General features: G+C 55.8%; 7 protein-coding genes across 16 annotated transcripts; 3 read left to right on the top strand and 4 right to left on the bottom strand.

Moving 5' to 3' along the window:
* Positions 1-3,315: 3,315 nt before the first annotated feature.
* On the bottom strand, positions 3,316-8,430 carry PCGF1 (polycomb group ring finger 1). 3 transcript variants are annotated; one of them, XM_054990722.1, is made up of 9 exons: positions 8,182-8,426; positions 6,629-6,734; positions 5,395-5,547; positions 5,071-5,142; positions 4,822-4,930; positions 4,105-4,138; positions 3,755-3,841; positions 3,550-3,630; positions 3,316-3,461 (listed from the first exon to the last, which is right to left on the bottom strand). In XM_054990722.1, exons 1-9 carry the CDS (start codon positions 8,344-8,346, stop codon positions 3,414-3,416), a joined length of 855 nt encoding a protein of 284 aa, XP_054846697.1. In that variant the 5' UTR covers positions 8,347-8,426; the 3' UTR covers positions 3,316-3,413. The 3 variants fall into 3 exon arrangements, with proteins under 3 accessions (XP_054846697.1, XP_054846700.1, XP_054846698.1); XM_054990725.1 differs by lacking the exon at positions 8,182-8,426 and adding an exon at positions 6,966-8,140; XM_054990723.1 differs by lacking the exon at positions 5,071-5,142 and having other exon boundaries at positions 8,182-8,430.
* A 29,835-nt stretch (positions 8,431-38,265) lies between these two features.
* Positions 38,266-40,493, top strand: TLX2 (T cell leukemia homeobox 2). The gene is made up of 3 exons (XM_054990335.1): positions 38,266-38,641; positions 39,549-39,786; positions 40,277-40,493. Exons 1-3 carry the CDS (start codon positions 38,266-38,268, stop codon positions 40,491-40,493), a joined length of 831 nt encoding a protein of 276 aa, XP_054846310.1.
* A 1,150-nt stretch (positions 40,494-41,643) lies between these two features.
* LOC129336918 (glial fibrillary acidic protein-like) lies at positions 41,644-56,205 on the top strand. The gene is made up of 3 exons (XM_054990334.1): positions 41,644-42,855; positions 51,300-51,424; positions 56,066-56,205. Exons 1-3 carry the CDS (start codon positions 41,644-41,646, stop codon positions 56,124-56,126), a joined length of 1,398 nt encoding a protein of 465 aa, XP_054846309.1. The 3' UTR covers positions 56,127-56,205.
* Positions 56,206-59,572: 3,367 nt separating this feature from the next.
* Positions 59,573-73,506, bottom strand: DQX1 (DEAQ-box RNA dependent ATPase 1). The gene is made up of 11 exons (XM_054989824.1): positions 73,271-73,506; positions 71,820-72,013; positions 70,505-70,880; positions 69,901-70,146; positions 69,209-69,308; positions 68,965-69,120; positions 68,664-68,855; positions 68,337-68,462; positions 68,063-68,253; positions 67,470-67,660; positions 59,573-63,104 (listed from the first exon to the last, which is right to left on the bottom strand). Exons 1-11 carry the CDS (start codon positions 73,475-73,477, stop codon positions 62,921-62,923), a joined length of 2,163 nt encoding a protein of 720 aa, XP_054845799.1. The 5' UTR covers positions 73,478-73,506; the 3' UTR covers positions 59,573-62,920.
* Positions 73,507-76,775: 3,269 nt separating this feature from the next.
* On the bottom strand, positions 76,776-81,685 carry AUP1 (AUP1 lipid droplet regulating VLDL assembly factor). 2 transcript variants are annotated; one of them, XM_054989869.1, is made up of 12 exons: positions 81,314-81,685; positions 81,092-81,229; positions 80,843-80,993; positions 80,295-80,482; positions 80,121-80,193; positions 79,831-79,904; positions 79,579-79,645; positions 79,266-79,371; positions 78,806-78,946; positions 77,377-77,522; positions 77,182-77,270; positions 76,776-77,059 (listed from the first exon to the last, which is right to left on the bottom strand). In XM_054989869.1, the coding sequence occupies exons 1-12, from the start codon at positions 81,376-81,378 to the stop codon at positions 77,011-77,013; spliced, it is 1,287 nt and encodes a 428-aa protein (XP_054845844.1). In that variant the 5' UTR covers positions 81,379-81,685; the 3' UTR covers positions 76,776-77,010. The 2 variants fall into 2 exon arrangements, with proteins under 2 accessions (XP_054845844.1, XP_054845845.1); XM_054989870.1 differs by having other exon boundaries at positions 77,182-77,267.
* On the top strand, positions 81,559-87,596 carry HTRA2 (HtrA serine peptidase 2). Its single transcript, XM_054990332.1, has 8 exons — positions 81,559-81,857; positions 82,908-83,112; positions 83,528-83,722; positions 83,911-83,943; positions 84,334-84,442; positions 84,836-84,905; positions 86,370-86,465; positions 86,584-87,596. Exons 1-8 carry the CDS (start codon positions 81,559-81,561, stop codon positions 86,747-86,749), a joined length of 1,173 nt encoding a protein of 390 aa, XP_054846307.1. The 3' UTR covers positions 86,750-87,596.
* A 1,696-nt stretch (positions 87,597-89,292) lies between these two features.
* On the bottom strand, positions 89,293-124,604 carry LOXL3 (lysyl oxidase like 3). 7 transcript variants are annotated; one of them, XM_054989791.1, is made up of 16 exons: positions 123,772-123,912; positions 119,197-119,524; positions 118,666-118,829; positions 100,171-100,382; positions 96,605-96,664; positions 95,627-95,846; positions 95,340-95,520; positions 94,845-94,999; positions 92,719-92,892; positions 92,355-92,510; positions 91,971-92,130; positions 91,361-91,604; positions 91,075-91,190; positions 90,716-90,852; positions 89,894-90,005; positions 89,293-89,732 (listed from the first exon to the last, which is right to left on the bottom strand). In XM_054989791.1, the coding sequence occupies exons 2-16, from the start codon at positions 119,504-119,506 to the stop codon at positions 89,659-89,661; spliced, it is 2,475 nt and encodes an 824-aa protein (XP_054845766.1). In that variant the 5' UTR covers positions 119,507-119,524; positions 123,772-123,912; the 3' UTR covers positions 89,293-89,658. The 7 variants fall into 7 exon arrangements, with proteins under 7 accessions (XP_054845766.1, XP_054845761.1, XP_054845760.1 ...); XM_054989786.1 differs by lacking the exons at positions 92,355-92,510; positions 123,772-123,912 and adding an exon at positions 124,531-124,604; XM_054989785.1 differs by lacking the exon at positions 92,355-92,510 and having other exon boundaries at positions 123,772-123,913.
* Positions 124,605-137,087: the final 12,483 nt, after the last annotated feature.

The raw sequence follows: 137,087 nt of genomic DNA, 5'->3' as shown, positions 1-137,087 counted from the left end.
CCCGGGGTCTCCAGGCCTGCTGCTGCCAACTCTGCTGGCAGGGTGAGAAATAGCCAACAGCTGGAACTGGTGGGAAGGCCTGGCCTGTGTAACCAGATCTCCCCACAGCGGCACTTGGGTGGGGGCTCAGGGTCAGTGGCAGCCGGCTTGCTCAGGGGTTAAGCACAGGCCATCGCTACGCTTAACTAGCAGCCAGTGCCCTGTAAATCTTGAGCTGGGGTGGCAGGGAGGAAACGCTGCGGCCCTGACACACACAGGCAAGCAGTACAGTGAGAACAGCCAAGCCCTTGGGGAAAAGCTGAGAGCTACAAAGGCGGCTGCAGCAGCCGCCAAGACCCTTGGAAAGCCAAGAGCCAGGAGCAAGGAATTTGGTTGGGGGGGGGGGGAGGAGAAGCACCCTTTGCGAACATCCAAAGAGGCCCAGTTGCAAGACACAGCCCCCGCCCCCCTGGAAAATAAGGGGAGGGACAGAGGCAGGGCAGCTGGCGCCCTCAGAACTAAAGGCCAAGAGAAGTTCCAGAGCATGGAAGGACTCGGGATACAGGCTCAGACCTATGCAACTGTGCGTCTGGAACAAAACCAGAAAACGGAACAAATGCCTGCCCCTTGTGGGAGCAAGAAGGCGCAGGGAAGACCAGGCCAGCTCTAGGGAGGCGAGTGTTAGAAGCCAGAGGAAAGGAACTAGGGCTGCCAACCCCCCGTCCTGGAGATCCCCCAGAATTACACCTGATCTTCAGACTACAGAGACCCGTTGCCCAGGAGAATATGGCTGTTGGGGAGGGTAGACTACATGGCACTATAATCTGCTGAGGCCCCTCCCCTCCCGCAAACCCTGCCTTCTCCAGGCTCCACCCCCCCCCCCAAATCTCCAGGAATTTCTCAACCTGGAGCTGGCAACCCTAAAAGAACATCATCCTTCGCCACCAAGCAGAGAGGGGTCCACGTTGCTATGCCAACAGTTGCAGGAAATCCAGAGAATGAAAGACGAGAGAGACGCCTCGCCCAGTTGGAATGGCTCTCCCCAAGGCAAAGGGCAGGGCTGTTCCTGCGGAAAGCAGAGCGGAGGGGGATCCAAAAGCTCAAAGGGAGGGGCTGGGCATTCAGGAGGAGGGGCAGGCCGCTCCTGGGAAAGGCGGGCGTGTTCACTTGACCTTGCTTGGAAAAACAGGGCTGCAAACAGAAAGAGAAGCCCCCAAGGGGTGTCCTGGGGACGGGCGGGCCCTAGAGGAAGAGCAGGAGGGAAGATGCTCCACTCCACCTCGGGCAGTATCTCCAGTTCAAGGATCTCTGGAAGAGCGGGCTGGGACCTTGCCTGAGGGACCGGAGGCCTCCCCTCTCCCCCCCTGCTCCCTCCACCCCGCTGTGGGAACCTACAGGCTCAACCCTCCTCCTGCCCCAAGTCCCAGTGGAGTGAGGGGGAGAGAGGGGCCGGCAGGCGGCACCTTCTGCAGGCACTCCACTGGCTACCGGCCACTCACTGGGCTGTTATTCCCCACAAAGCCCTTTGGCTTTGAGCCCGCAAACCCGCAGGACCGCCTCTTCTGCGATGCTCCGCTCACCTAGGCCAAGGCTTCTGAAGGTGCCACCCTGCGAATGGGTCCACATACACTGCCCTGTCCGCCTTGAGACTTGGTGAGAAAGGGGGACTAGTAGCAAGTCAGGCACTTTCTTTGTGACTCCCAGCTTGTGGAATGGCCCCTGTCTGAGGTCACGGCGGCCCCACACTTGTCATTTTGCAGAATGGGCAACATAGGAACGTTCAGGGGGGCCTTCTTAGGAAGGGATGAGAGCCGTAGCTTATCAGTACCTTGCAGGAGGGAGGGAGGGAGGAGAATCGCAGTCTATTGCAGAGGACCTCCCCCTTCTGCATGGTACGTCCCAATCACTTTCTCAAAGGACACGGAACAAAAAACCCACTTTCCCCAAAGACAACATTTTTGTGTTTACAGGTCTTTGGTTATTTTATTAAGTATTTACTATTAAGTTTCAGAAACACAGAAAATTGCAGAAACACAACAGACAATCCCTGGCAGGCAGGGTTGGCAGGAAGAGATGCATCAAGTACACTTGGCAGTGAGCAGGGGGCTAGGCATTTGCAGAAACACGGAGTGCCCAAGGTTAATACCAGCATGCCCAATGGTCACAACTGGACAATGCACAGCCGGTAAGGTCAGTGGGAGACAGCATGCGACCCTTGGAAGTGGCCACGGGGATGGAGTGCGAATCCGTTGGCGATTGTTATGAAAACCCAGCACCCCACCTAGGCTGCTTCTGCATCCCAGCGGGGCTACACACACCACCGGCTGAGAATTGTTGCCGTCTTGCAATTTTTACTGTGTGTGTGTCCCTTTGCTTTACTATATCTTCCACTTTTGCAATGGGTTTTTTTGTCTGCGTTGTTTTCTAATTCTGTAATCCTACATAGCCTATTGTACTGCTTATTTAATATCTCACGCTATCTGATTGAACTGCTTTTTATATTTTGAAATCTGCTTGAGTCTCAGCAAGAAAGCAGGCTGCTGCTTTAAGGGAACAAGACAAACGGTGGAAGCCAAGGAAAACCGGGACCAACTACCTCAAGGCTAGAGCCCCCCTCCCCCCCCCATTTATCAAGGAGGAGCTGCAGCAGGAGGGGCACAAAGCCACCGCCAACGTCTCCAGGAATCAGCAAGGCCAGAAGGTGAAGGCGGTCCGATTCTTCCCAGCTAGGCTGCTACACAAGCAGCCCAGGGCGGGGGCTACAAGGCCCCCTCCAGAGCCGTGAGGACTGCAGGCATCTCTCACCCCCGTCATGTTCTGACAGCTGCCCAGATGGCCACCCCACCGGCCACAACAAAAGCTCCTAATTGGCTCTGTGCCAGGGGACACCCCCCCCCGCCCAATCAAGGGGCTCATGGCTGCATCATCACCCATTACCTCTGGTGAGGGGAGGCGGGGGGGGGGGATGACGAGGACGGGATCATTATTTGCTCATCGGAATCCTGACATCCAAAGGGAGGGGGGGGGGCTGACGGAGATTAATCTGCCACGGCAGCCCAGCAACTGCCACTCGGTGAACGTGCCTGAGCCGGCGGTGCATTAAATCACTGCACAGGAATGGGGGGGGGGATGTCGGCCAGCTTCCTCCCCGCAGAGAACCCCCTCCCCAAACCAGACTGGGAAAATGGGAGCATGCCTGCCATCTGCCGAGCAGCCTGGAGAACTGCAGCCGCTCCTTCCTCTCTTGTGCAGCTGGGGCGGGGGCAGGGGATGGGGGGGGGGGCTCAGTTCCCTGAGGAAGTGCCACAGCACTGACAGAAGGGCTGCAAGAAACTTTAGTTTTCAATTCTTTTATTCCAAAAATAAATTCCTATTGAAGCAAAGGGAGGTTTAAATTAAAGTCTGGTCCGGAGGCCACTCCACCTGGGCCCTCCCTACCTCCTCTTCTCCTTCACGCTGTAGTGCAGGAGCAACGGGGCAGGCTGTAAAACAAAAGGGGGGAGTCAAGGAGGGCTGTGCTCCACCAAGGGGGCCAGCCCCCCTCCCTGCCAGGAAGCCCCCCCTGCTGACCTTGCCAAACCAGCGGGAGAGCCAAATCTGCTTCAGCGTCATGTGGTCGGGGAGCACCTCGTTGTCAAAGAGCACGTGCACCTGCAGTGGTGGGGGGGGGAGCGATCGTCACCCTCAGCAGCAGGGCAGGGGGCTGCAACACACCTCCTTCCCTTGCCGCCCAGTTCTCTTTGCAAGCCCACCCGCAGGGCCCCACCTCACTCACGTGTGGCAGGGCTAGCTCCAAACGGCAACACAGAACCCGGCGGAGGTGGCGGATCTGGGCCCGGACTGAACAGCGAACATACTTGTGCTGAGAAAAGAAGCAAGGGGGAGGGATGGAGGCCGAGGGCACTGCCAGAACGTTCTCACACGGAAAAGCAGCGTGGCATTGGGCCACAGGCACTTACGCCCCCCCACCCCCCGCCTGCCTGAGAAGCGTGTGAATGGGGTGTGGGTGGAAATTCCGCCCCCCTTGTCCTAACGGGAATGGATAGGCCGGGGTGCTGCCCCCCCCCAGCGCCCACCAGGCCTGACCCCTCCCGCTGCCTCCCTCCCCGCTCCAGTCCAGCTCACCTGAAGGACGTGTCGGTTCTTCTCTTTTCCTGAGCTGCATAAAGACAGGTAAAGGGTCAAGGAAGCAGGGGACCGACCGAGGGCGGCCTGGCCTGCCAGTGGAGGCACCTGACCCACCCACTGGACGGAAGACGGGACCCCAGCTCCCCCACCAGCGGGAAGTTTGGACCAAGATGCATCCGCCGCCAGAAAGTTTATTTCCTGGGGGTCTCTGGCTGCCATGGACCGCGCCCCCCCAGGCTGTTCCTCTAGCTTCCACAGCTACCTGCTGGGGGGAGCATAGCTCTCCTCGGGACTGAGCAGCAACGAGGGGAGGGAGAGCCCCCGGCTGGACTGAGGGCCAATGCGGGGCTTGGAGGGGTCCTCTGCTCACTCACAGCACGCTAGGAGGCCCTCTGCCACCTCCTGGGGGACGCAAGGAAATGCCACTCCCATCCCTCTCCCTGGGGCAGACACTCCGGAGGCCAGTTGAGCTACACACTGCTACAGGAAGCCCAACATCCTCCGCAACCCCCCCTTGCTGCAGGGACCCCCCCAAAGGTCCCAGTCTGTGTGGCGCTTCCTCCCTTCTCGCATGGCACAACTCCAGAAGCCACACCCCTGCCTCCCCCCTCCCGCAGCTATCAGGGTTCACAGAAGCTGCCTTAGGAGAAGGGGCTGGGGGTGGTCCTGGAGCCTTCCCCACCCCGCTCCACTCCCTGCCACCCTCATACTGACCCCTGTTTCTCAAGGCACAGCGAGACCTGCTCATCAAAGCGGTAGTAGTGGGCCCGGGAGTGGTCGAAGTCAGTGCACGGCAGCCCCAGGCGGTCGAAGAAGACAGGGTCTGAGGGACAAGGGGGAACGTCAGCAGCAGCCTGCCCCTCCAGGGCAGAAGGGCCAGGAGCAGGGCTGTGAGAGGGCCCCCCCCCTACTGCAGAGCCCTAATTCAGGCTCCATCCTCCTCCAGAGTAGCCAAAATCGCACCCTCATTGCTGGGCTGGGTGACACGCTCCAGGCCTCGGGACTGGCAGAACTCCCGGATTCGCCTCTCCTCACCTGCAGGGTGCCAGAGAAGAGAGACACCCATCTTTTGCTTCTTGCCCCACAAGCCAGAAACCAGGAGCCTGGGGCCCTCCCGGCTGGGGAGGCGGCCGAGCTAGAGGTCCACTCATTCTGGCCCTCAGGCTCCCGGCAGCCCATCCACAGGGATCAAGGCAGCTTTTGCCCCTGGCTGCCCAGAGCTCAAGAACGGGGCGGGGGGGGGGCTTCTGCGGGGTTCCCGTCATCTCCCCAGCCCCTCACACTTACTCTCCTGCAGCCCAGGTACTAGCTTGTAGACGATGTCTTGCATCACCCGGTCGAGCTTGAGGTTGAGCAGCGGCTGGGTCTCGTGGATCTTGGTGCTGCACAAGGGGCAGTACTTGCTGGTCTGCAGGTACTTCACGATGCAGCTCTTGCAAACTGCAAGGGGGAGAAGGCTGCAGTAAACCCCCCGCCTCCCCAGTCCGCCCCTCACCTCTCACCCAGAGGCCAAGCCAGGCCAGAGAAAGCGCTTGTCCACAGAAGGCACAGGACGGGAGCTTGGCTGCCAGCTGGCACAACTTTTAAAGAGGCATGCGGGCCAGGCCTTTCGGCACCTGTGCCCCAGGAGGGCAGGGGCTGGGGGAGGCTTTGGTTCCTGTGTCTGTACTGTGGGGCTTCCAAGCATCTGGCCAGCAATGGTGGGATGTGGGATGGGGCTGCAGCTCAGCGAGGGAGCGCCAGGCTGGGCACACAGAAGGCCCCAACCTCATTCCCTGGCGGCATCCCCAGTTAACAGGGTCAGGGCTGACGGTGATGGGAAAGACCTCTCTTTACCACGAATCCAGGCAACGATACTGACTATGAGGGGCCCTGGATCCGATTCAGCAGAGGGCAGCACCATGTGCGCATGGCTGGAGCCAGCAGGGCTCTGCTGGGAGGGGGCCCAGAGGGCCACCCCCCACCGCTGCACTCCGGCCGATCCCGTTCCGCAGAGGGCCAATAGTGCGTTTTACACAGCAGGCAAAGACATGACATTTCCGATACCATCATGGTTTGGGTCTCAGTGGAATCTGGTGCCAGAACTTCTGCTCTTTTTAGTCCCTTTTAGAGAGTTTGATTTTATGATCTTTGGTTTTCAGACGGGTTTTATGATGCTGTCCTTGCAAATTACCCTAACACTGCAAGAGGCCTGTCACGGGCACTGGCAGGGAGGTACGTCCTGAGAAACAACTGAATCTTAAACGCTGACTGAGATACCTGGTGCGTGACTGGAAACGCTTCTCTGGGACGGGCCTTTGCGACTGCCGCTTCACATACGCCTGGCCTGTGCCCATTTCTGCTTCCAGAGGCGTTGTGTTTTACGGCATTGTGTGTCTGTGTTTTCTGTAGAATGCAACCATTTTATGGCCTCTTGCTCGTAAGACCGCATGTCGCAGGAGAGAACCGCAGCGTGGGCTCTGCATCGAACACCACAGGTGGCCACAGCCCCCCCCCACTCTGGGTGCCCCCCCCCACTCACAGGTGTGCAGACATTCCGTGATGGTGGTGGCATCGATGAAGTAGCCAGCGCAAAGGAAACACACAATGTGTTCGTTCAGCTCCTTCATCTTCACTTTCACCTCCTCCTGCAGGGAGGCAGACACAGACAGACAGACTCACAGGGGACGTGCCCGACACCCACACGAGACGCAGCCTCTGCCCCGCCCAGCCCAGAGGCCAGGAGGGCAGCCTTGGAGGGAAGCTGCCTCCAGCCCTGCAGATGAGCCTTGGTCTTCCACCCAGCCCAGAGAACTGTGCTTGAATCCCACTATCTCCATGGAGCCTGTCTGCACACAGCTTCCCAGAAGTAGGAATACCTGAATAGAGCACAACCTTCAGCGCCTCTGTTCACCTTGCTGGGTCATCTCCTACCCCCACAGAAGTTTCATTTCTAGGCCTGCCCCTTTGCTGTGCTCGTGCCTCAGGTGCCCTCATTTTTCACCTGCCTGAAAGACGGGGCTGAGCTGCACCTCCCACCCTGTGGTAGGAGGACTGTCGTTTGGCTCCCCACTTCGTGGAGGTGATACCAAGGTCTGTGCTGCTGAAACCAGCAGGCCACACTCAACCGCACTGGCTAATGCCTTCGGGGAGTGCAGGCAACTCGGCCTCCAGGCAGTGGTGTGTCTGGACACCCCACTGCCAATGTCTTTTCTTGGAGCCTGACCAGGTGGGCACTTGCCACATGGCTTCAGGCCACTCCTTCTCCTGCCTGTACAATGGGAAGAGCAACAACTCTGGAGCAACCCCGCTGGACAAATACAGGAGTGGCTGTGGTCCATCTTGCCCGCAAAAGGGATGGAGGAGGGAGTGCCCGAGGCGGGGCAGGAGGAAGGCCGAGAAGCCACCCAAGTGTGAGCGGATGGGCCGGCCTGACCCAGCACCGCAGCCAACACCCCCCCAGCCTTAAACTCACTACGTGGAAATGTGACCCGCTGACACCAGCAGGGCCTGCTCCGAGGGGGCGCCCTCGCTAGCAGCTGCCCGCGGGGGCCTGGCTGGGCTGGGCCGCGGCAGCCTGCTGGTTCGACTCCCACTCCCGGCCTGGGCTCAGCGGGTGGCCTTGGGCGGGGGAGGGGTCACGGCAACTTCGCTCCGAGGGGGGCGCGGCGGGTCTCTTGCGAAGGGCCGCACACGAGCGCCGTCGCCGGCAGCCGCCTCCGAACTGCGCCCCGTGCGCGGGGACGGGCTGGCGCTGGCCGAGGGGCTCCTGCCTGCCCTGCCCTGCCGGCGCAGCTGGACGGGGCGGCGAGAGCAGCAGCTGCGGCCAGAGGCGGGGCCGATCCGGGGGCCCTCGGAGGCCCGCGGGCGGGGGGGGGCGCCGGAGACCCCCCCCCGGCGGCGGCTCGCGCCCCCTTAACTTGGCCCTTGGGGGGGCGGGGCCGCGCACGCGCACTGGAGCCGGTCAGGCGCGCGGCGCAGCGCACATGCGTGGGTTGGGGAACGTCTCCCCTCTCTCTCTTTCCCTCTCTCTGCCTGCTGCCGCCGCGCCCCTCCCCCCCGCCTGATCCCGCCGCCCTTCCGCCTCTGCCTCACCTCGTTGCGGAGCGGGTCCATCTTGTAGACGGCCTGGAGCTGGTTGCGGAGCCTCATCGCGATCGCCATCGGGCCCCCCTGAGGAGGAGACGCCATCTTGGAGCCGCCCCGCACACTTCCGGGTTGGGCGGAGCCTGGCTCAGCGACTACTACAGTTCCCGTCATGCCTCGCGGTCCGGGCGTTCTGGTGTCCCCGGGCGCGAGCCTTGCGGGAGCGCGGGGCAGGGTGGTAGTTGTAGTCTCTTTGCCTGCGGCCTTGCTGGCCAGCTGAGCCACACTGGAACAACCAAAATAAAAACGTGGTTTTTAAAACGACGTCACAATATAGTAGGGGGCTTTTAACGGTATGCAAAACCAACGATTAATCGGCAGTCCTTAAAAATAAATAAAAAGGCCAGCAGTCAGACTACCCCCCCCCCGCCCCCAACGCAGCTCTGCACGGAGCTTGCCTTTTCCACCACGCTGCGCTCCGAGTCCTCGTCTCCCTTGAGCGGCTCATTGCAACGCCAAGATCTTGGGCTGGGCTAGTTCAGACCCCAGCGGGGTATATTTAAAAGCGGGGGCTCGTCGGCGGGATGGAGAGTCGCAGCTCTTCGAGGGCAGCGTCCCTTTTGCGTGGGGTGTCCGGCCTGAACTCAAGGCGGGAGCTCTGACTCTGGAAAGCGTGCACGTCTTCTTGGGCTCTAAGGCGCCAGGGGGCTCGAATCCTGCCCTTTTACACGGGAACACGTTTCAGGAGCCACGCCAGAAGAACTCGCTTCAGTCCTCGCTGCCCGCCCCGGCCAGGCACTGCCTTCCCCTTTGCCGAAGCTGGGAACAAGGAAAGGGCACGCTCCGGGAGCCGGGCAGCGCCAGCGACCAGCCAGTGGCACCTCTTCCCTGCTGCGGTGCCAGGCATGCTTCAGCGGCAGGGAAGCAAGAGGGCCCCATCAGCTGGAGACAAGAGAGTGCGCAAGCTTCGAGCCTTGGTCCCCCTCCTTACCTGTCTGTGTCCTGCCTCCTCCCCAGTCCCTGAGCTTGCAACGAGGCAAGGGAGTTCAGGGGCAGCAGCAATTCGGGTTGCCAACCTCCACGTGGTGGCTGCAGGGGATCTCCTGGAATTGCAGTTGATCTCCAGGACACAGAAATAAGTTCACCTGGAGAACATGGCAGCTTTGGAGGACGGCCTCAACGGCATTATTCTCTGCTGAAGTTCCACCCCTCCTTAAACCCCATCCTCTCCAGGTTCCACCCCCTAAAATCTCCAGGAATTTCCCAAGATGGACCGGGCAACCCTATGCCTGCTGCGTAGCTGAACGTGCTTGTTGCTGGCAGGCAGGAGGGTTTCTGCCCCTAAATCATCTGGGCTGTGGGAGGGAGGCCCAAAAGACCCCTGGGGCAGGGGACGGAAGACGATGGCTCTGGCACCAGCCCCCCCCCCCCGGGGAGTGCCTGGAAAGGACTGGATGCTTGGGGGAGCTCAGACCTCCAGCACCTGGCAAGAGCCAGAAGGACCCCCCTGGCCGGTATTCCTGTGCCTCCTCCCCAGACGAAGACAGGCTGTGAGGAGGTACAACTGTTCACAGCAGACCCAGCCAGAGGACACGGGGCACCTCAAGATAAGGAGCACCCCCGTCTCAGTCCACGCAGGAGCTGCCCCTTACCTCTCCCCCCCACACTGTCAGGCACTAGAAGGGGCTTAGCCTGGCCTGTGTGTGGCTGTCCCCAGTTCCAAAGGATCTGTTGTTGTGGTTGCATGCAGAGAACATGCAACTCTGTGCCCCACGTGGAGGATGATGTGCGCAGCCCGCCTCCTGGATTTCAGGACAATGACCCCTATGCAGAGGGGAATTGCTCTGGTGGCCGCTCCACCCACTGACGCACAAGGTGGCTTGCACATGAGTAAATGTTGAAAGCAATAGACTGTCCCATTATAAACCAGCCCCCAAGGTCTACCCCAAGCACGGCACTCATTCTCACATGCTCAGCAAACCTTGTCACCACAGATTCTTTGCTGCCTCCGCTAACTGGAGGCTGAGCTAGTGACCAGCATTCCCAGGGATAAAGGATAAAGTTTTCCTGTGCTAGCGATTAGGTGAAGCTTCCCTACAACTTCTCTTGGTTCAAGCAGCTGCATCCCCAGAGGCAGGAGTCTCCCTTTATCATTGCTGCCTAGGGCAGAGCCACGGGCTTGGACCACCGAGCAGTCTCATGGGGGGTTTCTAGGCACTTAGAGATTTCCAGCTTCCTCTGCTTCCCCAGCCTTCATTTAGTTTTTTAATTTTAAAATTTAATTTTTTAATTTACTTTAAATAGGTAATAGAGCTGTGTTGTAAGGAAATGGCTCAGAGAGATGCGTGGGGGTGGGGGGAAGCTTGTTGCCCTTTTTGGTGGCCTTGACCTGGATAGCCCAGGTGAGCCTGATCTTGTCGGGTCTCAGAAGCTGAGCAGGGTCAGCCTTGGTTAGTAATTGGATGGGAGACCTCCAAGGAAGACCAGGGCTGCAGACGCAGGCAGTGGCAAACCGCCTCTGTTAGTCTCTTGCCATGTAAACCCTGCCAGGGATCGCCATAAGTCAGCTATGACTTGAGGGCACTGCTCCCCCCCCCTTTATTTTTGGGTGAGGAGCTGCAATGGGAAACCTTGCCTTCCCTTTCTGTGCAGTGGGCCAGTAAATAGGCAGCGGGCCCAGGGAGAGTTTCTTGGGGCAGCAGCAGGCTTTTGTCCTGCGTGCTGCTGAAGGCCCCCTCCTATCAGTCAGTTCCTTGGAGGGCTGATAATTCCAGAAGGCTATTCCCTGTTATTCTAGTGGCACTTTAAAGACTGGCAAATTGTCTGGCCGGCTGAACTCATGGAAGTGCTGCCCTCGTGTGCCCACTGTGAGATACGACAGAAACCAAGAGCAAAGAGAAGGAGCTGCAATTTAGAATTGCTCAGCATCCCAAAGAAGGCTGTGTTATTACAGCTGCTTTGAAGAGCTATTGTGCTTATCTTGTGTATTTCTTAGCGTTGCATAGAAAAGCCTGGGTTTTCCCTCTTGCATTGGATGAGATTGTGGTCCACTGTTCACAACCCCCCCTCCCCCGGCCCCTCCATTGATTTGACTGTGTGAACTCGAGGCTACAACAGCTCAAGCTGAGAACAATTAACCTTCACCCGCTGGAAATCCTCTCTTTGTCGGGGCTGCCGCGTGCTGCCCTGGAGTACTTTGCCCGTTTCAGATGCGGCTGCTGGCATTTTGTTGTTTGCCCCTTGTGAAACAAAGAGCCTCCCTAGACACCGGCTGCTCCTTCAGCGCAGGGCAGAGCAGGGAAGCTCACAATCTCCAAGGAATCCTTCACAAGTACACAACTTGTCAGAGTCACAACATGATCTAGGCATTTGTGGTCAACTTGCTGACAAGAATGAATTGACAATATGGTTGTTAGTGTTTTATAGTCCTTGGTGTAGTTTTATTCTGTACTGCCTGGACTATCCCCTGCCCCCCTCCCTCACACACCTTTGCCACTGTTGTGAGAGCATGCCAGTGTCAGAGCATTTGGGTGGCAGAGGTTGGCATAACGGCCTCTCATGATGCAATGACATCACTTCCGGCGGGGAACCTGGAAGTATGCTCGGTCCATTCTTGGTCGGGCCCTGATAGCAGAGGTTGCAGTCAGGCAGTTTCCAGTGCCTTTGCTGGAAGATGCTGACATGCCACCTGGATTTCCTCCCTCTGCTTCTTATTGGCTCATATCCATGGGGAGAGATCAAGATGGGGAGACGTGTTTGTCTGTCTGTAGTAGTAGAAAAGAGCAAGAGTCCAGTAGTTCCTAGAAGACTCACAAATATGTGGCAGGGTATGAGCTTTCGTGAGCCACAGCTCACTTCTTCATTCTGAAGCTTTTCTCAGCCTATTTGGCCACATGCTGGGATGTTTTTCATCTGGATCAGATGAAAATATGACATAATTCATCTCTTCGTAATACACGTAATTTTCCATACATGTGGGGCTGTTTTTATATCAGCAGTAGAGTTGTTCTTTCTTTGTGGCCCTCTGTTCTGTTTTGCTTTCTACTGCTGGCTTGGTGGACCTTCTCCTCTGTTGTTTTCACAAACTGCTGATTGTATGTGAAGAGCATTTGAGGTGACACCAGCAGCCAGGACTGCCCAGAAGGGAATCCACAAATGCTGCTGTGTCTTGCCTAGGTTTATATACCCATCTTTCTCCTGAGCATTTCAGGACACCAGGCAGGTAACGACAGTGTAAAATAAACATTTAAAACAACATCAAGGCCAGCTGCAAGTCACGTCGTGCCCCCCCCACACATATGGCCCCAAGGCTCCCCGGAAGAGTTCTGCTCCGCAGCCTTTCCAGAAGCCCAGAATGTAGGCAGACCTGGGTCTCTTCTGGGTGGCCTTAGGGCAGCCACACACTCGCAGCCTACCCTATCTCCCCGTTGGGGAGATTTTAAAAGAAGTGACACTGGAATATTGTTATATCAATATATTTTGTAATGATAGGTTTAACAGAATCTCTGAATTCTAAGCTTTAATTTTTTAAGGAAGTGACTCCATCCCCTTCCCTTGTGAAGACAGAAGGAAACAAGGCCTTTATCTATATTTATATGGAGGTCCTCTACTAGCGTCTCCTTCCCGTAGCCTGGCCTGAGTTGCTCTTCCGCCACTTTTTCTATCAAATTAGGGCAGATTAGAGACCAGGCGATAATTGTCTCCATCAGTCTAGGATTTTTTTTAAAATACAGTGGATGTATGACCACCTATTTTAGGGCACAAGGAAAGCTGCTCTGGGGCAGTGGTTGATTTAAGTAGACACTGGATACACACCTTAACGCGGTGAGGGGGTTTGAGTGTGTCAGTGAAGCTGAGAGCAGCACCACCAGTCTAAACTCCTGGAAGAGTCACCCAAGGCGGAAGGGTCGAAGCTGAGACAGCAGACTGAGATGCCTCCACCCCCTTCAGGAATCAACGGTCACATCGGCAGAAGAGAATTGAATGTTGCAATGGTGATGGGAGCAGAGAAATCCTTGAAGGTCAGCTACTGGGCAGCAGCAGTAGTGGAAGGTGACCCTGGTGGAGGATCTCTCACAGACAACGGCAGTGTCACTTCCGCTAACCCTGGTTAGTACTGGGAAGCGGAAGAAGGCGATGGTAAACCACTTCTGCTAATCTCTTACCTTGAAAACCCTATGATGTGACAATGCATGAAAATGAATGAATGAAAAAAGAGATAGTGCTGGAAGACAGGACCCCCAGGTCGGATGGCACTCAATCTGTCAGCAAATATGGAAAACAAAACGATGGCTCGTGGACTGGAAACACTCAGTCTACATTTCAATTCCAAAAAGGGGGATGCCAAAGAGTGCAGCAACTATCAGACTGCTGCTGCTGCTGCTGCTCTCTGCTCCTTGGAGTTGGGTCTCTTGAGCAGAGGCATATCTTGCCTCTCTTGATAAAGCAGAGGATACCAACGTGAGGCCCTGGTCTTACCCCCAGAGGAGGCTGCTGTGCACAGTCAACTCTCATGTAATGATCTGGGAGGGCAGGAGGGCTAGCTAAGGGGATGGAAAAGGAAGAACACAAAATATACTGTCTGATGAGAAGGGGGAGCGCTCATTGGGTCTGAGGTTCCTTGGTGTTCATGGGGGAGTGGGTTAGGGTTTGCAACCTCCAGGCGATCGTGGCTACCTCCCAGAATTACAGCTGATCTTCATGCTGCAGAGATCAGTTGCCCTGGAGAAAATGGAAGCTTTGGAGGATGAACTCTACGGCATTACACCCAGCTGAGGTACCTCCTTTGTCCAAAACCAACCCTCCCCAGGCTCCACCCCCAAATCTCCAGGAATTTCCCAACCGGGAATTGACACCCCTAGCGGTTTCTGTCCCAGACCCAGACTGGAAATGGTAATAGGCATGTGTGTTGTTCAGGAGTACCTGGAGATGCTCCACACACACCCCACACCCCAGCCATCTTGGCCAGAAGTGGAAGGTTTAAGGCCGGCTTGTCAAGACCTGTTCAGTCTTAGCCAGCCTTTGAGGACTGAGGGGGAAGTCCTGCGGTCAGAGGTGCGTTGAGGGGCCTGGGGCTGCTTTCTGATCTGCTCTCAGCAGGCTTGAAGTAGGGAAGGAGAACGAGGACCTGTCACCAGGAAGAGCAGTCTGAATCTTTCTGCAGCACAGACTGCCCAGAGGTTACACCCACTCCCCTGGCAGAAGCGCTCTACGTCTCAGTTCAAGTTGGACTGGAACAAAGAGATTCTGTGAGGAATCACAGACATCAGTCAGCCAAATCGCTGCCATCTGCAGTGTCAGAGTCCACAGTTAAACCCCACCAGTCAATTGCCTTGAAAAGCTGGACTGGGTGGCAATTCAGCTGAGGCAACGGTGCAGTGAAGGGGGCTTCCCACCCTCACAGCCGCCTGCCAGGCCTACAGATGGGCTCCATGGCGTGCTGCCTGTGATCTGGCCTGAGTGAGAAAGCTCAGGTTGTCCCCCAACCAATTTCCTCCCTCCCCCAACTGCTTTGTGAAGCAAAAGGGCAAGGAATCGACTGGAGCAGGGCAGGGAGGGTACTGGGCACTCCGTCTCTTCCAGACCGTCTCTTCTTCTTCTTCTTCTTCCATGCATTGAGCCCCATGCAATCTGAGGCAGTCCCATAATTGCCACGGCAGCCATGAAGTCCTGAACATGGCCAGACACAGAGGACATGGCAGGGATGTTGAAGTCCCCTAGGAGAAGGAGCCATCGGCAGTGCCAAGTGCCAAACCACCCCTGGGTGAGCAGGAAATTAGGAAGAGCTTTAACCAGCCTCTGGTACCTGACTTCAGGGATACCCCACTTGTGCTGGCTGTTCTTTGAACCAATGAAAAATTTGTTCCTGCTGTGGGTGGCTCTGGCATGGCACAGCTTGCCCAAGCACCGCCTCTGTTGCCATCAAGAGGAAAGGGGTGAATTGGGTCAGTCAGAGATTTCCCCTCCCCTCAGCCTCCATCTCTCTTGCTTCTCTCCACCAGCCGAGCGTCTCCTGCCAAGATCTTCCCCCACTCTGGGACTGCTACCCACCTGCCTCCACATGACAGGTAATCATGCCGCAGCCCCCGGTGCCCACCTTAATGAGCCAGGCTGCAGAATCTGCCATCACTTGCCTGTCCCAAAGAGACTCATTAAACGACTACAGATGGAAGCTGAGCGCAGGCAGGGAGATTGGGGGTCTTGGGGGAGAAGCTTCCCATTGGGCCCACTCCACTCCCGTGCCCACCGCCCAGCATCGGGACTGGGGAGTCAGCAAACCAGGCACTTCTAGGACAGTGGCGGAAGGGGGGTGTCGATGGATTTATGTGACTTATTACTCCAGTTATTTTGATTTGCAAAGTTTCCTTTCTATCTTGATTGTGTTCCCTTACAGCAGTCCTGTAAGGCGGATCTCTTTCCAGTTACCGCTTGAAGAACTGAAGCCAAATAAAGACCAGTTTTAGCATTTGCTCTGGATCTCTCCCTTGGCCTTAGGAGGATCCTTCCTGATCAGGGCAAAGGATCACAGAGAGAAATGCAATTTCTGAGCCAGCAGCGGACAGGTGTGACACAATGGTTGTTGTGGATTTTCCGGGCTGTATAGCCATGGTCTTGGCATTGTAGTTCCTAAGATTTTGCCAGCAGCTGTGACTGGCATCTTCAGAGGTGTCACTGTGACACTGAGAGATCTCTGTCTTTTGGTGCTACACCTCTGGAGATGCCAGCCACAGCTGCTGGCGAAACATCAGGAACTACAATGCCAAGACCACGGCAATACAGCCCGGAAAATCCACAACAACCATCGTTCTCTGGCCGTGAAAGCCTTTGACAATACAGGTGTGACACAAATCCCTTGTGGTGCAGCTTCCACCCTAATCGCAGCTTCATGAAGAGCACAGCAGTGCGCATCTCCATGGCCTTCGGGTCTCCCGGACCCTGGGTGGCGGGAGGGGAGGATCTGTGGCTGGCAGCTTTGCCTACCGCTCTCCAAGGAGCCTCATTTTGCCCAAAGGCAGAACGCTGTCCATGGAAGGGAAGGGATGTGAGCCTGAGGGGGGCAGCGCCACATGCAGCTCTCCGGCCGGCCCCCTCCATGCCCCAAAGTCCAGGTCCCAGGTGTGTGGAAGCTGGCGATGCTCACGCCTTAGGGAGAAGACCGTGGTAAGTGGCAAGGGATGTTTCCTGCCCGGAGGACCACAATCCAGCTTCTGCTGAGAGCACAGCCCTTGCGGCTGCCTTGCTGCTTCCTCAGAGGCCGTCGACAGGGCTTGCAGCCTCCCAAGGGTCAGAGGCCGTGGAGGGTTCCACTGGTGCACACCCTTATCTGAGAGGGAGGCAATTCACGCTTTGTTTTATATTTGCAGTATCTTGCTGTTCCATTCTTGAAGGGTTTTTTAAAAAAAAAATCTTGAATGGATATTCAGAATCCAATGTGAAGAATGGAAAGTACAGCACTTGGATGCATTTGTATGCATGAGAAGCAGTCTTAAGTTCAGAGAGTAATTCATGTCAGACAATTGGCTGGGACAAATCAGAGGATTTTGGTAAGGTGATGTAGGTTCCATGTAATAACAACAACTACTACTACTACTACATTCGATTTATATACCGCCGTTCAGGACAACTTAATGCCCACTCAGAGTGGTTTACAAAGTATGTTATTATTATCCCCACAACAACGATCATCCTGTGAGGTGGGCGGGGCTGAGAGAGCTGTGACTGACCCAAGGTCACCCAGCTGGCTTCAGGTGGAGGAGTGGGGAATCAAACCCAGTTCTCCAGATTGGAGTCCTACGGCTCTTAACCAGTACACCAAACTGGCTTCCCAGTTTCTGTAACCCAATGAAATGGGAAAGAAGAATAGGTCTGTTCTGAGAAAAGCTGGTGTCCTGTAGCAATGGGCTGAAGGGCCAACATCCAGTGCCTCTTACATAAAATGGCTGCCTCATGAGCATCATGAGGACCGACTCCTGGCACCTGGCAGAGTGGCCTCCAATCCATGAAGGTCTCAGCTGGAACAAGAAGTTCTTTGGCACCACCAGATACAAAACAGCCGAGAGATGGGAGGGAGGGGGATTTGTAGCATGCTAACAAAGAAGTGAGCTGGGGCTCACAAAAGCTCACACCCTACCTCCACTTTTGTTAGTCTTATAGGTGCGACTGGACTTTTGCTCTTTTCTACTGCTACAGACAAACACGGCTACCCATCCTGTGCTAAGTGTGTAAGCGTATATTTGGATGCTAAGGAGCTACCTTGACCAAATGCAGCCTCTGAGGCCTCAGCAGGGGGGTCCCCCCCACCCACTGGGATCCCTCTTTACCTCCACATGCCCCAAAACAGATGGGTTGCCAACACAGATCCCTGGAACTTACCCCTGACAGCAGCAGCCTAATCCACGCATTTAGGACCAATGGAAGTTTCCAAACCATAGTCAAAGGCAGCCCCACAGTCAGCACATCTCAGGAATCTAAACTGGAAGTCAGCTGTCAGGCCTGTTGCCCACAGTCCCTCCATCTTCCCCTCATTTGCAATCATCCTCTCTCTCTCTCTCTCTCTCTCTCTCTCTCTCTCTCTCTCTCTCTCTCTCTCTCTCTCTCTCTCTCTCTCTCTCTCTCTCTCTCTCTCGGCTGGCTCACCAGAGGCCTTGAGACGGTTCCTTCCTATTCTCCCACTGACTAGGCCCAGCTGGGGGTGGGGTGGGGGGTTCACAGGGAGGGACTGGAACTTTGTAGCAGACATTCCATACGTCACTCTCAGCAAGAGTTCTGTGTACAGCCAGATGCTTTTAATTGCTTCTGTGTAACCTATGGACATATAGACGCTTTAGTTATGATTTCTCAATAAAAAAAAAGACCTTGACTCAAGAGAGCTTGGATTTCTTGCTGCAAGGGGGGAGTCAGCTTCAACATATCCTGTTTTCCGTAGGCTGACATCAACAGAGCGTGGATGAGCTTGGCCAGATCACATCTTTTGCGGAATGGCTATAGCTGGCAAAGCAGCCATAGCTGACGAAAGGATCTATGTGCCACAGAGGAGATCTCTGAGCCCCCAGCCTGACAGCATCCAGCAGCCCCCCAAGCTCCAGGGGGGTACAGCCCCCCCCCCCAGGGCAGGCTGGCTCTGCTGGGCCCAAGCAGTTTCTCCACTGACCAACAGCATCTCAGTCTAGTCTGGACCGAGATTTGGTTTCTTGGCCCCCATTCTACCCGTCCCCCATTCTACCCGTCCCCCCTGTTCAGGACTTCCACAGGCCCTCCTGACTCACCTGTTAAGGAGAAACAGAGAGAGCTGGGGGTGATTCGCATATTGGTCATCTCTCCCACTGGCTTCCTGTAGATATTGATTTTGCCCATTTGAAGGGTGGATTTAGGACTGATCTCCAGCGTACAGAGATCCATTCCCCTTGAGAAAATGCCTGCTTTGGAGGGTGGATTTTTGTCTGTCCGTCCGTCCGTCTGTCCACCCATCAGCCCGTCCTTTTATAGTCTAACTTTCTCACTTAGGAAATCATATCCCACTAAAAGTCCCTCCCTTCTCCAAATCCTGTAAGTAATTAGCAGAGATTATGCAGAATTTGCGCACTGGAAGTAATGAGAATTGACACAGACTCCAGTGTAGCTCTATAAAATTACTTTACTAAGAGGATAAAAAATAGGGTTACTTTGGAAGAAAATAATAAATGCTATACAGACTACATTTTGCTAGAAAGGTAACTGAAAGAGAGAGAAAAGCAGCAACTGAACAAAGAGCAATAAAACGTCAGTACATATAGCATCACTTAATTGCACCCCCCCATAAACAAGTTATCCTAATTCCACTTCATTATGCTTAGAGACTCCCCCTTCTATGGCGAGAATCCTTTCTCAAAGCTCTAATGGTTACATGCAAAGTAAGTTTACTAATTAAGTAAGTAACACAAATAGTTTAACTCTTTCTTGACTGAAGTGGAAACACTTGCTAATCCCCAACAAATCCTGCCCTCCCCAACCTCCAGCACCAAATCTCCGGGAATTTTCCAATCCGGAGCCGCCAACCTGAGGTGCAGTCCTTAACAGTATGGCAGAAACTGCAGTTAATTCAAAATGGGGCAGAGTACCATCTTCTGTTGGGTACATGTCTAACGAAATGGTTTCCAGGGGTGAAATGAGTGCCAGTTGCTGTTAATTTGTCTTTAAAGAAAGGGGAGGAAATGTTCCCCCTGAGGGTTGATGGGCTGTGGGGCCAGGGAGAGGCCTGCAGGAGTCTTGGTGTGGGATGCCCTTCTTCCTGGACTACAACTCCCAGCTGCCCCGGGGCCAAGAAAGTGCGCGGGGGGGCGGAAATAAGGGGTGGAGCGGAATGGAGAGACTCAGCCGATCCTGAGGGGAAAAAGTCAGTTAGGCTCCTTCTTGGTTGAAGAAGGAGAGGCTCCTGCTGCTGGGTGAAATCCAGGTGCCTGGGCCCTAAGTGTGGAGGGCCTGGGAGGCAGCAGAAAGGGAACAAAAGGTGAACCTTCCCTCAGACCCCCACCAGCCCCTTAAGGCACAGCAGGGAACAGTGTGGAAGGGAAAGCAGACGGCGGTTCTCGGTTTGATTTTCTGCCCTATGAGTTCTGAACGGGGGGGGGGGTCCTACCCCTATGTGTGGTGCCTTTACCTGCTTTGCATATAGTGCTCTGTATATAGTTATTAAATTACACTTTTTTGGGATATAAAGGACCTTGTGGTGCTCTGACTACATAAGCTCCCCCACTTGGCACGCTACAGGAAGGGAGGGAGCCCGGGAGAACCTGATCATGCCTTGGTGGCTTGCCAGTTATCCAGGGCCCACCCAAAGATTGGGGAATTCACTTCCCAGTAAGGAACCTCAGCCAGAGGGGTCTCACTGCCCCTCAGTCAGGCGGTGTACAAATCAGTGAGTGGTGGCAGCGACAGAGAGAGTGAGCCACACCCACCAGGGACGGTGGGAGGCAGATAGCAGGGCTAGCAGGCCATTGACGGCGGCTCAGTTGCCCGGACTGCGCCAGCGCCTGTTCCGCCACAACATGTCACACTGCTTCCTGCCCGCCCCCATCTCCTCCTCCTCCTCCTCCTCTCCCAGGCGAATTAAACATGCAAGTGAAAATACAATGTAATCAGGGCTTTTTTCCAGCTGGGAGGGAGTTCCGGAACATCTTGAAAATGGTCACATGGCTGGTGGCCCCGCCCCCTGACCTCCAGACAGAGGGGAGTTTAGATTGCAATCTCAACTCCCCTCTGCCTGGAGGTCAGGGGGCGGGGCCACCAGCCATGTGACCATTTTCTCCCAGGGCAACCCACTGAGTTCCACCACCTCTTTCCCCAGAAAAAAAGCCCTGCATATAATCAATACTAAGCCATTCACTGGGCGAGGTTCACCAATGAACACCAGTCCGGACATTCAGGGACAGAGACCCAACAGGGTCTGGGGGCCGGAAATGTGAACACAAGCCCACAGCCAAGCGCGGGGCGAACCCCTGCAGAACTCACTTCCCGGGCACGTTTAGCCGCAAGGAATGCCCCCCTGCCCCGTGCCGCCGGTCTGCATCAGTGCCCAGCAGCGCGGCGCACAGCTCCCGTCCCTGCCAAAGCACCTCTCCGTACAGACATGCCTGCTTGCTGAGCTGCTTCCCAGCTGGGCGACACGGAAGTCCTTGCGGTCTCTCCGGCTACACAGGACCTGCCAGCAAGGGGGGGGGGGGCGGCGGATCCGGCGCAGTCCGCAAGCAGGTGGCGGCCCCGCGCTCAGCCCCGGCGCGCAGCTGCAGTGGTGGGATCTCAGGGACTCGGAAGGCCCCCAGGCCACAGACAGCCACTGCCGGCCGGAGCGGCCAACGGGCCAGGCGCCTCGTGGTCTGACTCGAGGCAGGGCAGAGCCGCTTCGCCTGGGCCTCCTGCGGGGCTCGGGCGCGGAAGGCAGGAGGCGCCCGGGAGGGGCGCTGGTTGCAAGGCAGGGCCTGGGCGGGAGGTGGCGCTGCGCTGCCATGAGGCGCCGCGCGTGGGTCGAGGCTCGCCCAGCCCAGCCCCCGCCTCCAGACTTCGCAAGGCCGGGACGGGGGTCTGCGGAGCCGCCGCCGCCGCCGGCTCGTCCAGCCAGTTTCGCGGGGCGGCGGCTCCCTCCGTCTGTGGTAAGGGAGGAGCCCTGCCGGAGCCCTTGCATAGACCTTAGGGCGGCGGACGTCGACCGCGTCCATCAGACCACGCCCTCCCCAAATCCTGCCCCAAGAAATCCCTTACACTGTCAGGCGAGGCCCGTCGCTTCGGTGGCGGTCCCCAGCGCACCCACTCCCAGCCGGCAGGGAGCTCCGCAGTTCACCGTCCTCTCCGTCTCTGTCTCGCTCTGTCTTCCCTTCCCTAACCAGGAAATCTCTCTCCCCGCCCCCCCCTTCTTCAGCCTTCCCTGGCAGAGGGGGTGCTCCAGCCCTGTGTCCTCTCCCCCAGCGGTGCCGTTGTCTTTCTGAGCAGGGGAGACCAGCACAGCCCACGCCCATCCACCACCAGCCCCACGGCAGGGACACCCGGAGTCAGGCCTTGTCGCCTCGGACATCTCTGGCCACTCTCGGCCAGTTACCTGCCAGTGTCAGCAGCCCGTGCCTGGCCGATACAAACTCGGGGATTAGGCCTGGCTGCTGCCCTGAAAGCTCACACTGCGAACTGCGCGGGCTCTGCCAGGGGAGCCCAGTTTGCTGCTGGGGCTTGCGAGGGGGGGCATCCTCAGGCCCACATGCTTTGCACATGCTCAGATGTGTCCTGTTGTTAGTCTGCTCATTTTAGCTACCCGGACACAATAATTTAAAATGGGCCTCTTGGCGAGGCTATGGTGAGGCGTGCCTCCCCGGCACTGCCTGAAGGGGCAGCCCTTGAGCAGGGCCCCAGCCATTGAGTGGAAACAGAGGAACACGGAAATATAGAGCGGGGAGGGACTCCAAGGGCCATCTAGTCCAGCCCCCTGCACAATGGAGGGGATCCACAGCTATCTGCCCCCACCTCCCCCAGAGGAAAGCCAAAACAAAAAAGACCTCCAGGATACCCAACCCATCTGGCCTGGAAGAAAATTCCTTCCTGACCCGGGAGTGGGGTTCTGCATTGCCCTGGGCACACAAGAAAGAGCCGCTGGGGCCCAGCAGGGGCTGCTCCCTCTTACAATCTGCCCAAGTTCATACTGAGTCGCAGAATCAGCACTGCTGTCAGATGGCCAGGTAGCCTCTGCCTAAAAACCTCCAAAGAAGGCGAGCCCACCACCGCCCGAGGAAGCCTGTCCCACTGAGGGACCTGTTCCACTCTTTTGACTTAATATCAAGCCGTTCCTTCTAGTCCTAGCTTCTGGAGCCGTGGAAAACAACTCTGCCCCACCCTCTATATGGCAGCCCTTCCAGTACTTGGAGATGGTTGTCAGTCACCTCCTTTCCAGGTTAAATGTACCGAGCTCCTTCTGCTTTCCCTCCCAGGACCGTCTCCGGGCTCCTCTCCGTCTTCGCTGCCTGTCATATATGTCTGTCTACATATCCGCCATGAGTATTATGTGCTGATCCTCTGAGAGTATGGGAAGTGGCGTTTTGGGGAGTCTCGCTAGCTGAGGGTTGCTTATCTCACAGGTGCCTGCCGGCAACGTCTACTTTCCTTTTCACAGCTGCTTGAGAATGTGTCCTTGAGTGCCGGCTGCTCCCTGGGAACTGAAAATAACTTCACCTCTCCTACCGCTCTTTCCCCCTCCTGTCTCAAACCACCTCCCCCCTACCCCTTTCTGGCTCCTTTGCTGCCAGAATCCTGTCCAGATCCTAAAGGCGGGAACTTTCCCTATAACTAACCCCTCCAACCTTATACACCACACTTCTGCCAACACCCTTGTCTGTGTTTGCTGATACTGATGGATCTCTAACAAAGCAACTTGAACTCACACACTGGAGTTTGTGCAGTGGAGGATCTTGATGGATGAGTGCAAATAATGCAGCGGAATTACGCTGTGCTGATTAAAGAGGCAAAAAGTTTTATTTGAGGAAGTCACATACTTGAGAGTAAAGAGAAGAGAGAGATTCCTTGCTATCTGACTACATCTTGCAGAGAGAGGAGAAGAAGTGTGGCAGGAGAGAGAAGAAGCAGGATATTGCCCTGTTTAGCCCAATAGGAGACAAGACAAGGAAATGACCCCCCAGGAAACAAGAGAGGTGCTGCTCTCACTGTCCTAACTGAGTGATCCTGGCTGCCCCCCTGCACGGTAGGCTCTTCTTCCCTTCTGGCTGCTGCAGTACACCAGACATTGCTATTTCCAACAGATCTAACTTCCAGAACCTGACACTGCCCTCCTTCCGACCCCTTCCAGCTTGCCAGCCTCCAGCACTTGAAGAAGCCGGGGGAGGCTTTTGGGGCAATGGGATGAGCCAGGGAAGACACTGGGGAAAATATTCCCGAACGAGTAGCTCGGCTGGGGCTTTGGGACAGCGCAGCATTTGCAAAGACCATCGCGCGAACAGTCCCGGGATCGTTTGCACTCGGAGGCCCTGCTCAGCGGAGGCCCTCGGCTTCAGTCCAGTTCTGCCGGTGGGTTCCAGGGAGGGCCTCTTCTTTGGAGTCTGGCCCCCCAGAGGCTCGATCCGAGAGCTGAAAGCAGACCTGCTGTCCCCCCCCCCCCCCGCCCCAGCAGTGTTTTTGCTGGCGCCAGCCGCGTCCTCTCAGCCCAGCCTAGCCCAGCCCAGCCCAGCCCAGCCCAGCCTCCCCTCCCTCCGCCTTCCTCTGGAGGCCCAACAGCAGTGCCCCCCCCCACTCCCGACAGAGGCTGGTGCTGGGAAAGGCCTCCGTAGCCTGGCGCGGGCGGGGGGGAGGCTGCCCGAAAGCGGCTTCTTTCTTCTGGGAGGCTGAAGGCGGAGACCGCTTGCCTTTCTGCTGGAGGTCGGAGGCCCCCGCGGACAGCTTTGCGTTTCCACCGAGGGCTCCGTTCCCACCCCAGAAGGGAAGCTCCGGAACCTTCAGGTCGCATGGCCAGCCCTTAAGGCCCCACTGGACTCCTTTGGGTCTTCGCTGCAGCAGCCCTCGCCCAGCTCTTCCGCAGCGATGACTCTTCCCCAGGGAGCAGCTGCTGCCCAGAGAGGCTCCCCCTGCCCCTCATTCCTACTAATGCCCCCCCCCCGATTCCTAGCCGGTGCCACCAAAGTCCATCTAGTGTGGCACGCCCTGTGGTACCTTTGAACGGCTAATGCTCCAAGCCAGAAAAGAAGTTACTCATTTTTAAAAATTTATCATTTATTTCACTTATACTCACCTTCCCCTCAATGGGAACTCAAGATGGTTTACATCATCCTCGCCTCTCCCATTTTATCCCCACAACAACCCTGTGAGGTAGGTTAGGCTGGGAGTGTTTGGCTCAAACACTCCCAGGGAGCTTCCGTGGCCGAGCAGGGATTCTAACCGGGGCCTCCCAGATCCTAAGGGAACATGCTGTTCATGTCCGGGGAACAGGGCTGCTTTAACTGCCTTCCGGGTGGTTTTCAGAAGGCCGGCCTGTTCGATTATTACACAGGGGGCAGGCAGGGTCTCAACTGGGGGCCCCCGGCAGAAAAGGCGGCCCTTTTTGCGACACAGGAGGCAGGGGAAGCAGCGAGGGGGGGGGGCTGAGGAGGACGGTGGGGGTCCCATTCCTCCTGACCTGGCCTGAGCCCCTCCAGCCCCCCGGCGGCCTCCTGCGCTCCTGCTTCTTGTCTCCGCCCAGGCTTCCTCTCGCAGGTCTTTTGCCGGCTCCGGGCGGCGCGGCTGACCTCCTCTGCCTTTTTTGAAAAACCGCGTTTGGACGGGGATCGTTTGATAAGACGCCGGTCCCTTCATGTCTCCCGCAATTCTCATTTTCTGGTTCTGCTTGAGCGTTCCTCTGCTCGCGTATTTGCGCATCTGTTCCTTAATGAAAAGAGTTAATGCTTTTTAAAAAGTGAATGAACACAGAGGCGTTTCTGCTCGTGTTAGGCTTAGAGGTTCCGGATCCGAAGCCCCGGGAAATAGGCGGCGCCGTTTCAGGGCCCATTCCCTCTCCGGCAGGACCGATCTTGACTCCGACCCGTGCGTTAAAGCGCCGCAGGTTTCTTCTCCCCGGACCCCTCCGGCCGACTCCGAGCCTGACCTTGGCGCAGCAGGCCGTATTTTCTCAGCCTGAAGCTGCCCGCCAAGCTGCACGAGGAAGGAGCGCCCCTTCTGACTCCGGCGGGAGCTCTGGCCTGGCGGCTCCAGGGGCACAGGCCGGGCTGGCACCACGCGCAGCGGGGGAGAGGGCGTCCAGAGGGCGCCTCTGGAGCCCCCGCGCCCTCGCAGGTTCCAGCCCCGGGAAGGCGCCTGGCCCGGAGGCCACCTGCGGCTGGCGTGCCAGAGGCCAAAGGGCACCCGCTGCCGCTGCCGGCCTGGCCCGCGTGGGCGGCGGGGCCCGGGGCGCTTCATGCGGTTACGACGTGTCTGATTGAGGCAGGAGGCGCCAGCCGCTCCCCGGGGAGCGCAAGGACCCAGCGCAGGGCCGGCCTAATGCAATCTGCGGCCTCCGCAATCCAATTAGCCCGGAATTAACCCGGCCGAGAGAGAGAGCGAGAGCGAGAGCCAGCCAGAGCCAAGCTGCCTGTCCAGCGCTGGGCCTGCGGCGGGGGGCCAGGGGAGCGGGCGGCCTGCTGGAGCTTGGCACGGCCTCGAGGGGGCGGGGGCAGCCCGGCCTCTGCGGCTTGGCCTTCGGGGCGCGGGGGCAGAGCCGCGCCGCTTGGCCAGGGGACCGTCCGGGGCTGGCCACGCTGGGCTTCTCTGCCGGCTGCGTCTCAGGGGCCTCCGTTGGGCACCCCCTGCCCTCCGCGCCAAGGAAGAGAAGGCGGCTGGGCTGGGGCTGAGCTGAGAACCGGCGGCCTGGACTGGCAGGGGCCCGCGGGCAGCTGGATTCCGGCCGGCGCGGGATGCCTCCACCTCTCCTGAGCGGGGATGGGGCTCTCCCCGCAGTCGGGCGCCTGGTGCTTGCAGCGGGATCGGGGCCAGGGCGCGCCGCTGCTGCCCTTGCTCGCCCCAGTGCCGGCCGGCCTTGGCGCCCTCCCGCCCTCCCTTGTTTCCCGCCCTGGTGGTCAGCGAGTTTCACCCGGTCCGAGGGGCAGAAGCGAGGGTCGCTTCCTTCAGGGCGCCGCCCCGGCCAGACCCGCCGGGCAGTTCGGCTGCCAGGTCGTTGTGAGGCGCGGTAAGGGAGCGGCTGGCCTGCTGCGAGTCTCAAGCCACCCGCCCCTGCCGGGACCGAGAGCAGCCCCTGGAGGGACCCCCAGCCGCGTCGCCCTCCCCGGCGGGCAGGTTCTGGCCGCGCAGCCCTCGGCGCTGTCCAGGGTACTGAAGGACGCGCGGGGGGGGGGCGGTAATTCAGGCGGGAGAACAGCCGCGTGGGAGGAGGGGAAAGGAGCTTTCCAGCCCGCTCTTCCCCGAGGGCTTGTTCTTCGGCTGGCCGGGGGAAAGCCCTGGAGCGGCAAAGGGGAACCCTCAGCGCTCCCTTTGGAATCCTCCTCCCGGCCCCCAGGCCCGACATCTCTGCTGTCCAGGAAGGGTTGCCCAGCTCCTGGGCAGTCGCTAACTGGCAAGATGAGGGGGCAGCCAAGTCTGCTGCCGCCCTCTCGTGGCTCTCGTGGGAGCCTACCTCACGCTCCGGTCCTCTTGCCGGGCCCTACTTCGGTTGATCAGGGGTGGGGGGCGGGGGGCTTCTCGGTCCTGGCACTGGAACGCTGCAGCTTCCCCCCCCCCATTCACCTGTCCCTTCTGCTGCCGTCTCGGTCCGGCGGACAAAGACCTCTTTTGTTTGGCTTGGCACCCCCTCAACGATCCTCCCTCCCTCCCCAACGTTTTTACGGTGGTTTTCTTTTCTATTTATTTGAAAAAAAAACCCAACATTTTAATGTTGTTTCAGTGACGTATGTAGTTCTGTGCTGGTTTTAATGGTCTTCAAAATGAGATCTGGGCTTGAGCGTTTTAACTGCTTAGCTGCCTCGGTGGCCCTGCGGGTCGAGCGGCGTGCAGCCCCTGGCTCCCAGCCCAAGGCTCTAGCCCGGCAGTCCCCAACTCCCTGGGGTGCCAGGGAGCCCACCCTCCCCACGATGACCGCCAGCTTTCCGCCAGGCCGGCGGGCCCTGGGAAGGCAGGCCTCGTGACGGGCAGCCCTCCCCACCCCCACCCCCCGCCCGCGAAAGGGTTTTCCGGGGCTGCAGCAGCAGCAGAGCAGCAGCCCCCGCAGGCCCGGCAGGCCCTCCCAAGGCAGCCTGGGTTCCTCGTCCTTCAGGCAGGCCTGGCCGGGAGCTTCTTTGGCACAGCCGCTTCGCGACTCGACCTCCGGGCGCCGCCGTTCCCGGAGCGGAGGGGCCTGATCAGAAGGCTAAAGCGCAGGGGGTGGAAGCCTCCGGGGCCGAGGGCTGGCCTCTCCTCTCCGCCGAGCCCTCCCATTTTGAAAAAACAGCTCTAGAATCAGCACCCCACAAACCCAGTGTATGGTTCCGGTTTGTGGATGATACATTCATCATTTGGAGCCATGGGGAGGAAGAATTGATGGAGTTTTTGAATCATCTCAACAACATCCACCTGAACATACAATTCACAATGGAGAAAGAAAGTGAGGGAAAACTCTCATTCCTGGATACCTTGGTCATCCGCAAAGCAAACTTTCAGTTAGGTCAGAAGGTCTACAGGAAACCAACTCATACTGATCGGTACTTACACAAAAACTCCAATCACCACCCCGGACAGAAAAGAGGCATAATGAAAACATTAGTGGATCGTGCAAGACGGATATGTGAGCCGCGCTTTCTCAATGAGGAAATTAATCATCTAAACCACGCACTTCAGGCAAATGGCTACTCCAGAAATGAAATCCGAAGAGCAATCAAACCCAGGATGAATCAAACAACCAAGGAAAAACAGTCACCTACAGGAAAAGTGTTTTTGCCATATATCAAAGGAATTACTGATCAGAAAAGCTTATGGGAAAGCTTATGAAAAAGCACAACCTTCAAGCAGTATTCAGACCCACCCGAAAAATACAACAGATGCTACGATCAGCAAAAGACAGCAGAGACCCCCTCACCTCTGCAGGAGTATACCGTATACCCTGCAGCTGTGGACAAGTTTACATCGGGACCACAAAGCGTAGCATCCAGACAAGAATAAAAGAACATGAAAGACACTGCAGACTTGGACAGCCTGAAAAATCAGCAGTGGCTGAACATAGCCTAACTCAAACAGGGCACAGTATCTTATTCCAGGACACCAAAATACTGGACAACACTTCCAACTACTTTGTCAGACTGCACAGGGAAGCCATTGAAATTCACAAGCATAAGCAAAACTTCAACAGGAAAGAAGAAACCTTAAGAATGAACAGAGCATGGGCTCCAGTTCTGAAAAACACCAGGCCAACAAAACACTCCACACCCGACAATAGCCCTGCAGAGAAGATTAGCACATCAAGCACCAGTCCATATGCAAAAGAACCTCCTCAGGATACAGTGAAGCCTCCCGCCATTAGCATTCCACACCCTGGGAAGCTCTTACAGAATGACTCAGCTCAACCCCACCCCTCCTGAGTAGATACAAATGACCTACATCTTTTCCACACTGTGACACTGAGAGATCTCTGTCTTTTGGTGCTACACCTCTGAAGATGCCAGCCACAGCTGCTGGCGAAACGTCAGGAACTACAATGCCAAGACCACGGCAATACAGCCCGGAAAACCCCCAACAACCTAATTTTATCCTTTAGTAAAGTAAACTTACAGAGCTACACTGGAGTGTGTGTGAATCTATTCTTATTTCCAATGAGCAATCTTTGCACAATATCTGCTATATTTTCGTACAAAATCCAGCGGCATTCCCATTGCACAACCCCTCCGCATCTAAAACCCGTGGGGGGCGGCGGGGTCTGCTCGCCTGGGCCACCAGAGGCCTGGCCGAAGATCTCTGTCTTCCAGGCCGGGAAAAGAAAGCAGATCTTGCCCGCCTGTGTTTCCACTGGCAGCGTCCCGCCAGGCTGGTGCCAGGGGCGAAAAGGTCGAGGGGAGGAGAACCTTCCTGGGGCGGGATCAGGTTGGTCTGACAAAGGAAGGGCCTCCGGGTACATATGCGGAGAGGCTGTCCGGCAGGTCTGCCTTCCCAGTCACACTCTGTAATCCTCCTTGGATCTCAGTGAGAAAGGCGGACTATGTATAAATACAAAATAGGAGTATTTCTAGCTGACAAACCGTTTCCCAACCGGTTGCACACACACCAGCTCTCCATCCTATTGATTGATTGATAGATCGATCGACCTGAGGTTTTTAAAATTGACTTTCCATCTAAAAAGATCTCAAGTCATCTAACAACAAGGAAACGGTTTTTCTAAATTAAACACTCGCAAAACCAGAAAACGAGCCCCTGGAATCTGCCCCTGGATCACGCTGGGATCCACGCTCGGCTGCGGCGCTCCCGATCCTGCGCAGGAGAGCGGCCACTAGGGGTGGGTGAGGGGGATGGCAGGCTCTGCGCTGCCTTCCTCCGGGCCAAGCCCCAGGAGCCCTCGGCCTTGCAAAGGACGTCTTCCTCCCGCCGCTGCCTCCTTGGCCCTGAGGGGGGGGGGGGGTTGGCGGAGTTATCCAAACCGCCTGCTGAGCCTCCTTCCAAAGGTCTGGGGTTGGTGGAGAGGGCGCCGGAACCCTTTGGCTCAGTTCATCCATAAGGCCGCCTTCCCTGGCAAAGCTGGGCTGCCACTCTTCAGTCCCTTCACACGGAGAGGCAGAAGAGTAGAGGGCCTCGTTGGCACGCCCCCCCCCTTCAGTTTGCGTTCAGTGTCTGCACTGCGGCTCCCTTGGCGCACCTGGACGCAAAGAGGACAAGTTGCTTTAGATCGGCCCTGGGTGAACTGACCCCCCCCCCCCATCACTCTGGTCCAGCAGGAACCCCGACGGACTGAGTCCGGCGGACGTGGCAAGAGATGGGGCAGTCAAATGGCTGCGTCTGGGACCCCACGCGCCGGGCTCTTAAAGCGCAAGTGAAAATTGCCCTACGCAACCGTCGTTACAGATGAGAAGGGGACAGAGGAACAAGGACTGCAGCGGAAGCATCATCGGCGTGGCTTCCTGTGCAGGGAAGTGCCCACCTGTCCTAGGACTAGAGGCCCGGGTTCAAATCTGCAAGCTGCCTTGAAGCCTTAGGCCCCTCTGTCTGTCTCTGTCTCTGATAATAGTACTAGTAACTGCGCTTACATACTGCTCTTCTAGACAGATTAGTGCTTCATCCAGAGCGCTGAACAAGTTAGTGTTGTTATTATCCTCACAATACAGCTGGGGAGCTGGGCTGAGAGGAGTGGCTGACCCAAGGCCACCTATTGAGCTCAAGGCGGTAGTGGGATTCGAACCAGTAGAGTGCTGATTTGCTCTGAAGCTCTACAGCAGTTCTCTCTCACCCCAACCCACCTGGCAGGGTTGTCTTGTGAGAATAATTTGAAAAGAGGGAGAACAACAGACAGGGCCCTAAGCTCTTTGGGAGAAGGGCAGGGCACCAAATAAATGTACCCGCAGAAGGGAAATCCTGCCCTACTGACCTTTCCCCATTCTCGGAGCAGGCTACGGATCACGTGGACCTGGGCTTCGGAGAGGTTTTTGCCCCTGCCCCTCGCCAAAGGCTCCGTCCCGAGTGAAGGCAGCAATCCCAAGAGGGCCCCTCGCCCCCAAGGCCAGCAAACGGCTCCCCCCCCCAGGATCCCAGGGAGCGCCACATCCTCACTCGCTGGGGGTGCTCCTGTCTCTTTCCAGACGTTGGTGAATTAGGTGGTACCTTTGTATGAATCCAATCTGCTTAGCGTGCCCCAGGCCGTATTTTCCAAAATGGGATTTTATGTTGCCCGAGCTCTTCCTATCTATTGGCAGCTGGGAGTTGTTTTTCCTTTGGTTCTTGTTTTATTTTTTATTTATTTATTTTTATTTTATTTACGTCATTTATAGTCCACTTTTCTCACTGAGTCTCAAGGCGGGTTACACAGTATGAGGCTAATACAATCAGTATCTAGTAAGTACATATCAATACAATACCATAAGGTAAACATATACAAGTTTAAAGACATAGCATTAGCAAGGATCCAAGACATAGTAGAGACACTGAAGCAAAACATAATTCTAGGACTAACATTAGACAGCATGGAGCGATGGTTGTACATAGGAGTACCTATGTACAGTTTGGTGTAGCGGTTAAGAGCACGGGACTCTAATCTGGAGAGCTGGGTTTGATTCCCCACTCCTCCACAAAGCCAGCTGGGTGACCTTGGGCGAGTCACAGTTCTCTGGAGTTCTCTCAGCCCCACCCACCTCACAGGGTGATTGTTGTGGGGTAATAATAACACTTTGTAAACGGCTCTGAGTGGGCATTAAGTTGTCCTGAAGGGCGGTATATAAATCGAATGTTATGTTATTATTATTTAAAGCAGCAGATAATATATGAGGCAAAAAAGGTGATGAAGTCTATGATCCCCAACTGGTCAGTGAAGCACCTGAGACCCCATCCCTACAGTGCAGCCCTCCAATTTGTGGGAATTTAGGAAGTGTTTTCATTTCAGTCATGAAAGAGTTAAACTGTTTGTGTTACCTACTTAATTAGTAAACATACTTTGAATGTGTAACCATTAGAGCTTCGAATAAGATTCCCACTGTAGAAAGGGGAGTCACTAAGCATAATGAAGTAGGATTAGGATTTTCTATTGGGCAGTTAGTTTATTGGGGGCAATTAATTGATGCTATATACTGAAGTTTTATTGCTCTTTGTTCACTTCCACTACTTCACTTCACTTCCACTTCTTCTTGCCTCTACTCTAAGTCACTTATCTAGCAAGATGTAGTCAGCTTAGCAATTTATTATTTTCTCCAAATGTAACCCTAATTTTTATCCTTTAGTAAAGTATTTTTACAGAGCTACACTGGAGTGTGTGTTTGTGAATCTATTCTCATTACTTCCAATGCGCAATCTTTGCACAAACTCTGCTATATTTTCCTACAGTTCTGCCTTCAGTCATAAAAGTGTTCAACTGTTACTTTGTTACTTAGTTAGTAAACTGATTTGCATGTAACCATTTAGCTTTGGAGTTAAGTTTCCCGCCATAGAAAGGGGAGTCTTTATGCTTAATGAAGCAGACGTGGGATTCACTTTTGGGCAACTAGTTTACTGGGGGGCTGTTAGCTAGATACTGACGTTGTATTGCTCTCTGTTCAGTTCTCAGTCTAAGATGTAACCGTGGGCCTGAGTCAGCGCCGAAGTCTAACCTCCAAGATGTCGCTAGCAGCCATTCTTTATTTTCTACCAATGTAACTCTTGAACCTTTTATGTAGTAAAGTATTTTATACAGCTAAACACAGGAGAGTGTACTTCTTATGTCCAATGCACGTATTCTGTACTCTGCTGACTAATATGCAACGCTCAGGCAGGCCCTCCCCAGGACAGTCCAAGGGAGACCCCCTGCAATAGACGGGAGGGGGCGGCGGGGGTCCCCGGAGAATCGACCTGGGACTTGTGCATAAATGACGGGGGCGAGCCAAGATCGCGCGCCGGCAGGGCAGTGCAAAGGGAAGCGGACTGCAAAGCACTGCGGGGGCCTCTGGCCAGACTGGGCGACCGGACGCCAAGCAGATGCCAAGCAAATGCCGGTCGCTGGACAAAACCCCCCTCACCTGCCAATAGAGGCTGGAGTGGCGGAGACCGAGAGAAATCCCGAGGTGCCCGTGGAAGACTCGGAGAACCGGTTCCTTCAGCGCGGAGCGGTGGAAAAGCCAAACGCGGTCCTGGGGGAAGGGAGCAAAGGGAATCCCTTCCCCCGTGGAGCTCTTTGGAGTATTTCCTTACACTGAAGCCGTCTTACCAATGTTTATTTTGAAAAACCCTTCCTGAACAATCCGGTTCTGCCTAGATTGAGGGAAGTCAGGAGTGCGGGAGCCCGCCTAGCCTCACCTAGCAGGCCCTTCCGGGGGGGGCACAGAAGAGGCCGTGCTTGGACAGGCAGTGGCTGATTTGGGCGAGTTGCAGGGGGTGTCTGCAGAAGGTCGCCTTCAGATGGGCGAAGCTGCTGTGGTGGAAGTAGGGGGTGGGGGTGGGGGTGGCACAGATATGAGGGGCCAGGGCCGCGAAGGGCTTTGAACGGGATAGCCGAGCCCTGTAACTGATGGGACGGCTGGCGGAGTGACTGCAGACTGGGAGTAATAGGCAGGCTCCTAACGCTTGCTATTAACCAAGCTGTTGTTCTGCCCCTTTTGGCGTCTTGGAGTCGACTTAAAGGGGAGGCCTATGAGGAGCGCACTGCGGTAGTCTAGTCTCCATGTTATCATGCCGTGGATCCAGGAGGCCAGATCGGCTGTGTCAGGGTAGGAGTTGTTGGGGATTTGCAAGTGTTTCCTTTTCGGTCACGAAAGAGTTAATCTGTTTGAGTTACCTACTTAATTAGTAAACTTACTTTGCATGTAAGGATTGGGACTTTGAGAAAGGATTCCCCCGTAGAAGGGGGAGTCTCTAAGCATAATGTAGAATTAGGATTTTCTATTGGGCAACTTGTTTATTGGGGGGGGCAATTAAGTGATGCTATGTAATGAAGTTTCATTATTCTTTGTTCAGTTGCTGTTTCTTTCAGGTACCTTTCTAGCAAAATGTAGTCTATTAACAATTTATTATTTTCTTCCAAAGTAACCCATTTTTTTTGTCCTCTTAGTAAAATATTCTTACAGAGTTACACTGGAGTGTGTGTCTATTCTCATTACGTCCAGTGCGCATAATCATTGCACAATCTCTTATGATTTCTCACAGGAGCTCCCTGGCTAAACTAAGCTGTTGCCTTAGTTTGCTTTTTTAGCAGGTGTGCTGGATCCCCTACAACCCCCCGGGCTCTTAACCTAATCTTCCAAACGAGTCAGAACAATAGCTTTATCCTGCGGCATCACAGTATTTTATTCCTACTCCCTTTCCTGCTGTTCCAGCATCGGCCCAGCTCCTTTATTGGATTCTGCTTGTTCTCAAATCTCGGCTAATCTGCACTTGCCCACCCTGTGGCATTGCTTTCGGAACGGTCTGCCTGTTAATATAAATAACAGGAACGGTCTGCCTGTTAATATAAATATTAATTATTTATATTAACAATAAGTAATGTAAATAAGTGAATAAAAACAAACTATACTGGATTCCCATCACCGAATCTCAAAAAGGATATCAGGGAGCTGGAAAAAGTGCAGAAGAGGCCAGCCCAGACGACGAAAGGGGTGCGGGTCCAGTGAGGCAAGGACCTTTCCGGTGCAGAAACAGAGAAGGCTAAACCGGGTGCTGGGGTTTTTACACGTGTCGTTCTCTTCAGTCATGAAAGAGTCAATTTGTTTAAGTTTCGGTAGAGACGACTAGTTTGCACAGACCAGTTCGATGTGGCGTTGGGGCAAAAGCGGAGCTGCCTAGGAGGGGTTATTGGCCGGCCGGTTTTGTTGGGGGCAATCGGCATTCTGTCCTGTTCTCAGTGAGTTCGGCCAGTTACCTTGAGAGCCTCAGGATGGGGGAGCCCAGTTCGGCGTTCTTTATTTTCTCTCCAGTGTACCTGATTTCCCCCCTACCTGTAGTAAACACTTATCCTAGGAGCGGGACACACACACGTGTCCCTGACTCTTCAGCAGCTGGGCACATCCTGCTCCGCAATATGCGTATCCAACCGGGGGAAATGGCGGAGGCGCCTGCAATTAAGCGTGGGGTGCAGAGAGCGGCTGTTTATCCTCCTCACATAATACTGTAATGGTTGTTGTGGGTTTTCCTGGCTGCATTGCCCTGGTCTTGGCATTGTAGTTCCTGACGTTTCGCCAGCAGCTGTGGCTGGCATCTTCAGAGGTGTAGCACCAAAAGACAGAGATCTCTCAGTGTGGAAAATAGATATAAATGACTTGCCAACATCTTTTCCACACTGTGACACTGAGAGATCTCTGTCTTTTGGTGCTACACCTCTGAAGATGCCAGCCACAGCTGCTGGCGAAACGTCAGGAACTACAATGCCAAGAACCCACAACAACCATTGCTCTCCGGCCGTGAGAGCCTTCGACAATACATAATACTGTAACTTGGCGGGAGAGGGAGGGAAGGCACCCCGGCCGGGGAGCAGCGAGGGCCGGGAGCTGAAACGGCTTTCAGTTGGAGGCGGAAAGAGCCCTCTACGGCTCTCTGGAGAAGGAAGCTCTGGCACTGGGCAGCTCAGGGCCCGACCGTCTGGCGGGTAGCTCGGAGGGGCCTCTGCTCTACTGCAGGCCTAGGCGGCCGGGCTGGGACTTCCACCTGCCAAGGAAAGGCGCCCTCGGTCTGGGTCTGGAGCTCCCCGCCAGCGCCCTGAACCTTCTCGGGGCTCAGAGCAACGCGGGCGCAAGTGGAGAAGCCGGCCCCCGATGGCGCAAGGCAGCCTGCGCCGGAGAATGGAGGCAGGCGCGGCCAAGAGGGCTGGCGGGCACGGAGCCCCGGGGGCGAGGCCAGCTACAGCCGGCGGGGCGCTCTGCCTGGCCCGCACAGGGCCGCTGTGCCCGGAGTCCCGGCCCGGGCGCCTCCGCACCGCCCGCGCGGCGAGAAGACCCTCCGGTCCGGGATCTGGCCTGGGCGTTCGCCTCGTCGGGCAAGGCCAGGAGGGAGGCGAACGCCCCCGAGGGCGGCTACTAAGGGCCCCCGAGGGCTGAGGCTGCGGTGCCCCCGCCGACCCGTCCCCACCGGGCAAGTGAAACCGGCTCGGGCCCTTGAGCTTGGCCGCCGCCCGCCCGCATCTCGGTCCCTGTGACTGGACCAGGTGCCGGGCGACCAGGCGGGGTCTGCTTCGCGCGGCTCCGGCCGCCTGGGGGGGCGCTTTTCCGGTTCCTCCAGCCGCCGCCCCCCATTGCAACTCCGGCTTCGAGGCTGCGGGAGGCTCGCGGGGGGGGGAGGCTCTGGCGCCCTCCCCGGCCGACAGGGTCTCCCTGGAGCCCTTTGCCTGGCAACGCGGGCGGGTGGCAGCCTCAGCGCCCTCCGCGTCCACGCAGGGGCGCTTTGGAGGAGCCCGCGAGGACCGTGCTGCTGTTTCCTGCGGCCCCGTAAGGGCCCTCCCGGCAAATCCTTCGCGCTCGGAGCTCGCTTGGGGCCCGGCCGGGACCTCCATTTTAAGCGTGTCGGATCCATATCGCCACGATTGGACGCAAACCAGAAAAATGCCCGGAGCTGCTGATGGGGGCGGGGTTGCTATATTGTTCAGATGTCGATACAAACAATAGTAGAACAATATAAAACAAATAATAACCAAATTACTTTAAAAATAATAACGTTAAACATAGTCGCATTAAACTGGAACAAGCAGCACCAGCCTTCTGCTAAACCATGGTTACTAAAGGCCTGGGGTTTCCTTATTACTGAAAAGATTACCAATAACCTGCATAACACGGAGAACCCTAACAAAAGCTCAGGATTTTATGAAAAATGGATGTTATTCTATGAATATATCGCAGAGCATGAGTTGCAGGCACCTAACCACCTACACCAATCCTTACTTGACAACTGACATAGAGTAGTCAATCCACTGTTTATTTTTATCTAGACCTCAAACTAATCATCAGGTTTTACACCTTAAGGGTATATATTTTATAAACATAAAAATGGAGAAAGAGGGAGAAAGAAACAATTGAAGCTGAGATTCATTCAATAACTGTTTATTGATCTTATCATTAGAGTTCTTGTGAATACTGTAAGTTGTTGCCGATTCCTTGTTATATGTATTTTGAACTGTTCTGTATTGTATTACTTATCCTGTTTTGTATTGTTATGACTGTTACTAAAATCAAAAATTAAATAATAATAATAAGGTTCCGCGTGTGAAGGAAAAACCAATTTTATTGTGACTTGTCTTGAATAATCTACCATAAAGGCTATCAATGAGAGAAGGTTTCGGAGGCCATTAATGCTTAGTGTCGCCCCAAGTCGGAAGCCACAGCGCAGCACACGCACGCGCACACCCGGTGCACGAGCAGCGCCGCTGCTTCCAAACGACTTTCATCGCCGCCCCGCCCCGCCCCGCCCCGCCCCGCCCCAGTCTGGGATTCCTGGCGATGCGAAAAGCGAAGCCCACCTGGTTTGGCCTCCTAAGGAAAGGGCGGTGGGGTGGGGGGCCGAAGGCTGGGCCCCACAGGACCGGAGGGCCCGTCCTCCTCCGCCGGCGCCTGAACACAGCCGTCAGTCAGGGGCTCGCCGAAGGCCTTCTCCAAAAGTCCGGCGGAACGCCTTAGCCGCTGGGCGCCAGCTGGTCGCGGCCATCCTGGTTTAGCCTGGCTGCGCCTCGGGCCAACGGAGCCCTCCGCCGCCGCCCCGGAGCCCCCGGGCAGCGTTTGCATCTCTGCCCGCGGACCGGAGAAGGAAGGCTGGCAGCGGCACACTCCTTCCCTGGCCCTGCCTCACCCTGCGGGGTCTAAGCCCGGAGCTCGCTGGCTTTGGCTGTCCCCGAGGCCTCTCCAGAGAGATCTGCGTTTGCCACCTGCGAGAAGGGGAAGCTCTGCGCCAGCGGGCCTGCCGTCGAGGGAAAGGGTGGGGTGGACCCCACTGCGGAGGCCTCTGGGGCTCCGAGGCCGGCCTCGCCACCGCAGGGGGCAGGGAAGGGACCGAAGGACGCCGGACGCCGAGCCCCGCCCCAGCCGTCGAGCAGGGCCTGCCCTCCCGGGAGTGCAGTCGGCGGGCCCTCCCCCTCTGTGGAGCCGCCCTGCCGGGGGCCGGAGCGCCCCTCCTCCGCCTGCCGCCGCCCACTCCTGTCAATCTCCGGCATACGCCGCCAATGGGAGGGCCGGAGCCGGGGTTTGGGCCGGCCGGCGGGGGGGGGGGAGGAGTGGGCAAGGCGCAGTCGCCGCCGCCGCCGCCGCCCGGGGCCAGCGATGTCCAGCGGCAAAGCAGCTGCAGCAGAGCGGCGCGCCCGGCGCCAGAGAGCCCCCTCTCTGCCTCCCGCCCTCCGACGGCGGCCCTGCCCCCCCTGGCGCCTCCCCGGGGCTCTGCGGCCGCGCAGCGACTGCTGGAAGGGCCGGCGGGGGGCCGGCGGCGGGCGTTCGAGCCGATGGCAGCCTGCCTCTGCAGCCGCTGAGCCGCCCAGTGCGGGGCAGGATGGAGCCCGCAGGGCCGGGGCTGGAGGGGGCCCTGCAGGCGCAGCCATCCGCCCAGCCCATCCGCTTCGGCATCGAGCAGATCCTGGGAGGGCCGCGGCCGCACCAGCAGGCGGGCAGCTGCGCGGCTGCCGTCGGGGAGCAGGGGGACCCGGACCCGGCGGTGTACAGCGGCGCCTACGGGGCAGACTGCAGCCCGGCCTGCTCGCTGGGCGCCTACGGCCTCCCCGGGCCCCCGGCGGGCAGCGGTGGGGTGATCCGGGTCCCCGCGCACAGGCCTCTGGCCCCCGCAGCCGTCCCGCTTCAGCCGGGGGCAACCAGCCTGCCCTTCCCCTGGATGGAGAGCGGCCGCAGGCTGGCCAAGGAGCGCGTGGCAGGTGAGCCCCCCCTCCGAGCGCGGCTTCGCGGGCCGGCACCGGCCAGGGCTGTGCAGAAGGGGAAGTGGGCCGGGGCTGGCGCGGAGCCCGTTCCCTCCTCAAGGAGGGCCTCCGAAGCCGGCCTGGGAGACTGGAAGGGAGCCGGGCGGGCGCGCCACCGCACCCGGGGCTGCGCGGCCCGCTTGGAGCTCTGCCCCCACCCCGTTCCCTTCCTATCCGGCGCGCCCTCGCTCCAGCCTGGGAAGTGGCCGGCCCTCGCTGCCAAAGTTTGGGAGAGGGGGCGAGATGCCGGGTCCTTGGGCGGAAAGCTGGTGGGGCCTGCCCGGGGGTGGGCTTGTGCCGAACGGGAGGGGCTCCGGGCTGTGCGCGAGGGCCCCTGGACCGGGGAGGTGGGGCGGATGCTCCCTTCGCTGGCGCTGTGCAGGGAAGGGCTCCTGCGGGCGCGGTAGGGGCTCTCCGGACCGGCGCACTGCTGCCCTCCACTCCCTCCCCACCGACTTTGCCAGGCTGGGTCAAGGGGACGGCCGGGGCCCCCTCCTTCCCGCGGGGCCACCGGCCAGATAGAGGAGGGGCGCCCAACTCAGAGTCGGGGCCTTGGGGCAGCTGCTGCTCTCAAGCCAGACCCGTGTCAGAAGATTCGCACGAGAGTGACACGCAGAACCGCGGCCAGGGAAGACGCGCGCCAGGCAGCCCAGGGCCGCAGCTCTTCCCGGGCAGCAGCTGCCTGGGCCAGGGAGGGGCGTGGGGAAGGCAGGCAAGTCTGGCGCTGGAAGGAGGCTCGGGGAGGCGGCGGGACTGCCCTGCCCGAGAAAGCGCGCCTGGCGTGGCCTGCGCCCCTCCCCGGTCCACCGCGGCGCTCCCCGACCCCGCTCCCCGCCTCTCTCTCTCCCTCTCTCCCTGCCTGCAGCCGCGCTGCCGTCCTTCGCCGGGGCCCGGCGGGTCGGGCACCCTTACCAGAACCGCACGCCGCCCAAGCGCAAGAAGCCGCGCACCTCCTTCTCGCGGGCGCAGATCTGCGAGCTGGAGAAGCGCTTCCACAGGCAGAAGTACCTGGCCTCGGCCGAGAGAGCCGCGCTGGCCAAGGCCCTCAAGATGAGCGACGCCCAAGTCAAGACCTGGTTCCAGAACCGCCGCACCAAGTGGAGGTAGCGGGCCGGCGCTGGAGGACTCCCGACTCGCTCGGCCTCCCTTGCAAGAGTGTTGTGCGGCTTCCCTTGGAAGGCCGGCCGCGCTCCCTCCGCAGATCGCTCCCGGAGGGATCGGGGCACCCACCAGCGGGAAGCCACGCCGAGCTCATCTCAGCCCGCCTGGGGGGAGGTGGTGGAGACTGGCCCCAGAGGCGGAGCGCGCCCAGACGAGGCCGGCGGGATCTGCGCGGGGAGGCTTCCGGGCCGGCCACTGCCAGCCTGGGAGAGGCTGGGGCCAGCAGCCCGAGGGAGGGGCCTGGCCTTCCGGGGAGCTTTCTTTGCAGGGCTGCCCTTTCCTCCCTCGCTGCCTTCCTCGGCGTAGGCACCGGAGAGCTGCCGCCCGGAAGGCCCCCTCGGCCGGGGGGGGGCTGGCAGCGAGCGGGAGGGTTCCCTGCGGCCGGCAGCCCTCTGCACGCGCTCAGGAGCCCCCTCTCTGCCTCTCCCGCAGGCGCCAGACGGCGGAGGAGCGCGAAGCCGAGCGCCAGCAGGCCAACCGCCTGATGCTGCACCTGCACCAGGAGGCCTTCCAGAAGAGCCTGGGACAGCCGCTGCCGCAGGACCCGCTTTGCCTGCACAACTCCTCGCTCTACGCCCTACAGAACCTGCAGCCCTGGGCGGAGGACCACAAGGTTGCCTCGGTCTCGGGGGCCGCCGCCCTGGTGTGAGCCCCGGCCCAGGGACACTCGGCCGGCCGGGGCGGACCGGCAGCGCAGTCGGACGGCGCCGAGGACCGGCGGCTCGTGGGCAGGGGGCAGGCTTTCGGTGATGGCGGCGGCGGCGGCGGAGCTGCCTCCAGAGCCGCCCTGGGCAAGCCAGCCGGGCCGCCAGCAGGGAGGCCACCCGCGGCCACGCAGCCCCCCTGCGCGGGGCTCTCCAGGTCAGGGCGGGGCGGGCGGGGACCGAAGACAGCCCTGCCCGGCTCCGATCTTCTCCTGCCGGGACTTCGCCGCACCGTCGCCGGCGCCTTGCGCGCAGCAGGGAGGGTTCCGAGGCCCACACCCCCAGGATCGGGCTCCTCCTGGGGCGGAGGCTGGGCAGCTCGGACCCCCCTGCCCCTGGCGATTTCCCAGGGACAGCCTGGAGGGCAGAACGGACGTGGCCGCCACAGCTCGAGGCAAATCCCCGCTGGGCTAGCGGCACACCGGGAGGAACTGCCCGCCCGAGGACCCCCGAGACTTTTGGCTGCCCCCTTCCCAGCGCCACTTCTGGCAGCGGCGAGCAGCTGTCCAAGGGCAGCAGGCAAAAGGGCCGCCCCGGTCTGGCCCGCCGAGGAGCCCGGTTGGGTCCGCGCTCTGCGCAGTCTTGGGCTCCCCAGAGGCCTCCCGTTCCTTCCTTGGGAAGGATTAGGACCACGTCGCCGCGCCGGTGATGCCCGGGCATTCCTGCGGGATGGAAGCCACCGAGAGCCTGGCAGGGCGTCGCGGAGTCTCCCCCGCCCCCACGTACTTGACTGCCACAGGGGAGGGGCCCAGAAGGGGCCTGCGGGGAGGTGGCGAGCGGCTAAGCTGAGCCGGCACTGCGGGCGCCCAGAGCCGGGAGCACCGGGCAGCGGCCCTTCCGCCCGCCCCGCAGAGCCCCCAACCCCTGCCGGCCCGCCTGCCCCGCGGTCCCCGGGTAGATGCGGGGGTGGGGGGAGCGCCGTTCCCTCCTGCAGCTGAGCGGCTCGTGCGCGCCTCTCCCAGCCAGCCGAGCCGAGCCGAGCCAACCCCCCCCCCCCAGGCTCTCTGTGGCCCGGGGCGGGGCCGCGCGCGAGGAGCCCTTCAGGCGTCCCCTACGCGAGGTCTCCCGCCCGCCGCCCCTCCCTCTTCCCCGGGGATGCGAGAGCCAATGGCTTCTCCGGGCGCCTCTGCGGCGCGCTCCGATTGGCTGGCCGCGCCTCCGCCGCCTTATATAGCTGTGCGCTCGGCGCCGCAGCCGGCGCTTGGTGCAGAGGCAGGCGGCGGGGCTGCGGGGCCGCACAGCGCCACACGCCCGCCCGCTCGGAGCGCCGTCCCGCGCCTGCCCTCCGGTGCCAGGATGGACTCCGAAGCGTTCGGCTGGCGGCGGCCCTGGGAGGAGCCCCGCGGCGGGGGGCGCCCCCTCCGGGCCGCCGCCGCCTCCTCCTCGCCGGCCGGGCCGCGGCGCTCCGTCCTGGCGCCCGCCTTGTGGCCGGGGCCGGCGGGCGACCCCCTGGAGCGCCTGGACCTGGCCCAGGCCAGCAGCCTGAACGCCGAGCTGCTGGGCCTGCGCGCCCAGGAGAAGGAGCAGCTGGCGGCGCTCAACGACCGCTTCGCCACCTACGTGGAGCGGGTGCGGGACCTGGAGCGCCGCCACGGGGCGCTGCTGCTGGAGCTGGAGGCGCTGCGGAGGCAGGAGCGCGGCCCGGCGCGCCTGCCCCAGCTCTACCGGCAGGAGGCGCGCGGCCTGCGGGCCCTGCTGGAGGCCGAGCGGGGCGACAAGGCGCGCCTGGAGGCCGAGCGCGAGCGCCTGCGCCAGGCCTGCGGGCAGCTGCGGGAGCGCTGCGCGCAGGAGGCGCGCCGCCGCCTGGAGGCCGAGGAGAGCCTGCGCCGCGTGCGCGGGGAGGCCGCCCGCGCCGCCCTGGCCGCCTGCCGCGCCGACGGGGCGGCCGGCTCGCTGGGCGCCGAGCTGGCCTTCCTGCAGCGGCTGCTGGCCGAGGAGCGGGCCCAGCTGGCGGCCCAAGCCGAGCTGGCGGCGGCGGCGCGGGCGGCGGCGACGGAGGGCGGCCCGGCGGCCAAGCCGGACCTGGCGGCGGCCCTGCGCGACATCCGCGCCCAGTACGAGCGCCTGGCCGCCAAGAATATGCAGGCCGCCGAGGAGTGGTACCGCTCCAAGTTCGCCTCGGTGGCCGAGCTGGCCAGCCGCAACCAGGAGGCCGCGCGCAGCGTCCGCCAGGAGACGGGGGAGTACCGGCGCCTGCTGCAGTCGCGCTCGGCCGAGATCGAGGCCCTCCGCGGCGCCGTCGACTCTCTGCACAAGCAGCTGGAGAGCCTGGAGGGCGAGCAGAGCGCCGAGGTGGCCCGCTGCCAGGTAAGGGGCGGCCGGGGAGGCGAGGGGGGGGGTCTGGCGGGACGCCTCCTTGGGGGGTGAGCCGCCGCCTCGATGTTCGTGGGCCTTGCCGAGGTTCCTCGGCTGCATCCTGGGGGCTGCTGGCCCCGGCACTCGCCCCTTGGCCTCAGGCCCCGTGCCGGTCGTCTTTCCCGGCCGCCGCTATCCTGAGCGAGGGGCTTTGCCCAATGGCAGCACCCTGGAGCAGGGCTGCTTCTCCCCCCACCCCCCGCCAGCCAGCCTGAGGACTGGGGGGGGGCACCTGTTGCCCGACCCAGCCGAGAGCCTTCCTGGGAGCTTGACAGGCAGGCGGCAGGCAGGTCCCAGGAAGAAAGGCGCGTGCCCGGCATGCCCTTGCCAGTCAGCAGAGCCCCGATGCATGGATGGCTTGGATGGCTTCCGGAGGGCAGCAGGCGGTTCATGCTAAGGGACAAACAGGCCCACGGGGGCTGCCCAAGAGGGAGGGCAGCTGGGCGAGGTTCACCGAGCAGTCCGAAGGTCAGGGTCTGTCTGAGCAGCTGCCCACAACTCGGCCCCCCCAGGGGAGAACTGAAAGGGCATTTTGGCTGAAGCCCCCCCCCCCCTTCCCGGGCCAGGAGAGGGTGGGAAAGATGACACAGAGGGGATGGTGGAGGGGAGGCGGACCCAAGAGGAAAGGGGTGATTCATTTTGTCCACGATATTTCCATGTTAAGGAACAGGCTGGAGGAAGCCCATGAACCAATTACACATATTAACAGAGTAAAGAAGTCAACATTCATTTGATACAGTAACAAGTATTTAACAGAGTTTATGCTGGGAATTTACAAGTGTCACTCTCTTCTGTCATGAAAGGGTTAATCTGTTTGTGTTTAGCTAGGCACAATTACTTCGCTTGAGGCCAGTTAGATGTCCAGTTGTTCTTCCCGCCAGGGTAAAAGGGGAGTTGCATGCTTAATGAACAAATCTAGGATTGATTATTGGCTGACCAGGTTTATTGGGGGGCGATTGACATTCTTTCCTTTGTCCAGGACGCCATCGCTCTCCAGTGAGTTAGACCGTTATCTCCAGGATGTAAAGATGTAGGAACTGAGTTAGCTCTTCTTTATTTTATCTCCAATGTAACCTTTATTATTTTACCCTTTATGTAGTAAACATTATTTTAGAAGCTGAACACACACGTGTCTTGTGATTCTTTATCTGCTGTGCAATACTCTACTCTGCTAATCATAATCATAACCCAACAGTTTAAAACTGGGCAAAGCTTCAAAGGCCTTCCAAAATAAAGAAAAAGTGTGTATCTGAGAGTGCAGGGAGGGGCCAAACATGATGCCAGTGGGATGGCATTGCAGAGATCAAGGGGCCAAGAACCCCCACCCCCACCCACCCCACCCAATCTGCAAAAGTCATTCATCAAGAAGCTGTGGGAAACCGTCACCGTCTTTGTACCTGTGTGGTGGACAATGTGGCTGTAGCATCTCTTTCTACATCCCAGCACAGCACAATCCAAAAGTTCATCATTTGGCAACAGCCTGTCAAAGGCGATGCTTGGCTCATCTGCTTGGCATACAGAAGGCCCCAAGTTCAATTCCTGGCTCTCCAGTTAAAAACATCTGGTTGTAGGTGAGCTGAGACCTCATCCAGGAGGCATACTGTTGGGTAAATTTAGTTTGCAGAGTAGAGAATTTGCACAGCAGATAAAGAATCACAGACACATGTGTGTTCGGCTTCTAAAATAAGTGTTTACTATATATAGGGAAAAATAATAAATGGTACACTGGAGAGAAAATAAAGAAGAGCTAACTCAGTTCCTACATCCTGGAGATAATGGTCTAACTCACTGGAGAGCAATGGCGTCCCAAGTACAGGAAAGAATGTCAATTGCCCCCCCCCCCAATAAACCTGGTCAGCCAATAATCAATCCTAGATCTCTTCATTAAGCATGCAACTCCCCTTTTACCCTGGCAGGAAGAACAACTGGACATCTAACTGGCCTCATGCTAACTAGCTGCCTCTAACGAAACACAAACAGATTAACTCTTTCATGACTGAAGAGAATGACACTAGTAAAATCCCAACACATACTTTGCATTTTTGTTGCCCATATGCAGAACTCAGCAGTTACCCATGTTAAATTGCATCCTATTCAAATCTGCCCATTTTTCAAGTCTGTTCAGCTCTCTTTGAATTCTATCCCTGCCTTCAAGGGTGTTTGCTGCTCCTCCCAGTTTGGTGTCATCTGCAAATGTAAGGAGGAATCCCTTCACACCCTCCTCCAGATCATTTATTGAAATACTGAAAAGCCCTGGGGCGCTCCCCTGGTCCCCTCCCTCCAGTCAGAGGTGATGCCATTGACAACTACTCTTTGGGTGCAGTTACCCAGTTCCCGATTCGTCTAAACAGCCTTGAGTCCAGTTCACGGTTCTCCAGTTTATCCGTTAGAACAACACGAGGGACCTTGTCAAACGCTTTACTGAAATCCAGATAAACTACATCAACAGCATTCCCACAATCCCATAAGCCTGTCACTCAATCACAGAAGGAGACGAGGTTGGTCTGGCAGGACCTGTTGGGGACAAATCCATGCTGACTTCCCCGTGTCACCATGTTGTCCATCAGATGCTTGCAGACCGACACCTTTAATATCTGTTCCAGTGTCTTCCCTAGAACGGAGGTCAGGCTGCGGCAGATCCCAAGGTCATCCTTATTCCCTTGATTGAAAATTGGGACATTTGCCCTCCTCTCAGCTTCTGGCACATCCCCTGTTCTCCAGGAGGCCTGGAAGATGACCGAGAAAGGGTCTGCAAGCTCTTTGGAACGTTCTTTCAGCCCTCTTGGGTGCCCCCCCTCCGGCCCAGCGGACTTGTACACATCCGGTGCTGCCAGATGTTCCTCCACAACCTCTGCCCATGTTAACCCGCAGCCCCGAAGCCGTGCCTTGCTTACTACCATCTCTAGGTGGGCCTGTTCTTCAGGGAGAAAACTGAGGCAAAGCAGGCATTGAGCCTTTCTGCCTTCTCTCTGTCATCTGTCAGAGCTTCTCCATTTCCACCAAGCAATGGGGGTATCGCCCCATTGACCTCCTGTTTGCTCCGCATGTATCTGAAGAACATCTTTTTGTTGTGGCCAGCCCCCCTCCACCCCCCACCCCCCGGCCAACCTCAGCTCATTCTGAGCTTTGGCCTCTCTGATGTCTGCCTGACAGTGCCTAGATACCCACAGATAGTTGTCCTTGGATGCGTTTCCGTCCCTCCATTTCTTGAACACCTCCTTCCCCCTCCTCAGCTCATCACGGAGCTCTCTGTCCGCCCACACTGGCATCTTAGACCCTCCGCCCCGCATTTCTGTCCTGCTGGGATGGTGACAGCTTGAGCCTGCAGGAGCTCTTCCTCTCGGAGAGCCCGCCCTTCCCTTGCTCCTTCCAGCATTCTGGTCCGTGGAATAACTCTCACCATGTCGCTAAGTGTATTGAAGTTGGCCCTACTAAAATCTAACCTGCACATTTGGTACCCCACAGCAAAGGGAATTCTCAGAGGACGTGATCACTTCTCCCTAATGTTCTGACCACCTTTACCCCGTCAACCAACTCGTTCTTGTTGGTTAATATCAAGTCCAGTGTGGCCAAACCCCTCGTTGCTTCCTCCACCGTTTGAGAAAGGAAGTCATCGGCCAGGCAGGTCAGGAAGTTGCGTGGCCCTGGACAAGTAGCAGAGTTGGTCTCCCAGCACTCATCAGGGGAGTTGAAGTTGCCCGTAACTACAAGGTTGCGTTTCTTGGCTACCCTATTAAGCTGCTCAGGGAGGACAGAGTCTGTCTCATTTCCTTGGTCAGGCGGTCTATAACAGACCCCCAACCACAATACTGCTCATCCTTCCCTCCTTTGTCATCACCCAGACACTTTCCACTGTGTTCTCGCACGCCTTTGCCAGTATTTCCTGACGACCGAGCCCTTTCCTCACATTCAGCGCCACTCCACCTCCTCTATGACACTGCCTGTTCTTTTCGGATAACTCGTGCCCATCCACTTCTGTATTCGAGTCATGGGAACCATCCTACCAAGTCTCTGTAATGCCTACTAAGTCATACCTTTCCACCTGCGAGTTGTTCCTCCTCCTCATTGTTCAAGCTCCTGGCATTGGTATAGAGGCACCGGGAGCCTTGCAATGTTCCCCCCCCCCTCTTTGACCTGGCCCTCCCAGGCAGGCCTCTGCTGTTTGCTCTCCTTCCCCCCTGAAATTCCGACGCCACTTGCCTCCGTTCCCCTGCAATGCCAGTTTAACGCCCTCACAAGGCATCGGCCAGGGTCCCTTCCAACCTCATTCTTCCCTGTCCTTGACAGGTGGAGTCAAGGACAATTTGCGCAATCCCTTCAAAGGGATTGTGCAAATGAATAATAATTGGACTAGAATACATCTTGATAATTTTCATTAAATTCTCAAAGCAAGTTTTTCAGGCCCAAACCAGTCTTTAGTCATGATTAAAAGAACAACTGTTCCTTCAACTACCCTAATGAGCTATCAGTTGAGAGGCAGTGCTGAACTTTCGGTACTTTTCCTGACCAGCAGTCCAACCTTAGAGAGGTTATAAAACTGCAAGAGAAGAATGTAGTTTTACATGCAGACCTATGATGAAAATCTTGGATCTGCAGCAAGGGCAGCTTTTAAACAAATCAGTGGTGGGGGGAAGCCTAAAGCACCGGGGAGCCCGAGGGATGGTGTTTTTGCGTCTGGAGGAAATATTGGTGAGAGCAGGCCAAAACTTGAGAATGCGTGTAGGGCAGTAGAGGTGGGCCACGACAGAAAACCTAAGGGCTGAGGGAGCAGGGATTCTCGAGAGAGAAATGAGGTGCCAGTGTCTAGATGCCACCACGGGAGCTGACGGGCTACATGATTATTAGGCATTGTTAGGGCCTCTGACTCTTAAGGGTATTGATTAAATAACAGCAGGCCTGTGAATTTCTGCAACCGTAGGTTTGTTTCTTGCTGTTTCAGCTTTGCTCTCCCTGTCCTGTTCTTGAGAAACAGCTAGAATATGAATAGATGGCTGCATACCCAGAAATAAATCTTACAGCGACCAGAATACAGTTTAAAACAGTATATTCTGGATGACTCTGGTCAGGCCTGATTCACATATTGACATGCCCTTAAGAAGCCCTGAGCATCTAGTTAGCTTTTCTAGATCAAATCATTTAGCTCCTGGCTAGAGGTACACCACATGTCATGTCTTAGGTTCATTACCAGGTATTGTACACAAATAATATAATGGTGGAATCTCTGCTTCCACTTTAAGCCTTTATTATTACAAAGTAATGGTTAAGTATTCTTAATATCAACTCAATCAACAGAAAAGCATACCATCCATTAAAAGAGCAATCTTATGAGTCCCAAACAGTATCTTACCCAAAGGTCTGAAGGTCACGGGCAAGGAGCCCTTTCTAAGAAGCAGCTCTCTATCAGTTTAGCTCATCATCGTATTTACAGGGTTTCACAACCTTCTCTTAACAACGGCTGCTCCAAAGACTCAAATTCTTGGCTCTTATGACTTCATACAGCAAACAAGTTTATCCACATCTGAAACATCTTCTAGAAACATAATATTAGTTCATTCTTGTTACTTTTTGTGTTAACAAAATCTATGTAGAATTAGCGATTTCAAGTTTCTCATACATTTTAATATCTTTTGGTGCTCCACCAGTACATCTATCTGTGAGCGGTATCACCAGCTTCTATGAAGTTAGACTTCCTGGCATTCTCAGACACACTCTGCACCTGGGCCCTCGTACATTGTATAGAGTGCTACGAGTTAGGTGGCTCTTCTATCTACACGAGGCCACACAACTGTGTCATCCCATTGTTTCACGTTCCTCTCCCAGGTTTTTCTGTTCTAGGCCTCTAGACTCCCTTTGCGGCCTGTCTAGTTACGGGGCTGGGCTAGCCCTGTTTCGGTGTGCAAAGACATCTTAGAATAATGGAATCATATGGTTGGAAGGGACCTCTAGAGCCATCTAGTCCAACCCCTTGTACTGTGCAGGAAGCTCACAACTACCTCCCTTCCCCCCCACACACACACAGTGACCCCCTGCTCCATGCCCAGAAGATGGCAAAACACCATCAGGATCCCTAGCCAAACTGGCCTGCCGAAAATTGCTACCTGTTCCTGAGGTGGCAATCGGCCTTACCCTGGGCATGTAAGAAGGGGCCATGAAAACTAAGCACTGATGCAACCCTTCCTGCCCTCCCTCTCATGATCTGCCCAGGTTCTTGAATAACTTACTTGGTCATATCCAGCAACTGCCCCCCTATAGTTCTAGCCATATCCATGACAAGTAATTCTTGGAAACATGCCCCTCAGTGTATCCATCAATGCTCTGAGAAGTCTGTATCACACCATCAGAAGAAACGTATGAGATGGTTTTAATTCAGGCTTGTGAAGAAAGATATAATTGGAAAGATATAAGGTAACTGCACTCCAAACCCCCCAGAATCTCACAGATCTACATTGCATTCAGCTGTTTTATTATTTTGAAAGCACTTTGGTGAGAATCTTAGAAACTGTATTTTATCTTTTAAATTTAAGATAGATAGGATAAAAGATAACATGTATGCTTTTCTATTTCTAATTTCATTGACATGCTAGCGGTTTTTGTATCATTGTGATTCTTTTATATTTTATTATTTCAAGAGTCATTGGACTGATTTTAAATAAAAATCTTAAAAGGATAACATGGAGTGATCCTTGGCTGGGATGCAGGGTTTTTACTTGACTCCTGGAGGGTATAAACTGCTGACCTCTTTTCAGTTAGAGGGCAGCCTGCTTGTCAGTGAATGGTTGTTAGACAGGGCAGTCATCTCAGTACAGCCTCGTGGTTTAGCAGTTCATGCGTTACTTTCAAACAGAAAAAGGGACTCCCAATGCCCACCAATCTGTTCTAAAGGAATGCTTTCCCCAGGGTGGGATAATACGCACATCAGCATAGTGGGCATCTCTCAAGCCTGGCGGAATGGGGGCTATCCAAGGGGCTCTGTGATCCACGGGTTTAAACTCTAGAGACAGGACGGGTGGGGCACGTTGAGGGCTGTGTTGCTCTTTATTTCAGAGACGGCATCGAGTCAAACAAGCTAGAGAATATTAGGGGAATAAACTCACCTCACAGAATGGCTATGGGAGGGGAGAGCCATCCATAAGGGTTGCTTAAGGGTGGCGTGTCCCGTTGTCTCCTGATCAGAACCTTGAGGCGTATCTTGAGATGGAGAAATGAGGGGACTAAAGACGCCGTCATAGTGTGTGATTGCAGCTGCCCTCCTATTGACCAGGCAAATGTGTGCTTTGGTCATGCGGCAGCGTTGAGGTTCCCAGGTACCCTAAATGCCTGGGCCCTGGAACAGCTGGCCGTGGAGCTGCCCAGAGCCATAGTGACTCTTGACTCAGTTCACAACCTGGTGTGAGATGTAGATGTTGTTGCCTGAAGTGAGACCAGCGACCGTAATGCCACCATCTTCAGTATCTGTGCTGGTGTGTTGTAGCAGCTAGAGCCACGGGACAGAGTGGGGGAGACACAGGTTTGATTCTCTGCTCCGCCATGGAAGCTTGCTGGGTTACACTGGGCCAGTCACACACACTCAGATTAATCTACCTCACGTGACTGTTGTCAGGAAAAATGGAAGAGAGATGTGAGCTCCTGTGGGTCCACACTGGGGAGAAAGGCTGGGTATAAGTGAAGCAGAAGTTCAGAAATGCCAATGAAAAGATGTCCTCAGAGTCTAAAGCAATCACTTTGGATTTCAAAAGTGGGAACTTGGCAAAAGTGAAGAGCTGCAGTAGCACAGGGGTTGTGGAGTTTGCTATTAGAAATCAGGCAGCTACCCAACTCATATTAGCATTGCAAAGCAGAACAGGTGCGTCCTAGAAAAACATGGTACTTTTTGTTTGTTTGTTATTTTCCACTGAGACGCAAGGCGGATTGCACAGTGTAAATAAATATTTATTTATTTATTTATTTGCATTATTTCTAGTCCACCTTTCTCACTGAGACCCAAAGTGGATTATACAGAGTAAGTCAATACAGTTAAGTCAGTACAGTTAACAGGATTGGACATCCGATAAACAAAGCAATAGGATATATATTATAGAAATCTGGAATCAACCAGAAATCTGAAAATAGAACGGAAACGAAACCAAAGTATTCACATGACACGTTAAACAGTGCAGAAAATTACAGAGCGGGATCCTTACTTATAGCAACAGGCAGCCTGGTCTATATAGACCACAGTCCCTGAGCCTTTACTCAGTTAGCTTCCTAAAGCCTACGGCACTGCACAACCCTCTTCTCTGTGTAGAAAAGTCCTCTTGAACAATTCGTGGTGGATTTCCTCTCCTGGCTCAGGTGTGACAGGTGGCTGGTGAGGAGCTCTGGAGGTTCACCCTTCTCTCCTGCCTCCAACCCTACAGGAAAGAGTGGCAGAACTGGAACAAGAGATCTCGGAGGCCAAGGAGGAGATGGCCCGGTACCTGCGAGAGTACCAGGAGCTGCTGAATGTCAAGATGGCACTGGACATCGAGATCGCTGCATACAGGTAAGGCCAGCAGCACCATGATGGAGCACAGGTGCCAGGGAATGAAGAGTCCCCGGCGGAGGCAGAAGAGCCAAACTCTGAGGAGGTGGTGGGAGTGGCAGAGCCCCCAAAACCAGACCAGGAGGGGCTGGCTGGGCATGCAGGAGGAGGCAGGGAGCTGGCGAGGCAGAGGAGGAGGGGTTTCTCAGGGAACAGGAAGAAGCGGGGGGGGGGGACTGAGGGCACCGATGGGGGGAGAGCTGCACTCCAAGCCTCCTTGTATTGGTTGCCCATCCTGGAGAAACAAAGTGGAGCTGATGTGGAGATTCTGTGTGTGTGTGTGTGTGTGTGTGCATGCCTGTGCAGGCTCAGGCGCACACACGTGCTGTGGCTCAGGGGTAGAGTACCTACTTGCAGGGATGGACTGGGAAGCTGAAAATGGCCCTGGAGGAAAAATGGGTCATGCTTGGGGGCCTTTGCATTCTTTTTCTCAGACTAACATGGATTTAGGAAGAGGCTTGCAACTCAATCTTATTTATTTATTTACTCAGAAGTAAGTAGCCCCATTGTGGTCAGTGCAGTTTACTCCTAGGTAAGTGTGCATAGGATTGCACCAGTGTAAGGCTGTAATCTCATGCGCATTTGTCTGGGAGAAAGCCCCCCTTGAAAAGGGATTTACTTCTGAGAAATCACATATAGTATTATGCTGTATTAACCTTCATTGGGTTTAGTGGGACTGTGCTCAGTTCAAGGTATTGGTTATCACATACAAAGCTCTTCATGGCCTTGGCCCCTCATACCCACGGTGCTGCCTCCCTCCCTATGTCCCTCCACGGCAGCTTCACTCATCTGAACAGGGTCTCCTGCAGGTGCCAGACTGTACATGGGCGAAATCCACAGCAGCCCATACAGGGGGTTTCTCTGTGGCGGCCCCTACCCTGTGGAACAGCTGCCTGAGGAGGTCAGGAGAGCCCCCACCCTGCTGGCTTTTTGCAAATGATGCAAAACCAAATTATTCAAAACAGCTTTTTACTCAAATAGGAGGGCTTTATTGTAGAGAGGGGGGGTCTCAGCCGCTTTTCTAATGAGTTAGGGACCATAGACCTCACCACTATATTGTTACTTTAAATATGTGATCTTATGTACTACCTGTGCTTAATGCTGTCTAATGTCAGTCCTAGTTCTACTTAGCATCTCTTCAACTCTGTATTGGATTCTTGCTAAGGCTGTGTCTTTGTAAATGTGTATTTATTTACCCTACGGCATTGTTCATGGGAATGTCCTTGATACTGGTTGTACTGATCTCACGCTGTGTAATCTGCCTTGAGTCTCAGTGAGAAAGGCGCACAATAAATGACATTAATAATAATGATAATGATAATAATGATAATAATTCATGACAAAACTAAGGCTATTGTACTTTGGTCACATCATGAGAAGACAAGATTCTCTGGAAAAGTCAATAATGCCAGGGAAAGTGGAAGGCAGCAGGAAAAGAGGCAGACCTAAAACGAGGTGGCTTGACTCAATCAAAGAAGCCACGTCCTCCAGTTTGCAGGATCTGAGCAAGGCTGCTAATGGTTGTTGTGGGTTTTCCGGGCTGTATTGCCGTGGTCTTGGCATTGTAGTTCCTGACGTTTCGCCAGCAGCTGTGGCTGGCATCTTCAGAGGCGTAGCACCGAAAGACAGAGATCTCTCAGTGTCACAGTGACACCTCTGAAGATGCCAGTCACAGCTGCTGGCAAAACGTCAGGAACTACAATGCCAAGACCACGGCAATACAGCCCGGAAAACCCACAACAACCGTCGTTCTCCGGCCGTGAAAGCCTTCGACAATACAAGGCTGCTAATGATAGGATGTTTTGGAGGTCTTTCATTCATAGGGCCGCCAATGATCAGAGGGGACTTGACAGCACATCACACACACACACACACACACACACACACACACACACACACACACAAAATAATACTTCATAGAAGACATGCCTAGGATAGCAGACACACCCATGGGACGGTGTGTGTATCTGTGTGAGTGTTGTGCCCATCACTTGCCAAGGAAGTGGATCCTGGCTCCAATCTCTGCAACATGGAGGCTGAGGCAAAACAGCCACAGAAATGTAGCCAGTGCTGGAGGTAGCTCAAGCAACCATGGGAAGAGGTGGAGGGGGCAGGTAGCCCCTGAGCCTCGGTGAAGCTACAGCAGGCTGAGCAAAGAAGCCTGCCCACTTCCCAGCAGCATTTTGCAGGGGGGAAAAGAGACATGCGGGGGATTGCGCAGGTGGGTCTGGTCTGGTCTTTGCTCACCTTCACAAAGAAGTGAGGGGGGAAGACATTTTCAAAGAGCCAGTTTGGTGTCGTGGTTAAGAGAGGCAGGACTCTAATCTGGAGAGCCGGGTTTGATTCCCCACTCCTCTGCTTGAAGCCAGCTGGGTGGCCTTGGGTCAGTCACAGCACTTCCAGAGCTCTCTCAGTCCCACCCACCTCACAGGGTGATTGCTGTTGTGATGATGATGATGACGACGACATACTTTGTAAACCGCTCTGAGTGGGTGTTAAGTTGTCCTGAAGAGCAATATATAAATCAAATGTTACTATTATTACTATTACTATTGTTGCTGTTGTCTTTCTTAAAATTCTGCTTCTGTCCATGGCAGCGCAGAAAGCCAGGCTACTGACTGGCGAAGGAGGCCGTGGTTGCCAGAGCTGATGGTTCTTCTTATACAGTGGCTGCTCCCCCACCCAGCGGCCCATTGCCTTTCAAATGCTTCTTCTCTTCTGGCCAGATAGGACAGTCTAGAGCAAGGCCATCTGGCCAGGGCCAGGGCCAGGGTCTCTTTTCTGGGTCCAAGAGAGAGGGGAGGGGGGGCTAGAGGAGGTTCTGGGCAGGGAGAAGCCAGCAAGGAACCCCCCAGTAGTTTTCAAGGCCCATCTGCCCCTGTCTGGTGGACATGCAGATTATTTGGTTGCCAGGCTCCATGTGGGGCCTGGAGATCTACCAGAGCTGCAAGTTCCCCTAGGGGGAATGGCCACTCGGGAGGTTGGAACCACGGGCCACTCAGCATCCCCTGATGCCCCCCCTTCCCCCAAATTCCAGAATACATCCCCAAATCTCCAGGAATTTCCCAGCGCAGAGTTGGCAGCCCTAAAAGGTCCTGGATTCAGTCTGAGATGGCACCTCCGGCCAAAAGGCTCCAGTTGAAGGTGGTGGGAGGGATCTCCACCGAAGGGCCTGCTGTGCTGCTCCCAGGCAGAGCAGACGATGTTTGTTTGAGACTTTATTGACGTGATTTGCAGTCTGGCTGAGGGCGTATTTGACATTGTGAGTCAATAGGATTCGTGGCTGGGACACTCGATAAGCAACACCTTCGGGCACGGATACAGAAACTTGAACACAAGCAGAAAGCCGAATACAGAACTGAAACAAACAGAAGGAAATTGAACAACGGGCAGCTATCCAGTAGGAGCATACTTAGAGCAGCCACGCCATGCCCAGAAGGATCGCCTACAGCCCTGTCCCTTCGCCAGTGCATCCTTCCAGCACGCTCCTCCCCGCTTAGACGTTAGAGTGTCAGGCTAGGATCTGGGAGACTCGGGTTCAAATCCCTGCTCTGCCATGAAAGCTTGCTGGGTGACTTTGGACCCCTCACTCACTCTCGGCATAACCTACCTCACAGGGTTGTTGTGAGGATAAATAGAGAAGGACGGCCCCTGCAGAAGGCCCTGGTCAGATGAGCAAAGCTGCTGTGGTGGAATACAGGGAGAGAGGCGGTGGCACAGATATGAGGGGCCAAGGCCAAGAAGGGCCCCTGCTGTGCTAGCCAATACCTTGAATGGAGCCCGGCAACGAACAGGCAGCCAACGGAGTGGCGGCAGAATGGGAGCATGCAGGCTCTGCCCAGCTTTTCGTAATAACGGAGCCTGCAGCGTTCTGCACCAATGGTGTTCCCAGGCTGACTGTGGCGGCCATGCCCTGGTGGGCTCAGTACCGGTAGGAATTGGCAGGTGAAGGTCATGGTCACTCAGGCCTGTGTCTGGAATGTGCTTCTTCCGTCGAGCAGGAAAACCAAACGCCCAGGCTTGCTCCTGAGCAGAAGCCGAGGCTGGCCCGCCTGAGAGGCTTCAGCACTTGCCATGGGGGGGTTGGGGTGGGTGGGGGCTCTGTCCTTCCTCTCAAGAGCCCCCCTAGGATGTCCACGGGAGGGGAGGGGGGCGTCTGCATCTCCAGGCACCTGATCACTGGGAGATGGGATGGCCACCGGAAGTGCTGCCGAGGTGCTCTGGCCTTTGCTGGGATGGAGCGGGGGAGATGAGGCGGAGGAGGAGGGAGCATGCGTGTGTTGGGAGTGAGCTGTTTTGCCTTTTTCAAGACCCCTCCCCACAGATCACTGACCTGCAGGCAGTGTGCTTCGCAGTACGGTTTTTTCCCTTAAACAATCTGCACTCCTCCAGGTCAGCCTCACACTTTAAAACCACCAGGTGTGCGTGCAGGGCGTAAGCTACGTGCAGGTTTTCTGCAGGCCCTCCTCCACCCAGTTGTGCTGCATTGGCCGCTCCAGCCTGCCTGAGCAAGGAAGCCTGTGGGCCAGGTGACAGGTACGTTGGACTTCAAAGGTGCTGGGCAGCCAGGGGGTGTAATCTCTCTCTCTCTCTCTCTTTCAGGAAGCTGCTGGAGGGGGAGGAGATGTGGTGGAGTTCTTCTTCGCAGATGATGCTGAAGTGATGGGGGGGGGGAGCTGAACTCCCTGCCTTCACTGTCACCCTTTCCACGCTCACCTTCCCTCACCCTCCTCTGCCCAGCAAAGGCTCCTTGCGCCTGCCCCCCCCCCGCTCTCAGTGGCTGAGGCCAGACTTGCTGTGAAGAGGCCCCTCCCCATCCTCCAGACTTCCTGTCACACCACAGGCCATGTTCTTGTGGAGGGTGAAGGGGGTGGGGGGGTCATGGTCCTGGCGGTGGGTGCTGCGCTCTCCCACGCCCTGCTCGCTTGCCAGCTCTGCCTTCCTGACCAGGAAAGAGAGGAGGGGCCTCCCCCAGGGATCAGGTTTGCTCCATGAACCTGCACACCCAGGAGACGTGGCACTGCCTCTCCTGGGCACAGAGAGGGCCAGGGCTTGAGGGGGGTGCACTGCTTAGGGGGCCATTGAAAGTATGGGAAGGGGGGGGCGAGTCAGGGCTCATGAGCAATGCAGAAGGGAGGAGCAGGGGGTGTGGCAAAGGCTGACCTCCACAAAGAGTTCCGTTTTCAACACCCCCCCACAAAGTTTTGAAACGCGGATCACAAAGGTTAGGAAAAGGGGGGGGGGTATGGCCTCAGGTACACTGATACCGGCCCTTGCTATCAGCACTAACCTCGCGTGCTTAAAAATAGTTTTCAAGAAAAATGAGAAAAACACAAAGACAAAATGGGGGGTGCTGTCATGAGCCCAAATAGACCCCTGCCTCTGCCCCTCTCCCCTTCAACCCTCTACATCCCCCCCCTTTAAGCATTATGCCCTGGGAAACCAGAGCTGCAACCACACAAGAACCACGGCCCCCTCCTGATTTCTGGGGGGGTGAAACTTCATGCAATGACCTCTCTGCACCCCCCCTCAGGCACTCGTAGGCTGAGTGAGAGCTGCAGTGAGCACCCCAGAGCATCTCAGGGGGGGTGATATCCTTTGGAGCCCCCCCCCCCAGTTATCTTGTGCACACTGGGAAGGCTGCCCCTCCCCACCAGCTGTGGCTGTTCGGGGAAGCTGCCCAGCCTCCGCCCCTGGGGTACAAAACCCCCAACCCACTGGCCCAGGAGCCCGTTGCCCCACCTTGAAGGGGGATGGGGTTGTGTGGGGGAGTCGAGAGGGCACCCATGGGGCCAGGGCAAGGTGATGTCCTTATTGCCTCCCCTCCCTCCCTCCTCGTGGCGGACTGAATGTGCACACACACACACCCCTCTGGTCCTCGGTAAAGCAGCACAATCCATGGGCCAAATTTCCACCCTCCTGCCCAATCCCCCCTCCAGTGTGCCCAGGGAAGGGCTCCTCTTCCAAGCAGGCCCAGTCATTCCTGCAGACACACCAACTCCCTCCTTGGCCCTGGGACTATTAGAAAAATTGGCCAGCATCTCATTTTTGTTTATTGACGTCTTTATATGACACCCAACTCCTTCATGGGGACTCGGGGCAGCCTAAGACATCCTTCTGCCCTCCTCTGCTGCAACCACCCAGTGAGGTAGATAAGGCAGAGCATGACTGGCCCCCGTGGCCAAGGCAGACCACGCGGCTCTCCCAGATACTAGTCCAGCTGCAACCACGGCAGCGCAATGACTTGCTGTGGGTTTCTGAATAAGGGGCATCTAAGGCACGTGTGTGCGTGGTGTGTGAAACGGACCCCGAGGAACGTGCTGCAGCACAGCCATGCCAAATGGGGGGAGGGCACTGGGGTCAACTGCTGGAGGGCAAGGAGCAGGGCCCCCTCCCACCAGTCCTTCTCTGCATGCTCCATCTTGCCAGCACTAGGTTCCATTTTGCGTCTGTAATTGAAACGGATCAATAAACTCTGGAGTTAGCCTGTGTTTGGGACTCTTGCCAATGGCACGGGGGATGTGAGGGCTTGGTTACGGGGGTGGGTTTTTGGGGAGTTGATTTCTGCAGCTGGCTAGAACTTAATTTGTCAAGCGGATCGGGGGGGGGGGTCGATTCTGCATCCAGCTTGTTCAGGTTCAAGGCTGCGAGGGGAAGCTGCAGTTTTCGCAGTCACTTTCATTTCTAGCGTTTCTGCACAGGGACCTGAAGCACACAACAGGGCATGAAAAAGACTGTTCAGTCTGTCAGGCACCCCCCCACCCCCCACTTGCAAAAGGGATGCGCTCAGGTTGCAATGAGGCCTGGAACTCTTCACCACTAAAGTAATTTCTCAAATAGTGTTTTGGAAAATTGGAAACGCGAAGTCCTTCTACCTCATGCGGCCCTTTGCTGGAACTCATTTCTAGGGGCCGAGGCAACTGCTGCTTTAGTGGCTCACATAGATACAAGGGAGCACATGTGTGTTCTCACACACGGAAGCGCAACTTCTATTCCAGTGACCACATGCAAAGGCTTCCTGTATCGCACTGGTCAGGCCCCATCTCGAGTCCTGTGTGCCGTTCCGGAGGATGTGGACTAACCGGAAAGGGCGCAGAGGGGCCTGGAGACCAAGGCCTGCCAGGGAAGATGGAGGGACCTGGGAACGCTCGCTTGGGAGGAGAGGAAGGTGAGGAGAGGCAGGATTGCCCTCTGAGTATTTAAAAGGAAGGGAAGGGAGCCGCTCCTGGTGGCAGCACGGGACAGGACTCGAAAGAACGGGTTCAAACCAAAGGAGGGAAGGTACCAGCTGGACATTAGGAAGAACTTCTTCACGTTAAAGAGCAATTCTGCAGTGGACTCAGTGGTCTACAGATGTGGTGGGTTCCCCCTCCTTGGCAGTCTTCAAGGAGCTGCTGGACGAATCCTTGTCGGGGCTGCTTGAGGCTGTTCCTGCACTGGGCAGGGGGTTGGACTAGGTGGTCTGTAAGGCCCCTTCCAACTCTGGGATTCTACTCTCTTAAAATGCATGTGGCACCAAAGAACCCCAACACCTCTGTGCATACAACATCCCCCACCCCCATGGGGAGACTGTGTAATTGCTTAGGAGGAAGTGGAGGTCATCTTCAGAGGTGACAACAACAGAAGGTGGGTTAACACCCTGGAGGGAAAAGAGCCTTCCCGTCCGCCCCGCCATCGCCCCGGCCAGGGACAATAAAGCCAGCCAGGTACGTACAGGAGTCTGTCTGGGCCCTCTGGGATTCTCCCGGCAATCACAGTGGCACCACCTTTACTTGCCTCGCTGCACTCGACAAGCTGCTTCTCATCGTTTTTCACTTATTTTGGCAGAGTTTTCATTCCCCTCAGACTGTCTGGTTTTAGAAGACCCCCTCCCCTTTTTTTCAAACATTGGATTTATACACTGCCCTTCAGGACAGCGTAATGCCCACTCAGAGCGGTTTACGAAGTGTGTTATTACTACCCTTATGACAATCCCCCCGTGAGGTGGGTGGGGCTGAGAGGGCTCCTAGAAACTGTGACTGACCCAAGGTCACCCAGCCGGCTTCGAGCGGACGAGGGGGGGTCCGCTTGGACTTACACCTTTTCTGCCAGTAACACAGTCCACTGGAATTCTCATAGCAGTGATTTTATTTTAAAAAAATTACAATTTGTAGATCACAATGTTAATTTAAAACATAACAAATCAACAAGATGTAAAAACCAAACAAAAATAACCCACAATAAATTAATAGGATGCTTTTACCCATCTGCTCCTCCCATTATTTCCCCCTTCTTTTATTAAGTTTAGTACTCCCTTTTGTTCCCAGGGTTTGGGGAAAGACTCCCACTTTATAGAGGCTGATTCTTTTTAAGCAACGTAGAGAGCTCCGCCCCACCCTTCCAACCACCACCTAAGGAGCAGGCTGTGCATGACATTAGAACTTCGCCCATAGCATACACCCCTAAAGCAATCGCAAGAGGCCCCCAACATCAACCGTGGCCAGCGTTTCTTTTTTACAGCTTCCCTCCCAGGCACAGGAGTCAGACAGCGTGGATAAGTCTGGTCAGGACAAGTCCCTCCCTTGGGCGACGCTCTCGCTCTTGAAATCCCGTGCGATTGTGTTGGGCTTTCTGAACAGCTGGACGCTCACCTACCTGCTGCATTTTGTCCTGCTGAGGGCAGAGACGCAGGATCGAGAACCTTGACCTGCTGCCCACAGGCCCCTGGTACAACTCACGGCGAGGTCTACAGTGATCCCCCAGGGGTTCCGTGGCAGAGGGTTTCGAGGCACGGCTTAGGGTTGCTAGACATCCCACCTGCACCTCCCACAGCATCGAAAGATGCACAAAGGTGGCGGGGGAGGGGGGGGGTGGAGTTCAAAACTATTCTGTGGCAACAGTGGAATGGATTTAATCCAATCAAGCTTTCTTGTCAAAAACCTGCTGGGAAAACTGGCATTCCCCCGTAGTCTGCCAGGGCCACAATTCTCTTGGCCAACTTTGCATCTGGTCTTGCCCAGAGTCCAAACTGATGCTGAGTGGAATTAACTGTGTGGTTTCCTGCCACATCTCTCCGGGGTCCAGACCCTCCCCTATTCCTAGTGAGTGGGTGAGTGGTGGCCACACGTCCCAGGAGCGAGTCCCTGGCCTCATCTGCACCATCACCACAGAGCACCCCCCTCTCCAGCCCCCCGTGGAGAAGCCCGTGGGCCTCACTCTGCAGGGGGAGTCGGGCAGAAGCCGCACCCTGCTCCTCCCTTTACAGAGAGGGTCTTCTGCACTGAACAAAGCAATTGGGAGATCTGGGCTGGCAGCAAAAGGAAAAGGAGGGCTGAGGTCGCCCACGCACACTTCAGGGCAGCCCAGCAGGCCTGGCAAAGCCGCCCTCCAATTCCCAAGCCCCAGGGATTTCTCCAGCACAAGCACCAGCAAAATGAAAGGGATGGGGGGCACTGCAGCCCACGTGAGGAATTGCCCCTGCAGGAGACCCACCTGCCTATTGGAACTCTGGCTTGGAAATATCCCTTGTTCTGACGTGTCCCCCTCCTGGCCTTTTACTCTCTAACCATTCCTTGTACATTCTGTCCTTGTCTATAGCACACTCAAGGCACTGCAGAAGAGAAGCTACGCCTGGCCTCTCATGCCAACCCCCCCCCCCGTCCCAGCTTATGCTGGTCTCTGCCTCCAGTCCGGCTGCTGAAACAGCCCATGCTGGAAGGGAGGGCAACGGTTAAAGGGGCACAAACACTTCAGGAAAAGGTGGAGTGGAAGATGGCACACGAAGCACCACTGCTGGGGCTTCTACTGTTCTGCAGGAGAGTTTCTTGGCATGCAACCACAGACAGCAGTGGAGGCAATGGCTGCCAGTCTACCTTCCCTGGGCACCAATCCCAGTTGGGGGCCTGAAGGGCCGCCACACCATGGGGGGTGGGGGGGAGAGGCAAGGACAGAGGGGGATCACCATCCCACATTGGCCAAAGCTAGTTTGTAGAGTAAGGCGTTTTCCTGTTGCACTTCACGGCAGCACTCATCCTATTCTAGCTCTTCAGACCCAGACCGCTTCCCTCTCAGCCCTTCACCTGAACATGAGTTGGACCGTCCCATTTTGCAAGCACACGTTCCCGTGCATGATCACTCCCTGGTGCAAGTCATTCCCCCGCATCTAGCACTGGAAAGGGAAGAGGGTGTCCACAGGCTGCAGCCCAAGATAGTGGGGGCAACACAGATTCCAAGGTTGGGGGTCTGAAGCTGCTGCCAGGTTTGGGGGGGGGGGGGATATGAGATGCCAGTTCAAATTCCCAGTGGACATTAGCGCAGGTTCAGAAAGACACAGTTCACGGCCCAGAAATGGCTCTCCCACAGGCTGGAGCACAGGATCCGCCCCCCCCCCCCGCACTTTAAGCCCAGTGCTCGGCCAAAGAGGCTTGGTCCTGATGCTGGGCAAGGGCTGAGGCGGTCCCAGGGGAGCCGAGACTCGACTGCCTGATGCCAGCCAGAGACGGCTTCCCAGGCTTCCGCTCTCTTGTGGCCATCATGGCCTCCCTCGCAAGGGCAACACACCCACTGAAGAGACTCAGGAGCAAGCGGGGGCCTTTAGAAACCCTCTCGCAGTTGCTCACATGGAAGACAACACAGCTGCAGCAACGCGAGGACAGCGAGGCGAGGCCAACTGCCCCAGGAGCAGGCCAAGCCGGAAGAAGCCTTGTGTTGAGGGCCCAACGGCACTTCCGCCGAATCACAAAGCTACAGAGCATCTACCTCCTGGCCCCTGGGGCAGGGGGGGAGCAGGTGAACCCCAGAAACTCAGAGGCAACAAGGGTTGCCAGAGAAGAAGGCTGACCCGCCTACCCCACCCCCCAATTCAGGGCTCTTCCCAAGTGGGACCAGGCCCACTCAAGCTGCGCCTCATTCAGGCTCCACCCAACACTTTTACGACACAAATCCCACAAGGAACAAAGATCACAGAAAGGACTTTTATGCACAACAGGAGGAACTGCTGCCCTGCCCCCGCCGAGTGTTTGGGATACATCCCTGCACCCCTTGCTGCCCAGTTTCCCCCCAAGCCCTCAGCTGCCCAGAGCAGCTGAAGTGGCCGCTGGAGCACTGCAAACCAGCTCTCCCCCCGCCCCCCTCGGCAGGACCGAGTCTCCCCTTGCAGTCACTCTGCCTATCAGCTGCCCTCATCCGGGGGGAAGGGATGCCCAAGAGGCTGTTGGCCTCTGCAGCATGGAGAATGCTACCCGTCACCCAGAGCAGCAGCAGCAGCAGCACCACCACCACAGAGGTGGGCCAGGCCTAGCCCCACTCGGCTTAGCCGGGGCAGGAGGGGCCCTTGCCCTGGCACCACACCTACCCAGTCCTTCGGATCATCTCTGCCGTTGTTCAGGGAGCTGCCTGCAAAGCCAGAGGTCCTGGCTATCTACTCTCCCAAGGGGGGTGGCAATGCCTTGAGCTGGTGGTGCTGGTCCAGACTGGGCCTCACTGGAGCACACAGACATCCTCGCCATCCTCATCGGCTCTGGGAGCTGCAGGCGCCTCGCACTGCTGTGGGGGCGGCAACTCCACCCCTCCAGCCAGCTTCTCACGCAGCTCCAGGAGCACGTCTCGGCTCTCGCTGGGAGGCAGGTTACTCAGGTAGTACTGGGGGGCCAGCTCTGCCAACCTGCAGGAGGAGCAAAGGGCGGAGACAAGGCTGTTGGTGCAGCTGCGCGCACTCGCACCCGCACACACACACACCCACACAATTATACACGTCATGGCTTTGGCGGGTTTGCTGGCAAGGCCAGAGTTGGGACAGCTGGGAGAAAAAGCAGAGAACGGGAACACAGTTACCCCCCCCCCCCGCGTGGGCCCCCACCCCATTTTTCTCATGGAACAATTAGAACATTTGGGGAAGCACTGAAAAGGCTCCTGTTAGATACGATTTGGTTGAAAAATACTTATCACGTGGGCAGATTCTAGAGCTGCTGTAACGCCGTTCCGGAGTGTTCCCGCTCAAAAAAACCCCTGGGCTTACATCTTTCATTCCCATTCAAACTGTGTGCCCGTAGCTTGTTCCAGGTGAGCTGCTAGAGGCTACCTTTGTCGGAGGCTTGTGGAGGGGCGGAGCCTCAGGATCCAGCTGAAACGGGAATTGGAGGCTGAGGCAGGCGGCATTCCCTAGAGCATGCAAGGAGGGGCATTTTGCACGGGAGCTGAGCAGGGCAGTTGGAGGGAAGGGACAACTGAAGAAGGACGTACAAGCAAGCTCCTCTGTGCGTGCGTGCGTGTGCACATGTCCAGGTAAGAACCCTTCATACTTCAATCAAACTATGAAGAAAGAAAGCCAATAAAGGGGGGGGAGGCTATCCTGTGTTCTGTGGCGAGTGCCACACATATGATTATGTGCCTACTGGGCAGAAACTGTGGGTGTGTTCTACATGTGTGAAGCTCTTGGCTCTCAGGGAACACATTAGCTCCCCCGAGGGTAGAGCTGCCAACTTACAGCAGCTGAGAAAGGCAGAGAGGTATGTGGGCAAGACACTCTGGGTCAGGGTCCGATTAGAAAGATCCCACTGTGCTCTTCTGCTGTCATGGAAACTGAAAGTCCTGAGGTTGGAGGGCAACAGGCTGAGGAAGGGAGAAACACCCCTTCAGAAGGGCTTTGCTGGCTGATGGACTGACATCCTCTCATATGGAGGACAGCCTTTAGGGTTGGGGGCAGGTCCGCTCTTGGAGATTAATTCATTAGGAACATAGACCTAGAGAGCGGGGTCTGTGGTGGGTGTTTTGATGGTGTGGTGTGAAGGCTGTGGACTCCACTCATCGATCGGCCAGATAGGCTGGGAGCTGGTGGGGGAGGAGTCAGCTGCCATGGTGCATGTTGGCACGACAACTCGAGGAAACACAGTCGTGTGGTCCTGGAGGAAAATATTCAGATTTCTGGGCAGAAAGCCAGACGTCAGGACCGCCAAGGTAGCATTCTCAGAACTGCCACCCGTTCTGCATGCAGGGCCATCTGGATCGCCACAAGGAAGCGTTGCCAGGAGGAAGAGTTTGGATGCATTGGGCACTGGGGGCCTTCTGGAACAAACCGAACCTGCACTACAAGATGTGCCTCCCTTGATCTAAGAGGATCCGAGACACTATCCTATACAACTCATACAATGCGGATCTGGACTTTCTGGGTAATAAAGTTAAGATACTGAAGGACGTTCTATTTTTAGTTCGGAAAAGAAGATTTAAGTATAAAAAGTTTGCAGCTCTTCTGAGGGAACGTGGAATAAAGTATAAATGGCTATTTCCGGAAGGTATCTGGTTTAGTTACAAAGATCAAGCTTACAAGATAACATCAGAAGATCAACTAAGGGATTTTGAGGACAAAAATCAAGAATTTCAGCAAGACACCAAGCAAGAAGAAAAGGATTTGAAGTCTGAAGGGGGGGGGGGGAGGGAACAAGCACTGCGGTTGCAGCTGCTCAGAGAGAACTGCGTCCGAGGCCCGGGGGGGGGGGAGGAAGACTTAATTTGGATTGTAATCTGTGTTTTGCAAGGTCAACCACTCCATCAATATCTTACAAAGTTTTAATTTTTTAATAATGGCAGTATGAAGGGAAAGCATTATTTGTAGTGTAGTGTTGTTATATGTTGTTTTTTTTCTCTCCTTCCCCTGCCCCCCTTCTTTCCCTCTGTATTGTTAGTTAATGTAGGTAATAAAAAAATAAAAAAAAATTCAAAAAAAAAAAGATGTGCCTCCCTTGAACCAAAAGGGAAACAGGCTGCTAGCACTTAATATCCAAAGGGCGGCAGGCAGAGCAGCTTTTAAATGAAATGTTGGGTGTATGCTGAGTTCCAAGGGAAATATTGGTGGGAGTGGGCCACAATGCGAGAGAGAGCGAGAGCGCGAGAGAGAGAGCAGGGCAGTAAAGGAGGACCATGCGAGGAAAACCCAGGGGCAGCTGGGAGCCTTTGGAAAGAAACAGGGAACCTGCACCTCTTCCTTTAAGCCGGAAGCCCCTGAGCCAGCCTAGGAGAGCTGGAGCACTTGGTGCTAAGCAACAATTAGGTGTAGTGGGTGTCTCAGACGCCGGGCGGAATAGGACATGCTTATCCCTGGGTATACACTCGACAGACAGGACAAGCAGGACCGTGTGGGGCGCGTTGTTGCTGTGTGTATCAATGAGGGTACACAGTCAAACAAACCAAAGAAAATGTTAGGGGAATAAATACACCCACAGAACTGCTATGGGTGGAGATGTAGATCCATAAGGGATACTTAAATGGTGGGGGGGGGAGTGTACTGTCACCTTCTGATCAAAATCTTGAGGCAGATCTTGAAATGGTGAGAGAAATAAGGGAAGTGACTAACATAAAAAATGCTCATAGATCCAAAAGAGTTAGCCATGTTAGTCTGTAGTTGTTAAATAGCAGAGGTGCGATTCTCGAAAGTTTATGCTACAATAAAGTTGGTTAGCCTTAAAGGTGCTTAAAGATGCCTCTGACGAAGAGAGCTGTGGCTCTCGGAAGCTTATGCTACAATAAAGTTGGTTAGCCTTAAAGGTGCTACTGGATTCTCTACTATTTTATAAAAAATGCTGTGATGCTGGGCGATTCCAACTACACTCACGCTGACTGGGCAAATGTCTGCTTCAGTCACACTGGGGAAATCAGGGTTCTAGATACCACAGATGACAGGGCACTGGAAAAGCTGCCCTGCCCGCGGACCGGAAGCGTGCAACCCTGGACTTGGTTCCGAGCGGATCTCTAGACAAGGTCCCTCACGAAAGACTCCTAAACAGGCTTAGCATTCCTGGATTAGGAGGACAGGTCCTTGTATGGATTAAAATGGCTGCAAAGGAAGCCCAGACTGGACATGGCGTTAAGTGAGCAGACAGTGGGGTCTCGCAAGGATCAGCATTAGGACAGGTGCTGCTGAATTTGTCCGTAAATTATTTAGAACTGGGGGTGAGCAGGGGAGTGGCCACATTTGTGGATGAGACCAAATGATTCAGGATGGCAAATGCAAGGCCAGCGATGAAGAGCTGCCGGAGGATTCCTCGAAATTGGACGAGTGGGCAAGCAAGAAGATTAGGAGGGCTGGAGCCCCTTGCCTAGGAAGAAAGGCTGGTCTGGGGCTTCTTAGTTCAGAAAAAAAGAGGACTAAGGGCAAACGTGACAGAGGTTTATAAATTGACGTACGAGGTAGAGAGGGTGGCCAGAGAGACTTTTTTCTCCCTCTCCCATAGAACTAGAACTTGGCAGCATCCAATGAAGCCGATGGGAAGTAGATTCAGGGTGGACAAGAGGAAACGAGTTCTTTACACAATCCGCAATGGAAGTGTGGAATTCACTGGCAGAGGAGGCAGTGACGGCCCCAGGCGTGGGCAGCTTTAAAAGGGGACTGGACAGATTCAGGGAGGAGAGGGCCGTCAATGGCTGCTGGCCACTGAAAGGGAACTTCCGTATTTAGAAGCAGTCGACCTCTGAATCCCACTGCTGGAAGGCAGCATCCAAGTAAGACATGGCCTCTGCGCCCCGTGGGTTGGGCTTCCCAGGGCAACTGGTTGATGACTGTGAGAGAGAGAGAGAGAGAGGGTGCTGGCCTCTGGTCCGGCAGGCTCTTCTTCCATCGTCCCAGTTTCTCCCCAGTTGGGACCCAAAGTGGATCACATCGTTCTCCTCTCCTGCATTTGATCCTCACAACAACCTTGTCAGGTGGGGGTTAGGCTTAGTGTGTGCGGCTGGCAAGCCTTCCATGGCAGCAAGGGGATTCGAACCTGGGCCTCTCAGATTCTAGCCCGACACGCAACCTTTTAAATATTGCACATATTTCTATTTTCTTCAAACGTTTCTTTTTGTCTGGGATAAAGGGCTCCCCTGGCTTCAAAATATCCAGAATTTTTACATTCCTAGGGAAGCTCCCACAGTTGTGGAGAAGGCATGGAAAGCCCACTCTCCCGAAAAAACAAAGGAGGAAAGAAAAAAGCCTGAATCTAAGAAATGCAATCATGCCCCCTGCTGGCACCTGCCCACCCCTGGTGTTGCTCACATTTCTGGTTGGATCTCCGAGACCACGCTCAGGCAGTTATCCAGCGAGATGGTGAATTCGTGGTACAGCAGCCAGGGAGGAGGCTGTGTGGGTGGCCGGCGCAGCCGGTAGCAGCAGGTGGGGGGCAGCTGGGCCACATGTTTGTGGGTCAGGAGGAGGTAGTTTCCGGAGCCATCGATGTCTCGAGCCACCTGTGTCACAAACCAGGGCAGGGAAAGCACAAAAGGATTGGAACGGGGACAAAGCCCTTTGCCTTCCCAAGGCAGGCTGCTGTGCTGCTCTTAAAGGGGCCGAGCGGGGAGAATAGCAGCCCTGAGGTGGTACAGTGCCAGGGGAGAAGCCTGTCCTCCCACCAGCCCCAGAGCCACATCTCTGGCTAGACGGGACTTCCGAGTCCTCCCCGAAGGAGTCTCAGGCCCCCTCTCCCAACTGTGCCTTTCTGGGGACAAGGGTCTATTCTCAGCATCTATCACTGGCCTCCTATGGCTCCCCCACCCCCCGCAGGAAGCCCCAGCAGGGCTTGCCAAGGAACACGCAACGCCGCTCAGGTCTTGGGCCCAACCAGCCTCGAGGGAGAAAAGGCAGCTGCCCACCTTAAGAAAGAAGCCCGAGATGAGGGCCTGCTTGACCCGGAGAACGTTGCTATCTGTGCCAAAGGCAGGTGGGGAGACAGGCAGCTCAATGCGCTCCATGACCTCCAGGAGCTCTGCCCGCACGGCCTTGGCCAGCTGCAAGGCAGCCTCGTTCACACCATGTTTCCGGCACCAGCTTTCTGGGTCGCTCTCTGAGGGAGAGGGGAAGGCAGACTCAGCAAGGGAAGGGCACTACGGCCCAGAGCAGGCCTCCCCGCTCCCCGCCAACACTCACGCTGGAGGAAGGTGTTGAAAATCTTGATGAGGGTGAAGTGGTCTCCAGCTGGGTGCAGCAGGACTCGCTGCCGAGCAGCCACCGCCTCTCCCCAGCGCACAGGTGGAGTCACAAAGCAGGGCCACGCTGCAGGGGAGGGCAAGATGCTCAGTGCTCACGCACCACGACCCCCCCTCCCCTGCCAGAGCCCCCCACCGATGAGAGGGAGCCAAGATGGCATCTACTGCAAACTCCAGGAAGAGTAAGATCTGCCGTGCACGTCTTCTAAGAAGGATGCCAAGAAAGGACACTGGCATGGGTAGAGAAGGGGCCAACCTGGGAGCGCACCTGTCAGCATGGCAGCAAGCGTGAGCATCTCCTGGACACAGTCGAACTCACACGAGGCCAGGAGGGCCTTGGCCAGTTGGGGGTCAACAGGGAACTCGGAAATGATGATGCCGACCTCCGAGAGGTTCCCCTCGTCGTCCAGAGCAGCCAGATAGTCCAGGTCCTCCAAAGCCTGCATGAGGGACTCTGGGGCTGGAGAGGGAAGGAGCATCACAGCTGAGGCTGGCCCCGCACTAGACAGGTCTCTCCCCCCCCCCCTGCCCAGCCCTCCTGCCTCTCAGCCCAGCTGACCCCTCCTCACCTGGCCGGTCAAGGAAGTCACACTGGCCCATGTCCGCAATGTCCAGCCTCTTGAGCAGCAGGACCAGGCGGCTCAGGTTGGCCTCAGTGACGTGTGCCGGAGGAAGGGCAGGGAGGCTCTCGTAGAAGGACTCGGTGTAGAGGCGCAGGCATGTCCCTGCAGGGTACAGGAGGGCACCATGGGCACAGGAAGGAGATGGCCACTCCCAGCAACCACTGACCCCACCAAGCCCAAGAAGGCTCACCAGAGGGGGTCCCAGCCGCCCTCATCCGCCGAGCCTCCGCCTGTTTCTTGCTTATGGGACGCAAGCCCTGCGACTCCGCGCGGATCTGCGGGTTGTAAACCTGCCCAGAAGAAACATCAAGAAATGGCTCAAGGCAGCTGACTGGCAGTTGAGCTGAAGAACAGCGTGGATCAGACATGCCCTGCCCTGATGGCAGCTGCTGTCAAAGGACCCAAGACCTGGAACCTCCCAAGCAGGAGCCACGGACCTCTGCAACCCAGAGGAGTGTGTGCGGGTGTGACTGTGTGTGTGTGTGTGGAACTAGCCAGCAGCTTCCCTGTGTCCCGGCAGGCCATGGGAAGTCAGGCTGCTGATGAAACACAAGCTTTTCTCATGGGTGCCAAGCATCCACAACAGTACTCAAAACCAGCCACCAAGCCTGGCCGGAACTCTAAGGCAGACATTAGGGCACGTGCCGGGGGTGGGGGGTGGGGGAGAAGGGGGGCGGAGTCTTCTTTGACTGGCTGAGCAATCAGTCCCACTTGGGGAGAGAGGCAGGAAGATCCCTGCAGGAGGCTGGCATGGTGGGTCCCCGGCCTCTGGAACTGCAAGGTGCACAAGGCAGGACTCCTGAGGCACTGGTGAGGGAAGCAGGCTGTGTGCCTGTTCAGCAGCCTCCACAAGCCCCCTCGCCCAGCGCCTCTCACACTCACACTGCGCAGGTCCAGCCCAGAGTCAACAACGTGCCTGACGCTCCCCACAGAGAAGGCAGCATCTGCCAGCCAGTGGGTGACGATCACTCGGCGCACTGGACCTCCGGCAGGCGGCTCCACAGGCTCATACAGTTTTTGGACCTGCCGCCCCACGCCTGGATGAAGGGGTAGCAGCAGCAAGGAGCCCAGGGCGGGGTCCAGGGCCACAGCTGCCACACGGAGAGCCTCACAGCACTCCTGGATTTCCTGGGGTGAGAGGGGAAAACTTCTGTAAGGGGATGTTCTAGCAGCCCCACACGGAGAACCCCCAAGCACAGCTTCTCTGGGCCAGCCTGCCCCGCACTTGACAGCTGCCCACTCCCAGAGCTCATGGCTCATCTTTGCAGGCAGGGAAAAAGCAGTCGGCCACAAAGGGGGCCTGCATCTCCAACCGCCCCAGCTCAGCAGCTGGAAGGCTTCCTTCAACTTAGGAAGCGCCGCTTCAGCTGTTTGTCAGGTTGATGGGGAGAACACAAGCTGGGAGCATCGCAGGCACCTGTGTGATCCCACGGGCTGGTTCCACCCCAGTGCCGTTGCTCTGTGGCCTAAAATCGCCGCTCCGCACCTGTTCACTGGCCAGGAAGACCATCACATCCCCTGCCTCCTTTTGCCGGTGAAGCTCCAGGACAGCTTCGCAGGCAGCAGACACCCGGCCCTGAGGAGGAGGCTCCCTGTACGCCAGGCTGGGGGCCGGGCTGAGTGCTGGCACCTGCACCAGCGGGGCATCCTGGCAGAAGTGCTGCAGTGGCTCCTCCAGACAGGGCTCCGTCACCACCACAAGGCGCAGCTCTGGGCGCTGGCGCTGGGCATCCTTCAGCAGCCCCAGAAGCAGATCTGTGGCCACCGTGCGCTCCTGCGCCTCATCCAAGATGATCACCCCGTACTGCCGCAGCAGTGGATCAGAGGTCATCTCCCGCAACAGGACCTCATCCGAGCAGAACCTGCAAACCACAACTCACCTGTCAACGGGAGGGGCAGTGGGTACATTCGGGTTCTCCACCTCTCTCTTAACCTCAACTCCCACCCTGCCGTCTGCCTCATCAAAGAACCCCCTACGCTCTTTGCCACCAGATCTCTTCTGAACCAAGGGGTGGGCCATCTGTGCAGCCTCCCTCCCACCCAGCAAGTGATCCAGAGGAGGCCAGAGGTGGTTTATCCACGCACTGCCACCCCCTTTCTTCACTCTAACTCTCCCCCCTTGCCCAACTTCCTACTCCCCTTCCTATGGGTTGGCACAGCAAGAAAGCCCCACAAGGTGCAGCTGGGCCCCTAAGTGGATCAAGCAGACTCCAAGCCATGCCTCTTGGGGCTGGCCAGAAAGGCCCCTGATTAATGCAGCCGTGAGGCCCGACTGATCCCAGTCCAAATGACAGCTTCATCCTCAGGGGCACTGACCCACTCTTGCACATCCAGGCCAGGGTAACGGAACAGTCAAGAGGTCAAGACTGAAGCAAGCCAAGTTCAGCCCCCACCCCAGGCAATCTTATGCACATTCGCTCAGGCACAATGGGACTCCCCTTCAGCGCTGCAGCCCTAGTCACAGCAAAATGCAATGCTCTTCCAGGGGACATACAGTGCAGCCCCGCATGGAGCGGGCACGCTCCAAAGATCCCTGCCCACCTTTGCTACGGATCTGTCGAGCGTGGCTGACGAGCAACGCTTTGCCCTCCCTGCCATTGAGAAACACGGGTTCTTTTATTACCCAAGTAACATTCTCCCTTCAGCCACTATAAAGCCTCCCTCTGCTACCTGCCCTTCAGACTCCCCGTGAGCTCACAAGGCACTTTGCAGGCAGGCCAAAAGCGAAAGCAACTGTTTCCCGGGTGCCTAACACGAGGAAGCAGGCAGACAGGTCAATCAGCTTTATTCGTCTTCTTCACCTGAGCAGAGTCTCTGAGATGCAGCAATCCTCGTAGGGGATGCAGTAGCCAACCTCATGGCCCACATTGAGGTCCATTTCATCTGCAACACGTAAGGCCAGGCTCAAGGCGGCCAAGCTGTGAGGCTGAGTGCAGACCACCTGGCCATGGGCAAACTGCAATGAAAGGGCGTACTCCGCACACCACTGAGGCACCTGAGGAAGGAAGGAAAACCTCAGGTGGTCCCTCCTCTCCAGAGGGCAGCCCGCAGCCCATTCCCCCTGCTGGACCATGGACCATGGTCCCCCCCCATGGACCCCTTGGACTGGACCATGCTGGCCAGCACAAATCTGCCTCTTCTAGTTGAGTCCAATGCCCGCACCTCAGAACAAAGGCCCTCCAGAAGACCCACACAAGCAACCTAAAGAAGACGGCGCGAGAGGAGAGACGACACCAAGAGCAGCCCCCCCCCAGGTAGCCCAGGCCCAAGAGCTGTGGCGCCTGCGACCCTGGCCCCACCTGCGACCCTGGCCCCACCTCAGCTCCACAAGGGAGCAGGACAGCCCCGGGAAGCCAAGCACAACCCAGGGAGAAAAACAGGTTGCCCTTGCTTTGGCTCCAGCCTCGAAAAGGCCCAGTGGGAGCAGCGCAGGTATTTTTAAACTCCACAAACACACTAAAGACCATGACAGTTTTTTGCTCAACTATAAGCGACAGACTTCATGTAGTTAACGCTGTAAACTACGCCCGGCTTTAACAAGAAAGGAGTATGACGAATGTTTTAAATCCCCCCACGTCTCTGCTCCCCCCCCCCCGCTTCCAGACCTCCAGAAGTTTCAAGCCTGCCCTTATCGCTGCGCAGCAAAGGAGCCCCAACACCCCCTCTGGGCGCGGCCTCCGGCCTCCCGGGGTGCCTGAAGGCGCAGCGGAGAGGAGCGCCGAGGGACGCCGCAGCCGGGACCCGCCCCGGAGCAAAGGCTGCCCGGCTCTGGCTCCGGGCCCCACCCCAGCCGGGCGGGAGGCCACCGGCGGGCACATCAGCGCCCCCCACCCCGCCTTTCCCCGCCAGCCGCAGGGTCGAGGACCTTCCTTGCCCGGGGCGCCCGGGGCGGGTCCGGCGGCGGCTGCGATTGCGGGCGAGGGGCAGACAAGCCCGAACCGAAGGCGGGGGCAGACCTCGGCCGGGAGGGCCGCGCTGCCGGAGGACACGGCGGGGATCCCCACGGGGCCCTGGCTGGCCGGGCCCGGGGGGCGAGACCGGGCCCGGCTCTCCTGCTGGAGGACCGGCGGCTGCGGCCGCGGAGGCGGCATTCCTCCCTCCGCTCGGAACAGGCCCTCCGCCCCGACTCCGCCGGCCTGGGGGCGCCGAGCCCGGCCACGCTCCATCACCGGGGCGGGCTCGGCCCTCAGCGGCAGCTCCGGGAACCCAGAGCGCCGCCCCCCGCCCGGCCCGCCCCGCCCGCCCGACTCGCCTGCGTGCTCTTGCCGGCGCCCGGCCCGCCCGACACCAGCACCAGCCCGGCCCGCCGCAGGTGCCGCGCGAAGGCCTCCCTGGCGGCCCAGACCGGCAGGCCGCGGCGGCGGCGCAGCAGCTGCTGGTAGCGGGAGGAGAAGGGCAGCCCGTCGAAGGGGTTGGCCGCCCAGCCGCCCTCCGGGGCCGCCGCCTCCGCCTCCGCCATGGCCGCCTCCCGCCTCGGCCGCCGCCACCGCAGCAGGGCGGGGCACGTAACGCGGAAGGCCCGCCTCCCCTCCCGGAAGGGGCGCCCCCGAGCGCGCTTCCGGCCACGCCCCCCCGGGAGGCGCCTGGCCGGCCCAGCGCAGACGCAGGCGGACTGAGGCGGGCCATCAATCAATCTCTCTCTCTCTCTCTCTCTCACATACGCAGAGCGGGCCGGCGCTGTTACTGCTGCCCTCGTCGGCCTCGGGGGCTCAGGCGGCCCCCCCGGCCCGAGCAGGCCCCCCCCCTTGCCTCTTTGAGGGGCTGCAGACGATGGAAAGACGGGGGAGCCCACGATTCGCGGCCAATCCCACGGGCCACGCCCCCTCCCGAGGTGGGTGGGGGGGTCAGGGCCTGCCGGGGTGTGGCCCCCAGGCGGGGTTGGGCCCCTCAGTGCCTCGCTGGGACCACCGTGCGCAGCTTCCCTCACACCCCTCCCAGTTTGGACTCCACGCCAGTCATAAGGGGGCAGATGGTGTGGCGGGGCCGGCTTAGCCTGTTGTCCAGGATACTTTTCAGTGTGTTCGGTCCGAGGAGGTGGGCGTGATCCTCGGCTGTCTGAAGACACCCGCCCCCCCGCCCCCCGAGCTGTTCTAAGGTCAAGAAAATAGCTCAGGGGAGGGAAAGGCCTGAGCTGCCACTCCCTGTGCTCCCTGCTGTGGAACAGGCCATGTATTGTCTCCTGCGGGGTCTTTGAAGCCAAATGTATTAAAGCCCAGGGAGCAGCACGGCCAGGAGACTTGTCAGCTCCGAGACTACTGAGCGGGGACAGCAACTGGGATCTGTAAAAGCCAGTACGGGGATTGTAGATCCTTTCCCACTCTGGCTGCTGCAATCCCGTCAGGCCCACACGGGTGCATCCCTGATGTCTGTCAGGGTGCCTTCCTCAGTCACTGACACAAATGGCGGCTACCCATCCATCCGTCCGTCCCTTTGAAAACCACTGCTAAAAGATCGATGTGGCCTGTGGAGGACCGCCCTTCACTCTAGAATGCCCCAGGGCATTTAACCATGTTCTTGAGGCCAGCAAAAGCAGCAATCCTGCAGGGGCGGCATCTCCCTCCCTCCCAGGGCTCGGCTGTGGAAATGGCTCTGGCCAAAGAAAGAAGATCCATATCGAACGTCATGCTGGACTGTCACACCTAAAGGGCGGGCAAGATTCTAGTCCAGTGACACCTTGAAGACCAACGAGGATTTCGGGGTAGCAGCTTTTGAGAAGCTTCTTCAGACAGCTTTGACACCCAAAGGCTTCTACCCTGAGAACCTTGTTGGTCTTTAAGGTGGCGCTGGACACGAACCTTGCTGTTCTACTGCACTGCAACACAGCCGTTCACCTGAACCTAAAGGGATACGGGGTGGGACACCAAAAGACCTTAACTTGCAGGGTGTGCTCGACAGCCACCTCAGGGCTCCAGCTCATTCCGACCTCCGCTGCAAGATCACTAGGGGAACTGAGGATGAGATGGGATTGCAATCTACGTTCACCCCAACATCACAGCCCATTACTGCAAAGCTATTTCATCGGGTGGAGGGGCTAGAAAGACACTGTGGCTGAGCTGGAGAGAGAGACAGAGCTGGCCCAGTTAGACACCAAGCCCCATCCAGAGACGTCTGGCAACCTTCTTACTCCTCTGCAGCCTTCTTCACCGGCTAGCCAGTGACCATGAGATTCCAAGTTGGGCTCCAACTGCTTCCAACCCAACCCAATGTCCTCCAGAAAGCGGTAACACAGACAGGTGGAGCCACAGAGGCCAGACCCAATGTAACGAAATGGTTACCAAGGGTGAAATGAGTGCTGGTTGCAGTTAATCTGTCTTAAAGGGGAAAAAAAAGTTCCCCATGAGGTTTAATGGGCTGTAGGGCCAGGGAGGGGCCTGCAGGAGTCTTGGTAGGGGACTCCCTTCTTCCTGGACTACAGCTCCCAGCTGCCCCAGGCCAAAAAAGTGCAGGAAGGGGGGAATAAGGGGTGGAGCAGCCTCAATAGAAATACCCAGCCGATCCTGAGGGGAAGAGAGTAGCTTTCTTGGTTGAAGAAGGAGAGGCTCCTGCTGCTGGGTGAAACCCGGGTGCCTAGGCCCTAAATGTGGAGGGCCTGGGAGGCAGCAGAAGGGGAAACTTCCCTTAGACCCCCACTTAAGGTAGAGTAGGAAACAGTGTGGTAGGGGAAGCCGACAGCGGTTCTCTTCTGTTTAATTTTCTGCCCTATGGGTTCTGAAAAAGGGGGTCTACCCGTGCGTTGTGCCTTTACCCGCTTTGTATATAGTGCTCTGTATATAGTTATTGAATTATACCTTTCGAATATAAAGAACCTTGTGGTGCTCTGACTAGGTAACCTCCCCCACTTGGCACGCGAAAAGAAGGGAGCCCAGGAGAAACTGATAACGCTAGATCTTGGTGGGTTGCCAATTCTCCAGGGCCCAACCGAAGATTGGGAAATTCACTTCCCAGTACGGAAATTCAGCTGGAGGGGTCTCACTACCCCTCAGTCAGGCAGTGTACTGACAGCGAGTGTGAGCCACGCCCACCAGGGACGGTGGGAGCCGAATAGCGGGGTTAGCAGGCCATTGACGGCGGCTCAGTTGCCCAGACTGAGAGCCAGCGCCCGTTCCGCCACACCCAACATCACAATTCCTGAAAAAGGGATACATGAAAGGAAATTCTCACCCTGCACCTCAAGGGACAGAGCTGGGGACGCTGCAGCTAGAGAAGGTTGGGAGGGTAGCAAATGCCGCCTGGCTCTCGGCCACAAGCTATATCCCGGAGGATTGTTTCTCTCGCCCCCACTTCATTTATCTATTTGCTTTACTTGTGGTGCTCCTTCCTAGCGGAGGCTCAAGGTAGAGGACTGCCTCTGTGGGTTAGCCAAAAAGTGCCTGCATTGTGTGGAGACGGCTCCAGGTGCTGTCCAGTGCATCTCCAGTTCGACACAAAGATTGCAGGCAGAAAGTGTTGGGAAAATGTTCTCTGGCCCAGGCTTTGGAGAACTGCAAACAGAGCAGAAATTGCCAAGGAAAACCAACCAATGTCCTCATGCGAGAGAAGACAGCTTTGTCTATTGCCCCAGCAGCCCTCGACAGCTGGGCAGGACCCCTCCCTCCCGGAGCATCCAGGGGAGTTCGAAGGCCCTCCTCCGGAGGTAATGCAGGATTTTCCAGGGCGCTTGTTGAGCTACAAGATACAAATCTGAACTGGCTGTGTGTCCTTCCAGAGGGCGTGGGACCACTTATTTGGGCTCAGTTGTAGAGAAACAAGTAGCTGCTCCCATGCAGGCATTTGAGAATTTGAGCAATGTTTATTTTGATAGCGAAAGCTTCCCCACCCGCCCCCGCTCAGATGCAGGCTCCTGGCCCCCTCCAGTGTTGCAGTGGACCTGCAGCAGAAAGCACAGGTGGGCTGGAACCTGGCCGCCTCGCCCAGCCAGTACAGACACAGCTGTCACAGACTGCCAATCCACAGAAATAGCCACTGCCAAGTGCAGGAAGAAACACTGTCTGGTCAGCGGCTCCCCTGACTCTGGGTCATCCCATATTTCTCTGTGTATCTCCTGTGGAAGCAAGAAAAGCCCAAGGTAGCAACCAGCAGGGGGAGAGGCAGCACAACAAGCCCCGCCTCTCCCCTCAGGCAGGTGGCTGGGGCTGATGCTGCCCCAGTGGATCACAGTCTTACCTCCTGGCATAATCAAACAGTGCATGCTTCCGCTCCTGCAGGGAGAGGTGCCTTGCCTCTGGGGACCTGGAAAAGACCTTCTGGGGCTGCTGCACACAAGGGAAAAGAAAGGAGAAGTCTCCCAAGACATCCCCACCTCAACCCCACACAACCATACTTGCTTGCTCCCCCCCCCTTAAGGAGACCTACACATACCACAGCTGTGGGGGCAGATGTGGGGTGCTGAGCATTGGAGACTGACGGCCCAAGCAAGGAGGGCTCCTCCTCTGCCTCACTGGGGGTGAAGGGAACCCGCCCCTCCAGCAGGTTGGCAATGGTGGCATCCACGCAGTTGGTCTGGGCTGGGAAAGAAAGGCAGGCCATATGTAATTCTGCATGGTCACCTCCACCCCTATGAACCGACCAAGGTATCGGAGATCACCCAGCAGCGCCTTGCAGAGGAAGCCAGCAGCTCGTTCAGAGGACAGGCTGGCGAGACAGGTCTGCCACCCCGAGACTGTGGAACTTCCTTCCTCAGGAAACAAGCATCCCCCAACTCTCTTGATGCAACTATTCCAGAAGGCCTTTGATTGAGTTCAAGGCAGGTTGTTTTTCGCTCTTGGCTTAAATTAACTACGAATTGACTATTTTGATTTGTATTCCTGTTATGTGTTTTTACTGTATGCTGCTTTATGAATTTCTAATGAAAAAATTGGACTTAAAGTATTTTTTCAAAAAAATAAATCTGAAGTCTAATGACAACTAAGAATTTATTCCAGCATCAACTTTGGCAAGGCAAAACTTCCATTGTTAGAGGCATCCTTAAACATAAAAGGCAAACCGTGTTGCCGACAACTCACTTCTTATCCCCGCGCAGGTGCAGTACATGGGGATAAGAAGTGAGCTGGGGCAAAACAGTTTGCCTCCCTGCCACCTCCTCACGGCTCCCAGAGGCCCGGAAAGGTCCAGCGCAGCTGTGGGAAGACCCGACACCATGGTGCTGAGCCTTCCTACTGCCTTGGGCCTTCCAGAAGCCTGAGAAGCCCCAGCCCAGCGACAGGAAGACCAGGTGCCACACTGCTGGAGCTTCCCGCTGCTTCGAGGCTTCTGGAAGGATCGGCGCAGCAGTGGGAAGATATGGAGCTGCAGCCCTGGGCCTTCCTGCTGCCTCGGGGCCCTGTGCGGCAGTGTGGCCCAGCCCAGTGGCCCAGTGCAGCGCGGAGTGACCCAACCCGGCGGCTTGGCCCATGGTGGGGTGGGACAGCTCAGCTCCTGCTGCTAGAGCCCGTTGTATTATGTCACAACGGGCTCTGGCCCTAGTAACCATATATACTTCTACACAGCTGATCAAACAAGGTCTGATTCGTGAAAGCTTTAGCAGGATTATGTTTTGCATTGAAGGCGCCCTTGGTCTCCGGTATAATTCTGCTGCCACAGACTAACATGGCTACCCTTTGGAATGGCTTAAAAATAAGATAGTTAATCTTCATTTCATTCCCCTTGGCCTCTTTCGTACCTTGCTAACATTGTCCTTCAGTTACAACACCCAGAATGGAACCCTGAGATCTACCTGTCAGTGACCAAACTAGAAGCTATACTCCTGCAGCCACACTCAGCTCCCCTCTCCTGCCATCCACTCACTCACCCAAGTCCTTGTGAATGACTGCCAGAGGCACATGGGGAAGGACTTCCTTGACACGCTGAGCCATGCCCATCAAGCGCGTATCCTCTGTGGCAGGCAAGCTAGGGGAAGCCTGAGGTCTGCCTGCCGAGGGTTGATGTGGGACTGAAAATGAGACATGGATGTCACGTGCTTTCCCTGAATATTGTGCCTACTCTGCCCAAAGCACACTTCCAGAGGAGTTCCAAGGCACTCCCACCCCACCCCTTCCTGGGTGCCACTTCTCAAAAGGAGAGCTAGCAACCATATCATGAACGTCCTCCCCCCGTGAGGAAATGTTTGGACACCCACCTGCTCCTTTGAATCAATGCATAGATAGGGGGTATCAAGGCAAGGGCCCACTGCTCACTCAATGCACAAAGGGATAGCTGCATTGATGGGCATACTGCATTCACTGAGATCAGACAGGGTAAGAATTGCTCACCAGGGACATAGGGAGCTGGAGGACTATGGCGTAATCGCTTCAGGTGCTCTGCTTTGTCAGCAGCAGTGACTCGTGTCGACACCACACCGAGCTCCAAGGCCAGGAGCTGCAAGAGGGAGAGATCAACAAGAAGGCCCCTCTTCAAAGGCTGAGCTATCCATATGGGCCCCTTCTCCCATGTCTCCTACACCAAGCCTTACAGCAGGAATCCCTAACTAGTGGGATGTTTTGGAATATCAAGGACAATGGATGCAACAGCGAACTAGCTCCCTTAGCAAGACCAAGACAGCACCTCGAAGGCTTCTGTCCCTACCTCTTGGACTCGGACAGCCAGCTCTTCCCGTGTCTCCTCAGGTTGTCTGCAGACCGATGGGAGCCACCTATGCAAGGCAAAACAAAATAGGCCAAAATGAACGTCTGGGCATCAAACTGGCCCCTTGTGTAAAAGCTCCCTTCTTCTCAAGATAGCAACATTCAAGAATGCAGAGACAATGGAACCTGCGGTCCTTGGTACGTGCATCCCAAAACACTGCCCACCCTCAAAAGAATCAGAGAAAATTAGTACCTTACTTGATATATGGTGAAGGGAACAAAGAAAGTCCAGAGCAGCTCAGTCACCCAGGAGGCATCAGCTGTGCTCTTCAAAGAGAAAAGGAAGGAAAACTGTAAAAACCCTGCTATGAAACAACTGTGCCAAGCTTTAAGGCAAGAAAGGCCGAATGGCCATTTAACCCTCCCCTGGCACATTGGTTTCTGCACAATGGTAAAGGAAAGACTACAGAATGCGCAAAGAAGCAGCAGGGCAAACGCACAGCACTAGCCCCCTGTGTGCTCCCCGCCCCCATAAGCACTCACCACAGCAATGAAGGGCCTCTGCACTTGCAGGCCCACTGGCTGGACCACGTCCAAGATAGAGAATGGCCATGAGCTGGAGAGAGAAAAAGCCAGTCAGCAAGGACAGGCCCCGAGGGAGAGACAGAGAGATGCAAGCCTCGAATCTCCTCTTCGCTCCCCCATTCACCCACCTACCTGAAGCGCAGAAGGCCAACCCTCCCGTTGGTGGTGGCTTCTTCAGGGAAGAGCAGGAGAGGCGGATTGCCTCCATGGGAGGAGTAAGCCTTCAGTGACTCCAGGAGCTCTGCTCGGCTTCCTGTGCTCCCCACCTCCAGGAAACCTCGGGACCAACACATGAAGCCAGAGGCCCCATTCAGCATGGGCTGCCGCAAAAGAGAAGGGTTAGGAGGCAATATTCTAGACCTGGGAAACACCATCCCTGGCCTTCAAAACCATAAGAAGCCGCACCCCGGGGGGCCTCTGAAGAAGGCAGCTCCCAGAGGCGGAAGACAGGTGCTGGGTGCTCGGCAGGCAGCCCCTGCTGGACAGCCTTACCAGCCCTCTCGGCTCCGCCCTCTCAGCTTCCAAACGCTCCGCTCCCGCCCTCTTCCTTCCTCCTGCCCTGCCCTTCTGCACAGCGAAAGCGCTCGAGAGCAGGCGCTGCGGGGCCGGGGCCAGCCGGCAGCCTCGGGGCCCCCCTCCTCCTCGCTCCTCGCTCCTCGCCCCCCGCCCCGGCCACTCACCGCGTTGCAGGAGGTCAGCAGGTTGACGACGTTGTGGTCGAAGTGGGTGACGTGGTTGGCGATGAAGACGCGGGCGCGGAGGCCGCGCTGCCGAGGCTGGCTCTGCCGCACCAGGAGGCCCAGCACCGCGCACATCACCCGCACGACGAACCTGCGGGCCGCAGCAGACGGAGGCTGGAGGGGAGGCCGGACGGGGGGCCACGGGGGGGGGCTCCCCTCCCTCCCTCCCTGGCCCGCCCCCCTACCCACCTGCGGAGGGCGCTGTCCGGGAGGGCGCAGCTGACCAGGAAGACGTGCAGGCCCAGGAAGAGGCGCAGCAGCAGCAGGCACAGCCCCACCGGCGCGTACAGCAGCAGCGAGAGCAGCAGCAGCCCGTCGCTCGGCAGCCTGCGGGACGGGAGGGGAGAGGCGCTCAGCGGCCGGGCGGGAGGGAAGGGCCGCGCAGCCCCCGTGCCCGGGGCGGGGCCTCACCGGTGCGCGTCGAAGAGGCGCTCGGGGCCCGGCGCGGGGGGCCCGGCGGCGGCGGCGGCCTCCATCTCTCCGCCGCGGCCTCCTTCAGCGCCAGGCCGGAGCCGCCATCTTGGTCGCGCCTGCGCGGACGAGGAAGCCCCGCCCCTCGGCGCGCCGGAAGGGGCGGGTCCCGGCCCTTTCCCGGCAGGCTCCGCGCGGGAGAGGGCCCGGGGGCTTCCGGCGCCTTCCGGCGGAGGGCGGCCATGATGGCGGCGGCGGCGGCTGCCCGGCGGGCGCTGGGCTGGGCGCTGAGGGCGGGGCCCCGGCGGGGCGGGGCCTCGGGGTGGGCCTGGGCGCTGGCGGGCGGGGGCGCGGGCGCGGCGGGGGCGGCGCTGCTGCTGCTGGGCGGGGGGGCGGCGGCGACGGAGGAGGGAGAGGGGAAGGGGGCGCGCCCCCCGGCCACGCCCCCGCCCCCGCCCGCCTCGCCCCGCGCCACCTTCAACTTCATCGCCGACGTGGCCGAGAAGACGGCGCCGGCCCTGGTCTACGTGGAGATCCTGGGCAGGTGAGGGAGGCCGCCCGGGCGCCCCGCCGCCGCCCCGCAGCGAAGCCCTCCTCCCGGGGCCTGGCGATGGCAGCGTCGAGCACCTCCAGGGCCGGGCCCAGGGACCCCGGAGAGGCCCACGAGAGTCCCGGGGCAGAAGCGGCTTCGGACCGCGGGCTCTGACGCTCGGAAGCTTCTGCCCCGACCCTCCCGTGGGCCTCTCCGGGGTCCCTGGGCCCGGCCCTCGCTGCCCCTCTGCAGCGCAACACGGAGGCCCACCTGAAGCTGAAGGGATACGGAGCGGGACGCCCAAAGGCGCCAACCCGCAGGCTCTCAAAATCATGTGCCCTGAAAAAGTTGTTGGTCTTTGAGGGGGTCCTGGATTCAAATTCGGTGTGTGTGTGTGTGTGTGTGTGCATCCCCCCCCCCCCCGGCTGTAAATTTTGTCTCTCTCAATCAGAAGCATAAAAGGGGGGAAAGTGTCCTTTTGGAAACAGGACCAGATTCTTGTAGGTGGTGCAGGGAAGGGCCCGCGGGTGGAAATGATGGGGGGAGTTTTAGCTTTTCCCATGGCCTTCAGGTGAGCTGGAAGGACAAATCAACAGCCAGCCCCAAGCCTCTTTGGCAGTGAGGCCTCCTTTGGGGCATGGCAGGGTCTGATGATAGACCTTGGACCTCACAGGTCTTGGTAGCCAGCAATGGACATGAGGATCCCTCCCCCCCCTCCCCCCCCCCCCCGTGGCAGGCAGTATTTAGCTCATATTTGAATGGATGTAAAGAAGGCTGCGCCTGCCTCTCTCGGTGGCATCACTGTGGACCCAGTGAAACTGGGTTGAGGTTAGCTAGGGAGACTTCCTTACAACAAGGGCAGGGCTGTGCTGCCCTAAAGGTGGGTCCGGCCCTGGGATGCTGCTCCCTCACAGTCCCTCTCCTGCCACGTTGCCTGAAATAGAGTTGCTTGCAGGGCCGCCATCGCAGGGCCCTCCTGAGGGCTCAAGCTTCTTTTTGAGTAGTGCTGGTTCTCCTGTTGGATCCTGCTTGGGATGAGTGATTGTCCATCATCTTCCCCAGGCATCCGTTCTCTGGGCGAGAGCTGCCCATCTCCAACGGCTCTGGTTTTGTGGTGTCTGCAGATGGGCTGATTGTGACAAACGCCCATGTCGTGGCAAACCGCAGGCGGGTGAGGGTGCGACTGGCCAGTGGGGAGCTCTACGATGCTGTGGTGCGGCAGGTGGACCAGGTCGCAGACATTGCCACCATCAAAATCAATCCCAAGGTGACTGGTGGGGTTGGGAGTGTGGGTCTCCAGACAACCAGGGCGTTCATTGGTGGGGCGGGAAGCTTCCTTAACCATAGGAACGGGGGCAGGGGGTGCATTGACCCACTCAGGCTCCCAGCATCTGGGTTACGCAGTGCTCCAGGCAGGGCACAGGTGTCTTAGAAGAGGCTCTTACAGTGCAGCTCGTACCAGATTCCTCAAGCAAGCCAAGCTCTGTGCCACTGTGGAAGGCAGCTATTCTGGAAATTAGCTAATCCAATCGGGGAGTCCTGATCCCAGATATGGGACCATCCAGGGCATGGCAAAATGGTGCTCCGGAGTGTCCCACAGAAGCCACCTTCTGGCTCAGGTGGATGTAGCCGTCGGGGCCAGGAGCTGCCGCTGATGTCTGCCTCTCTTCCTCTCCCCTAAGCACCCCTTGCCCACTTTGCCTTTGGGTCGCTCATCGGAGGTGCGCCAGGGGGAGTTTGTGGTGGCCATGGGCAGCCCTTTCGCCCTGCAGAACACGGTCACTTCCGGCATCGTCAGCTCAGCCCAGCGGGGAGGGCGAGAACTTGGCCTGGCTGCTTCGGATATGGAGTACATCCAGACAGACGCTGCCATCGATGTAAGGCTGTGGGAACATGGTCTGGCCTGGACTGTTCCTCCCCTGTCCCTTGACTGTGGTTGTTGCGTCCAGGGAACGGAACGGGGTCAGGCCTTCGTCCTCTGCAAGTGCATTGGCACGCAGCCATCGACGCACTCTGGCTTTTTTTTGAGTTGCTCCTCATAATAACTTTTCTTTCCCCTCCACAGTTTGGGAACTCTGGTGGCCCCCTGGTGAACCTAGTAAGTTTTAAGTGTTCTGTGTGTGTGGAAGGCAGATGGTGGTTTCATCTGTACCTGCGTGCAGGGGAGGGCTCGTGCCCCTTCCTTGTGGCTGGTTAGTTTGTGCTGGGGTGGGGAGTGGGGTCGGTAGCAGGAGGTTTCCCTCTAGAGGAGCTGTAGGCCTCTTTGTGCGAGCTGTTTGTTCCCAGTTCCTTTCCTACCCAAGGCGGGGCTGGCTTCTTTGGCAAGGAAGGCCCAGAGGCACGTTGGTGCCCTGCGCAATCTGCTTTGCTAGCTGCAGTGCCCCCCCCCCGCCCCCGTTTCCCCAGGTACTGCTGGCTTTTGGCAGCCAGAGGGGACCTGCTTTCACTGCTTTCAGGTGGCTGCCATAGTGACTTTGGCCTCTCCTAGGATGGTGAGGTGATTGGTGTAAATACCATGAAGGTGACGTCTGGCATCTCATTTGCTATCCCCTCTGACCGGCTGCGGGCCTTCCTTGAGGAGGAGGGGAAGCATACGGGTACGTGTGCGCACGTGTGGGGGGCTGGTATCTGAATTTGGTTACCCCCAAATCTGCAGTGGGTCTGCTGCAGTGGGGCCATAGCCTCAGTCTGGAATGGAAGGCTGTCCTTGAGTGGGGGGGGGGAGGGGGAGGAATGCTGCACCAGGATGGGCAGCCGCCGCCGCCGCCCCGCCCCCCACCCATACAATGTCACTGCTTTGTGTGGGTGTTTACTTTCTGAACTGTGTTCCAAGCTATTGTGGCTTAGACGTCTTGCTTCTGCGGGGAGTGGCAAGGAACCAGTTGGCCTGGTCTTGGCGTTGGATCTCTGGGCCTTGATGGTGAGGGCTGAGGATGTCATTTGGGAGGATCGGCATCCTTCTCCCTCTTTGACAGCCTCTCCCATTGCAGGCTCCTGGTTTGGCAGCACAGAGGGGAAACGTCGCTACATTGGTGTGATGATGCTCACCCTGACCCCCAGGTGAGGAAATGTTCTACAGGCAGGAAGCTCCAACTCTCCCCTCTTCTACCTTGTGGAATGGTTAGATGGCAGTTCCTAAAATGTGATTGGGTCAAAAGCGTCGTTACATCTAGTTTTCATCAATATCCTCAGGGTGGATTGAAAAGTTTGCACAGTGGGGCAGAAAATGAGTTTGTTTCCTAAATGCCTGGAGAAAGCTCTGTTTTTGCAGAAAAGTATGAAACGTATAGAAGTAATGCCTAGCATCTTGTACGACTGTGCTATGAGGTATTTGTAACTATTCTAGGACTGGTTGGGCAATCTCCGGCTAACGTTGCCAAAGATTCTAAGCCTCAGGTTGCGTTAGTGAGGGGGGGAAAGAGACAGAACAGAGGACAACACCCAGAGGAGGGAGGGAGGGAGCAAATGGTAAAAAGAGAAGCCAAAGATAGTGGAGGGAAATAGGCGGCGAGGAAGGGCAGAGGCTGCTAGGGTGAAGAGGAGGACAAGGTTAGGTGGGTTGTTGTGTGGCAGAGGAGGAAGGGGGGAAGGCTTCAAGCACTGCCAGAGGGAGGCAGAGGAGGAGAGGAGGAGAGGGAGCAGGAAAATAAGATTCTCCCACTTGTCAGTGGTGACGACTAACCAGGCATTGGGGCAAACTGCCTTGTCAAAGGGGGAGCCCTGCACGTGTTCCCAGCTAACAGGGAGGGGAAGTCCTGCCACCCTGCAGTACATGGTGGCGGTCTTCACAGAGTCTCCTTTTTGGACCCACTTCTCTCCTGCCCCTTCCCACCAAACGGCCCCAGAGGGCCTGCTTTGGCTGGGTTTCCTCTCAAGAATGCTCTCTTGTGTCCTGGCCGCTGACAGCATAGCTCTGCGTAGCGTCGAGGGGGCAGGCAGGACCTGTGCCTCTGCGTTGGAGCATCTGCTTTGCCTGCAGAGAGTCCTGGCTTCAGTCCCCAGCTGCGTCTCCCATGAGGAGGCTCAGGCCAGAGGGCATTCAGAAGACCTCGGCGTGCAGCCCCGGAGAGCCTCTGCTGGGGGTCTGGCCCAGAGGCCTTCTGGGCTCCTCAGGGCGGGGCTCAATCACCTCCTGGGCAGCCCACTTGCTTCGGGGCTTGGTTTTCTCCTTCTGCAGAACCAGCAGCCTTGTGGGGCTGTTGGGACTGGGAAGCACCGTGGAGATGCTTGGAAATGTTTGCGAGCGTCCAAAGGGCTGTGCCAGGTCCCAGCCCAGCACCAGCCCCCCTCCTCGGGGCAGGCGGCTGGTCCTCATGACGTTGCCAGGGACAGGAGAGCCTTGGGGGCATGGGCTCCCCGAGAGACAGCCGCAGCCCTGTCCTCTGAGGGGCAGGGTGCGAATGACGCTAGCATAGCTTGGATGGGAGCAGCACGTGGCCGTCTCGGCACGGAGTCCAGCCCTGGGCCCGTGCAGCCGCCGCCTGCCTTTTTGTGACCTGGTGCTCTCCTGATTGCCCTCTGCAGCATCCTGTCTGAGCTGAAGAGGAGAGATCCCGCGTTCCCTGACGTGCCTTATGGCGTCTTCATCCATAAGGTCATCATTGGCTCTCCGGCTCATCAGTGAGTGTCGGGGCTCCCTCTTGCCATCCCAGGGTTGGGGCTCCTCTCCCTGCCCCGCCCCTGCCCTGCTGCTGGCGTGGGATATCCTTCCCGCTTCTATTTGCTGCTGTTTCCTCAGGGCAGGACTGAAGGCTGGTGACATCCTGATGGAAATTAATGGGCAGGCTTCCCAGCGGGCAGAAGACGTCTACAGGGCTGTGCGGACACAGCCACACTTGGCGCTGCAGGTGCGCCGAGGGTCTGAGTCGCTGCAGCTGACAATCACCCCTGAGGCCACGGAGTAGGGCGGCAGGCGTTTTCTGTGGAAGGCCTCCAGCTTGCCTGGAGAAGTGCTCCGTCCTGGGTGCAGGGAGGAGCGGCCCTCCTCTGCAACCCCTGGGAAGGGCGGGGCTGCTGGCTCGGCCTCACACGAGGGCTTGGGAGACAGCGGCTCCTCCTCGACCCCTGGGCAGGGTCTGAAAGCCCGTTCCCTAGAGCCTGCCTCTACTGTTGGCAAGATGGCGGCACAGGCCCCAGAGGGATCTCGGCCTTTCCCTCTGCGTGGCTTGTGTTTGTGTTCCTCTCACTTCAGTGTTCGTTACTCTAAGGGGAGCAAGTTCTTATTGGAATGCCTAGTGGTGGTTTCAGCCAAACCCAAACCAGATCCGGTAGGAGACTGAACTGGGAGTGGGTGGCGGTTACATGCTGCCTGTCCGTCCTTTGGCAGCTCTGAACACTCTCTGCCTGTTTAAAGGACGGTAGGAGACTGTAGCCAAAGCCACTTGACCCATACAGTGGAACTGGCTAACAGGGGAAAAAATGACAGCTGCGGCTGGTGAAGGGGGTCTTCTTTCTCCACACACCTGCCAGAGGAGGTCCATTGTCTCCCTTGGGCTTACTGGGGCGGGAGGGGGGCTGCCTCTGCCCTGCTTGTACGTTTAGGAATTTCACAAATCATCCCAGCTAAGAGAATGTGTCAGTTCAAAATCTGTCTTTGCCTGTGTGAAGAAAGCCTGACTTGCTTTGTCATTTATGAGGTTCCTTGTGGAATGAGAGCTCACGATTGGATGGAAAAACATGTGCTGTCCAGCTGTACGAAGAATGAAATGATGTAGACCAAGATGGGAAGAAATAAACACTTAGATTTTGCCAGCTTGCTTTGTGTTCTTTGTTAGGAATTTCATGTTCAGGGCTGTGTAAATGTTACGTTTCTTGGCTGTTTTGTTAACCGCTTAGAAGAAGCCTGTAGCCCGAGTGCCAGGCACGGCGGATGCCGCCCGAGGCTTCGTGGAAAGGTAGGCTCTGCCGAGAGGAGATGTTTCTGTCCCCGGCACTACAGCTTCGCGAGTTCATTTGCAAAATCTCAGCGCTGGAGCCTCATTGCAAACCATGCTGGACACCAAGGCCTCTGCCAAATGCCCGTATTGCAAGCAGGCCCCCAAACGTCCCAGCTGAGGGTGGAAGGGTAGCGGCATGACAGAGAAACCAGGCATTGACAGGGCCTGTAGTGCCCGGGGAGAGGGTGCCTGGGGCAGCTGCTGGCCATCCTCTCTGTCCCCCTCCTATAAGAGACAGTCACCTCCTTGGAACAGCTGTGGCAGAGGCCTGCCTGGGGACCTGGCTTGGGGCCTTTGTCTTTTCTGAAGGAAGATTCCTACCTTTCCCTGCCGGCCAGGTGAGCAAGGGTGAAGGGTAGAGGCTGGCATCCCTAGCTAGTAGTCATTGAAGATTCCCATGAATCTGTCCTCTTAAACCCCTCGCAAGGTGTTCTGGCTGCTGCTGTCCACTGGCAGTGAATTCTGCAGTTTAGTTCCCTGAGAGCAGCCCTGCTGGACCAGGCCAGCGGTCCGTCTAGTCTCCCCCCGTGGCCAGCCAGTTACTCTGGAGGGTGGGCAGTAGGGCAGAGCCTGAGGCTGTCTCCTCGCGGGATTCAGAGGTTTACTGCCTCTGCCTCAGTCACCATGCCTAGTGGCTGCTGATGGACTTTGCTGCCTGTTGACTAAAGGTAAAACTTCCATTTTGTTCATCCTCAGTCTGTGGCCTGTCAGCTGCATGGAGTGTGCCTGAGTTCTAGTAATATGGGAGAGGGGGAAAAGTCGTCCACACCTCCCACTCCGTATACATAATTTTATAAACATTTATCCCATTCCTCAGTGGTCTTTATACTGAACTGTGGGTTCCCAGCCTTCCATTGTCATTTTCATGGAGTCTTTCTGATAAAGACTGTTTCCTTAAGCAAACCTTTTGGGGCGGGGGGGGGGGGGGGCGTTGGGCTGGCCTCTCCTAACTGCTTGGCTCCTGCCTACAGTTGCTGTGTGCTTGAGCCGTTGCTCTGGGCAGAGTCCCTGTGTGTAGGAGGGTAGGGTGGGGGGTACCTGAACATGCTGAGCTGGGGCTTTGAGTTAAGGTGGACAGAAAGCCGGGGAGTGACTTGGTTGCTGCTGCCAGGGCAGGGCAGGGGGGGGGGTAATGGCCGTGCCTAGTAGGCCTTTTCATCTGTCCCTCTGAGCCTGCCAGGCCTCCTTTCAGCTTCTGCAGGGGAATTTGTTCATCTGCACCCAGCCCGGAAAGAAAACATTCCCGGGAACATTCCAGGGGCTTTGGGTCCTCAGTCAACCTCAGGGCTGTGCCGTCTTCCTCACGGCAGTCTAATACAGGGCGGCAGTGTCCGGGCCTTGGCGGTGCTGAGTAGCTCTTTTTCCTGGCCCCGCATGCCAGCAGGATTGGATAAGAGGCTCCTTCCCGCCAGGCCTCTCGCCGCATCCTGCTTGGGGCCAGGGCCTTTCTGGGCGAGAGCCTCTCCCCCTCCACACTTCCTTCCCCCCATGGAATCAGAGAGAAGACCAGCGGGGGCAAAAAATTACACTTTATATAGAAAACAGCCCTGCCCTGGAGGCCGACAAGCACCACTTGAAGAGAGGGCCCAGTGGATGGAGGCACCCGGGGTGGGGAGGCATGCCACCCCAGACTCTGCTGCCTCCCTGCTTCTCCCAGCCCCAGGCTTTGTCCTGTGGGTTCAGCCGTGCCCATTGGGGGCGGGAGGAGGCTGCTTGCGGGGGGGCACCAGACTGCTTGCAGAGGCCGGGCCAGGCGGAGCGACCTGTTGGCACCATGCGGTCTGTTGGGCCTGGAGGAGGGCAGGAAGCCAATGCCGCTGTGCTGTCCCAACCCCGCTTGATGCAGATGGCACGGGCAGGCTGTCGGGTGGTTTGGCCTATACGACTTGGTTGTTCAGCTGTCCAGGATACTGTTCAAAGCGCCTGCTTGCCTCGTCGCTGAGCGCATCACCTGCGGGAGGACCACGGGAGGGACTAGACCACCACTGCCCGAGCAGTTCCTCCTGCAAGCCCCCCTCCCAGTTCCCTGGCCCCTGCTCCTCCCACAATGCCCCGTTGGCTCTCCCCAGCAGCTCCTCGGGGCGCTAAACCCCTCTCCCTCCCCGGCCGTACCTATATGGCAGCTGTGCACCCAGATGCGATGTCCGTCATATTTGCAGTTGCACTTCATGGCATTGTTGGTGAAGTCGCTCTCTGCCACCTCGTAGCGGGGGTTGATCACCACCTGGGGAGCAGAAGCAGCAGCTGGCTGTGCGGAGAGACCCCACGCGCTCTGCTACGGGAGCTCCCAGCCCCACCTGCCTGCCGGGATTTTTTCCGGTTGGCAGAGTCGGGCACGGCTCGATGGCAGAAGGTCCCTGCTGCACTCCCCGGCTCCTCCCTTTAAGGAATCGGGCAGCAGCTGTTCGCAGAGGCCTGGTGCCCTGGGCAGCTAGCCTCTGTGGGGCAGGGCTCAATGTCATGACGTCCCTCCCTCCCAGAGAAAGCGGGTCAAAGGATGTCGGTTTTGGGCCACTGTGGGAAATAGGCTCCCAAACCGGTTGAGCCAGTGGCCCAGCCCAGCAGGGCTGTATAGCGTGATCCGATCAGAGCCGTGGTTTCTCTGCCCCTGGAAGTCAAGTCCATTCAGCAATGAAGGCTGATCGCCACCAGGCCTTTCTCGGAGGGAATACCATCTCCACTGAACAGGAAAGCCTGAGCAGGCACTGCTTAAAGCGCACACGTTTACTCCACCCTCAGTTTTATCTGGCTGAGGACTGCTAAAGACCACCCAAATTTGCAAGCGCCTGTCTCTGGAGCAGCCTGTCCACAGCTGCTGCCTGCCAGTTCTACAGAAGCAGGTGGGCGTCACCTTCCTGGGCAATGGGGCTCTGAGGGTCTGCTGGCTAACTTGGCATGTCTCTAGGGGAGCCGCCTCGCTGTGCTGTGGCTGACCTGCAGAATGTAGTTGCCAGGCTGGACGTCTGTGATGTCGATCCACTGGCAGTCAATGTCATGCCGATAGAGGTCCCAGCAGCCCACGGTGATGCCTTGCTCTCCAAAGTTAGCACACTCGTAACGCTTGCCCACGTCTGCCAAAGGGAAGCGGTGTGTGTGTGTGTGTGTGTCAGATTTTTGCCCCTGGCTTCCCCTTCTCCACTTACATCAATATCCCGTGCCCGGCATGTCTGAAGCAGCGATCCTAATGGGGAGGGAGTGCTTCCTCGCGCACCTGGCCATAAAGGGCCCAGGGACAGGCCATGAGGCCCTCCCCACTCTGCCCCTGCCCAGCATGTCCCCAGAGCAGTGCCCACCTTCGTGGCACTCTGTGTCTTCCAGGCAGAAGCTGGCCTTGTGCCCCTCCGCCACCTTGGAGCCGTTGGCGGTGAGGAGGTCATAGTGGGTGAAGATGTCCATGCTGTGGTAGTGCCTGGGAGAAAGAGCGGGTCACGGAAGATGCAGCAGCAGATGGGGTGGGCGAGGGGAGGGTGTGACGTGGGGCCCAGCTGTGGGACCGATGAGGCAGTGCCAGAGCCGTGCCTTCTTCAGCCCCCTCTGTGCCCAGGACCCTCCCTCCTCCCCTCAGCCAGCCGCTCTTACCCGTGGCATTCGTGCCACACCCAAGAATGGCGCCCAGCCTTGGGGCGGAAGTCTGCCCGGCCGTTGTTGTGAATCTGAGAAGAGAAGCGCAGGAGGCGCCGGTGCCCATAGGGCCAGTTGGCATTGCGGGCACTGCTGGACAAGCAGTTCTCCTCCGCAGCACAGTAGAGCATGTGCAGAGGGCGGTCCTCAATGTATGCAGTCTCTTGTACCAACGGGGCATGGAGCAGCAAGTCAGAGGCAGCTGCAGTGGGGGGGGGGGGGAGGAAGGCACAAGAGACAGGTTGGCCTCTTGCATGACAGGAGGTGAAACGGTTCTCAGCTGGAGAGCTCTGCACCAGGGAAAGGGAGCTGGATTCGTGGAGGCTAGCCAAAGGGCCAGAAGCTGAGACTTGCCAGGCAGGGGGCCAAAGATGGCAGAAGGGCATCCAAATCCAGCTCTTCAGCCCTGGTTCTGCCTCCACTGAGCCCAAGAGAGAGAGGATGCCAAAGCCACGGAGAGAATCCGTGGCAGAGATGGGAAAGGAATCCAGGCCGCCTCGTGCGTGGGCCACACAAGCGCAGCCCAGGCCCTGGCCTGCCCCGTCCCCTCCCCTCCCCCAGAGCTCACTCTCGGAGCAGATGACGCCAGCAGCGAAGCGAGTGCCAGTCTTCGGGCAGTTGACAGCGTTGTGGTGCTGGCAGTGGCTCAGCGTCATCTCCTGCCCCGTACACTTCACACCGCTCAGCACCATCTCCGTCACGTTGCTGGCGTCCCAGTACCAAGTTTCCTTGGGGAGACAGCACAGAGCCTGGGCCGGCATGTCCTCCACGCCCTTCCCACCCCGCCCCAGCCAGCAGCCTGGGCATCAGCATGCAAGCCGGCATTTCCTGCTGCTAGGTGTCAGCGCGGCCCCTGCCAGTCCCTTTCCCCAGCCCTGCCCCTGACCCCTCCGCATCTTCGTCCAGCTAATGACCGCCCCCCCCCCCATGCTGTGGCTGGCCATCCACCTACCGTCACGGCATGCATGGCGTAGCCGAGGCTGAGCTGGCGACAAGCCACCATGGCCTCCGTGGTGCTCCAGCCTGAGCTGCAAACCGTGCCCCACCTACCGGCGTGCTTCACCTCCACACGACCCTCAAAGGCTGAGCGGCCACCGACTATTCGGATCTGTGAAGAAGCCCTGCGGGAAATGAACATGCAGCACCCCGTGGCCTCCTCGCCACTTCGCCCTGCCAGGCTCCTCCCCCCTCCGTCTCTCAGGCACAAGGCAAAGTGCTGCACTCAGCTGCTGCAAGCAGTCCAGCCGGGAGGGGGGCCCTAGCAGCCAACAGCAAGGAAGCCATCCACAGCCAGGCAGGCAAGCACTATTACCTACTTGCAAACCTTGGCTGGCGAAGCCCAGGCCTAGCTGGCGGCATACCACCATGGCTGCCAGGGTCCCCCAGCCATCTCCACAAATCAAGCCCCACTGGTGGGTGCCGTTGCTCCCAGCCCCCAGCGCCACCTCGACCCGCCCCTCAAAGCGGCTGCGGCCCCCACTCAAGCGGATCTGTGGAGAAAGGGAGCCAGGGAAGGTGAGAGTCAGGGTCTCTGCTCGGAGGCTGGAGAAGCCCTCTTTGCAGCTCTAGTTCCCTTGAATGACCCCCCTCATTCCTCCTGGTGGTCAGTCACTGCACCTTCCCTGCTTTGCTACCAGCATCTCCCTAGCCAGCCCCCACATGTGTCTTTCCCAAAGAGTTCCCTCCCCCTACACCCAGCCTAAAGCCTCCAAGGCCCCCTCCCCAGACTGAGCACCCTGATCACTGCAGCAGCCCCCACCCTCTACACATCAGTCAACAAAGGCCTCGAGTTTTTGCTAGCATGGCACATTGGGGGCGGCATGGGGGATTTCAGCAGGAGCAGATCTGGGCCTGCAAGGGTGTTCCAAGCGGGCACCGTCCAAGGGCTTGGACCCCTCCCGCCTCCTCTGGCAGCTGGTCAAATAGAGGGCAGGAAGGGCAGAGAGAGGGGAGAGGCACACAGCTGGGTTTAGCATTGGGGTGGAGAAGATCTGGCCCATCCACTGCGAAATAGGAAAGCTAACCTGTGCCCTGGGCACTTACTTGAGAAGCAGTTGAGCAAGAACTGGGCGTTCTTTAAGATCTCTGCCCACCACTCCCTGCAGCCGTCTGGGCTGGCAACGCCTTCTGGTACGCTTGACTGCGGGGGCAGCTGGGCAGGAGTGCCTGGCCCTACAGCCCAAAAAAGATGTTACATCTGGTACAAATTGGGTGGGGGGTCCCTGGGGCAACTCGCCCCCCCCATCACAGCGGTTTGGCGAGACAGCATGGGGAGAAGGCGGATGTGCCCCACCCCAAGGCCGTGAGCTAAAACGGGCCCTGCACAATCGGGAGCTGGGGTTCCCCCCACAACCCGTCCGGCTCTGCAAGCAGCAGACTCGGGTTGGGGGGACCTCCATGCAACGTGCAGAAGGCGTAACGTCTCCCTTGCACCTGGACGTGCCCGCTCACACGGCAGCCATCTTGCCTGCTCGACCCCGTGGCTGCTTTTTTGTTTTTTCAGTTAGCCATCGAATATTGCCATAACATTTCAACAGAACAATTTGTGTATCAGACTCTCTGAATTCCCAGCTCTCGCTTTTTTTTTTTCAAAAAAGGAAGCCTCTGGCCCCTTTGGTTGCAGAGATGTCCCTTAACCCTATCCTCTCCACAACAGAAGCTAGACAGAGGTGTTTTTTTTTTTTAAATGGAAACTGGGAATGCAGAGATCCTGAGACACCGTTCTAACGTTGTAACTCTGTGCGTGTGCGCATGTGCGCCCTCAAAGTCGCCTCCGACCTACGGTGACCCTGTGAAGGAAAGGCCTCCAGAACGTCCTAGCTTTGACTGCCTTGCTCAGATCCTGTGAACTGGAGGCCGTGGCTTCCTTCAAGGAGTCCAGCCATCTCACTTGGGGGTCTTCCTCTTTTCCTACCGCCTTCAACTTTTCCTAGCAATATAACGGAACAATATAATGATATTCAATTGCTTCTTTTAAAAAAAACCTGGGAAAGGCCTGGTGTTGGGGGAAGAGCGCTCTGTTGGGGTTCATGGGTTAGAGAAACCTGCCACAGGGAAACCTCTCACCAACGCACTGTATCAGCCACCTACACAGGGACATCGAAAGCCCACGAGCTGGTCCCTGTGGGGAACACACTCAGATCTGGTTCCTCCCCACAGCTAGCCATTTTTTTTAAGGGTGGCCAAGCACATACGAGGTGGCAGCTGGCCTAGCGCACCTCAGTTAGCACCTCACTGCAGCCGTGGCAGGGAGCAAAGACGGTGACTCTGGGGGCACCAATCCCACTTGAGGGCGAGGGGCAGACAAGCTCCTAGCTTAGGCTTAGAAGGCTGTGGAAGAAGCTCCCTCTGGGGCAGGCCGTGGCCTGGGCAGGCTTCCTGAGAGCAGGCAAGTGAGGAAAAGGTGGGGCTCATGCCCTTGGTTGCGCTGTGCACAGCTAACCGTGGTCTCGTAGCCCATGTAGGGAACGTTGCAACGGACACCGGCATCTTCTGAGTGCTTGCAGGCCTCCTGCGTGATGTTCTTGTATGGGCAGCTCCACAGCGACCTCTCAGAGCCTGCGCACTGCACCTCATTCATGTGGATGGGGCCCATTCCTGCCACAGAGAGGGGAAGGGGGCAGTGCCTGGAGAGTGCCCCCAGTGGCCCCGCCTCTAGCCACCATCACGCCACCTCCTCTCCAGAGCCGGAGGTGGGGGGGGGGATTCTGGTGTTTTGCCAGGGCAGCTCTCCTGTGCCAGGGAACTCCTGTTCTGACGACAGGACAGGACTGCCATGTTTTATGACTGGGGGATTGGAGCTGAGAGGCTGCTGATCTCTGACAGGGATGCGTCATCTTGGAGCCTCTCTGAAACAGAGGCTGAAACCGAGGGGGCGGGGCTTTGGTCCCCACGTTCCGGCCACTGGCCTGGAGTGGCATGTGCCAGCCATGCTCACCTTGGCCCATGCGTGCCCCCGTCAGGGCCTCCTTGGCACTGCCAAAGCCCAGCTCACGGCAAACGACACTCGCCGACAGCAGGTTCCAGCGGTCATCACAAATGGTGCCCCATTCGTTGTTCTTCAGCACCTCCACCCGCCCTTCGCCAGGCTTGGCCCCACCCTTCAGCCGGAGGTGCTTCTGTAGAGAATACCAAGCAGGTCAGACGCAGCGGGAAGCCGCAGGCCCTTGCAGCGATCGCAAGCACGGGCCAAGCCCAGGCAAACACACAAGAAGGGGGGCTCACCTGTCCTTGTTGCTTCTGCTGCCGCTTCTTCTTCTGGGCACTGCCTGTGGCAAACAGGGGCCCAGGCACACAGCCCACCACAGCTGGCATCCCACCCTTGCAGACTCCTGTGGCGTTGCTGCGGTAGAACTCGAAGGAACACATGGAGATGTGGACCTCGTTCCCCAGGCAGGACACTGAGTGCAGCCGATAGCTGAGCTGGTGTCGCTGTGCGTACAGCCTGCAAGGAACGGGATGGATCAGCACCACAGCAAGGGGGCGCCAGAGGTAAGGAGCAGGTCCCGGGCAACCAGAGGCAAGCTTGCCACGTGGCAGGACGCAGCAGCACAGCACCCAGGTAACCCACAGCCCTGGCTGGGCCGGCTGACTCTTGAAAACAGCTCTGCAGCCCAGATCTGCCCGTAGGGGTGGAGAGGGAAGCGTGGCCGTGGCGGCATCCCACCCCACCCCACCCCACCCCGGACACTTCTCACCACATCTGATCTGGGACGCAGCAAGAAATGAGAGAGGGGGAGGGGGAGACTGTCTCTTAGCAGATCTTTTGGCTGAGGGGTGGGATCTGGACACTCATGCCCTCCTATGGAAACCACCACTGAGACTGGAGAAACTGAGAAACTGGAGGTATTTCCAGGGGGAGGACTCAGAATGCTGCCTGTCAGCCCAGAGGACAGCCACGTGGCAGAGTTCCACCCCTCCCCCCAAAAGCCCAGGTACAAGTCCTATTGCGGGGGGGGGGTATTAGGGGAGCCAGGGGGACAGTCACGGGGCCGCCCACTCTGCTCTGACCCAGATCCACCAAGTCCCACAGTCGTGCGCCCGTGTGGAAAGCGACTGCCCAGCCAGGGTGTGTGGGCGTCTCCTCTCCTCCTCTGCAAAACCGTCTCCAGCTTCCACACTGCCTACGTGGAGGAGTCATAGCTCAGCCTCCAGACCTTCCAGGCTCGCGTGCCTCTCAGGAAGCAGCGTGGCCCACATTACCTCTTGGTGCCCCTAAAGTCCTCCCTGCGTCTATGTTTGGGGCGAACCCTCGAAACTGGCCTGGAAAACAGGAGAGAACGGTGAAGGAGCCCCCCCCCACTGCGCCCGCTTCCTCGGGGGGCTTGTCCCAGCTCCACCGGACGCGGCCGACCACGGCGGTCCTTCCCAGCCCACCAGAAGCAAGCCCTGCAACCGTCCCGCCCAAAGCCTCATGCTGGTGACACCAAAAGCCTCATGCTGCCTTTGGTGAGGCCACTTCTGCCTCGCCACAGAAGGGTCGGGAAACGGCCTCGCAGGATCAGACCCAATGCCTCTGCTGCCCAGCCTGCTGTTTCCAACACAGGCCTGCCAGTTCCCCTGGCCAGGCTCCCAGGAGGACACGGAGGCCAGCACTCGGCCCGGCTGCTTGCTCTCTAACGGAGACTCACAGGTATGCTGCTCTGGACCCGCAGGGATCATTTATTTGCACTTAGTCATCGAAAGGCGTTTTGCATTTCCAACCTTTTCCCTCTTTCTATTTCCAAGCACATCTCCTCGGGCAGAAAGCCATCGCAAACAAGAAGGCCTGGCACTAGGGGCCCCTGAGCTGCAGCACCCCAAAGGAGACCCAAGTATGCCAAAAGAGTCACCTGGGCACCCACCCTTGAGGTATCCAAGCCTCAAGCTGTCTAGCTTTAGTGGAACACTGAAATGGGCTTGAAAACAGGGCTGATGATACGATGTTTGTGTGATGCCATCCGAAACCTGGCACCAGGCTATTGCCCAGAGGTTGCATTTTGCACCAGCCAAAGCGTATGAGCACCCGCCCAATGTAGCCCCACAGAGAAGGGAAGGGGCAGTTCAAATCCACCCTAGTTCCAAAGTCCTTGTTTTCAGTATTGACTAACTTTTGTAGGAAACTTTGTGGGCTGCCTTGGATGCTAGTAAGGGGAGAAAAGCAGGGCATTCAACCAACTGGAGGATCTACCCTGCTGTGCCACTATTCCTTGTGACTACCGCCATGAATGGAGCTGACCCCCCTTCGAAAGCCACTTAAGCCAGTGACTATGGCCACGTCTTGAATGGCAGGACTGCTCAATGGTTTCACCCAGTATAAAAAATCCCTCCATCTCCTAACACTGTTTTGGATTTTAGGGCCCTATCATGCCCAAGTCATGTGTGCGCACGTGTGTGTGTGTGTGTGAGAGCACGCAAACAAAAAACCTTCAGATGCCTTTCCTTGGAAGGAAAAAAGAAAGCCGAAAAGCAAATGGTGTCTGGCTGCTTCCCTCGCTGGAAGCCCACATTAGTCATGACGGGAGGGACGTTGCCCAGAGCCCAGGTGACCCCTGGCACGAAGACTGCCTTTCAGGCAAAGGCCATGCCTGTCTCCAACGCCACTTGGCACAGAGTTGCTGTGCCTGCAGGTGAGTCATCCCACAAACGGCCCTGTGAGAGGCCAAACACACACTGTGGGCTTTGTCTGGAAGCCGTTTCCAGACTCCCGTTCATGCTGCTGGGTTTTCGGACTCCTCCTCCGACCCTTTCCAGTTCCTCAGTGCCAGACATGGAATGCAACACCCTTACCAGGCTGCCCGGCTGTGGTGGCCACAGAGCGCGAGCCCCCCCAAGCGAGGCCCGGACTCCTGTTCCCTGCCATCAGGGGCTGCAGAAGCTTGCCCCCTCCCCTCCCCTCCCCTCCCCAACACACACACACACACACACACACCTGAGCCATTCACAACCCCTGGCACTTGGCCAGATTGTGCATCTTTCCCCAGGCAGCTGGCCGGGTTGCTCATCACAGACTCTCTACAGTTGAGGTGAAAGGACCAGGCTGGTGGGCAAAGGAGAGCTTTGCCTGCAGCAACTGCCTCTTCCCAAGGATGCTGTCCGAGTCCGGGCTCCAGTTCCATCCCATTATTGTACGGCTGGCCCCCTCCGGCCTGGCCTGGCCTCTTCCTCAGCACGAGCGCTCTGCTTCATGCCCCAGCTGTGCCTTTGGCCTCTCCAGGAAAGGAAAGCTGAACTGCCCACTGCTGGGCCGTCTGTTGCTAAGTGGCAGCTTCAGCGGGGAGGCATTGGACCAGTCCTGCCACTGCAGGCCACAAACAAGCAATTCCTCTGCTTAACTAGCAACTGAGCAAGGCCAAGGAAAGGGAATGAAAGAGACCCTCCCCACTCCCAGCAGAAAGCAGGCCTTGGCCCCTCCTTGGCGGAAAGAGCTCAGCTGCCAGCACTGGGACGGGAAGAAAGGCCGTCCGTGGCTCCCCTCCACACGTGGGCCCTCCAGGTGTGCACTGGGGAGCCTCTCCCCTCCCAGGAATCCTAGGGGGGGGGGTTGCTATGCCAAGGGACAGAGGTGCAAGCAGAAGCCCCAATTCCCAGCAGGCCAGTGGAGCCCCAGACTTCCTGGATGAACCTCCTGCCTTCCAAGCCCAAAGCGTGCCGGCTGGCCTGGCCCGCCAGAAGGAAGCGTGGCATGCGGGGCAGTCCGCTTGGGGCGGAGGTTCATCCCCTTTTCACTGCTGGATTCTAAGCCACTCAATCCAGTCCGGATGGTTCTGCCACGCTGGGCAGCTTGAGCCCATCCTGGAGGGAAGGCTCGGAGGCTCTGGCATTGCCAGGGGGCACCAGGTGCACAAGCCAGGGCCCGCCTGGACCTGTTACCTCTTGACGAGGCCTGCCTTTCTCCGGCCCTTTGCCGCCTTGGCTGCTCGCCTGAACCGCCTAGAGAGTCAAAGTCAGCAGCAGCCTCTTAAAGGGAAGGGAGAAGCCAGGCAGACAGCCTGACCTACTGGCCCTGGCCATGGGCAAGAGAACCACAGCGTGACCCCCCCACCCCCGGATTAGCTTCAGCTCTCCCAGAGACACCCACCAGCCTCCCCCCCACCCCCCGGTGTGACATCCCTTCCACAGAATGCTGCTCCAGTGCTCTCAGCCATCGGCCAGCCCAATGAGAGCAGGGAGGGTACCAAGGCAGCTCCCGGACCAGGACCCAATTCAAGATTTCATGGGCCTCCATCCGCCCCCACATCCATCCTGGCCCCGAGGTCAGAGGTGAGCTGTGCGCAAAGAGCTCAGAACTTGATTCCTAGGCACAGGGAGGAGGGCGGGCAGCTGCTGCAGGGCGGGGCTGCAGGCACAAGGGCAGGCTTAAGCGCGGCCCCCCCCCCAGTGACATGTGCCCAACGTGAAACGGCTCCAGGGAGCTGCTACTTGCCCTGTTGGAGAACCTCTTCTGTAGCTACCAGTAGCCACCAGTGGCTCCCTGGGGCTGTTTCCAGTAAAGGGGCAAGGCTTCAGCCCTCTCCTCCCTGCAGTGGAGACTGCGCCCCGGAGCCGGGGATGCCAGCCCATGCTCAGCTGTGAAGCTCGCCCGGTGGCCTCGGGCCAGTTGCAGCCTCCCCCTCTTGGCCCTACCCACCTCACGGAGTTGTCTTGAGGACGAAAAGGAGGAGGCCCCACATGTGTACAGCCCTCGGCAGCCGGAGGAAGGGCAGGCCAGGAGTGCAGCGGAGAGACCAGTGGGCCCCGTTTACACCCACACACACACCCCGCCCCCACGCTGCCTGTTGTGGACTCACCTGTAGAAATTCCGGTTGACCTTCTTCTCCGCAGGGAAGCCCAACATGCCACAGATGACACGGCTGTTCTGGCTGGTCCAGTTGGCATCGCAAATCTGGGCCCAGCTGTTCTTGTAGCGCACTTCCACGATGCCCTCTGTCACCGGCAGTGACCGCTTGGCCTGGGAGACCACTGGGCGCAGGTGCAGCTCCTCCACCTGGTTCTGCTCTGTCTGGTGAGGGGTGGAGGGTCAGCCCACCCAGATGCCTCTGCTGTCCTGGCACAGGCCTCCAGCACCCCCCCCCGCCCCCAATTCTTGATTCCACAGGCCGAGGCTGACCAGAAGGCTCTTCCCTCCAGGAAGGGAGATCACGGCCCACTCTCTGGTCAGGGGAGAGCCTGCAAAGCTGCAGCCACACAGTGCTTGCAGCCACAGCCCCCACCCCACCCCACGAGCCTTTTCAGCCCTGTGGCATTTAGGAGGGTGGCTGTAGCAGGGCCTTGGAGCGCATGTCTCACCACTACTGGACGCAGTGGGCTGGAAACGACCCTTTTTCTCTCCTCCACACGCTTGTTCTCTTTTATTCTTCTTTGGTATGCTCCACCCTAAGGACTAGCGCTAGTGGGCTCTACATTCTGCATCATTTCAGCTGGTCTTAACACAAGGAATTATGTGGGACATGTTTTTTTGGGGGGGGGGCCTTGGGCTGGTTGGAAATGGGCTTTGCTGAAAAGAATTCACCCCCGTTTGTGAGAGCCGAGCTTTGGGGCCCGGCAGGTGAGTGGCTTCCATGCCATGCTGAGAAGGAAGCAGAGAACAGCTGCCCACCAAATCCCCTCCAGTCCTTGGGAAGGCAGAGAGGCCGAGCCAACGAGAAGCAAAACAGAAGAGGGGATGGAAGAAAAGGACAGGGCACCAGAGCGCCCAGGGCAGCCCTCGCAACCAAGAAACTGCCCCCAGCCCCACACCGCCCCTTCAGGGTCAAGAGCCAGGCTGCTTCTTCTGTTTCAAAGAGGCAGGAATGGGGGGAAAGGGGCTTAGACCCCCCCCCAAATCAACATTGAGAAACTCAGCAAGAAGCCCAAGAGCAGCCGGCAGAGGAGGCTGGGCTGACGGAAGAGCAGTGATGAGGCTGAGATTGTTTCTGAGTTCCTTATTCGCAAATCCAACCACCAATACTGGGGATAATTGAAAAGCCCCATACCCCGAAATGAGGCCTAGACCGCCACGTGTCCTACAGCTCCACATCCAGGGGACTCTGTCCTCTGGGTGCACCTACACAGCTCCGGCTCCAAAGCCCAGGTTTTTTTTGCTAACTGCTGCGAAGTAGGGTGCCCCAGGACAGTCATAAGCAAACAAGGGGGGGAAGCTGCACCCCCAAACAGTCTTTGGATCACTGCAAATCTCACGGCCCCACACTCTAGACATGCACTGGGGCCCGATCCAAACACCAATTCCGGTGCAAACAGCAGCTATTTGGGCTGCCTCCAAGAAGCTTGCACTGGGGAAACAATGCAAACAGGGATGCCCTCGACACCCCCACGTATCGCACACCTCCACGTTCAGGGGACTCTGTCCGCCGGGTGGACCTTCCCTGCTTCCTGTTCCAAAGCACAGTTCTTGAGGGGTGACCTTGGGCCAGTCACACACTCTTAGCCTAACCTACCTCCCAGGGTCCTTGTGAGGATAAACTGAGGACAGGCGAACCATGTAGGACACTTTGGTCCTCCGTTGGAAAGGACAGCAAGAGACACCTTGACACAGCCGACTGGCTATCTGGATCCATACCACAGTGACACTGGAACCTGACTTCTGTAATACATACTACATACGTCTTCCCTATATATCTATTCAGAGACTCCTGTTGGTGCAGAATACTGTATTTTATTCTCAAGATCTACGCGAAGAATGCACGTCACCCCCTTTCTGCACTCATTCCATTGGCTGCCCGTCACTTACCGGGCTCAAGTCAAGGTTTCAGCTACTACATATAAAGCCCGTCGCGGCCTCAGGCCCTCTTATCTACAGGACCACCACTCCCCCCCCCCCCCGCCAGGCCCTGCCCCGACAGCTTCGCTCATCTGAACAGGGCATCCTGCAGCGGCCACCCTGCAAACGGGCAAAACCAACCGTTGCCTCTGCCCATGCTCACTCTTGTGGTGGCCCACCACCCACAGTGAAGGCATAGACAGTGTACAAGCACGCTAGTTTGTAAGGAGGAAACAGCAAGCATCCCGTTTGCCACCGAAACCAAGTACCGGTTCCTGGTTCCGTGTGCACAAGCACTGAATTACTCCACACACACACACAAAGAAAAATCAGGGGTGTCAGCTGGGCTGGGGGAAGGGGCACAGGTGGGGGCTGCTGGAGAGGTCTTTCCCCTTGCCTTTCCTCAGCTGCCAGGGTAATAATTGACTGAGACTTGCTGTGTGTGAGAGTGTGAAAGAGAGAACCGTGGCTGAAAAGGAGCTGGTGCTTCTGGCGTGAGAGTGAGTGGTGAGCTCAGCTTGCAAAGGGAGAGATTTTCTCCTCCTCCCCCCCCCCCCGTGTGTCGTGTGGCTGACTGAGGAGGGCTCGTCTGCTTGGCAGTGACTGCTACCATACCCTCCGCTGCCGCCACTGTGTTGCAGGGGCCGTGGGCCTTTGAAATATAAAGGCTTCCTCCTCGCCAGAGGCAGGAGCTCTTGGCCTGTGGCTCTTAGCTGGGAGATCTTTTATACAGAGATGCCTCTTGTTGTGTTGCTGCTCTTGCTCTCAGGAGACGTTAGGTCAGGGGTTTTGGGGGCCATTGTTCCTCTCAGGAAGGAGATTCCAGGGAGAAAATCTGTTTTGTGCGGCACTCATAGGCAGACCCCTTTTTTGGAAGAGGACGATGGCTGCTGAAGGACCAATTCCAGTTACCCACTGGGGGGTGCTGTTTGTCTTCCTCCCCTTGGACAAGAAGGACTACATTTCTCACAAATGCAAAGTGACAGTGTTGCTAGAAGGAAAAGTGAAGAGCCCGGAGGAAGGGAGGGGCTGGTCCCCTTCAAAAGATCAAAGGAGGATTTCAGCCACAAAAGTCTTCAGGACCTGCAAAAGGGTGGGCGAGTGGTGGAAGGGACACTGAAACTGAGTATTTTCCTAATGAATCTCCTCAGAGACGGACAGCGCGAGCCAGAAGGCGCACAGCAAGATGGCCCTCAGTGCCACTGGAGCTGAGAAATCAATTCCAGGCCCTTGCTGACATGTTGGAATCACTGGCAAACATATACAACACCGAGGACCGAGAGGCAGGAGGAGAGGCGCCATGGAGCTACAAACAAATGCCGCTAGGAGGACGAGGAAAGCCATGTTGATTGGTGACTCTCTGTTGCGGGGGATGGAGCATCATGTGTCTGGGCCTGACCCCATGGCCCGAGGGGCGTGTTGCTTGCCAGGGGCGAAGATCAAGGATATCACAGACCGGATGGCCAAACTCGTCAAACCAACAGACCGTTGCCCATCTGTGGTGGTCCACGTGGGAACCACTGACATGGCCATGAACGCCACTGAGCACATAAGGGCTGACAATGAAGTCCTCAGGAGGCAACTGAAAGGATACAGGCGGTGTTCTCTTGAGACCTGCTGCGCAGAGAAAGAGGAATGCCCTGAAAACAGCAGATTACGGCGGTGAACCACTAGCCGCATTCATGGCGGCAGCAGGAGCAATGTGGACCCTGGGGCCATGGCCCATGATTTCTTGAAAATGGCCTGCTTGCACGGGATGCACTCCACCTGTCAAGGACAGGGAAGAATGAGGTTGAAAGGGACCCCGGGCAATGCCTTGTGAGGGCGTTAAACTGGCATTGCAGGGGAACGGAGGCAAGTGGCGTCGGAATTTCAGGGGGGAAGGAGAGCAAACAGCAGAGGCCTGCCTGGGAGGGCCAGGTCAAAGGGGGGGGGGAACGTTGCAAGGCTCCCGGTGCCTCTATACCAATGCCAGGAGCTTGAACAATGAGGAGGAGGAACAACTCGCAGGTGGAAAGGTATGACTTAGTAGGCATTACAGAGACTTGGTAGGATGGTTCCCATGACTCGAATACAGAAGTGGATGGGCACGAGTTATCTGAGAAGAACAGGCAGTGTCGTAGAGGAGGTGGAGTGGCGCTGAATGTGAGGAAAGGGCTCGGTCGTCAGGAAATACTGGCAAAGGCGTGCGAGAACACAGTGGAAAGTGTCTGGGTGAAGACAAAGGAGGGAAGGATGAGCAGTATTGTGGTTGGGGGTCTGTTATAGACCGCCTGACCAAGGAAATGAGGCGGATTCTGTCCTCCCTGAGCAGCTTAATAGGGTAGCCAAGAAACGCAACCTTGTAGTTACGGGCGACTTCAACTCCCCTGATGAGTGCTGGGAGACCAACTCTGCTACTTGTCCAGGGCCACGCAACTTCCTGACCTGCCTGGCCGATGACTTCCTTTCTCAAACGGTGGAGGAAGCAACGAGGGGTTTGGCCACACTGGACTTGATATTAACCAACAAGAACGAGTTGGTTGACGGGGTAAAGGTGGTCAGAACATTAGGGAGAAGTGATCACGTCCTCTGAGAATTCCCTGTGCTGTGGGGTACCAAATGTGCAGGTTAGATTTTAGTAGGGCCAACTTCAATACACTTAGCGACATGGTGAGAGTTATTCCACGGACCAGAATGCTGGAAGGAGCAAGGGAAGGGCGGGCTCTCCGAGAGGAAGAGCTCCTGCAGACTCAAGCTGTCACCATCCCAGCAGGACAGAAATGCGGCGGAGGGTCTAAGATGCCAGTGTGGGCGGACAGAGAGCTCCGTGATGAGCTGAGGAGGGGGAAGGAGGTGTTCAAGAAATGGAGGGACGGAAACGCATCCAAGGACAACTATCTGTGGGTATCTAGGCACTGTCAGGCAGACGTCAGAGAGGCCAAAGCTCAGAATGAGCTGAGGTTGGCCGGGGGGTGGAGGGGGGCTGGCCACAACAAAAAGATGTTCTTCAGATACATGCGGAGCAAACAGGAGGTCAATGGGGCGATACCCCCATTGCTTGGTGGAAATGGAGAAGCTCTGACAGATGACAGAGAGAAGGCAGAAAGGCTCAATGCCTACTTTGCCTCAGTTTTCTCCCTGAAGAACAGGCCCACCTAGAGATGGTAGTAAGCAAGGCATGGCTTCGGGGCTGCGGGTTAACATGGGCAGAGGTTGTGGAGGAACATCTGGCAGCACCGGATGTGTACAAGTCCGCTGGGCCGGAGGGGGGGCACCCAAGAGTGCTGAAAGAACGTTCCGAAGAGCTTGCAGACCCTTTCTCGGTCATCTTCCAGGCCTCCTGGAGAACAGGGGACGTGCCAGAAGCTGAGAGGAGGGCAAATGTCCCAATTTTCAAGCAAGGGAATAAGGATGACCTTGGGATCTGCCGCAGCCTGACCTCCGTTCTAGGGAAGACACTGGAACAGATATTAAAGGTGCCGTCGGTCTGCAAGCATCTGATGGACAACATGGTGACACGGGGAAGTCAGCATGGATTTGTCCCCAACAGGTCCTGCCAGACCAACCTCGTCTCCTTCTGTGATTGAGTGACAGGCTTATGGGATTGTGGGAATGCTGTTGATGTAGTTTATCTGGATTTCAGTAAAGCGTTTGACAAGGTTCCTCGTGTTGTTCTAACGGATAAACTGGAGAACCGTGAACTGGACTCAAGGCTGTTTAGACGAATCGGGAACTGGGTAACTGCACCCAAAGAGTAGTTGTCAATGGCATCACCTCTGACTGGAGGGAGGGGACCAGGGGAGCGCCCCAGGGCTTTTCAGTATTTCAATAAATGATCTGGAGGAGGGTGTGAAGGGATTCCTCCTTACATTTGCAGATGACACCAAACTGGGAGGAGCAGCAAACACCCTTGAAGGCAGGGATAGAATTCAAAGAGAGCTGAACAGACTTGAAAAATGGGCAGATTTGAATAGGATGCAATTTAAAATGGGTAACTGCCGGGTTTTCCATCTGGGCAACAAAAATGCAAAGCATGTGTTGGGATTTTACCAGTGTCATTCTCTTCAGTCATGAAAGAGTTAATCTGTTTGTGTTTCGTTAGAGGCAGCTAGTTAGCATGAGGCCAGTTAGATGTCCAGTTGTTCTTCCTGCCAGGGTAAAAGGGGAGTTGCATGCTTAATAAACAGATCTAGGATTGATTATTGGCTGACCAGGTTTATTGGGGGGGGGGGCAATTGACATTCTTTCCTGTACTCGGGACGCCATTGCTCTCCAGTGAGTTAGACCATTATCTCCAGGATGTAGGAACTGAGTTAGCTCTTCTTTATTTTCTCTCCAGTGTACCATTTATTATTTTTCCCTATATATAGTAAACACTTATTTTAGAAGCCGAACACACATGTGTCTGTGATTCTTTATCTGCTGTGCAAATTCTCTACTCTGCAAACTAAATTTACCCAACAGGGAGGAGCAGCAGACAATGCAATTTAAAATGGGTAACTGCCGGGTTTTCCATCTGGGTAACAAAAATGCAAAGCATGCCTACTGGATGAGGGATACACTTCTGGGTAGCAGTCTGTGTGAACAAGATCTTGGCTTATGGATGGATAGGAAGCTAAATATGAGGAGTCAGTGTGATGCAGCAGCAAAAAAGGCAAACACAATCTTGGACTAGATGGTGTGTAAGACTCTCCCAACTCTAGGATTCAATGGTTCTCTGTACACAGATTGTACGTGCATTGAGCTTCACTGTAACCTGTGCAAAGGGCGACTGTCATGTCATGCAGTGCCCTCAGCCCGCTTTTGGCAACATTCACGCAGGCACCAGGTGTGCCACCTTGGAAGGTAAGAACAGCCCTGCTGGATCAGTCCAGAGGTCCCTTTAGTCCAGCATCCTGTCTCATACAGCGGCCAACCAGTTATGCTGGCCAACACCGATCACAGAGGCCCAGGCGTCCCCGTGATCTTGCCTCCTGGCCTTGGTACTCCGAGGTCCACGTGGAGGCTGCCTTCAGTCACTATGGGTGGTAGTAATCGATGGACCTCTGTTTCACCCCCTCATAAAGCCACCCATACAGTCCCGCACACACCTGTTCCTCTTCTGATGCATTATATAAAATGCCCTTGCGATGCCCGTTGCAGAACTGTTTTTAAAGAGGCTGTGGCACATGCCAACTGGGTGCGTGTTTATTTCTCCCTGGAATGCCTGGAGTATCGATTATCACAGCTGCTGCACTCAAGGCTCAGAGCAGGCACAGATAAGGGGCAGCGCAGCACCGCTTCAGTTCACAGCTCCTGGCGCCTTTCCAGGAGTTAACCAGAACCAGGCACAGAAACACAGAGCTGGAAGGCACCCCAGGGGTCATCTACTCCAACTCCCTGCACACTGCAAGACATTCACAGCGGCCTCCCACCCACCCCTCCAGTGACCCCTGCCCTATGCTCAAGGGCAGGCAAAAAACCTCCAGGACCCTCAGCCCATCTGGCTTGGAGGGAAATTCCTCCCGGATGCCAGTGGTGACTGGCATGACCCTGGGCACACAAGGAGCGGCCGCGAGAGCCTGGCACTGGGCCAGCCCTTCATGCCCACCCTCTCCTGATCTATGTAGTCTTACTAAGTCAGATAATAATTTTACTAGATAAAATACCATACGAGTGATCAAAAATAACATTTTTGAAAACCATGTAAGCTGCTTTGAGTTTGCATTGGGCAGAAAGGCAGGGTATACCTTGACACATCCAACACGGCCACCTGGATCCACACCACTGTAAGATCGAAACTTGACTACTGTAGTGCACTCTACAAAGGTCTTCCCTTGAAATCTGCCCAGAAATGTATTCTAGGGGGCAGAGGGCACGGAGCCATTCCAATTCCTTTTTCACACCTTTTCCTCAATACAAAGGCTTCCCGGAGGTAGCCCAAACAGAAGGTGTTTGCTCCAGAACCAGTGTCTGTATCAGGCACCAATGCAGGTCTTCTTGTAGAGGACAGACTCTGGAGTGCGGGGCTGTGTGATTTGGGGCGATCCAAAGGTTGTTTTGGGGTGCTCTGCTCCCTTGCTTTTCCTTACGACCGTGTCTGGGGGCACCCCACCTTAGGGCAGTTAGTACAAGAATGGGGCTTTGGAGCAGGAAGCTGTACAGGTCCACCCAGCCGATGGAGTCCCCTGAATGCAGGGGTGCATGACATGTGGTGGTCTAACCCTCATTTTGGAGTACAAAGCTTTTCAATTACCCCCAATATGTGTGGCTGGATTTGCAAATAAGGAACTGGCAGTCAACGCCAACTCTGAGCAGCAGCTGGGAACCGGCTTCCCCTGAACGCCCCCCCCCCCCCCCGCACTTCCAGCATGATGAACAGAGCTCAGGAATGCTGTGGGTGTGAAAGAGCTGCCGGCGCCAGTCATGCCTGTGACCCACTTCCAGCCTGCAGGGACTTCTCAGATGGCCAGAGGCCGGACTGCTGCTGCGTGCCTCTGCAGGAGGGGGGGGGGAGGAGGCCCAGCTGCTGGGAGAGGAAGGGGTGGGAGAGGGGGGCCAGGGCAGTCCGCTGGCAGTCCTTCTGGGTGGGTCATGCCATACTTGGAACGTACTCCGAGCATGTTTGCAGGGAAGCAAAACCGTTGAGAGTCAACACGTCGTAGTGGTTGGAACAGTGATTCTTAATGGGGAATGTATATAACCCGGGCGGGGTGGGGGTGGGGGGGTGGGGAGGGCATTCAGGAGGGCAAATGGGACACTTCTAAGATTTTACACAGCCCTCTCCTCCACTTTCAATGCAAAGAAGACTAATTATGTACATGGAGGACAGGAAGCTCAAAACTAGACCTCCTCTTACTCTAGTGGCACCCAGCAAACAGGAGTATCTCCTAAGGTGGCAGAACTGGCAGGTGGCGAACAGGCACAAGGGCTTCCTTCAGTGGACACCCAAGATCTGGGTCTTGTATGCATAAATATCATAAATATACCTAGGTATGAAGCTGATTTCTCTGGAGTGCTGCTACTTTGCTTACTTGTGACTGGCAGGGCGGGGGAGACTTGCTGATCGTGTGGCATACGTGGTGGGCAGCGAGGGGTTCAAGGGGAAGAAGTAACGGGCCCGGACTGGAGAGAGGTGCATCTGAGTCTCCATTCTGCCATGAAGCTCACGGCCAGACTTCGGGCCAGCCAATTCTTCCCAACTTGACCTGCCTGGTAGGGCTGTTGCGCAGGCAACTGAAGAGGTGGGAATGGCTGAGCAAGCCCCACCATGCAGGGAGGGCGCTCTGGGGGGCAATGCCACGCCAAGAGTAACCTTTTCTAGATGGGGATCAGACCAGAAGAAACAGGTCTGAATCCGAACAACATGTGTGACACATCACAGATGATTCCAGGAAGCCAGTGGGCCAACGGTCACTTGGAAGGGAGAGACTCCCCCCCCCCCCGCCCATGGAATCCTTTAAACCCCCAGCAGGCCCTGACCCAACAGACGGTCTTTCTTCTTTCTAACAGGCAAGGAGCAAATGTGGCATCCAAACACAAAAAGTGACTGGCTTTGTTGGAGCCAGGAGTTTTTTTCCCCTAGAAAAGTTGCATTGTGGTGGTATTCTGCTGCAGAGGAAACATGGCAGCGAGGCTGTGCCCCAGATGCAAAGCCCACTTGCATCTGTGTGGAGCCCACTTTTCCCCCACGATGCAAACTGCCACAGCCCCCCAGATTCAGCCTGCCCTGCCTTTTTCTCTCATCAATGAGTGGCCCTATTGGAGTAACTAATGAAAGGCAGTGTCGTGCAATGGTTAGAGTGTTGAACTAGGCTCTGGAAGCCGTGGGTTAAATTCCCCGCTCTGCCATGGAAGCTCACGTGGTGACTTTGGGCCAGTCACACACACTCATAGTGAAAGCAGAAAAGAGTAGAGAGAAGCCCACGCATTCACCCCCCCACCCCCCCACCCAAGGGGGAGGCGTCTGTCTGGCCCGCTAGCCGGATTACTGGGGAGGTTATGCACGGCTTGCAGCAGAAGCCCGCTGCCCCCTGGGCCTCTAGGAGGAGGCTTCCTTCCCACCTCCTGGCCCCTCCTCTGCCCTGTAGCTGTTCGACATGATTTGCCTGGCTGGAAGGGACCCTCCTCCCCGCCCTAGACCTCCTCTTCTGCTCATTACGAAAGGGGAGCCCTGCTAGTCCGCCCAGCAAAAGGAAGCCAAAGTCCAGAGGCACCTTGAAGGAGATCTCGGTCACGATCGACAGGTCTCTGATGTCCCACTCTTGAGCAAGCTGGCTGAATGGGTGGGGAATGGACAACTGCTCCAGCTTCCCTGGATGAGGAGAACTGTTCAGTTCCTCTCCAATCGGGTTTTAGGCCTGGTCAGGGCATGTCCTGTGGGGCCCCACCAAGTTCCATCTCAACCCTCTTAAACAGCTGCACAAAACCACTGAGAAAGGCCATCCAGAGATTTGGGCGGGGCTGTCACCAAAACGGAGGGGCCGCTACCTCGCAATCCCAGGTGACCCTCAAGGAGGCCTTGGAGACCCTCCTCTAGTTCTCGGCAGCAGCTCTGAAGTGGATGGGCTCCCCCTCCTCGGAAGTCTTTCAGGAGGGGCCAGATGGCCACCCGACAGCAGCGATGAGTCTGCGACTCAGTATGAATGTGTGCGCAGATCATCGGAAGAGGGAGGGCAGGGAGGGGAGAGCCGGAGCGAGTCTCTCGTGGCCCTTCCTTACATGCCCGGGGGGGGGGGGAATGCCCATCACCACGCTGGGGTCAGGAAGTGATCTTCTCCGGGCCCGATTGGCCAGGGTCCCTGGTGTGTTTTTGCTGTCCTCTGGGCACAGAGCAGGGGTCACTGGAGAATGAGAGGGGAGGGAACTGTGGATTTCCTGCATTGTGCAGGGGGTTGGACTAGATGACCCTTGGGTACTCTTTCAGCTCTGTGTTTCTGTCTTTCTATGAATGTGGACTAATAGACTGAAACGTGATCCTGAAAAGACAGTTGTGCTACTGCTGAGCAGAAGATCTCTCCCAGCATTTAAAGTGTCACCTAATCTGGATGGCATAGCACTTCCCCTGAAGGATCAGGTCTGTAGGCTGGGGGTGCTCTGGGATCCAGGCCTGCCGCTGGACAGGCAGGTGGCAGCTGTGGCCAGGAGTGCCTTTGATGAGCCTCGACTGGTCAGCCAGCTGCAGCCCTTGCTGGGTAGAAAAGACCTGGCCACTGTGATGCATGCCCTGGTTACAACTAGATTACTGTAATGCGCTCTATATGGGGCTGCCCTTGAAAAGTGCCTGGAAACATCAGTTGGTGCAGAATGCTGCAGCCAGGATGTGGCCCAGAGAGGGATGCCGGGACCACCGCACTCCAAGCAACTCTGGCTCCCAGTCCGTTTCTAGGCACTGACCTTTAAAGCCCTGTATGCCTCGGGACCAGAAGACCTGAAAGATCACCTCCTCACTTACGAACCTACCAGGTCACTGGGGCCACCTCCCAAGGCCCTCTTCGGGTGCCCCTGCCTTTCGAGGTTAGTCGGGTGGCAACCTGGGAGAGGGCTTGCTTTGGAACTCTCTCCAAGGAGCTGCGCCTGTCCCCTTCTGCTACCGTCTTCCGTCAACCAGTAAAAACTTTTTTGTTTCGTTTGGCCTCTGTGATCCCACCTTTCTGTCCAATGTTTTAGTTATTGTTATGTTTTATTACTGTAATATTTTTCTTTGTATTTTAGCTCTGGTTTTAATTATGTTATCGATGTGTTTTTACTGGTTTAAATGGTTTGAGAAAGTAATTTTATTATGTATCAGTTTGATAGCTGCCTGAGGGCCCTGATGAGGGCAGAAAGGTGGGGTGCAAATCTTGTAAAATAAATAAATACAGAAAGCCTCAATAGGAGCTTTTGAGAGTCATCACTCATTTCTTCAGATACGTGAAGGAAAATCATTCTTGGAAATCTGATTGGGAAGGTTTTGCGGGGGTGCTTTATTTGAATCATACCACAAGTCTTCCAAGAGTAGATTTCCGTCTAAAGTGAAAAGAGAGCTGGTGTGGAAAAGGTGGGAATGAATCCCATTCTAAATCCACAAATTTAGCAGCTGCACATACTGGAAGGTGAGGTTAGAGGTGGAAACAGCTCAACAGAGAGTTTCAGAGAAAGTGAAGTGATGCTGATATCAGTACAAGGTTGCAGCCCAACAAAATAAGTTACGATCAACCAAATAACATTTCTAAACAGTGAGTCCGGTAGAGCTACCAGAGGGCCCCTGCGGCAGGACCCCCTTTCTGGACCATGACTTGTTCTGAACTTTCCTGCCCTTTCTACACCAGATCCCGCCTTTCCCCCTTCCATGGAAAAACAGAGTTGCGCTTACCGTAACTACTGTTCATTGACGTCTTCTGTGCAGACACACAAGGGACTGCGCCTGCGCAGGCCTGCCGACCGGATTTTTCTTTCTAGCAAACGTCCACTAGGGGGCGCACGTCCGACCCAATGCGCATGTGCGGCCGTTTCCCGCCCGAGCGACATTGGGCGACGTCGCCCCCTTTCCCCTCAGTTTCTCCTTTGCCGCCGAATGCCTTCACATTATCTGGAAGAACACAGCGGGGTAGGAGGGAGGGTTGTGTGTCTGCACAGAAGACGTCAATGAACAGTAGTTACGGTAAGCGCAACTCTGTTTTCACTGTCCGTCTTCTGTGCAGCCCCACATGGGAGACTCACAAGCCACTTACCCAGGAGGCGGGCATGTGTTCTCACCGAAAAAGAGACTGAAGCACTGCTTGACCCACAGCAGCCTCTTTCCTTTCCCACACATCTAGTGCGTAATGCTTAGCGAACGTGTCAGAGGACGACCACGTTGCAGCCCTGCAGATGTCATGCAAGGGCACGCCCCTAAGGAAGGCCGCCGAAGCAGCCTGTGCTCTGGTGGAATGAGCCTTTAGTTCCAAGGGGCAAGGTAACTGAGCATGCGAGTAGCAGGCTCCAACAGCTTGAGTGACCCAACGGGAAATTGACTGGGCTGTAGCAGCCTTTCCCTTCCTGGGCCCATAATAGCACACAAACAGTTGTTTGGCACTCCTAAACCGTGATGTACGTTGGAGGTAAAATAAAATAGCCCTTCTCACATCCAAAGAATGTAAGGCCCTTTCAGAGTTATCAGAAGGGTCAGGAAAAAAGATAGGTAGGACAATGTCCTGTGAGGTGTGAAATTGCGTGGACACTTTGGGTCTAAAACGAAGGTCAGGTCTCAGCACCACCTTATTCTGATGGACCTTCAAAAAGGGAGGGTCCCACCTCAGTGCAGTGCAGCTCGCTAACCCTACGGGCAGACGTAATGGCTATCAAAAAGGCCACCTTACAGAATAACCATTTCAAATCACAGGTGGCCAGTGGTTCAAAAGGTGATTTCATAAGCCCCGCCAATACTACTTGTAGTGACCATTGGGGAACAATTTCCTTGACCTGTGGATACATATTGTACAACCCTTTCAAAAAAGACTTAGACAAACTGTGGGAGAACACTGTCTTCCCATCTATTTTAGGGTGGAAGGCTGAAATGGCAGCCAAATAAACTTTAATAGAGGAATTAGAGAGTCCCCCATCCTTTAGGGACAGGAGGAACTCAAACACAGAAGACAACTGGCAATCCCAAACATTAACTGCGTTGGCCGCAGCCCAGGCCTCAAAACGCTTCCATTTAGCTGCGTATGACCTGCGAGTGGTGTCCCTATGGGCATTCAGCAAAATTTCAGCTACCCTGTCAGACATCCCCTCCGTCCCCGAATGTGCCAAGCAGTGAGGTTGAGTTTGGGTAGGTCGTGATACCAAACCCCTTTGTCGGACAGAAGGTCCGGGTTCAGAGTGAACCGATAATATGACCCCTGTGAAAGCTGCATGACATGTTGGAACCATGCTTGTCTGGGCCAGAAGGGGGCCACTAGAATTAAGTGCGGCCCATCCCTCTGGATTTTGCTGACAACCCGAGACAGCAGTGGGAACGGAGGGAAGGCATAAAACAGGTGCCCTGTCCAGTGTATCTGGAACGCGTCCCCCAGGGAGCGGCGACCTAGCCCTCCTCTGGAGCAGAATAGCGGGGCCTTCTTGTTGGCCTCTACCGCAAAGAGGTCTACGTCTGGGAACCCCCAGTCCAAAAAGATGGCGTTCAGGTAACTGTCTGCTACGGTCCATTCGTAGCTGTCGAATCGCATCCGACTCAGCGTGTCCGCGATGACATTGGTGGTGCCAGGAATATGGACCGCCTGAATGAACACGCCTCTGTCCACGGCCCAGTTCCAGATCCAAACGGCCTCGTCGCAGAGGGCCTTGGATGTAGTGCCCCCTTGCTTGTTCAGGTAGAACATCGTGGTGCAATTGTCTGTGAGCACCTGAACTGCTTTCTGCTGCAGCGTGTCTGCGAAAGCGATAAGGGCATAACGGACCGCTCTCAATTCTAGCAGGTTAATATGATCTTTCCTTTCCTGCTCTGACCAAACCCCATGTGCCCTCAGGGCACCACACTGGGCTCCCCATCCTACCGTGGAGGCATCAGTGGAGATTGTGATCTCGGTTTGGATGGACCCAAACGCAACACCCCCAAGGAGGTTAGTCTCATCGAGCCACCATCGTAAGGCCCGGATAATCCCTCTGGGGATGGAATACCGCTTATTCTGGGACTCGTGTTCAAAATCATGAACCGACAGGAACCACAGCTGGAGAGGTCGCATGTGCAACCGGGCCATAGGGGTGACTGCTGTAGAAGAGGCCATTAGGCCCAGCAGCCTCTGGATCGCTGTCACGGATTGGAACCTGCACTTGGAAAAAAGGTTCACCATCCTGCCAATTCTTAATGCACGCTCCCGGGGGAGAAAACCTCTGTTTACACCACCATCCAATTCCATACCGATAAACAGTATTCTCTTGGACGGGGTAAGGTTAGACTTTCGCAAATTAACCAAAAGCCCTAACCGGGAGCAGGTGAGCATCACTGTACGAATCTGGGCCAGGAGTGCATCAGCAGAGGGAGCTGCTAGAAGCTAATCGTCAAGATAGGGATAGATGGTACAACCCTGTTCCCTCAAATAAGCCACTACAACAGCCATACACTTAGAAAAAACTCGTGGGGCTGTTGAGAGACCAAAGGGAAGCACTCGGTAATGGTAGGCCTTATTGTTACATAGAAACCTAAGGTACTTCCAATGATTAGGATGGATGGCAATATGAAAATATGCATCCCTGAGGTCCAGGACAGCGAACCACATGTCCTCGGGCATTAACTGGAGGACCGTGTTCAAGGTAAGCATCCTGAACCTCTTGACGAGAACGAATTTATTCAGTTCCCGTAGGTCTAAGATGGGTCGTACCCCTCCATCCTTCTTGTCTACCAGGAACATCCTGGAGTAAAAGCCTAAAGGGGGGTCCTGAGGGAGCACCTCCCGCACAGCCCCCTTATCTAGCAATGCTACAACCTCAGCCTGTAAGTTAAGAGAAGAGGATTGCATTGAGCGGTCAGGAAGAGACAACACTGGGTAAACATCAAACTGAATTTTATAGCCAACTTTAACGATATTAAGAACCCAACTATCAGATGTAATTTCTGCCCATGCAGAGGCAAACTGAACCAATCTGTTTCCAAACACAACAGACTGTTCGAATTCTAGTCAGAACTGCTTTGGCTGAGTTGCTGACTCTTTGGCATCGTGGGCTTGTTGACCGCGACGAGGGCGGTAGCTAGGCCTCCGGCGCTGAAAGGAACTTGCAGGCGGCTGGAATTGCCTGTAGGACCCATAACGGGGATACGGCTGGTATCGCTGTTGCCGACCACGATAGCCCTGTGAAGGGCGATACTGGAACCGATTTTCGGTAGATGGTCTGGCTGGGAGGATGCCGTAGGAACGGGCTGTCAGCCGATCTTTGCGTTTTTGGGAGAGGTAGTCATCCGTCTTGGATGAGAACAAGGATGGACCCTCAAAGGGCAGATTCTCCACCTTATTCCGCGTCTCGAAGGGTAGAGCAGTCGTGCGGAGCCACGAATGCCTGCGGAGGACGATGGAAGAGGCCAATGTTCTGGCAGAGGTGTCAACGGTGTCACGGCCAGCATTTATCTGTTGATGAGAAAGGCGCAAGGCTTCATCAAGAACCACCTTTGCCAACACCCTCTGGTCCGCAGGGAGCTTTTCCATAAAGGCCGCCATGCGGTTCCAAAGGAAAATTTGATATGCTCCCATGATGGCTGAATAGTTGGAGATCTTCAGCGTCAAGGCAGCAGAGGAGTACAATTTCTTGCCCAATGAATCGAGCTTCCTGCTTTCCTTGTCAATGGGCACCACATAAGACCCCTGGCGTTGACGGGTCTGCATTTCCTCCGTAATGAGGGAAGAAGGAGGTGGGTGTGCAAAGAGGTATGCACAACCGTCATCCCGTGTCTTGTACAGGGCCTCCATTTTGCGGGATGTTGGATACACAGAGGCCGGCTTCTCGCAGATGTCGTGAACGATCTCTACCAGGCCCTCGGTGAATGGGAAAGCAATAGTCGGAGGATTCCCGGACTGGACATATTGTAAAATCTTGTCCTTTGGCTTAGGATCCACAGCAGATATCTCGATGTCGAGAGAACGGGCCATTCTGACCATCTGCTCAGAATAGAGCCTGAAGTCCTCCGAGGGCGACACACGACCAGTCCCAATGATGATGTCATCTGGCGACGGGTCAGACGGTGGGCTGGGACTCGGGCCCTGAGAAGGTTCCACACGGTGATAAGGCGAGACATGCCTGGGGGAATCATAGTGGGAGAACTCACTGTGAGCGTCACCCCAATACTCCCTGCCAAACGAAGGAGAACTGGCATACAGGGAGCCCTCTCTATCATAGCCACTCCGAGGAAGGCAATAAGGCCGGTCCTCCCTTCCCATATAGTCATCGGCATGCCACGTCTCGGCAGCCCTAGGTGGAGCGTCGGGCAGACCACCACCGTCATCAGTGGAGTGGTGCAGCGGAGAGGACAGGTGCGGTGACAGGGTCGAGGGCTTCTCCCAGAGGACCTCCTCCGTCTGGACCGACGTCGACTGTTGGTGTTTAGATTTCTTTTTCGACTTCTTTTCGCCCTTGTAGGCTGAAGTCGGATCGGAGCTTCGGTTCCGGTCAACCGGGGTTGGTGACTTGGGAAACGGATCCGAAGCCTTCGGTTCCGATCGAGAGCTCGTCCTCGAACCCAGACCAGCGCGAGCCGATTCAGTGGGCTTCGGAGTCGACGCCGTCGGAGTCGGAGTCGGATCCGACGGTTTGGGAACCGACCCAGCCGGGATGTTCGGATCCGATGAAGTCCTCGGCACCTTCGGAGTCGATGTGGCGGTCGGTTCCGACCTCGACGGGGACCTGGAACGGTGCCGCTTCCGAGTCGGATCCGACTGCGGAGTGGAGCGCTTGCGACCCGACGCGGAACTCGCAGCCTCCTTCGGATCCGGGGTCATGGAATGCTTGCGACCCGACGCGGAACTCGCAGCCTCCTTCGGATCCGGGGTCGGGTGTTGGGCTTGGCGGCAATCCGGTGAGCGGGAACGCGAAGTGGAAGCGGCCCTTCGGACAGATTCCGTCTCAGGGGGGGTGTCAACCGTCCCACCAGCCGGTGGAGGTCCCCCCGGGGTACCCGGAGCCCCCGACGCCCGCATCGCCCTTCTCCACAACAGGGCATTCAGCCTATTCGCCCTCTCAGCCCTCGCCTTCGGGGTGAACCGTTGGCAGTGCTCACATTTACCGACGATGTGCCCTTCTCCCAGGCACTCGAGGCACACGGAGTGACCGTCCATCCTCGTCATCTTCGTGGCACAGGTGGAACAACGCTTAAAAAGCGACTTCTCAGACATCTTCACTAGAAAAAGTTTCCTCAGAAAAGCGGACAGCTAGGTCTTTACCGGTCGGCGGCAAAGAAGAAACTGAGGGGAAAGGGGGCGACGTCGCCCAATGTCGCTCGGGCGGGAAACGGCCGCACATGCGCATTGGGTCGGACGTGCGCCCCCTAGTGGACGTTTGCTAGAAAGAAAAATCCGGTCGGCAGGCCTGCGCAGGCGCAGTCCCTTGTGGGGCTGCACAGAAGACGGACAGTGAATTTACACTTAAGAGTCTCACGGTGTCGTTTACACCGAGGCGCTTCGACACACTCGCCACCCACCAGATTTCCCAGGAGAGGTTTCTGAGTTCCCTTCACGAAGGGACCTTTGACTCTCAAAAGCTCAGACTCTGGAAATCTAGTTGGTCGTGAAGGTGCTACGGGACTTGGGTCGTGCTCCTTCACGGATCTATCTCATGGGGGGGGGGCGGGGAAATGACTCACGAAAGCTCATGTAGAAATGAACACGGAACCTTGTAAGTCTTCAAGGTGCCCCCCTGCACTCTGGTTTTGCTCTTCTGCTCTGTCCAGGGAAGGAGCCACAGAGGCTGCTGTGGCCTGAGGCAGCCCCCCCACCCCCAGAAGAGGGGCTGGAGCTTGTGGGTAGGCTTGGCATCCCGGAAAGTGGTGCGGTGCAGGGACCAGCCTCTCCCCCACCTCCCCCCAGCTCAGGCCTCGGCCCACGTCCCTGACAGGACCCACCTCAATCACGTTGGAGTCCACAAAGCCAGCAATGCGCTCGTCCTTGCAGATGACACCGGCATCTTCTTCGTGCGAACAATCGCTGTTGCCCCAGCCCCGCGAACGGCACTCCACAACACTCTTCTCACTGCCGCCACAGTTCACGTTGTCCAGCCAGATACGCCCTGTGAGGTCCCAGCCACGACATGTCAGGGCCAAAGAAATCAGTGTAGGGATGCTAAAGGAGCCCTTGGGTTGATGTCTAGCCAGAGATGGGTGGGGGCCTAACCCTGCCTGGAAGACACTCTTGCCTGGAAAGCCAGTCACTGAGAGGTCAAGGGAAAGGCACTCTGAACATGCTTGAAGGAATTCTCCTTTATTTACACCTCATGTGACTTTCAGACCTTCCACAGGCCCTGGGGCTGAACTCTGGAAGCTCTGAGAGAAGGAGAAATGGAGGCCACATCAGTAGGGGACATGCTCCGCCCTGACCCAACTGGCCTCTGCTGGGACTTTTCTGGGGCCACCCAGCAGCAGCTCAGCTGAACTCACCTGTGCCTTTGCCGTATTTCGCACTGTGGGTCCACCCAGTGGCAGCAACAAAGCCCAAGTGGCGGCAGAGGACGTGGGCATTGGCCAGTGTGAAGTCGTCGTCACAGATGGTGCCCCACTCTTGGTTATGAAAGATCTCAATACGCCCCTCGTTGTGCTTGCGGGGGTAGCCCGCCAGCCGGAACTGCAGCGGGGACCCTTCCCGGCTCTGGCCTGTGGGTGCTGGGGGGCTTGGCTCAGCGGCACTCACCCACAGCCAGACCCCACACAGCAGGCCGAACAGCTCCCGCCGGCCCCGAACACCACCCATCACCACAGCAGCGTAGACCTGGAGGGAAAAGGAGAAACGGGGGGGGGGGAATCAGGAGGTTGGCAAGAATTAGGAGGCACTTCCCGAGGGCCCCTCCCAGCCCCAGCGCCTCTCAGCTCCTCTCCCAGGGGGACCTTGCAGGACAGGAGGCCTGAGGGCGAAGGGCAGGTCTCGGGGCTCGATCCCTCGTGGCATTGTTGCTGTGTGCCACAGCCAGCTGCGGGTCTGCCTGGTTCTTTCAATGAATAGGGTGAAAGCCAGCCTGCCTCTCTGGAGGCTCTCTCATTTCCCATTCTATGGAAGCCATACATCGGAAATGGTTGCATTCCAATAAAACCCCTGGAGCGTAAATCCCCAGAATGCCACAGAATCTGTCACCAGCCCTGGAATTTCTCCTTGAAGCTCTGTCTATGCGTGATGGGGGTGGGGAGGCACGGCTACACTCCGCAGCTACAGACCCCGAAGGGGCCTTGCAGGCCGTCTAGTTCGCTCCCCAAGGGAATGCAGGAAACCCAAAGCACGGATATTCTGGGCAGGGGCCAGCCTCTGCCCAGGAGAACTCACCACTGCCCTAGTTAACCAGCCCCATTGTGGGACGGTTCTCCCTGCCGGCAAGTTTCTCCTATGCGCCGTCAAAATCTCCGCCCCCTCTCTGAAGCTCATTCCATCTAGTCTTGCATACTGGGACAGCAGAGAGCATGTCTTTGCCCTCTTCCGTAAGACAGCCCTTCAGGTCTTGGAAGAGGCTGATCATGTCTCCCCTCCAGGCTAAACAAGGCCAGTCCTTTCAACCTTTTCTCACAGGACACTTTTCCAGACTCCTGGCCATCTCCATTGCTTTCCTCTACAGTTATTCCTATTTGTCTACATCTTTCTTAAAGTTTTGAGCCTCATGGTGCTCTAGACAAACTGTGATTATCCAGAATAGAGTGGAACTTGCAGGGACTAGGGACACTCTCTTCCATTAATCCACCCCAGTATTACATTCGCCTTTTTTGCAGTTGCTTCATACTGCTGGCTCTTGTTCAGCTTGTGATAGACTGCTATCCCTTTTCACATGTGCTGCAGCCAAGCCAGGTCTCCCCGTCTTATTTTTCTGCATTTAATTCTTTGTGCAGCTCCTTTGCATCCGACTCTTCAATTTTATTTCATTAGATTCAGTCTGCCATTCTAGATTTTATTTCTGCTTCCTGAGATGTCAGCTACCCTGCCCAGCTTTGTGCATTTTCAGACTCGATCAGGATTCCGATCATCCAAGCCCCAATAGACACGCTGAAGAGCGTGGGGTCCAGGACATGGGGCCGCGCTGCCCGTGCGAGGCCTCCTCCAGACAGGGCAGGGGCCATTGCCGAGTGTTCTCCGAGTCTTGTTCTGCAGCCAGCTGTGACTCCAGGCAGCCATCAGGCCTGCATTTAACCAGGCTGCTCACCAAAACTTCATGAGGGACTTTGTCAAACACCTTTTGGAAACCAAGGTGTGTTACTGAGAGCCAGTTTGGTGTAGTGGTTAAGAGCAATGGGACTCTAATCTAGCTAACTAATCTGGATCCCCCACTCCTCCGCTTGAAGCCAGCTGGGCGACTTTGGGCTACTCTGGAGCTCTCTCAGCTCCACCCACTTCACAGGGCGATTGTCGTGAGGATAATCATAACACACTTTGTAAACCGCTCTGAGTGGGCATTAAGTTGTACTGAAGGGCGGTATATAAATCGAATGTTAATGTTGTTATTGCTGTTACCCTGTCCTCTACAGGCAGGCCTAGTCATGTCTCCTCTAAAGTAAGGCCCCAGGCCTGGATAATGAGACTTGGGAGCACCTCCCGGAGCCAAAGACCAGGAGCTGGCCACAGGAAGCCGAGAGAGCAGGGCTTGTGCCTAAAGGGCCCCCGTTGGCCCAGCAAGCCTCCCCCTAAACAGGCTGGGAGTTAACCAGGCTCAGCCGCACTGCTGGCAGGTGTTGACGCTCAGAGGCTGTGCTGAGCTTCGGCCAGGATCCTGCAAAGAAGCCTCGCTCTCCCTGCCCTGCTCTGAGGTGGGACCGTGCGCAACCAGTGTGGCACTCCACTGAGGCCCAGGCCTTCTGCCGCAGCTCTTCCTGCCAAGTGGGAAGGGGCCCTGGGGAGCTATGAGCCCAGACTTGAGACCTGCTTGGTGTGGAAGCCTGATGGCTACCTCAGGGAAGTAAGGTGTAGCCTAAGGCTGGGGGTGCCTGCTGGGGCTGCTGCTTGCCACAACCAACCCTGACGCTGCATGAAGGTCAGCAGGGAGAAGACAGGGCTGGGAGCCGCCCCTCTGCTCTGGTGCCTCAGGGGATCAGGCCGGCCCTGGACTCATGGAGAGCACGTGACAGCAACCTGACCAGAATATAATCAGAGCGTGGGACTCGGTGGCCAGAGCACACTTTTCACAGAATAGCCAAAGACGATAAAAGGCGCCACGGCGCCACAGAGGAGACCTGGGCCTCCAACTCTGGTCTGGGATCCAGCAGCGTGCTCAAGCTACGAACCTCCCAGCACCACCCTCTGAAGCCAGGCAGCTAAGTAAGAGTGGGACCACTGGAGCCAGTATACTGCCCACTCCCAACCCACCCAGCCTCTCCAGAGACATGCTCTGCGCAACGTTGTCGAAAGCTGCCAAGCGCTCCGGGAGAATCAACAGTATGCTCTCCCCTCTCGCTCTCCTGGCAAAGTCATCGGTCAAGGTGGCCACGGTCATTTCCACCCCAAACCCAGGCCTGGATTCAGATTGAAATGTGCTTAGATAATCCAGCTACGCCAAGACCCACCGCAGCTCCCAGCCACCACCCACTCGAGCCCCCAAGAGGGACGCTGGAGATGTGTCGGTCAGGGGCCGCCAGGGATGCCTTCTTCAGAAGGGTCTCACAAGCGCACCTCTACACCCTTCCCGAGAGGCGTTTATGGCCACCCAGACCCACTCGGCTAAGCCAACGGCCACAAAGGGCACAGGCCCAGTCTCGGCGTGGAGGGCCACACCCTTCTAAGCAGCTGGTCTGCTGCCTCAGGCCTCACCCACAGAACGCCATCCATAAAGCTAGGCCCAGATGGCGCTGCAAAGGCACCCAGAGGCTGGACGGCACTGATGGTGGAATCTAAGTCACGGCAGATGCAACCCATTTTATCCCTGGGAGTCGCTTCAGGGAAGGCAGGCCAAGGCTGCGTTCAGGAGGCACCTCCCGGGTTGCCTGGATCAGGACCTCTCGTGGGGAGAATGCTGAGCCTAAGCCCGGGGTGACCACTTGGCCTCCCCCCTGGAGTTCAAAGGGCTCACTTGCCCTTGCCTTTGGTCCTGGGGGCGGGGGGGGGGTTGGGTTCTCCGCTTCCTGGACTTTCTGCGAAGTACGGTCTCCTTTCAAGGGCTGCTCTCTGGGCCCTCACCCACAGCGCTGAAATGGGTGGGGACTAGAGGCAGGGCATTTTCGGGGGTGGCTCCTCTATATTATTATTGTGCCTTCCCCCCATGAGGCTTGCCTGGTCCCTCCCTGGTTGCTGTTTAGGGGCCAGGCCAAATGGCTTTGCTGATTTTATGGCTTGCGTCTTGCCTGAGGGTTGTTGTACGACAGTTGTTCTCTAAACATGCAGGGAGGAACCGAGCGAGGCCTAGTGCTGGAGCACCTGCTTGGCATGCAAAAGGTCCCCAGTGGTACAACCACCAGCATCATGCGGCAGGTGATGTGAAAAGCCCTCCTCCGCCTGACCCCTGGGCAGCAGAGGAGACAAGAGCAGTCTGGGTGGCCCGAGCGGTCTGGCTCGGCGGAGGGCCGCCTCCCTGGTGTGTGCTGCAAAAACTCTTATTTGGCTGTTTAATGCCACCGTGGATAAGAAGGAATTGCGTACCTTCTTCTGCCACCCTTCCTTCAAAGGGGCTCTGAGCAGCTCTCTTCTTCATTTTATCCTCACAACCATCCTGTGAGGGAGGAGAGGCTGAGACTGATGGCTCAGGATCACCAGAGAGGCCTCCTGGCAAACTGGGGATTAGAACTCAGGCCTCCCAGATCTGAGTCCGACACTCTAACCACTAGACAACACTGTCGCTCTGCTTTTTTAAGCCTCTGGTGGGTTCACTGATAGTTTTATTGCTGATCTGCCTGTTGATGGTTTTACTGGCAGGAGTTGCTTTTACTGTTGACTTGTGTTCCCTTCACCTCCAGGCGCTGGGAAGCGGCAGCCGCAACACGGCCGGGGCTGGACCCAGCTGTGCCCTGACTGGCTCCTGGCCGGCTTCCCTCCCGGCCTCGCCTGGGTCTTACCCGCCGCCTGGCAGTCCAGCCGCTCTTTCGGCCGTCGCGTGGCGGCTCGGGGCCTCCGGGCTCGGCCGTCCTGCGCGGCTTTCCGACTGCAGCCTCTTTCGCGGCACGGGCCCCGATCCGTCGCGAGCCTCCCCGAACCGCGCTGGCTCAGCCCCCGCCGGCAAGCGCCGTCCCTGCCCTCTCCAGGGCAGCTGCGGCAGGCGGGAAGCCCGACGGGGCCCGCCCGAGGCTTCCCGCCGCCACGCAGCCGGCTCCCCCGCCCCTCCTCCGCTCCCGCCACCCGCCAGAAGGGAAGCCGCGCGCCGCCGCCCCCGCGCCCCAAGGCTCCCTTTGCGCAACGCCCGGCCGGCCGGCGGGCGGGGCAAGGTGGGGACGTGGAAGGAGGCGCGCCGGCCCGGCCCGCTCCCCAGCCCTCCCCTCCCGGCCGCGCCCCTCCCCTCCCCTCCCCTCTCCCCCGCCCGAGCGCGCAGCCCGTCGCGGCTCCGCGGCTGCCGTCAGCCTGTGCGCCCCAGGCCAGCCGCGGACCCCGCAGCGCCCGCCAGGCGCCTGGTCGCAGCGACGGGGCCAGCCCGGGTCACTGCCCGACCCGGAGGCCGCTGGCAGGCGAGCTCGGTGCCCAGGCCCCCTCCGCGGTGCGGCGCGGCGCGGCGCGGCCCGCCAAAGCGCTCCAGACGGGCGGGCAGAGCGGAGCCGGCCCAGGCCCACTGCCTGGCCAGGCCGGCCGGCCCTCCCGCTCCCCGCGCAGGCCTTCGCACTGACCTCTCCGGCGCGCCCGCCCTCCCTCGCGCCGTCTGCGCCGACTAACGGGCCGGCCTGGGCCGCCGCCGCCTCCTCCTCACCCCGCCTCCAGCCGGCCCGGGCGGGGGCTGCCCTAAGGGGGCGTCCCAGGCCGGCCTCGGGAACACCCCCGCCCGCCCGCCCGCCCAGCCAGGAGCCGGCGCCCTGCTTGCCTCGGCCTGCTGGAAAGGCGGGCGGGCGCGCTCCGCGGAGCAGAGAAGGCGGGCGGCCGTGAGCGCGTCGCCGTCCGTCGGGGGGCAGCTGGGCGGCAAAGCCCGGCGGCTGCGGGCGGGGTGGCGATCGACTCGCCCTCGCCCCGCTAGACAGCGCGGCCGGCAGAAGCCCGAACAGCTCCTTGGACCTGTCCCGCTGCTGACGGCAGCGCAGCCGGCGGCCCTGGCGCTTCGGGAGCGTCGGGGAAAAGCGCCTGGGTTGCGGCCTTCGCCAAAGCCGCCTGCCAGAGGAGGCCCTCCCGAAGCGCTTCGGCCGTCGCAGGCCCCGTGCAAGCACTGCGGGCGTTGCCTGTGTGCGCCTCGCTCGGGGCACCACAGATCGCTTCGGCACTCTGCTGGTTTGCTGGCAGAAGGACCTGTGCTGGAGACACCAGCACGGACTGTTCTGGGGACTTCGGCCCCCGTGCTGGATCAGGGCCAGCCCAGATTTCCCAGCTTGCTTGGCTGCCCCGGGCCTCTCGCAAACCCTGCATGGCCCCACGCACCAACGAGGGCACACGTTGGACTTCACCTGGAGCACTGCAGCATGGAAACATCTGGCTGGAAGGGGTCCCAAGGACATCTAGTCCGACCTCCTGCACAAGGCAGGAAATTCACAGTCGTGGTCTCCATCTCCCCGGGACCCCTGCTCTAGGTCCAGAGGAACACCAAAAAACCCTCCAGGATTCCTGGCCTGGAGGAAAATCCTTTCCTGACCCCCAAGTGGCATTACCCTGGCCACATAAGGAAGGGCCATGAGAGCCTGCCGATAAACAAAAAAACAAAGTTCATTTAGAAGCAGTCCTAAATAAAAACATCTTCAGCTGACTCCTGAATCTCCGCAGGGAGGGACCTGCCATGCTGGTGGGGATGCTGTCCGATAGCCTTGGGGCTACTGCTTTTTTGATTCATCCAGGAAATGTCCAAGCTGCCTCTCCAGAGAACCTGCTCCAGGTAGCTTGTCAAATAACGCAAGCTGAAACCATAAAACATGAAAACCATTTTTAAAATCCACAGCCATGAACCCTGCTCATCCAGCCAGTTCTGCGTGTTCTCTCTCCGATTGTCCCGAACAGATCAGGAGCTGTCCTTCAGGCTCTTTGCACAAAACTATTGCCTGAGATGGGCCGTGGCACGTGGCTTTTGTTGAATGTTTCCTTTATACACTGCTTTATGTAGACAGTTTGCACGCCTCCTTTCACTACTGTGCGGCCGAGACACACACAATGGAGAGGAGAGGAAGAAGTGACCAGTCACTGTCCGGCAGGGTGCTGGTGCTCAGACACACGCACAGTGTTGTGCGACAGGGCAGGCCACTGCAGAGATGGACCACCCCCATGCCCCGCCTCTTCTGCCCCTTAAAAGCACCGAGACTGCATCCCCAAGCCCAGGCAAGGGTAGAAAAAGGATGGGGAAAGGAGCCACGTCCCCCACACAGTGTAGGATCAAGCACAGTTGCCCTCCTCGAGCCAAACAGGACCTAACCCAGAGGGCTCCGGGCTGGCTTCGCAGGGAAGGCCAGCCACGGCCTTGGGGTGCTTGGCACCATGTGCGGCACCTGGCACCCTAGCTATGACCCTGCAGAATGACCAGCTCAGTCCAGCGCTACTGACCCAAAGCCAGCCCATCCCTCCGTGAGGGATTCAGCTGGAAGATGTGGCTGTCACGCACACGTCTGGACCTGTGTGGGCAGCACATGCAGCGGCTGCAATACTGCGGGCAGTGGGGGCAGCCCTGGCCTCTGGCTCCGCAGGGCTCCTACGATGCAGCCAAGCGAGGGGGTCATAGGAGGTGGTGAGACGAAACCTGGTGGGGGGTGGCCTGGCCGGGACGATTGCACAGTCCTGTGGGGTTCACGTAACTCAGCCTATATAACATGGCCACACCCCACAGACCCCTGAAGCTCACACAGCTGGGCTGCAGGAGACTACCTAATTTTTCTTAACGTGTTTTGGTGAGATTCTTAAAAATTGCACTTTATCTTTTAGACTTAAGAGACAAGTATGCTTATCTGCTTTTGATATTTTTGACATATGTGATTGTATGTTTGTGATTCTTGTATATTTGATAATTGGAAAATAGATTGATTTTAAAGAAAAATTCTAAAAGGCAACATTGAGTGATTATTGGCTGGGATGCCTGGTTTTCACTAGACACTTGGAATAAATAAACTTCTGACTTCAGTCAGAAGGCTGCTAGGCTGTGGGAGAGAACAGACATTTCAGTGCCACCATGTCCTCTAGTGGTTAGGGCACTGCTTTGAAATAGACGGGCTCCTTATTTCCACACGTCTATTTTGAGAGGATTTCTTCACTTGCAGGTAGCAGAAAACCCTGCCGGCAACTTCCTGATGAAAGTGCAGAATGCCCCGGGGGGGGGGGGGCGGGCTTCCCACCCCACCTCTCAGTAACCTGTCATCTAATTCCCATCTAATTAAGGGTATGCACTAGTCAGCTTTTAGTGAGTTAATGATTTTTATTTAAATAAAACATAACTTTTAATTAGGCAACAACTTGAAAGGTGAATAAAACGTAATTGTTCCAATAACAGCTGAAGAAACACATGCAGGAAGAATCAAATCTAACATTTCTCCAAGTTAGTTAAATACAAGAAGTCTGAGGCAGATCAGTATTCAGCTGACGTTTTAAGAATGCTATGAAAGTCTTTTGGAAGTCCTATCTCCCCCCACCCCCCGGCCCCGCCAATATCCCCTTGGTCTCTGAAAGACCCATTAACAGAAGCCTGATTCACCTTTCATGTGACACGTTTTATAGAGAAAGTGACAATCACATACTAAGATAACTTTAAGAGGTGATTGTACTGTAGATAAAGTGACTGGCCCCCAAAAGGATTATAAGAGACTAGATATACACCTTTGATATTGCTTGTTAACTTCTCTAGCAAGATGAACAAGCTAAATTTGGCTTTTACAATTAAAAGGCAGTAAGTCAACTGGAGCCAGACTGGTGTCATGGTTACGAGCAGCAGGACCCTAATGTGGAGAGCCGGGTTTGACCCCCCCCCACTCCTCCACTTGAAGCCAGCTGGGTGACCTTGAGTCAGTCACAGCTCTTTCAGAGCTCTCTCAGGCCCACCCACCTCACAGAGTGATCATGAGGATAATTATAACACACATTGTAAACTGCTCTGAGTGGGCATTAAATTGTCCTGAAAGGCAGTACGTGGGGATTCGAGGGACGGCCTTGCAGTGGCTCGTTTCTTTTCTCCACGGTCGGGGACAGAGGGTGGCGCTGGGGGAGAGATTGTCCACACGCTAGCCTTTGGTGTGTGGTGTGCCTCAGGGGGCGATACTCTCTCCCCGTTGTTCAATCTTTACATGCGCCCCCTCGCCCAGCTGGTGCGGGTTTTCGGACTGGGTTGTCATCAATACGCAGATGACACCCAGTTGTATCTGCTGGGTGGGTGACCAACCTGGCTCTGCCCGATGCCCTGTTGAGCGCTCTGGAGGCCGTGTCTGGATGGGTGGCACAGAGCAGACTGAAGTTGAATCCCATCAAGACGGAGGTCCTGTACTTGGGCCATGGGCTGTTGGAGGAGGGGATCCATCTCCCGTCCTTCAGGGGGCCACCACTTGTGCCCGTACCATCAGTCAGGAGTTTGGGCGTGATTCTGGATTCCTCCTTATCTATGGAGGCCCAGATTGCGACGGTTGCCTGGGCAGCTTTTCCCCCATCTTCGGCAGGCCAGGCGGCTAGCCCCCTCTCTCTCAGCCCAGGACCTAACGGCAGTGATCCATGCAACAGTCACCTCCAGGTTGGACTACTGTAACTCGCTGTACGCAGGGCTGCCCTTGGGTTTGATCCAGAGACTACAGCAGGTCCAGAATGCCGCTGCACATGTTCTGATGGGTGTTCCTTATAGGACACACATTACACCAATTCTGCAGTAGCTCGACTGGCTCCCCGTGGAATTCCAGATTTGGTTCAAGGTGCTGGTTTTGACCTATAAAGCCCTAAACAGACTGGGACCAGCATACCTAAGGGACCGCCTCTCCCCGTATGTGCCCCGGAGAATGCTCCGATCAGCTGAAAAACATCTGCTGGTGGTCCCTGGCCCCAGAGAGGCTCGGTTGGCCTCAACCCAGGCCAGGGCCTTTTTGGTCCTGGCCCCAACCTGGTGGAACTCTCTGTCTGAAGAAACCTGGGCCTGTCAGGATCTTCTATCATTTTGGCAGGCCTGTAAGACGGAGATGTTCCACCAGGCGTATGGTTGAGGCCGGTGAAGAGGGAGAATATACTTCCTCGAAAGTACTGATAACCAACAAGAAAAAAGGAAGGAAGTATGCCAAGGAGTGACTCAGTACAATATTATTATCTGTACCACACTACAAATATCAATATATCTACATTGAGTTTTCAATTATCTACAGCAATTCAATACACATGCATGGAGAGAGAATTAATTCCAATATAGTAGAATTCTCTCAAACTTTGCTTATGACGCCCGAAGGTACACAATGCCAAAAAGGTCCAGAATATAGCTGGTTGGTAGCATCCAGAGTTGCAAGGTTGCAAAAAACAGGTGGCAAAACAGGTGGCAACGAGCTACACCGGTCTCATTCCTTTCGGCTCATTTCAGAAATGGTCCTTCGTCAGGCCACAGTTATCCTACAATTCATATTACAAAATATCAATATCAGTCCATTTAGGAGCATCCCGATAGTTTCATTTCTCCAGCCATACTTACTACTTCGTCAGGTGAATTCGTATAGAGAATCAACTATCAATCAATATCAGATGCTGAAATCAGCTGCCATATGAGGTGGACGGGGCACGCATATCATCAGTTAAATACAAAAGCTCAAGGCTAATTACCAATTAACACCAAATTATTTCATTTAAAGGAACTTGGCTAACAAATACATTGCACTTTTCCATTTCTATATTCAATTTTCACACACAAACCTAACATAAATTGTACATCAATTTATATTTAAGGAACTTGACTAATAAATACATTGCACTTTTCCCAAATCCATTTCTATATTCAATTACCACACACAAAACCAATATAGATTGTACATCAGGATGGCTCTAAGATCAGTGGAAGGATAGGGGCAGCCGCCCAGCCAATTACACCACCAAACCACACAAAGTCACTACATTTAAAGAGATATATCTAATAAATACATTGCACTTTCCCTATTGCACTCTTATATTCAATTTACACAACCGTTAATAATGTGACTCAAAAAGAATTTAATACCAGTAGAGTAAAGAGGAGCAAAACAGAAAACCGTAATTAATTCCAACCAGAGGGAAGAAAATTTTGTGGGGGATATCTTCCAAAACCAATCCCCAATTTAAAGAAACACCGAGTAGTCAATGTCATTATTCAAACCCTCTGGTAGCATAGTGTGTAATTTAAAAATCCACCTGATCTCAGCCTGTAGGAGAAGGCGTTTATTAAAACCAGGTCTCTTTACCACCTCCAAGACTGAGTATCTAAAGGTTCTATCACTTCCGTGTTTGTTCCAAAGATGTTGATAGAGGGGCGTGTCTTCACTATGATTTTTGACCCTCGATATATGTTCTTGCATGCGTAAACGCACTGGGCGGGTGGTACAGCCCACGTATGACAAGGGACAACTACATTGTAAGAGATACACTACATTATTAGTGTTGCATGTGGAGAAGTCCCTGGGTATTATAGGGTACCGTAGATTCGGGAATTTCATCTTCCTAAGGTCTAAGCAGAGGGCACACACACTACAATGACCGCATGGAAAGTGTCCGGGCGGTAGATTATTTTGTTTAATTGGACTCATAAGATCCGAGTGCACTAGGAGGTCCTTTAAGCTCTTGGTTCGACGGTATCCTATTTTGGGCAGAGCTGCACAGCCTGGAATATCTAAAAGGACACGCCAATATTTTCTGATGATTCCCACTATTGGCTCGGCCAGGGGGGATTGATCAATGGCCCAGGTGATGCCCGTTCGCTCTGTGTCACGTTGTCTATAGGATAGCAGTTGTGAGCGGGGCGAGCGATCTGCTCTCTGTTTGGCCCGGGAGATCACCCAAGCTGGGTATCCCCGCGCCTTAAAATCATTTGCCATCCTGCTAGCTTCTTCCTGATAGTGACATTGGAAGGAAGCGTTCCTTTTGATACGCAGGAATTGCCCTACCGGGATATTCTTTTTAAGAACCGTTCGGTGGTAGGAATTGTACTGTAGATAGGCTGCCCTGTCTGTAGGTTTCCTAAAGGGCCTCACCCCTAATGACGTGGCTGACCTCTTAAAGACCACCACATCCAAGAAAGGGATGCTGTCCCCACTGCCCTGGTGTGTAAATCGTATATTTCCATCTAAGTTATTCAGCCATTCCACAAAACTCTCCACTGCTAAAGGAGTGCGCATTATGCAAAAAATATCATCTATGTATCTCTTTATGCAGATTATCTGTTCCAAAAATGGATTAATTTCAGGGTCATACAGATATTTGTTTTCCTTTTTTTTTTTTTTTTTTTGAAAAATTTTTATTGGGTTAGAATCCATTATTTCCACATTTACATTCAATTTTCCCCAATTTTTTCATCTCTAACCCCCTCCCTTTCCCCCCCCTTTTTATTGACTTCCAACAGCTTTCCAACCCTTTGTCCCCTTTCCCTTACTTTTATTAGCTTCCTCTATCTAAAACAAATATATATTCTCCATTATTCTAAGCAGTACATCCTTAACTATTTTTAACATTATATGCCCAAACTGTAAGCCTTTGTTTCTATCTTAGATAAACAATTTATCCCAATTTTTCAATTTCAGGTATTTCTATATATCATAAACCATATAGATCATACATTCGTTTATATCAAACAATTTGACTTATTCTCTATATATATTACTCATTCTATCTTTTTATAATAGTTCTATATATCTCTCCTCACGTAGTCAATCAATTTGACCCATCTATATCTTCAGACATTCAGTTTGGTACAAAACTTGTCAGAAAAAAAAGAAAATATTGTTAGTTAATCGCTCCTTATATTTAGTCCTTATAATTAATTATTTTCTCTATGTTCTGTTTGTTAACCTATATATATCTATATATATGTCAATCTATTAATCTGACTGCTTATTAATTCACATTTATCTCTTCTCCCCCCGGTAAAGTCTCCCCCCTCTACTTCAATACTTCAGTAGTTCTCAAACTGCCACAGTTTTCCTCCCACCTCCCATTTCTTCTCCAGGTATTGTTTCAGCTTCTCCCAGTCTGTGTTGAACTGCCCTGAGTCCAGATCTCTCAATTTTCTTGTCATCTTGTCCATTTCAGCCATATACAGCAATTTGTAAGTCCAATCTTCAATAGTTGGCACTTCTTGTACTTTCCATTTTTGCGCATACAAAAGTCTAGCTGCTGCTGTCATATAAAATATCAACGTCCTGTGTTGGGCTGGAATTCCCTCCATTCCCAAGTTCAGTAGCAGGAGTTCTGGGTTCTTATTAATTTGAAATTGTAAAATTTCACTCATTTCTCTTATTATTTCCCCCCAGTACTGCCTGGCTACCTCACACGACCACCACATATGATAGAGGGAGCCCTCATGCTTCTTACATTTCCAGCATTTATTAGAAGTATTCAAATTCCCTAGCGCAATCTTCTTTGGTGTCATGTACCAACGATAGATCATTTTATGAATGTTCTCTTTGATATTAATACATGTCGTTGTCTTCATTGTAGTTTTCCACAAGTATTCCCATGCCTCCATTGTTATTTCTTTATTAAAGTTTATAGCCCATTTCACCATTTGTGTTTTAACTATCTCATCCTCGGTATACCACTTCAACAGTACTTGGTATACCTTGGATATTCTTTTCTTATCTTCTTTAAGAAGGGTCTGCTCTAGTTCCGAATTCTCTATTCGTATACCTCCCTTTACAGAGTCCGAATTATATAAGTCTCTGATCTGTCTATACTGGAACCAATCGTAGTTAGGTGATAGTTCCTCTTGTGTCTTTATTCTAAGTTTGGATGCTTCAGTTTTAGTTATTTCTTTATACGTTAAACATTGTTGTTCATTATCAACAGCTCTCGGGTCTATCACCTCATATGGAACCACCCACAAAGGGGTTCCTTCTTGTAGATAAATTCTGTACTTCTTCCAGATTATGTATAGACTTCTCCGAACAAAGTGATGCAGGAACATCGAGTTGACCTTTACTTTGTCATGCCATAAATATGCGTGCCATCCAAATATTTTTTTATATCCCTCTAGGGCTAATAGTTTCTTGTTCTTTAATGTCATCCATTCTTTCAACCAAACTAGGCAGATTGCATCATGATAAAGTCTCAGATTGGGCAGTTGCATTCCGCCTCTTTCCTTTGCATCTTGTAAAACTTTCACTTTCACTCGAGGCTTCTTGCCTGCCCAAACAAAATCTGATATTTTCCTCTGCCATTTTTCAAATTGTTTGGAGTCTCTGATGATTGGTATTGTCTGTAGCAAAAACATTACTCTTGGTAACACATTCATCTTAACTGCTGCAATCCTACCCAACCATGACAAATTCAATCTATTCCATTTAATCAAGTCTCTCTCTATCTGAGTCCATAGTTTTTCATAATTGTTTTTGAATAGATCTATGTTCTTTGCAGTTAATTCGACTCCCAAATATTTCACTTTACTTGTTACTTCACAATCCGTTGTTTCCATTAACAATTGTTGTTTCTGCTTAGTCATATTTTTGCATAATATCTTTGACTTCTTTTTGTTAATGAAGAAACCTGCCAAGTCTCCAAACTCCTTGATCTTATCTATCACTCTTGGCATGTTCTCCAATGGGTCCTCTACAATTAACATTATGTCATCCGCAAATGCTCTGACCTTGTATGAATAGTCCTTTATTTTTATTCCACGAATTTCATCATCTTGACGTATTTGTATCATCAGAATCTCCAATACTAAAATGAACAACAATGGAGATAACGGGCAACCTTGTCTTGTTCCTTTACTTATCGTCAATTTCTTGGTCAATTCATCATTCACCACAATTGCTGCAGTCTGGTCTCTATAAATTTCCTTAATTGCTCTGATGAATCTTTCTCCCAATTGTAGCTTTTCCATAGTGGCAAACATAAAGTCCCAGTTTAAATTGTCAAACGCTTTTTCAGCGTCAACAAAGAAGAAACCAACCTCTTTGTCACAACGCTTGTCATAATATTCAATAGCATTGATCACTGTCCTTAAGTTGTCTCTTATTTGTCTGTCTGGCAAAAAGCCTGCTTGTTCCTCCTCTATGACTTCCGAGAGCCACCCCTTCAATCTCTCCGCCAATATCTTCGCAAAAATTTTGTAGTCATTGTTGAGTAGCGATATAGGTCTATAATTTTTCACATTAGTCAGGTCTTGGCCCTCTTTTGGGATCAATGATATATTCGCTTCACTCCAAGTTTCTGGAATCCTTTGATCCCTTAAAACCCCATTCATCACCTCTTTTAGGAATGGTGCCAGTTCATTAGCCATTGTCTTATAGAATTTAGCCGTAAGTCCATCTGGCCCTGGCGCCTTTCCTAGATTTGCAGATTGTATTGCCTTACTTATTTCCTCGTCAGTTACTTCACTATTCAACTTATTTCTCCAAGCTTCCGAGATTTCTGGAAGTTTGGTTTTCTCCAAATATGACGCTATTGATTCTTTGTTTACTTCTTTTTTATTATACAGCTTAGCGTAAAATTTATAAAAGGCTCTACTAATGGTAGCCTGCTCCAAATACGTTTTGTTATCTTCGCAAATTTTATTTATTATCTTCTTTTCCCTTTTCTTCTTCAATTGCCATGCCAGGTACTTCCCAGGTTTATTAGCACCCTCAAACGCTTTTTGATTCAGTCTTTTGAGATTCCACTCCAATTCTTTATTGCTCATTGCTGTTAGCTGTTCTTGAAGTATTTTAATTTCCTGGTATACCTTCTTTTTCCCTGGTCTCTTTTTTAGCTGTGTTTCTTTGGCTTTTATTTTCTCCTCAATCTCTTGTCTTTTCTCCTCTTTCTTCTTTCTTGCTCTACCATTTAAGTCCATTAGTATGCCCCTTACAACCACCTTGTAAGCATCCCAAACTTTATTGGTTGGTACTTCTTTATTCACGTTGTATTGTATAAAAAACTTTGTCTCTCTTCTCAGTATTTCCATATTCTCTCTTTCCTGTAACAAGTCCTCATTTATTCTCCATGCTTTCCTTTTTCTCTTTTTTCCAAATTTCCACATAATTGGGTTGTGATCTGAGCCTACCATAGGCATTATTTCTACCTCCTTAGTCCATAATGCTAAGTCTTTTGAGGCCCAGATCATATCAATTCTTGATAATGTAGAATGCCTTGCAGAATAAAAAGTAAACTGTCTGCTTTTAGGATATTCTCTCCTCCATACATCTTCAAGAGTCTCTTGTTGAATCAACTCAAAAAAAAGCTTTGGTAATAGTCCTCTTTTCTTTTGTGCCGTTGTAGTCTTTTTGTCTAGTTCCAAGTCTGTCACTCCATTGAAGTCTCCAGCAAGAATTATCTGGTCGTATGCAAGATCGTCTAAATGCTTCCTTAAATCCTCAAAGAAGCTTTCTTTTGCACCGTTAGGTGCATAAAGTCCGACTACCAACACTCTCTTTAAATTCCAAATACATTCCACTGCTACAAATCTAGCTTCCACATCTCTCATAACAAATTTTGGCTGTAGCTCCTCTTTTATGTACAACACCACTCCTCTTTTTTTCTTGTTGGAGGCCGCTACATATTCTTTGCCCAATTTTCCAGATTTTAAATATTTTACATCCTGCTTTCTGATATGGGTCTCTTGCAAACAAACAATGTCACATTTTTGTTTTAGTAGCCAGTGAAAAGTATTTTTCCTCTTATTCGGTGAGTTTAGTCCATTTACATTCCAAGATAATACTTTACACTCCATACTCATGATCTTGTTGGTAAGTCTTTTTCATTGTCCTTAATAAATCGCTCCATCTCTCGCTCAGATCTGATGCGTTTATTGGCCCCTCCAAACTCAAAGGACACTCCTTCCGGTAACTCCCATCTGTACCTGATTTTCATGTCCTTCAAAATCTGAATTAGCACTTTATATTTTTTCCGGTCCAGTAACACTGATCTGGGCAGTTCCTTCATTATAATAATCGTCTTGCCATCAATCTCCAATGGATCTTGAAACTGTTTTGTCACAATCCTCTCTTTCATATTTCGTGTTGTAAACTGCACAATCACATCTCTTGGTAGTTTCCTCTGGGTTGCTATTCTCGAATTCACACGGTATGCCACATCTAGGATAGCCACAACTTCCTCCTCCTCCTTCCCCAGGTACTCAGCCAACACCTCAGTCATCTGTTCTTGCGCTGACTTTCCTTCCACTTCTGGCAAGCCACGAAAACGTAGCTGCTTCTCCATATGTTTAGTTTCTGCAACTGACATTCTCCCCTTCACCAATCTCATCTCTGTTTTTTGCGTGTCTGCTAAATTCTCCATCGCGTCTTCTACTGTTTTAACTCTCTGCTGCGTTCCTTGTAATTCACTTCGTATTGTTTCCATACCTTTTTTCACTTCTGACAGCTCCGATTTTACTGTCTGTGTAACCTCTTTAACCTCTTTTATCAGCTCCAATTTCGTGTCCTTAAGTTCTTTAATCATATCTAAAAGTTTTTTGTCCAGGTTTTTATCCAGGTTTTCTATTGCCGATTGCCACTCTTTTTTTGACATCGTGGGGCTTGCTTTAGCTCGCTCCCACGAATCCACTCTCTTCCTTAACTCCGTGGCGTAAAATTTAACGTTTTTCTATTTTAAATGTCCCGGTCTTCTTATAGAAATTAAGTTTTAAAGAGTCCAAAATGTCGGGCGTCTTTTCTCTATGGTTTCTCTATGATTTTGTAATCCAAGATGGCCTACTTCCTCTTCCGCTGAAGCCGCGACCCTTCCCCTTTCAAAAATGGCGATTCCCTACTTCCTGCCCTCCAGCAAGGGCCGCTTCTCTCCAGCCACTCTATTGTTATTACGCACTTCCTGTCTCCCGTCTTCCCACAGCAGATCTCGCGATGGTGTCTTTTTCTCACAGCTCCAAAGCCACAGGCAGATATTTGTTTTCCAAAAACGCCATAAACAAAATTGCAATACTTGGGGCCGCGGGGCACCCCATCGCGACCCCTTTAATTTGATAAAAATATTGGTTCTCAAATCTAAAGTAGTTCTTTTCTGTGATGAGGTCCAAAAGATCCAAAAGAAAACTAGTCGGGGGGAAAAGGGTGGGCCGCATGTTCAATGTAAGAAACTATCTAAATAGATCACCAGCGGTTCCAAGATCGAGTTACACGCAGAGATAGTTTCTTAC

Source organism: Eublepharis macularius, chromosome 10, assembly GCF_028583425.1.
Source record: "Eublepharis macularius isolate TG4126 chromosome 10, MPM_Emac_v1.0, whole genome shotgun sequence".
Taxonomy (NCBI): Eukaryota; Metazoa; Chordata; class Lepidosauria; order Squamata; family Eublepharidae; genus Eublepharis; species Eublepharis macularius.
Note: the sequence above shows the minus strand (reverse complement) of the source record. Positions and strands in the feature narration are given on the sequence as shown.

Bases quoted from the DNA above. Each gene is read 5' to 3' on its own strand.
- TLX2 (XM_054990335.1), top strand. From the start codon at position 38,266: ATGGAGCCCGCAGGGCCGGGGCTGGAGGGGGCCCTGCAGGCGCAGCCA. The intron at 38,642-39,548 runs GTGAGCCCCCCC...CCCTGCCTGCAG, and splicing joins GGCCAAGGAGCGCGTGGCAG to CCGCGCTGCCGTCCTTCGCC. The intron at 39,787-40,276 runs GTAGCGGGCCGG...CCTCTCCCGCAG, and splicing joins AACCGCCGCACCAAGTGGAG to GCGCCAGACGGCGGAGGAGC.
- DQX1 (XM_054989824.1), bottom strand. From the start codon at position 73,477: ATGGCGGAGGCGGAGGCGGCGGCCCCGGAGGGCGGCTGGGCGGCCAAC. The intron at 72,014-73,270 runs GCGAGTCGGGCG...TTCCTTCCTCAG, and splicing joins GCGCCGGCAAGAGCACGCAG to GTGCCTCAGTGGTGTGCGGA. The intron at 68,254-68,336 runs GTGAGTGTTGGC...CCTCTCCCTCAG, and splicing joins TTTCAACACCTTCCTCCAGC to AGAGCGACCCAGAAAGCTGG.
- HTRA2 (XM_054990332.1), top strand. From the start codon at position 81,559: ATGGCGGCGGCGGCGGCTGCCCGGCGGGCGCTGGGCTGGGCGCTGAGG. The intron at 81,858-82,907 runs GTGAGGGAGGCC...CATCTTCCCCAG, and splicing joins TACGTGGAGATCCTGGGCAG to GCATCCGTTCTCTGGGCGAG. The intron at 84,906-86,369 runs GTGAGGAAATGT...TGCCCTCTGCAG, and splicing joins ATGCTCACCCTGACCCCCAG to CATCCTGTCTGAGCTGAAGA.
- PCGF1 (XM_054990722.1), bottom strand. From the start codon at position 8,346: ATGACGGGAACTGTAGTAGTCGCTGAGCCAGGCTCCGCCCAACCCGGA. The intron at 5,548-6,628 runs GTGAGTGGGGGG...TCCCCCTTGCAG, and splicing joins CACGGAATGTCTGCACACCT to TTTGCAAGAGCTGCATCGTG. The intron at 5,143-5,394 runs GTAAGTGTGAGG...GGCACCCTGCAG, and splicing joins AGTACCTGGGCTGCAGGAGA to GTGAGGAGAGGCGAATCCGG.
- LOC129336918 (XM_054990334.1), top strand. From the start codon at position 41,644: ATGCGAGAGCCAATGGCTTCTCCGGGCGCCTCTGCGGCGCGCTCCGAT. The intron at 42,856-51,299 runs GTAAGGGGCGGC...CCAACCCTACAG, and splicing joins CCGAGGTGGCCCGCTGCCAG to GAAAGAGTGGCAGAACTGGA. The intron at 51,425-56,065 runs GTAAGGCCAGCA...TCTCTCTTTCAG, and splicing joins ATCGAGATCGCTGCATACAG to GAAGCTGCTGGAGGGGGAGG.
- AUP1 (XM_054989869.1), bottom strand. From the start codon at position 81,378: ATGGAGGCCGCCGCCGCCGCCGGGCCCCCCGCGCCGGGCCCCGAGCGC. The intron at 79,646-79,830 runs GTACTAATTTTC...TGCCTTGCATAG, and splicing joins TTCACCATATATCAAGTAAG to GTGGCTCCCATCGGTCTGCA. The intron at 79,372-79,578 runs GTAGGGACAGAA...TCCCTCTTGCAG, and splicing joins TGGCTGTCCGAGTCCAAGAG to CTCCTGGCCTTGGAGCTCGG.
- LOXL3 (XM_054989791.1), bottom strand. From the start codon at position 119,506: ATGGGTGGTGTTCGGGGCCGGCGGGAGCTGTTCGGCCTGCTGTGTGGG. The intron at 118,830-119,196 runs GTGAGTTCAGCT...GGGACCTCACAG, and splicing joins GAAATACGGCAAAGGCACAG to GGCGTATCTGGCTGGACAAC. The intron at 92,131-92,354 runs GTAGGTGGATGG...TGTCTCCCCAAG, and splicing joins ACGCCATGCATGCCGTGACG to GAAACTTGGTACTGGGACGC.